The sequence below is a fragment of the Rhipicephalus microplus genome, chromosome 8 (genome assembly GCF_043290135.1).
Source record: "Rhipicephalus microplus isolate Deutch F79 chromosome 8, USDA_Rmic, whole genome shotgun sequence".
Taxonomy (NCBI): domain Eukaryota; kingdom Metazoa; phylum Arthropoda; class Arachnida; order Ixodida; family Ixodidae; genus Rhipicephalus; species Rhipicephalus microplus.
In genome coordinates this window covers 68,643,817-68,767,518 of record NC_134707.1, presented here as the reverse complement: position 1 = coordinate 68,767,518, position 123,702 = coordinate 68,643,817, and the positions used below count along the sequence as shown (strand labels likewise).

The following is a 123,702-nucleotide window of genomic DNA, read 5'->3' as shown; positions in this document are numbered from 1 at the left end:
TTGACGCGTGAGCGTAGATACAAATTCATTGATACTGAGAAGGCCCAGTTGAACTCGTGATTGTTGTGGCGCCGGTGTGACTGTCAAGCGCTTCATGTGGGGGACGCTGAGCAGCTACTGCTCTGCCCTAGTACAACTCGCGACTGTCATAATACTGCTGGGACTGCCGAGCGTTTCACGCGCTGAATGCTAAGCAGCAGTTTCATTGCATATAAAAAATAATTTTGGTCAGCTTGCATTACACGTGGGAGACTGAAGCCATAGAGAAGCTTGCGGTACCAAGCTTTTTTGAGCTTTTAGGTTGGTCGTCTACTCATGTGCTCGGTCGGCTCCGAAGTGAAGACCGCATCATCTCCGCGCCTATTTGTACTATATAAATTGACTAAGGCCCAATTATGATTACGTTGAACTCAACTGTCTCCATTGATAAGGTTTTAATGAAAAGGCAATTATCTCGGGCGTAATTAGCAAGGTCATTATCAGTAAGAAGGTATTAAACGTAACTCATAGTAGCACCATGCTATTATTTTTATATCAGAAAGGGCAACTAAGACGAATTTATTAATGTGCTCATGATTACCGTCGCATTAATAACAATGGTTTAGTTAGCTCGTAAGCTCGCAACATTTACATAAGGTGGTTCAAGATTTACATGCCTTCATTAAAAAGATCTTCAAAAAATGTGGCCTAAATTCCTGGGGCATATCATGATTTGGCTTAATTACCTTGGTCATAGCAGGTCCCGGCATAACTGGTCAAGTATACTGCCAAGACAAATAGCGAATTAACAGGGCGCACGCGCTCGAGTGCTAGCAGACGATGAATTTTAAGAAGAAGGCGCGCACCGGCCAGGCAGGGCGATAAAGTATGCAGGCCGACCATAATGACTATTACGTGGCTTAAAATTTTGTTGCAATCATGATGTCATACATTCAACTTCAGCTAATCTCATAAGCCGCCGCGTCGATTATTGTAAAAACGTTTAGTGCAGGCATTAAATTCCTAAAACAATTGTAAACACCCCCGGCCTCTGAAATATATTATCACGAAATTTTGTTTTCTAATTTCATTGCATGAGCGTGCTTCTGCGCTTAGTTGAAGAACAAACAAATTATTGCAGGTGCTTGAGGTTCGAAAACCTCGCAAAATCTTTTTCACTGTCCTTCACACGAATTCAGGTTCCATCGTAATTCATGAAATGTGGCGCACTGAGGGGCGGATTTGACTTTTTTTTTACTGTTAGCTCACTCCTAATTAATGTGGTGTCGCTAGAGCTCGGAAAGAACCCGAGCTCATCAGGAGTTTCGACAAACTTGTGCGATCCTGCATTGTGCCCTCTAGCTAAAATAATTGTGGCGTTTGTTCAGATTTAGCAATCCTCTTTGTGCAGATATAATGCGATGGGTTGGTTAATTGATATGTGGGGTTTGACGTCCCGAAACCACCATATGATTGTGATAGGTGCCGTAGTGGAGGGTTCCGGAAATTTCTTCTTATGGTATTTTTAAAGGGAACAGAAGAGAAATGTGAGCCCCGTAACTGTCTGCATCAGAGTGCAACCGCTCAACAGTAGCTCACATGGGATGGGGGTAAGGAGAGATTAAAACTATAGGATTAAAAGGTATATACAAAGAGAGGAAGGAGAGAGCTAGGCGCAGGGACAGCGAGCGATGAAAGTAAACAGGAGATAGGAAAGGCGGACACGGTTGCAGGAGTCTGAGGATGGGGCACCATTCAGCGAGAGCTCTTGTCGGCGTCAAGAGATGGCGTAGAGGGAACCCGGTCGGAGCCCAGTCGGCCAGAACTGCGCTGTCGTCGGAAATCGCGTGGGCACAACCGGCCGGCACGAAATCCAGCGAGCGAGCCCCTCCGGAAATTTAGACCACCTGGAGCTATATTGTGAAGCAATGATTCAGATGTCTCATCCAACTCACACAAGGCCGTCTGCAGCAACCTTGCCGCGGTGTAGGCAACGTGGACGGGGAAAAGTCATTATGCAAAAATGTGACGGCATTTTATGTCACAAATTCTTAAATAATTTCGTGTAACTTAGAGTGCCATGATGCTGTTGTAGCGTGCTATTTTGGGTGGCTATGACAACAGGAGGGCGCCAGACCCCAATACGAGAACACCTCATGTGATGCCATGGCTTGGTATTGAGTAGAGAAAACACAAGCCACGGCTTGTATTCCCTGCTCACGCATAAACCTTTTTTACGGAAAGAAGAAGGCGGCTTTTGCCCCCATGTCATTTTAGCTCGATGCACAGCAGAGCCTCTGAGTATTCTTTAACTTGGCCATGGCGATGAAAAAAGCGGCAGTTGGGCTCCTAAACACAGAACTATGCTGGTAGAATTTCTGCTCAGGAAATGAAAAGTCAAAGCACAAGAAATGAAAACTGTGCACCGACTTACGCCTTCAAAGTCATTTACTAACACTAATCTTTTTCCTGTGAAATGTTCTTACCTTTTTGGGTGCGTCATTGAGCCTCCAGTATTGCGGCTGGTGCTCGCGTTTGCTCGAAATAGGAGTAGATGACATGTGCCCTGTGATGCACGACTCACCAAGAGAGAGCTCGCGAGCTCTTTGTAGATGCAAAGCAGCTTTTTGACACATGTGTGTAATTTCGTGCATGCGTGCATCCGTACGAACACACCGCAACATGTTCCCTTTGCACCAGGTGCTTGAATGGTGCCAAATAATTGACGCCGCAACTGGGCGTAGATGTCATGCTCCCCTCGTACGCTTCCCTAACAGTTGTGCACTGGCGTCTCTCTCTCACTGACCGGCAGCATGCTCGCTGTAGCAACCATAGCTTCCTGTTCCTCTGACCACACGTCGAGTGGAAACACTCTTATGGCTCGTTCAGCAATAACTATGCCAGTCAAATGTGCTGCAAAGCAGTATGAAATTGTACCTCTTTTATTTCTACCCTTCACTAGAACTGAGTGATCGCAAGCTACGTACCTTGTCTGCCGAATAAAAGCTCGTATATTTCGAGAAGCCGAGGTCCTGCAAGGTGAAAATTAGTATATAAAACTCTGAAGTGTAAGATGGAAGTCGCCGCATATACGGCACGTCGCGCAACCTTTGCCACCGTTAAAGCACAGGAGACTGAATAAGACACTTGTATGATTCAGTGAAGAGAGGGGGTGTCATACTATATCAGTTAGACCCGTTGTGAACTAAGTCACTTGTGGTTTCCAGGACATATATATATATATATATATATATATATATATATATATATATATATATATATATATATATATATATATATATATGAAAGTAGATGCGCTTTCACATAACCACTGTTTATTGTGCCAAAGTTTCGACGGGAACCCCGTCTTTATCAAGGCATAATAATATTTACACATGTTCCGTGTCTTCTTATAGCCTGTCGAGACAGAAGGGAACGGGCCAAAGAAAAGTAAAAAAAGAGAGACAGAAAAGAAAAAGAAGAAGAAGAAACAGCGAAACGGGAGGAGAAACAATAGATAAAATATAGAAAATTTAGGAGAAGAAGCAAGACCGACACGGCGTAATTATAAAGGGGCAGCATCTCAACAGAGCAGGGCGGAGGTAAATGTGCATTGTCATCATTGTCAGCAATACCTCCCCCGCACCCACTCTTCCCCAAGTGGGCAGAGTGCCGCCGTTATTGTATTTCACCTTTCCGTGTAGTCCGCCGGCGGCTCGTTCCTCTTTGAAGTTTAAGACAACTTAATGGGTAGAGCTTAAGCGCTTCGAGTGCGTGCTGGTGGCGTCGGGAAGAATGAAAAAGCCGGTGATTGAGGCGCCGCCATCGATATTCATTATATGCAATGGCTCCTTGTCAGTGAAGGAACAGAATGTGCGTTGAAAATTAAAGAAGAAAAAAAGAAAAAAAGAACAGGGGGGGGGGGGAGACTGTACGACATCCGGGACAGTCACCACACAGTTGCGGCTCACTGGGAAGACATGCGCGCATGTATATAAAAGTTAACGAAACCACCTAGCTGTCAGCTCCTTGTCAGTGAAGGAACAGAATGTGCGTTAAAACCTAAAGAAGAAAAAAAAAAGAAAAAGAAAAAGAGGGGGGGGGACCTTGCGACATCCGGGACCACTTATCTGTGCGTTCCGGCTGTGCTTGATGAGGCAAATCATTTCTATGTTGTCAAATGCATAGCCTAAAAGTTTTGTTAGCGGATAATAATATTGTCGTAATGAAACCGGACTTATTAGAGAGAAGCGTTTGCGTCTTTTAGCGGTCGTAACGCTGACAGTGTGCCTGGGTGTTCATTTATTCCGTATTTGATCGTGTTAAACTTTTAGATAAAATAAGATTCCCGTTGTTCCCGTTCTCTAATTGTTCGAAAGTTGTTTTCTAGTAGTGTAACCCTGATGTCATCAAAGCTGTGGTCTTTTATTGTGCAGTGTTTTGAAATTGGAAGGCCTGACAGAGATCGTACATGTGCCCGATGCTTGTTGAATCTAAAACTAAACGGAGTGTCGGTCTGGCCCACGTATTGCTTGTTACGTACCCCACATTCCAGGAGGTATATGACGTTGTCTGAGTCAGTCTAGTGCACCTCTTATCCTGTGCTTAAAATCCGAGTGGGTGCTTTTCGCCACTGGCGTTGTCCTCATGTGTTTGCATACCTTGCATCTGCTTTTTCCGCAACCGTGACACCCAGTTTGAGATTTCAAACCTATCTTTGAATTTATTAAATTATCTTTTATATTTTTAGGCCATCTGTATACAACACTAGGAGGAAAAGTGAAAATTTTGGATAGTCACACGCTCTGTTCCAATATGTTAGTCTTTTCTTAGGACCTTGTTTATGTTCGGTGGGTTGCTCGTGAAAGTTAATAGCAAGTTTTTGTTGCGGTGTTGGTCGGGGTTTTTTTGGTGGTTGAGAAGAATCTGGCGCTCCAGATTTTCAGCTTTTTTGATGGCGTCATTGATGATAGCTGGCGAGTATTCTTGATTAAGGAGTACTTCGCGCATATGTGTGCTGTTTTTGTGGAAGTGCTCGGTGCGGGAGCAGATTCGTCGGAATCTGTGTGCTTGGGAATAGGCAATGCCAGTCTTGCATTGTCGCGGGTGGCTCTTTTGAAGTGCAGGTATTGTTGCCTGTCCGTAGGTTTTCTGTACACACTAGTTACCAATGCACCATCGTCCACTCGATTGAGTACATCAAGAAAGTTGATTTCAGTGTTAGAGTAGGAGTGTGTAAAATAAATGCTGGGGTGTACCTGGTTGAATGCCTGTATGAATTTGAGGAGCTCGTTTCCCGAATGTGTCCAAATTATGAATATATCATCTAGGTACCGTTTATAGAATAATGGTTTGATATCACAAGATGAAAGAAAATTGGACTCTATCTGGTGCATGAATATGTTAGCGTAGTTTGGGGCCATTCTTGTACCCATTGCCGTGCCGCTGACTTGACGGTAGTACTGGTTGTTAAATTCAAAGCTGTTCAACTCGAGTACAAGTCTTGTGAAGATTTCAATTACTTTTTTGCTTGGATAAGCGACAGGGTTGTGTGTGCCATACGATTCAACAAACGCCCTTACACCATCGTCATGTGGGATATTTGTGTTCAGTGAGCTAACATCCAATGTTACGAAAAAGGCACCGTCTGAAATTTTCACGTCTGCTATTTCCTGAAGGAAATGGTTTGTGTCACGCAAGAAGGACTCATGTGTGGTTGGTATGTCTTTGATTAAAAAATCAATATAACTGGAAATGGCTTCCATTAACGTTCCTGTGCCTGATATAATGTGTCTGCCAAGGTTATTCTCTTTATGAATCTTCGGCAGCATGTAAAAACGACCAGGTGCCGAATGTACTGTAATAAGTGCCTTTTTAAGGTTTGAATCAATGGCGCCTTCACGTGTGAGATCCTCCATGGTTGTTACAATTATCTTTTTGTGCTCCGTGGTAGGGTCAAAGTCGAGGATTTTGTAGAATTGTTTGTTAGTTAGTTGTCACTTGCCTTCCTCAATCTAGTCCGATCTATTCAGAACAACAATCGCGCCTCCTTTGTCTGCTGGTTTAATAACGAGATCTTCGCATCTGCTCAACGTGAGTAGTGCCTCTTTTTCTCTTTTTGATATGTTATTCATGCTTTGTTTGTGCACCTTGCACGCATGTATAACATCTTTTTGAACCGCGTCTATATAGAGATCCAGATGTCGATCTCTGTTGGCGTCTGGAGTCCATTGCCGTCCGATTACCCCACGAAAAGGTGCGTTATCTTTTTCAGGTTTATCAAAGAAATATTCCTCCAATCGTAAATTTCGTGCGAAGTCGTCTAGGTCTTTAGGAGCGTGAATTCATCGTACCTTTCGTTGCCAGGGCAGAATGTAAGTCCGCGTGATAGTATACTCTTTTTTTTTTTTTTTTTTAGTTTTGTTCATGTATAAAATAGCACGTATATTTTCATGTTGTAACCCACTCCCCTCTGTAAAGCTTCGGCGATTGAGGGTAACAAAATAAATAAATAAATAAATAAATACTCAATTCTTCTTTGCTAAGTTCTTTATCGGAAAGGGTAATAAAGTTTGGCTCTTTCGGGTGTGGTGGCAAATTTTTTTGAACGTGAGATGGTTTGGTATTTTTTCTGTGAGCAGCAGTGGGTATAGCTTGTGACATATTGTCCCGCGCAAATTTCTTCCTCTTAAGTTCTTGAATTTCCTCTGTTTTTTTTTTGTGCTCAAATACGTCGAGTTCTTCAGCTTCCCACTCCGAAAGAGAAAAGTTATTTCTTATATACCGCTCCTCGTTTGTCAGTGCGTTTAGAGTCTTTCTACATTGTTCGATGCTGACCTTAGTTAGCTCCTGTGTGGCGTGATCGAGAATTTCGTTCCACCGTTTCATTTCCTCTTCGGCAAAGTTATGCATCGAAGGTGTTAGCGACAAGCGCAGCCCCCTCGGAGCCGTACCCGCCACTATTGTTCGAGGCTTTGCACGTGAAGTTTCTGTCGTATTCTTTTGTCAATAACTTTTATAAGTTCAAGAAAATTTGGACCTGTTCTATGGCCTAGTTCATCTGAAAACGGATGGTGTTTGCCTACTCGCACAGCCAGTATGTCACTTCGCACAGACACGGCGAATAGAGCCGCAAGGTACCCGGAGGTCGTACCTGGTTTGGGTTGGAGCTCCATGCCGTTGTGCCTCCCGTGACGAGCTGGCCTGGAGATGCCTGCTGTTGGCTGCTGGTGGTTGCTGCTTCGTCTTGGATAATGTTGGCTGCTGATTTTTTCTTGCGGGTGGTTGATTCTGGCCACTCGTTGCTGTTGATTGTGGTACAGCTGGCCGTCGGTGTTGGCTTGGATTAACCTTCGTCGCCGTTTCCGGGTTGTTTCCCGGAAACGGCGACGAAAACGGCGAACCCATTTCCAGTTATATTGATTCTTTAATCAAAGACATACCACCCACACATGAGTCCTTCCTGCGTGACACAAACCATTTCCTTCGGGAAATAGCAGACGTGAAAATTCCAGACGGTGCATTTCTCGTAACATTGGATGTTAGCTCACTCTACACAAATATCCCACATGACGATGGTGTAAGGGCGCTTGTTGAATCGTATGGGACACGCAACCCTGTCGTTCATCCAAGCAAAAAAGTAATGGAAATCTTCACAAGACTTGTACTCGAGTTGAACAGCTTCGAATTTAACAACCAGTACTACCTTCGATTCAGCGGCACGGCAATGGGTACAAGAATGTCCCCAAACTACGCTAACATATTCATACACCACATAGAGTCCAATTTTCTTTCATCTTGTGATATCAAACCGTTATTTTATGAACGGTACCTAGATGATATATTCATACTTTGGGCACATTCGGAAAACGAGCTCCTCAAATTCATACTGGCATTCAACCAGGTACACCCCAGCATTTATTTTACACACTCCTACTCTAACACTCAAATATACTTTCTTGATGTACTCATTCAAGTTGACGATGTTGCGTTGGTAACTAGCGTATACAGAAAACCCACGGACAGTTACACTCAGGTATTGCAGTTACAGGTATTGTTCAGGTATTGCAGTTACACTCAATTCCAAAACGAAGAAAGCTAGTGCACGATGTGTTTCCCGCTCGAGACGACGGAGAAGCTCAGACAATTTGTAATGACATTATCAGACGATTCGAACAAGGACCCACCCAGTACGGAGTCGCAGCCGTCGCACTCCACACACGAGGAACCACCCTACCACACGTCCACGTCCTACACGACTGCAGCTGGAGCAACGGCACATGCCGATGTGTTATTTTCGCTGGCTTCGTCAGATGACCAAATCGCTCGTCAATTTGGTCTACAAACGCCAGCGCATGGGACCTCTACAATCTCGTCCAGTATCTCAATAGTCAGCCCCGACTATTGGGATACCTTAAAGTGGGAGGAAGCGATTGGGGTCGCGACGTTAGAAATGAAGTTTTGGGACAATTCCAAGGTCCTGGACACGAGCCCGGCCGAGTTTTGGAAATACTGCACCCGAAACTTCCGCATTCAGTTGCATGTGACGACGCCCATGGAGGTCAGACGAGCGGTGGAGACGCTGACAAAGAATGCGCAAGAAAGGGTACAAAGTGCCGAAAACGTGCAAAAGGAGCGTCGGAAGAATCCATCTACGAATGGCTACGCGAAAACCCCGTATCGCCGTTGAGCAACATTGTGCGCACCCCCAAGTGGCTGGCCGACCCGGTATTTCGATTTATTCGCCTGGACGACAAGCGCCTTCAACGCGCCATTCAAGTGTTTAACGATGAGATGTGTTCGTACTCCACCCTCGACTTCATTGAAATGTACAAGAACACGCAGCCACTCTTTGACGCCCCACATGGCAACCTCGCTACCTTTTACATGGATGTGCCCGCGTCGTTTGATGCCATGATGGAACTTTTAAACTTTCAGTTTCACGGCATCCACGAGGAAGTGTCGGCCTTTGTCAACAACTTGTATAGCCTGGTCGAGAAGGCGATCCCGAAAAAAAATTGCATGGAAATCGTGTCCCCTCCGAATGCAGGCAAAAACTTTTTTTTCGATTCTGTTCTTTCATTTTACATTAACCGCGGTACCATTCGCAACTTTAACCGCTACACTAGCTTTCCACTACAGGACACCGTGGGCCGTCGCATCCTGGTATGGAACGAGCCAAACTGTGAGTCATCCGCTTTCGATACTGTCAAACAAATTTTTGGGGTTGATGTAGACTCGGTGGCTGTCAAGTACACTGCTGACCGGACCATTTTCAGGACACCCGTCATTGTGCTCTCAAACAACGAGGTGTTTCCAGATGACGAGGCCTTCAACCACCGCATGTGGCGCTACAAGTGGCGGGCGTGTCCTCCACTGAAGAAATGCGACAAGAAAATTCACCCGGTGGCCCTGGTGCTCCTTTTTGATACGTTTGTCATGGAAGAAACATACGTCGGCAGGCGTCAGCTTGATCAATAAACAGTTTTTCAACCTAACATCCTGAGTACTTGGTCAATGCTTTGCATTTTCCGACTACATCGACAACGACAAGCGCGACAGCTGTCAGTTCAGTTCAGTTCAGTTCAGTACAACAAACCTGAACAATACCTGAACTTCAAAAGCTGCCACCCGCGACATTGCAAGACCAGCATTCCCTATTCCCGAGCACACAGATTCCGACGAATCTGCTCCCGCACCGAGGACTTCCACAAAAACAGCACACATATGCGCGAAGTACTCCTTAGTCAAGAATACCCGCCAGCTATCATCGAGGACGCCATCAAAAAAGCTGAAAATCTGGACCGCCAGATTCTTCTCAACCACCAGAGGAATGCCGACCAACATCGCAACAAAAACTTGCTATTAACTTTCACGAGCAACCCACCGAACATAAACAAGGGCCTAAGAAAACACTTTAACATGTAGAAACAGAGCATATATATATATATATATATATATATATATATATATATATATATATATATATATAAACATATATATATATATATATATATATATATATATATATATATATATATATATATATATATATATATATATATATATATATTCTTGCCCACGGCAAGTTGTCTTTTTACCCACATTTCGTTCATCACATTTACATTACAATTTGGTCTGATAACTTCTCCAATACTTTCCTTGGCAATGTTGTCTGTTATATCTCATTATTCTTGTGTCAAAACACAGAAAAACGAGTCCTTATGTACACAATTCTTTCTTTTACTCATTAACGAGGGTCTCGTACAGGCAGACTTAGTGCCTTAAGTTGTACACGAGGGACTGTTGGTCAGCTGCCAGCTCGTAATAAGTTCACGTGCTAAGTGACGCCAGAGAGGCTCATAAAGAGCGTGCCGCATTTGCCGCCAAGGCTACAGATGGCGCTCACTGACACTACAACGTTTAAATTCACATATAGACCGCACAATGTTGCTGGGGGGATAGCCGCCATCGTAGCTTAGTGGTAAAGCAACGAACGCGTTATTCGAAGGTCGCAGGTTCATTTCGTGCTCACAGCAAGTTATATTTTCACCCACTTTTGTTTCTTAACATTTACATTACAATTGGGTCTAATAATTTCCCCTATACATTCCTTGGCGCCATGCCTGTTAGATCTCAATATTGTGTCAAACACGGAAAAATGAGCCCTTATGTATAGACTTCTTTCCCTTTATACACACACACACACACACACACACACACACACACATATATATATATATATATATATATATATATATATATATATATATATATATATATACATATATATATATATATATATATATATATATATACATATATATATATATATATATATATATATATATATATATATATATTTATTGCGTCTGCGTATTGCCCAGATCCTAATTCAGCATTCTATTTTAATGACCGCTAATCGTAAGCATAATTCATCGGAATACGTACTGCGAGCGCGGTGCGGAAAAGCGTTTGCAGGATCTGGGTTAGGTGGCAGGTTTCCTGAAAAAAGAGTATTCGTTCTTCAAATCGCTATATACAAATACAATAGGTAGGTATGAAACATCATTTTAAATGAGTCAAGACGATCTCGAAGACGGCGTAAAGCATACACGAACATTTCAGCTTCATCAGGACACCTTAGCGATACACTATATAGAATAAAATTTAAATGTAATGTAGTTTCACATTTCCTTGAAATCTTACCTATTTTACCACCTTTGTTGAACGTGGGTGAAATAGTGTATCGCAAGTGGACATCATCAATCGCTCAGACAAGTATTTTAAGGTTGTAGGTTTGGTTCCTGTCCACGGCAAATTATCGTTGCTTCCACATTTTTTCTTTACTTTTGTATCGCAGTTTCTGACAATCCCATTCGCTATAAATTTTTTGGCATAATTGACTGTTAGAGGCCCCATTATATTGTTTGTGACAGAAAACAAAACAACTGTTAAATTTCGCTATCTTTTTCTTATTGCTGCTAAAGATATAAGGTGTGGCGGCTAAAGCAGCAGCAGTTGATTGCATTATGCCAATAACGAGAACCACCATCTTGTTCTGGTTGCGATAGTTCTGGTGGGCAAGCTAATCTTTATTGCGACTCTTGTTTGCCAGTAAAAAGTTGCACCTGGGAATCTAGAGGAGCAATATTATTGGGTTGCAGACGACTTCATGCGACATGCGTATATAAATTCATGAAGCTGGTGATAGGCCTGTCACAGACTGAATGGCTTCCACCATGTGGTTGAAAGGGAGACGTTTGCCGCTGCACGCAACGGTGTAAGTTTGAAGAACGGGCTGATAGTGGCGTGGTGGGGTTTGGGTGCACAGCACACGCCAAGCACAAGGGACGCGTCATGACACTTGCCCTTGGTGTGCAGTGATATCAAAACATTGTGGCATGCTTGAGAAAGTGGTGCGCTTCTTCACTCAGCTAGTTTCATGTTGCATAGCTGCATCAAATATATGTAAATCTTATCTTCATTATAAATAAATTAGCGTAGAAATTCTTGCACTGAATTGTACGATTGGCTTATATGAGTGTGAGCATGCAGGGAGATAGATCTGATTACAAGATCAAGTAACTGCATTAAGGTTATGCTCTACGCAGGAGACAAAGTTTATACCTAGAAAAAGCTCATAATCTCCTTGCGTGATACCCCCTTCACCGCTTTCTTCCTGGTCATATCACCTGGCACTGCTTCTGCGCGGACATTCACGTAAAAGGGTTCGACATAGTACATATCGTTACTTCGCAAGTAAAACACACAGCGTCTAGTCTAGTATATATGCTCAGTTCGCGATATAGCACGTACGATCTTGCACTCAGGTGTTCATTGTTATATAACCAAGTAAAGCTAGATAACCAGCGTACATACGCCCTGCAAATCTTCAGATTTACAATGTCAGCCATAAAACGGTCAACATACGTACCATGATAAAGGAAGTGAGTGAAAGGAGGAAATCCGGTCCCACGGAGATTCCGATTTGCCCTTAGCTGCTGCCTGCCACCCCGTCTTTCCGGAAGATTTCCTATCGTAGATACAAGAAAAGCGAAGCAACCAAGATAATTCTTGTTGTTATTAACTGGCAGTACATTGATCCTTACTAGAATAGCCTATCATCAACTCATTGTGTTTGCAAGCTGTTCAATTTTCATAGAAGTTTTATATTTGTTCTTAATACCATGTTTCTTCAGTGATATTATTGCTGTTTACAACGCAAGAGGTACTTCAACTGCTGTTCGCAGGTATTTGCAAATGTTTTTTTCACGCTCTAAGCAGGATACAGGACGATTGCAAGATTATTTACCGATACGTGGTTTTCAATGTTACAAAGCACAGGTGTGGCCAAAAAGAGTGGATAATGATGATATGATTTGATAAATACGGATATATTGCGAAAATATATTACAATGATGGAAGTAGCAGAAACGTAGTAGACAGGAGGAGGAAGCAACAAAAAGGGAGAAGGCAGGGAGGTTAACCAGAAAGACATCCGGTTGGCTACCCTACACTGCGGGATTAGGGAAGGGGACAAGAAAGACCAGAAAGAGGGAAGAGAGGGAAAAGAAAAAAAGGGTGGGGGAGAGACTGCCAGTAATTTCACTGCAGCGTGTAGAACTCTACCGCATGTCAGAGGCGTTCAACAAGCCTGTCTTTCTCATGAAACACATCAGGGCTTTCACTGCCTTGTGGGCTGTCGAGGCATGTGGACGTTGCTGTAATAGCACCTGCACAGCAAGAGGCCGATCATCCAGTCGCCGCGTTGCGTTGGCAAGTACTTGTCTATCTGAGGGAAATCGAGGACAATGGCACAGCAGGTGTTCGATATTTTCGTCGGTGCCGCAAACAATGCACGCCGCACTGTCAGTAATTCTGATTTACGTGGTATAAGCTTTCGTGAAAGTAACTCCCAGCCAAAGGCCATAGAGAAGCGAAGCTGCACGGCGATGTAGGCCGGGTGGAGGCCGGAGTTATAGTGAAGAGTCGATCTCGTGCAGTCTTCTACGTAGTATGCTTGGTGTGTTCCAAGAAGCGTAGTGACTATGTGAAACACTAATATATGTAAAGTATAAAGGTATGACAACGACCCACACAGCCAACAACTGGTGTGTAACGTACGACAGTAGAAAATGATATAAAAATGCGAGAATGGTGATATAAAGCAAAGTATAAAGAAGGTTCTCAAGCAAAACTATCTCAATTGACATCCTTTGTTTGTTAACAGTTATTCGAATGTGGCTCATTTGCAATTAGTAAGAGTATATTAGAATAAAATATGCCTTATCCTTAAAATGGCTGCCCTCTTACATATGTTGAAAGACCATACCTGCCTGTGAACATAGAAGGATTCACTGCAGATTTAGCCGCAACTGCAAGGAAAAGTACTTTCTCTTGTGAAGTTTTGTTTTTCTTGCAACCATCAGCCAGTTTGTGTGCTGATATGTGTCAGATGCGAAGTTAATGTATAACAACTTCAGTATCTCAAATTTATTAGGCATTAGCAAGTTTCCTTTGTGTGTGTGTGGATGACCGTATGAAGTGGCTCTCTTTTAAGTCCTAGGAGAGATTTCACTCTATAGCTTCTTTGGTTAAAAATACTTCAACTAATTCATAATGGAATAATTGGGAGCGCAAACACTACTGTACTTCACCTGAACAATATCCTGACACCGCCAAGAACGTTCATCGTCCTTGTTATTGTAGTATTAGCAGCGTCGTCTACAAATATGTTTCCGTAATACATGACTCCCTTGGTACGTAAAATTAACTATAGAAGCTTGCTTGACAGGCAATCTATCCGCAGAGCTTTAAATTAGTCTTATAGCGAGTGCTGCATGTGAATAAGGATTCTGCAGATGCGTCGATTATCAGACATGCCAACAAAATGTTTACCGCTTATCTTACACCGATTCACTTGGCATATACAATATCCTATTGGAAGCAACAATTCATGCCAGCGATGTTAGTGTTATTAGTTCAAAGCAGTGCGAGTGCTATCATTTAGTTAGTTCTTCTGTTGAAAAACCACCACAAAGAAAGCCTCTACTAGAAAAAAAAGACGTTACGCGTAGCTCTCGTCATCTGTAGAGTTGCGTTACATTGAGCATTGTTTGTGCTTCCCTATGCTGTAAAATTGTCTACAGCTCTCATACGCATCACAGGAGCTAAAAAGCCAAGAAGTCAAGTGCTTCTTTTGCTCACAGTTTACACGTATTCTCGATAAGGGGTGATAAGTTTAGTATTATAAATGTTTGTCACTGAAGGTATTTTTACCTTTTTTGTATCAACAAGGTCATGTAAACAATAAAATACGTACCTTCCTCAGGTATCGTAGGAAGCAGGCGATGCATTCTCAATAATGGTGCACCTTCTAATCCTCCGGGAAAGTAGTACAGCGGATCACTTCTTGAGGTGTAGTCAGCTGGTAGATGGGAAGCTAACACCACCACCATTAAACATACAGTTTACACAATCAACCAATGTGTCCTCCTTTGTGTTTGTCCTACATTATATTTGGCGTTACTTATAATGATGAACGTCCACCAATACTCACACAACATGCAAAGCCTGAAAATATGCACTCTAGCTTCCTCAGTACGCCAGCTTACACAGAAAACATATTCATAAGGAGATAATGGGCCAGACTTCACCACAGAAACGAGGAGAAGTAAGAAAATGCTTCCTCTTAACAGAGATCCCTCGAAGCATTCCCGAAAAAAGCCCTAATGAATAATGGGCAGGCAATGCCATAGATGCCACTGTAATTTTGTTCTGTCCTTCAGTCGTGCAAACTTACCACACAAAGAACAAAACAGAGATTCCGATTAATACAAAACACAAGTTAGAATCACACAGAAAGTTCGGAAAGGTTCCAGTAATAAGTTAAAAGTATTTTAGGCATCCTACCGTCTAGTATCTTGTATAGTGGGATAATGATTCAAGAAGAGTGGCGAAAAGAAAGATTAGCAAAGGTGACTTGTGACCAGAGCAACAAAACGTTCCACAGCAGCGAGAGTGTCAAGCACATTTAATTTTCTGAAAGAGGCATAGCCGGCGTTTAGCACTGAAGTAAATATATGGTCGCTTACAAAAACAAAAAAAAATATTTGCATACGTAGGCCTGCTGATAAGAATCTCTAATTATTTCTTAAGTACATTGGCTTTCTAAGGAGTCAAACGCAATATAACCTGCTTTTCGCCGGTCATCCCTGCTTTGGAAAATCAGATGCGTTAGAAATTCTTGCTATTGGCGTACTCGGAAACATCGTGCTAGTAGTGCTATTGGCGTAATCGTGCTAGCATTTTCTCGTTGCTACTGTAGCTCTATGTAAGTACTACATGTTTGAAGAATACATTGCTGAAGTCAATGCACTTAATAAGCTACCTAATAGTATAAAGTGAGAGGAGAAGACACATAAAGAATAACTGCATTTGAAAATCCTAAAGAATCTGTATTTTGCTTTGAAGAACAGTGGGAAGGCAGTGTTGCTAGCTGGTATGCACTAAATAATTTGCTAACAACAATATAAAGCAATATCCGACTGCAGTGGTGCGGACACCGTAGCGTGATACCTAAAATGAAATTTCAATATACATCAAATTCAATTGAAGTAGGGACATTTTCTTGTAGCGTTGCACTCTCCTTCTCAAACAATACCGACATTTCTTGTGAAGCAGTTCTATTTGTTGACACCTATTTCAGAGTGAGCACACTGTGCGTTATGCGAATTCCCGCAGCTAACTTGTGCAATAGATAAAAATAGAAGGTTAGGAATGTCGTAAACACACAATTGAAATAACAACCCCGATCACAAACACATGCTCGAAGCACAGACTTTCAAGTGAATATAGTTCTTGGAGGTACAGCTTTTACAAATTCTAACAAGCAGTTATCTCACGGTTTGTCTCACATTACACGAGAATGTGGCAAAGACACATGAGGATCACGATCAGGGAAGGTGGCCGTGGGTGCCCCCCTATGATATATTACTTCTTAATTCTTTAAACAGTAAAAATAACGAGGTACAGGTTTACTTCAATATTGTCCAAGCAAACAGACTTCTGGATGGGCACAGTTGTAACGTGTCATGAAAAATTCATGAATCAATCAACCAACTATAGCTCAAGAATACATTATTTTTGTTTTTACGAAGCCTGTTCTATGCGAGTAGGCGAGAAAAAAGTCCTTCTATTTCTCCCATTCATCTTGTCGTTGTGTCTAAAAGCCTAGCTGCCAAAATCATTGACTTTTTAGAGTAAGCATGCGTAGTTAACGTCATCTATACACCCTCGTAACATTCGAAGTGACATTTTTTCTCGAGCTATAAAAAAGTAAAAGCATAAAGGTCACATACGTTATGTTTGTCATAAAAGTGGAAAAGCCAGAAGCTTCATTCAGACGTCGTCACAAGCTGTGATATGTTCGTGCTGGGTAATACGGTGCCTACTGCTATAAAGAGTTATGAGCGGATTTTTAAGTAAGTCAAATATGTATTTTATAACAAAAACCATAAAAAGTAGAGAATACGTACGCTCTTCACGTATTGTAGCAAGAGCTGGAAATTTTTTCCGCTGTCTTAGGCCCGCCGTTCCTTCTTCAAAGTAGTATAGGGGATCATGTCCTAATGTAAGAAACCAAACAATTACACGAAATTATTATTATCTTTATCGCTAATGAATGCCGTCCACATTGTTACTGATTGAAAGCGTCACACAATATAGTTGCGCTCAAAAAACCTTCATATTCTAAAGACGCCCCTTTCAACATATTAGATAGCCGTTGACCCCATTTCTTCGCATTGTAGCTACACAGAATAGTGTCGCGCTGATTGTTCACAGTTATCGAACGAGATGTTTTTTTAACTCTTGAGAGCATGCTAACTTGCGAATAACTGAAGTTATCAGCAGCTGTCTCAGTGGCGATGGACCTATGTGCAATCCACAGCCGTGAGACATGCGTTCGTGAAGCAATGTTTAGTTTGCTGCGAGGTTGGAGCCTTCCAGGTTGTATTTGACAGTTAAGGCGAAGCTCCATCACTCACCGCTGCGCATATATGTAGCATCTCATGCCAGTGCGTGATATTCCTTGAAGTTCACGGTTTCTCATAATCGGTTCTCACCAAAACTCGTTTATTTGACTGCAGAAGAATGGCAAAGCTAGGGACACTCCCCGTCGCTCTTCTTTGAGTCGACTACACAACAAAACGCGTGTTGCGTTGGGGGTAGACAGCTTGGGCAGACGCACCTGACATTGCAGCAGACTGAATGTTAAGTATTTCTTGCTTAAAATTATACTGGTATTTTTATAAATAGAAAATGGGTACTTTTCAAAAGAAAACAAGAAAATTAGTTGTGATGTGTAAAACGTTATTTATTACATATTCATACTGGGTTCGCAATTCAATGACAGAGCGATGCACACCGTGGTTGTTATATTTGCCCATACTTTAGTTCTACCTGAAGTCACAAAAACATTTCAAAATAAGATTTACCTACAATAATGAAGCATGTTTCAAATAAATGTAACTTCATATGACTGTTTTACACTCGGCAAACAGGCGTCCCTAGATATTAGAACGTGATCTACTTGAAGCACATCCGAAGCCTGGCATTCTCGAAATTTGCCGTTGAGGTACAAGCCCGCTATAGTGGCCCCCGTAGACACAAGTGCCAAATTTCTTTTGAGATGTTATTTTAATTAACTGTCTCTGTATGCGGGGTAAATTTGAAACTTGAATACAATGTAAAAACGGAACACAGTGGGCAGAAAGTTTTCCGATCAGTCAGTCAGTCACTCAGCCAATTTATTGGCTTCTCAATTGCCCCTGGATATTGTCTGTTTTCACGGCTTCCTCCCACTCCTATTGTCTATTAAAAGATATATTTCGCAATACCAAAACCTTTCAGAGCATGTGTGCTAACGAAAAATAGTGCCCATAGCACTCGGGGCAGTTTTGCTCGATGTCCGAAGTAAAGCGATTAAACCTTGCTCTCCTGGAGAAAGGTGACACAATATTTTTCGAATGTCCCGAATTTGTAATGCCTGTTTTTGAAAATTATCGTCTGCTATTTACCTCATCCTAAGTACTCTGCATGCTCAATTAAGAATAAAATTCGGCAAAAAGTTGTGCGATTTGTCTTTTAGAGTTTTTGCACACAAACAAAAGGCGTGCCCGTGTATATTCGCACAGTTTAACGGGGAAAATATCATGAATCTAGCCTCAATTCCCCACTTCTGAGCATCAGACACTCTGAAATCCTTGGTAAATGCGTTTTTGATGTTCACCTTGAAAGGATCTGCCCAATGAGCATTTATTCTTGAATGCAAGAAGTTTTTGTACCTTTATGTGGTATAAATACCGCGTCTCGCAAAATATGGAAATAAAAGCAATTTTGCTGTGTTTGACTTGTACATTTCTGTTAAGAGCTGGCTAAGGCATTACTTGGAAACTCTACACCACCTTGATATTACAAAATATATGTTCGTCACAACTTCGCTATTGTTTTACGTGAATAAAAGTAATTGTACGTACCCAGTTTCCGCTTTCCTGCAAGCACGTATGAAGGCCCTTGTGCTAACGTGCACAGACCAATAAGTAAGCCCCGCAAACATGAAATGCTTACGCATGACCGCTTCATAATTATTTTTTAACTGAAAAAACATGCAAGCATTCGATTACAATCACTGATACTTGTATTCTATCGAGAAGATTTCACCTAAAAAGAGTGTACATCACCTTATGCTGCATTTACCTTGCCTTGATTACGCGCGGCATACCTTTATTTCTCTCAATTCAAGCAAAAGTAATATTGTTTTTCTCATCGGTGTGATATATGTGAATGACTTGCTCTGTCAGCTACTAAGTCGGAGCCTCTCGTCTCACGTACGACGACTAACGTGGAAGTTCGTGTACCCGCCAAGCGAAAAGTCAAACTTTGTCCTATGCATTTACCTTAAAGAAGCCAAAAGAGAAACCTGTCCTCTTTTTTATGTTCTTTTTAGGCTAAACCCCTTTTCATCACTTTTCTTTTGGGTCGATTGCAATCACATGACCCCAACTCGTTATATATTGCTGTTGAAAATACTCCGGCACCAGGCACCATCTGAACAATACACGAAGCCATGCTTAGACATCAAAGTATAATCCATATTATGCGCTGTCATAGAGGAATAATGATTACAGCACACTATTGGGGATTGGCGATGCTATCTTGATGTCATGTATGAGCATGTGACCGCAGTAATATTCGTACAAATGTCCATACCAATAGTCTCTGGGTCACCACGGTGGGGAATTTGAGTAGCTTTTTATGGCTTCAATTACAAAACTCAGTTCGTAAAGGTAATGTTACTGGCATGATGCCTGTAATGATACTGTGGCATCAAAGCCTTATCTTTTGTTTTCTGTTAGAGCGGCATTTATGTCTATAATTTACGACGCATCAAGCTTAGGTTTTATGAAGAACTTTCCCACATAATTCTTTCCAAGGCTTTCATTTTGACACATAGATAGACAAGCTGCGCACAAAAATACGGGTGAATTCTTGAAAAAATATGAAGACTCTTCAATAGAAAAACTATTTACATTGTTAAAGCACATTAAAAAACATCAGCTGGGGGAAATTACCAGCTGTGTCTTCTTACGGCATCACTAATCTTTATATCCTAATTTGACGACGTGAAACCAGAGATATTGTTATGTAATATCTATAACTTCACTATAAGAAAACAAATGTAAGAATTAGGTTTCATCAAGGTTTCACTCATCGATTTAGTTTGTGCCCATAAAACTACCTACAACAGATGAAAAATGCTTAAACATCGGATGTCGCTTGTTTAAGGCTCTTTGAAGTGCTAAACAAGCGGAGGCTGTTTTCAGGCTGACGGGGACGCAAATATTTATTCCTAAAAAACAAACGACGCCTGTTCTGCGAGCATTGAGTTAATTTTAAATATGTTAGTTAAAATGCTTACGGTATACCGATGCCTATAGAAGGGTTTGTTTTTTCCTAAACTACAATATATTATACAAAAAAACTTCTACGTACAGTTTTTATTAAGACTAAACCCCCTAACAACTGCTGCCCAACGCACCTTCAATCTGATTAGCAATCAAGTCTATAAGTCTTATGTCTAGTGGTCACAAGCAAATACGCATAGACAAAGCTCGATATACACAATGAGCCAGTGAAAATAATGTCAGAGTTAGGAACAAGACAAATAGATACAAACAAATGCTGCACCTTATGTACCGTTATCGAAGAAAGTGCCGCAATATATAAAATTTTAGATGAAGAAATATCGTGATCTCCAATAAGATATTGATGACGGATTGGGTGAAGCAAGAATTTCTATTAGTGAAAGCATGAAACATTAGGCCACACGCTATATAATTATTTGACACGCTGAGATGGGTGTGATCGTGCATAAACATGTATACAAATATTTCTTTTTTCAAATAATAAAATTTTACATGCACATAGGCAAGGTGTATGGTAGGTTTGGGGCGTTAAATTCCACATATCAATCAAATAGATGCAAGGTGTAGTCACGTGGACATTTTACCGGGCCTACCCTGTGAGCGTGAAAGAGGCAGACTAAGACGCGGTAGTTCTCGCGCATGTGCAATCGTTTTGGCTGTGCTTAAGCAACTGTACCTACTCAAGAAACTTGAATTGTGCTGTGCCGACCGCTCGCGGGACTGAGACCTTGTCCAGCTACCTTGTAAACATCGCCTTCCTTTATTACGTCACATGTTATTGGTGGAAATGCGGGCTATAGGTACATTGCCGCCCTCGATATGTTCAATCAAAAATCGCAATTCAACATCCACTCACTGCTTTATGGCTATGCCGGTTATATTTACGGCTCCAAGGAAAGGGCAGTCGTCGTCGAGGTTAGAGCGACAGACTACAGCTTGTTGAAAGATTCGTCTTTGTTGGAAGAAGCGCCTTCGGTGAAACACATGTATTCACAAGATGTAGGATGTTGGCTGCTGCAATTGTAGGTCCCATCAGGCTTGTCATCCGGAAGGGTCTCTCTGGTACGCCAGCTAGCACAGCGATTGATGATCTGTCTCTAACTTCAATGGGCGCCCGTAGAAGCAAGGTCAAACCTTGGCAAGTGCCCATACTAGGCCAAGGCACTCCTTTTACGTTGTGCTGCAGCTTTACTCTAGGCGAGATAAAGTGCGCGTTGATTAAGCGATGTCTTTTTTCAATTACCTTCTGCCGCTGTACGAATACAGCGCCCAGACCAATGCTAGTGGCGTCGGTATAAATTTAAAGCTGTGCTTCCTCATCGAAGTGTCCAAGAGCAGGTGGTGATGCCAGGTGATGCCACAGCTTGGTGAATGCTGGTTCTTGTTTGAACCTCCAAACGAATGGTGTCTCGTCGGTGATGATTCAAATAAGGGGTTCGGCAATTAAAAAAAATGTCTATATAGTGCCGGTAGTATGCAAATAACACAAGAAACCATCTAACACATTTTCTACTTTTGGCAGCAGCAGCACCTGCGGCTGGAGGAACGCAAGCTAAACGAACTTACTTGCCTTTGCAGACCATACAGCGTTGGTTCACCTGGGCTTTCTGCGACGTTCCCAACTTGGTTACGTAGCTGACCACACGACGCTGGTTCGCCTGGGCTTTGCTGGGTGCCCGTGCTCACTGCTCAACGGGTGCGCACGCTTTCTACCTGGTCATCTGATTTGGTCTGTCGGTGGCTAACGCGCCTGCGTGACCAGTGTCAACCGTGGAAACATCGCCTGGTGATAAAGACTGCTGATACCAACAGACTACAAAAGTAGTGCGGGAGGCTGCCCGGCTTCATTTGGCAGCAGCACCTGCGGCTGGAGGAACGCAAGCTAAACGAACTTACTTGCCTTTGCAGACCATACAGCGTTGGTTCACCTGGGCTTTCTGCGACGTTCCCAACTTGGTTACGTAGCTGACCACACGACGCTGGTTCGCCTGGGCTTTGCTGGGTGCCCGTGCTCACTGCTCAACGGGTGCGCACGCTTTCTACCTGGTCATCTGATTTGGTCTGTCGGTGGCTAACGCGCCTGCGTGACCAGTGTCAACCGTGGAAACATCGCCTGGTGATAAAGACTGCTGATACCAACAGACTACAAAAGTAGTGCGGGAGGCTGCCCGGCTTCATTTGGCAGCAGCACCTGCGGCTGGAGGAACGCAAGCTAAACGAACTTACTTGCCTTTGCAGGTTGGTGGGTTTTCTTATTGCATCGTGCTCATAAACATATTACCGCATTTGCTGCTGCCAGTGTATTGTAGCTTGTAGTGTATAGCTTGTAGCTTGTCTTACTATGCCAACTGTAGCTGAACTAACGAAAAGAATCCAGTCGCTTGAGGCCTGGTCCGAAGGTAAACTGGATGATGTAGTGGAAAAGCTGGTTGCGAAGATGAACCAAAAAGCCTCCGCAACGCAACCTGAAATTGACGCATTGAAGGCCGAAGTCAACAGTTTGGTCTCCAGTGTCGAAATGCTGAATTCTATTGTCGAAGAAGTGAGGTCAGAAAGCGACCGTTTACGCACAGTCAATCAAGCTCTGCAGTCACAGAATGATGCCTTGACAACCAGAGTAGCTGAACTTGAGCAATACTCTCGGCTAAACAACATTGAATTGAAGAATGTTCCGTGTACACAGGGAGAAGACTGTACGGCAATTTTGAAGGCTGTAGGGGCAAAAATTGATTGCGTTATTACAGATGGGGACATTGACGTCGTTCATCGCGTTCGAGGGAAAGTTGGAACGGGGGACAAGAATCTCATCGCGCGGTTCTGCTCACGTACTAAGAAACAAGATTTCATTACTAAGGCACGAAAAGCTAAACTGAACACCAATGAACTAGGCTTTGGGGGCTCGCAAAGTCGTCCTGTTTATGTAAATGATCATCTAACGTTGGAAAAGAAAGGACTTTTCGCTAAGGCACTGAAGCTTAAGAGGGAACATGGCTGGAAGTTCCTATGGACCGACAATTGTCAGATCAAAGCACGAAAATCAGTTGACAGTCGGGTATACCGCATCACGAAGGATGCAGACCTTTCTGTGTTTCATTCTGCCTCCTAGTTGGTGTCTGGCAATCAACTGAATTGCTGAGTAACCTTCAAAACGCCTCAAAATGTATTACTCCGCTAACCAGCTTCGACGTTTTTTCGAAAGCCCAGGATTATCGGCCATCCACTTCAACACGCGTAGTCTCAGAAAACATTATGACGACATCTGTGTTTATCTAGCATCCCTTGCCCATCACTTTTCCTTCATCTGTATGTCTGAAACGTGGCTATCGTCTGACGACCGAAACATATATTGCTTACCACACTACACTCCAGAATATTGTCACCGCCAATCGAACAGTCATGGTGGATCAGCTATATTCATATCATCTTCAGTAAAATATAAGCGTCGTAACGATCTCGCCATTCTAGCTGATAACACGGAATCTGTATGGATTGAAATCGACGACAATCTTGAACAACCCCATTCAGAAAAAACTATTCTAGCATGCGTCTACCGCTCACCGTCATCATCCGTGCCCGAGTTTTGTTCGGCACTGCATGAAACCCTGGATCGAATTTCACGAGAAAGGAAAAACGTTGTTATTATGGGAGATATAAACATCAATCTATTAGAAGATTCCAATCAAGGTTCGGTTGAATATTCAAATTGTTTTACAGGCTTTGGTTATGAGCAGCTTCTTACGTTGCCGACAAGATGTATTACGGGTGGCTCAAACACGCTTATTGACCACATTCTATCTAACCACTTATCAAGTAATGAATGTGGCATAATACCCCTCGATATCACCGATCACTATGCCATTTTTTGTCGCTTGTCGTCGGCCTTGTCACGAACGAAGCATTCTTTTCGAAAAGCCCTCTTTGACAAAGTTTCATTTATAGATTCCATGTCATCATTTGACTGGTCGAGAATTAAATCCGAAACAAATGCAGAGCTAGCTTTTGAGGCATTCTCATCAGTATTGAAGCAATGTATTCGCGAAGCAACCACTTTTGTTAGATGCCACAAAAGGTATCCTGCACCCCATAACCCATGGCTCACTGATGGTTTACTGAAGTGTATGCGTAAGAAAGACAATATGTACAAAAAGACGAAACGTTGTCCATTTAACTACAAATTGCAGCAGCGATATTCCTGTTACAAAAATATCCTAAATAAATTATTGAGAGACGCCAAAAAAAGGTATTACGAAGCTAAATTTCATGAAGCCTCTGGTATCACTGAACAATGGAAGCTCATCAACTCTTTTCTGAACAGGAACTCAAAAGAAACACTAATAAATGAGATTTCTAGCATTAATGGCACCTACAAAGAACCAACAGCCATTGCGAATGAATTTAATAATTATTTTACAGTTAATAACACACCCGTTTCCGACAGCTTTGAAGGTACGCTTGAAAGGCAACCACAGTCCTTTTTTCTATATCCTACCATACCAGAAGAAATTCACAATGTGATCAAGAAATTAAAATTAACAAGCGCGGGTCTTGATGAAATTCAACCAGTTCACTTGAAATATGTCGCTGATATCGTCGCTGATCCCCTCTCACATGTAATTAACCTTTTGTTTAAAAATGGCACATTTCCATCTGATTTAAAGAGAGCCAAAATAGTTCCTGTCTTTAAAAAAGGCGATAAGGGTTTGGTTTCTAACTATCGCCCCATTGCAATTCTGTCTGTGCTCAGCAAAGTTATAGAGAAGTGCTTTGAAAAGCGACTAACAAATTACTTAACTAAATTTAGCATTCTGTCTGCCTCGCAGTTTGGCTTTCGTGCAGGCTACTCTACCAACCTCGCGCTTCTTTCATTCACGGATACGATTAAACACTATATTGACTCAGGTAAATATGCTGGAGCAGTGTTTATTGACCTCACGAAAGCGTTCGATTCAATCCTTCATAAAATTTTAATTACCAAGCTAAACGCGGCCGGTGTTGTAGGACCTGCCCTGAACTTCATTCACAGCTACTTAACTGACAGAGAACAGGCTGTCAGCATATCCAATCATCTTTCTAATTTTAAAATAATCAATCGGGGAGTACCTCAAGGATCAATTCTAGGCCCAATACTCTTCACTGTTTACATTAATGATCTAACTTCTCACCTATCGCACTGTCTACCTTATCTGTATGCGGACGACACTACGATTTTAACTGCTTGCACCTCGATCGATACTGTTACTTTTAAACTAAACAGTGATCTTGAAAATATAATTCGCTGGTGTCGTCATAATTCACTGGAAATTAACCCTAGTAAAACAGTTTTTGTGCTATTTCACCCCACTCAAAAAAAGGTCACTGAATATCCGTCTATAACGGTCAATAATTATCCTATCAAAGCCTCCAGTCAGTGTAGATTTCTAGGAGTGATTCTTGATGCAAATTTAAAGTATACTTCCCATGTCTCACACCTAAAGCAAAAAGCAGCTTATGGCATCCGGATTCTCATCAAAGCACGTCCATACTTTGGGCCAAATACCTTGCTTTCTCTTTACTATGCCTTCGTTCACAGTCACTTCACTTACTGCATTGCATCCTGGTGCAATACATATAGCACTCATCTTGCTCCTTTGCAATATGTTCAAAACCAGGCCATTCGCATTATCACATATCAACCATCACGATGTAGCGCATCTGCTATTTTACAAGGGCTTCGTATTCTAACAATTCATAAACTTTTTCTTTTCAACATGGCAACCCTTACATACAATTCTCTTCACTCAAACATGCCTTTCATGGTCTTCAATAAAGAACAACTCATTAATCAAAATATAACTCGATTTGCATCAAATAATAACCTCCTGTTACCGAAAGTTAGAACTAACTATGGCAGATTCACTTCTACCTTTACAGCTATTTCCGTTTGGAACGGTATTCCAAGTGACGTAAAAATGTCTCCAAACATAGGCAGTTTTAAAAAACGCTTAAATTCCTATTTACTTAATGTTTAAATAATCTCGTTGTTTATGCTGTTCAATTCGGAACTAATCGTTCATTATGTTTGCTCTGTTTTGTACCAAATTAGATGAATAACATGTGTCTGGCATTGTTGCCGCTTTGAGACATACCACTTTTAACTTTTCTTTTTTTTACCTATTACTACTCAGCACATGTGATATTTGTATCGATCGTTTATCATCTAACATGCACTTAGGTGTATATACAATTCAAGTTTCATTTCTTCTGCTGCCAGGTGTTATTGATCATTTGCTGATGGATTTCATCTGCTATCAAGTGTTTCGATTTGACAATAATTGACTGTTTGTTTCTTTTGCAATGAAATGTACTTGATTCCTTTAAACTTATTCTATTGTTTACCGAGTTGCTTTACATGTTTTGTTTTCTTTATGTAACTAGCACAGGAGGTCCCCTTGCAGCCTAGAGCTTTGGGACCTCCTTCTGTATAACTTTTTTCCTATGTATTATCTTTTATTGAATAATAAAAATATTATCTATCTATCTATCTACCGGAAGGAGTGGAGAAAGCTGCTACAGCGACTCTTCCTCGGGCTTAGAACGGATGCTTTCTGCGCTCACAACATGGCCAAGGAACTTCTATTCCTCGTAACTAAAAAGTGGCATTTATGAGTCTTTCACGTAAAGTTAGCTGAGAGAATTGACTCGGGTACTTGTCTTAGCCAACTCAGATATTTTCAAAATGTGCCTGAAAACACGACCAAATAATCCAAGTAGACAAGGCAGTTTTTCATTTTCAGTCGGCTACCGCAGTGCCATCATGCGCCGGAAGGTAGCAGGTGAAAAGCAGAGACCAAACGGGAGCACTCAAAATTTGTACAGCCGATCCGGCGTGAAAATGACTATTTGTTCACGGTCGCGCTCAACAATTTTTATTTGTCAGTAGCCACTTATGAAATAAATAGAAAAAAATATTACACTCGCCGTAGCCCGTCAAGACAGGCATAATTATGTGGCAGTAGATATACGTCCTTTTTTGTGACGTTGTTGAGCTTTCTGTAATCGAGGCAGAAGCGAAGCATACCGTCTTTCTTCTTGACCAAGACAACCAGATATGGCCACGGCCTGCTAGAAGGTTGAGTAACACTATCGTGAATAATTTACTTCACCTGCTTCTTGATTGCTTGAAGTTCATTCTGCGAGATAGGGTATGCCTGTGGGTGTATAGTTCGCGCATTGTCGTAAGTGATTATTCTGTGCTGCGTGATTGGTGTCTGACTGACTTGAGAGGATTGAGTAAAGCACGCCTTGAATTCGAGTAACAGCTGTCGCAATGCCTTGTGGTTCTTTTCAGATAGTAAATTGTTTATGTCAACGTTCGTAAAGCTGTTCCACCGCAGCTACTGTCTTCGCACTCAAAACACTCAATAACGTCTTCCATGGCTTCACTGTCGGCGAATGCAACGCCACGTAAATGTTGAGGATGTTCATTTGTGTAATTTGTCATCTTAATATCAATTAGACCATGCCTAATAAGGCACCACCTGTGCAGAATGAAGTTTGGTACACAGGATTTTGGTTGTTATCCGCGCAGGTGAATGTGAGTAGTATCTGTATGCGTCGGCGTAACTGGCGGGCTGAAAATTGCCACCGATGAGATAATGCGTCTCAGAGCGTCGGCATAAGTCACGCGTTTAGATTCATCGCAAGGTGTGAACGCCTCAACTTCTCTGTGATGACGACGCTCCTGCGTCATCACAGACTGAAGAACGTCATTTACGCCAAGGCACCATGAAAAAACGTCTTCCAGCTTAGTTACACCGCACATTGCAGAACTAGAGCCTATCACCCACGAACGAACGGGTTGACCAAAGGGGTGAACAAAACGATGACAGATATGCTTGCTATGTACATCGATGTACAGCGCAAGACGTGGGTTGAATTACTGCCTTACGTAATATTCGCGTATAATACCGCTACGCAAGATGCCGCACGCTTCACGCCGTTTCATCTTCCACATGATTGTGATGTCTACACGATGTTGGAGGCCATGCTCCCTTGTGAAACTGACAGAATCAACAATCGTGATGAAGATCCCAAGGGTGTTGTTCAACGAGCTAAGGAAGCTTGCCATCTGGCACGTGTGAACAAAAAGAAGCAACAGGACATCGACACACGACGCTACAACGTCCAACAAAGAGGGTCAATTACCAACCGGGTGACCAAGTGCTAGTTTGCACCCCCGCTTGGTGCAAAGGCCTTTTTTAAAAACTTCTCAGTCTCTTTTTTAGCCCTCACAAGATCCAACATTGACTGAGTGACCTCAACTACACAGTTCTTCCGGACGCAAGCCAACCACCACGCAGAAGACAGGCACGGCCCGAGAGTGTGCACGTGTTGCGGCTAAAATTATATCACACATTGTGGCACTCGTAGTTTTTGGGACATTAGTCTTTGTTTGTTTACCGCAAGCGCATCGTTTAGCATCAAGGCGCTGCTCTTTCGGGAGGCGAAGCAACGCAATGCGCTTAATCAGCCAGGGTGAAAGAAACAGACGAACACGCAGTACTCGTGTATGCGCGTTTGTTTTAGCTGTGTAGTACCGACCACACTAGGGACTTGGACCTTGTGACGAGACCCTGTGAACGTCGCCTTTGTTTAGAACATGGGAATATAAATGATGTTATGTAGAAGAAATACAATTATCATTAAAGAGCTGTGGGGGATGTTCGTCTACAAATAATACATTTTTTTCATTATTGAAGTACCTGGCGAGAGGATGTTGGATGAGAGGCTATAGTAATGGCATAAAACTGTTCGCTGTGGGTAGAGGATATTGGGGTAGTTGTTGTCAAACCACAAGCGAATATACGGAAAGACGGGCTAGTTGATTTTGTTGCATACTGAAACCTTAGCGCACACACAGGAGGACAAAAATGGATAGACACACCTGAGCTGGTTCCTGTCTCTCTATCGTTTTTTCCTCGTGTTTGTACGTGAAACCTTCAGTATGCACGAGCTGTCGCCTACATTACAACTGTGTCTGCATGAGTGATCAAGTAGCTTGAATCGTGCATAGACACCACCAGATTCATTGAGTGACTGCTTTCGCCGTTTGACCGCTTTTTCTTGCAGCCGTTCCGACTCAATTTCTCCTGAAGCCGCTTGGCTGCCGCCTCCGCTTCGCGCACTCTCACTTCGGGATCAGCTTCTTGGCGAGCCCGCATAGCTTAGGATGCGCGAGACCTCAACGCCGTAACAGCCACCACGTCAATTTCGCTGCTGGCTTGCGACTGCTGCCAACGCTTGTGTCTTTCTTTAATATCGCGGGCTTTCACCACAGTGTCACAGTGGTGCTCCGAATGGCAGCAGGTTGAATGCTCTGAGCACCGTTGCATGCGCTCCCATCGCATTCAATATTAGAAGCTGCTCGGAGATGAGAAAGGAAGTGCGCTAACAGCAGTCGTACGATTGCTCTTGCATGCTTTGAGAACCAGTTGTCACAGTACGTCTATACGTCTATTAACTTGCTACTAGGGAAAGGAGCTTCGCCATTAAAAGTAATATTTTTGCCGCAAGATCGAAACAATGAATTTGATAGCGTAAAACTAGAACGTTATACGAAGAACAGAAGGCGGCTTGAAACCGGCAGCGTGCTGGTAAAGTTCACAGAACTCATGAAACGAACATACCCAGGTATACGTAAGATGAGTGCAAAGAACTGTCACACGTGTTACTTCCTTGTGCTTCAGAAGCGTTTTGCAAGTGTCGACTACACCAAACAAACTCCCCCATTCTTTGGCACTTGCAGAAGGTACTGCACTTATTTGGATCAACTACTGCATCGAGCATTCAAACCTTCGTGAGAATTTTAGCTTGTGGGCCCTTCAGTTCTAGCTGGCCTTTGACTCTTAGAGACGGTAGAGTCACAACATGGACACGCCTCTACTAATGCAAGCCGAAGTCATGGCTACCTGTCAGCAACCGCCAAGCGTGAGATGCGAGAGTGCCACGGTTCATCATTGTCTTCTTCTTGGTCGAAGAAGACAGGAGAAGTGAAGGAGAAGAAAACATGCAACTTCTGCAGCCTTGGTTAAAAGCACGGCATAGCCCCTGTATGAAAATGGGTAAAGTTTTTGAACGAAGTAAACAGAAAAGAACGAGATATGCGCTCTGTGCCGCCGCCATCAAACCAACATCTTCTGTGCGGTAGACTGTTGGATGGTGGCTGACATGGAACTCCTTTCAGATGAGACTGAGGAACGAAAAAAAAACAAGTTTTTACTGGTTCAACCTTCATTTAAGACTGTCTGTCATTGGCCACTCTGCCCGAGTGGTGAGCTAGCTGTCATTTGTCGTTATTTTCGTCTATCTTCAGCTCTCTAGCAGCCGCCGCTCTGATACTGCCCCCCATAAATTCGGTGAAGGGTAGAGGAGGCAGTCACCATTATTATTGGACACGCCCGACTAAGGTGGCATACACGACCACATGCCGGTATCGTTCCGCCACCACGTCACTTAAGGTTTCGAAATTCTTCATAACGAATGAGAGCTCAGCATGCGCTTTCAATTCAGCAGTCCACATGGCTATGATGTTTTCTTGAAAATGAGACAGCATTGAACACGAGCAGCCCAATGAATTCTTCGTTGTACCACTTGTTGTATTCTCTCTGTCATATATATGCCTTTTGTACAGCACGCATGCGCAGGGCACTGCCCCGGCTGTCTGGCATTACAAGCAGTCAACAAGATAGCACTAAAATGATAATGTCTGAGTGGCATCTTTGAAATCTTTTGTTTAAACCTTGCCTGCACACCGGCCCTTGGGAACCTCGTCCTTCTTGTTGTTCGTTCCCTTGTAGTGAGATGATTCATATATTTAGGAGTTCTCGTCAGCTCTCCTCGTTTGACGGTGATGAAAGTCGTTTCTCAAAGCTCCTATTACGACCGGTGTGTTCCAGCAGCCCTTGACGAGTGCTGGATCTCCTGGCGAATCCTAACTAAAGCGGTGGGCCTCAATGACTCCCAATGTTTTAGCGCAGTTTCTTTTCTTGGTGTACAACTCTCTGTCTTTATTGTGATCAGTCTTGTTTTATTGGCTAATGTTGCTGTTTTCGTCATAACCTTCGGCACGCCGACTACCATCTACGTCTCTAACCTTCTCGATCTCCGCCTCCTGTTCCTAATTACAATCTTTTCGAAACCCCAACCTTGTAAATTGACTGCTTCAGTTGCTGCTGCCTCTCTTATAATGAATCCATGATGCTCGTCACCATTTACCGCTGTATGAATGGCGCTAGCCATCGCCCTTTAGATCGGGCGATGGCTAGCGCCACCAAGCCGTAATAATTAATGAACGAAAAACTACATTTAATTTTTTCTTTAAAAAGTGAGTTTAAGGATTCGTACTTTGCAGTGAAGAGTTAAATTTTCACTTGTGCCTTGACTTCAGCCACGAATCAGACAACCTCCTTCTAGTTAAGCCTACCCGCTTGAAGTCTATTTTGCCCTCCCGGTCCCTAAACCCCAGTGCTTTGAAAAACTCTGCGCCATCATCCTGAAATATAGGGTGAAGCCCTTTACAGAACATTATCAAATGTTCAGCAGTTTCTTCTTCTTCTCCACACGCACTGCATACTGTGTCTACCCCTTCGTATTTGGCAGTACTCCCGTCCTGGCCTCAAACAGTAGAGAACTACCCCGAGTGTTATCATATATCCTTTCCTTGGCAACTTCCTGCTTAAAAGTTCGATAGATCTCTAGTGCGGACTTCTTAATCATGCCCATTCTCCACATGTCAGTCTCCGTTTCCTTCACTTTCTTCTTGACCAATAGTTCTTTTTGGTTTGGCCACCTGCTGTTTTCTAAGTATTTACCAGTCAATTTCCTGGTTCGCTTCCTCCATTTTGTATCGACATTCTTCATGTACAAGTAGCTCAAAACCTTCCTAGCCCAACGCTCCTCCCCCATTTCTCTCAATCGCTTCTCAAATTTTATCTTGCTGCTAGCTTCCCTACCCTCAAATGATGTTCATCCCATATCACCTTGTACTTCCTGATTTGGTGTATTCCCGTGAGCTCCTAAGCAAGCCTACCTATTCCACGTTGCTTAATTTCTAATCTTGCTTGAACTTCTGATCTCATGCACAAGACGGCATTGCCGAACGTCAGCCCGGGAACCATGACCCCTTTCCATATTCCTCTCAAAGCATCATACCTATTGTAATTCTACAGTGCCCTAATTTTCATTACTGCTGCATTCCTGTTACCTTTAGTCGTCACGTATATTTTGTGTTCCCTCAGGTACTCGGTCCCATCGCTTATCCATACGCCCAGATATTTGTATTTATCTGTTATCTCTAACGTGACCTCCTGTATTCTAAGCTCACTACCTTCGTTGTAATTAAAAATCGTGACTGCTGATTTTCCCTTACCGAATCTAAAATCTAACCTATCCCCTTCATTACCGCAGATGTCCATCAATCTCTGCAAATCTTCCTTGTTGTTGGCCATGAGCGCTATATCATCTGCGTACATTAATGCTGGTAGTGCCTGATCAATCAGTTTTCCTTGTTTGACTAAAGAGAGGTTGAAGCCCAGTCCACTTACGTCTAATTTGGCCACTAATCCTTGTAGGTACATCATGAATAATAAGGGTGACAGGGGACACCCCTGCCTAGGTCGCCGCTTTACCTCTGCAGGCTTGGATACCTCTTCTTCCCATTTTATAACTTCCTTGTTACCTTTATAGATATCCTTTAAAAGATTAGTGACTACATGTTCCACGCCTAGTGTGTCCAGTATTCCCCACAATTCCTCAACGTCCACCAATAGCTCAACGACCACCAATTGATAATGCCGAGGTAACCGGACATCTTTGTGTTCTCTCTGTGACTCCAGAAGTGTTTTCATCAATGCATTACCGCAACGCCAGGTGAACAGGCTACCCCTGTGCACAGCTCATAGAATATATTTGTACAAGAAACAGCTCTTCGTCTTCTGGTTAACTCCACGTTTGCAACTAACACTCATCCCGGAAAAAAATCACGGCTATTTAATAGCGAACACAAAACTCGGTTTGGCTTTAGTAGGAGACATTAGTCCAAGTTTGTAGTTCAAACATTCACAGCTCTCCTGTATGTGGAACCACTTTTTGTGGGTTTTTCTCACGAAAACTAACTAGTGTTACCCCAAGCAAATAAGGCTACATGGGGTATATCACCAGTCGTCAAGGTGGGTGCGGTAAAAGTAGATGGGGCTATAGTTGTGCGACATTCTTTGGCAAGCTGTATGACATCTTTGTATACAGTAAACATCGAGCTACTTCTGTAAGGGGGGCTTTCTCTTTCTCGTTATATAAATTCTTGGGACGGGAAATTAGCCTGCCTTGTTTTTTCAACATAGTCCTTGATTCATCTCACAGGAGGAGCGGCATGACATGCATCAAATACCCTTTGTTCGCTATTAGTTTAGCCATTTCTTTTTAAGTCCACACTGCTACACCATTCACTGCCTCTACCGGACTAGTGAAATTTTAGATGGGAAAAAGCTCTTTGGCTCACGTGTGTAACGCTTTACGTACGTGCGTCTCTACGAACACGCGGCAACACGCTTCCCTCTTTGAAGGTGTTGTAGCGTTCCCAAGTAGGTCACAGTGCTGCTACGCGTTCACGTCACGTTCACCTCATAAGCTTCCCTAGAAGGTGCGCGCTGATTTCTCACCCCAGCATGCTCGCTGCAACACCCACAGCTACCGCTGCTCTGCCTGCTCGCGACACACTTCTCTCTCGTTTCACCCTCTCTACCACTCACAACGCTCGTTTGAACGTCAAGTAAAAAACTCTTTTTGGCTCGTTTATCTGCAATGAAACTTACACGAAATGCAACCCGTCTCCCGTGTCTTTGCGTTTTAAACAAAAAGGGTTGACACCATGCACACCACTGCTGCTTTGCATACCATCAGTATTTCGTTCGGTGAGATGGATAATAAACTTTAACGCGATAGCGTTAGAGAGCTCATGTCGCGGAAATTCCACCGGCGGCGTCAGCACCGTTGGTTGTCAGCGAAAAATTGTTCGTGAGCGGAAAATTGAGAAAGAAGCAATTGAAATAAAAATGAAAGTTTCTGCCCCAGTTAGGATCAAACCCGGGACATTCTCGTGGCAAGCAAGTGCTCTACCAAAAAGCCACAATGGTTCTTGCAGGTGCTCTGGGAAAAAACACTACATAAATGCCGTGTTGTGGAAGGAGTCTTCTTAACGCATTTTGTTCGACAGGCTTCACAACAAAAACGAGCCGATTCGTGAATTGTTGGCGCATCTGGGAGGCCATCAAACTGCGCAGACAAAGACCAATTCAGTGCAACTACCGCTGCTAAAAATAAACAAGTACTTTCAAACAGCTCTGAAATGAATAACTATGTCTATCTAGCGAAAAACAAATCATGCCTTTTCAGAGGCGCTGATAAAGCAAACAGCAAACACTAGATAAAATGCTGCCATCTGTGAGGATTTGTGACAGTCCTTATGGCCTATGAAATGGCGAGCACACGGCGTGTATCTTGCAGGCCATGCGAGTTTTGCTTTAGATCAAGATCAAGATATATATGTTTATTCACGCGCGCACTCATGTGTCTGTGTGCCATTTGTGAGACATCGTGGCAAGCGTGTCTCCACTACAGCAGAGCGCAGTTATAGCAGAGGGAAGTGGCCACACTGCACAGTATTGCTCTTCGTTGAGTGTCTGCAGCACATTTATATTAAGTATAATCCCATAACAAACAAGCCAGAACGATGATTACGTTCAAGCGCAAGCAACTGGGAGCAATACCCACACTGCTTTATTTGTCACACTTTATGCAGCATCTGTGTCAACTGGAGCTCACCGACGAGGGAGTTTGCGGAAGTATGCACTTAGCGGTTGAAGAGCGCACTAGGGGCCGGATTTTGCTACGCGTTACACTTTAGGAGGCGAAGCTTCATGGTCCCTCAATTGTTTTTCTCTGGCGTGGTCATGATGTCTCTGTGCAACCAGATACGATGAAACGTGTGACGATGGCTCATTGCAAATTTGCTGATTACCAGCAGCTAGCAGAAATGGAGCCAGAAATCATGAGTGCCATCACTGTGACGTCAAATCAAGTGGCTTGGTTTTATTACCCAATAGCTTTACATTGTTGCCAGGCAAAATGTGGGTCGGTCACACGGGCAGCCCAAAATCACATGGTGTGCGGAATTCTGAGAACACATCTAATGTATGAGGCAGCGTAAAGCAACGTTAGGGGCGATAAGCTTTCAGCAGTTAGCAGGGTAGGATCATTGTGATGACTGCCAAGATGAATTTCGCTTTGAATTGTCTGAGGTCAATCAATAAGGGACCATGTAATTTTTTTTCACATGGTCATTGTACTAGGTACTTACTGATCTGAAAACGGAGTTTACGTCAGCTGACGTCTTTTTGCAATCGCTATTTAAGTTGGTCTCGCGTTCTATCCCATTGAAATATTTATCGATGAATTCAGTTGTTTAAAATCATAAACTTGAAACGCTCAGCAGGAGATATTTTCCCAGTTTCACAGACTTAGCTTTTCAACACAATACACTGTATTTGAAGAAACATTGTATAGCTTACTCTTTCTTTTATCGCGGTGAAGAAGGAAGCAAATGAACTCAAAAATGCAGAAGCAGCAGTGCAGCCATGGTAACCACAACTGTGGAATGATTACGATACAACAAGAATATATACCACATTGTGTTTGCCGGGCAATTCAATTGCTGTATTAAACCATGTAATGTATGATGTACAGCTAACATAACACAGTTATTACGCAACCAGAAAATTCTTTTGAATTTTCTGATGAGCATTGTGAAATACCAGTTTGCAGGTGGTCCATATGACTAAAAAGTGCCTATGACTAACAGCTTCTTAGAGTAGCACTGTATTGTCTGCCTTCAACATCTGACACAAAATAAACAGTGATATGATTGACGTTTTTATATTAGGTGTTCTCGGGTTATTTTTATTCTATTCAAAAATATAAGCGAAGAAGCAGAACCTACCTACCATACATTATTTGTGGCTCAGCTCTATAGTTTGCTTTGCAATATATACACCACAGAGAACCTAAGGAAGGCCCGTGAACCTCTCCATTTTTTGTTATCTTGCCTGTGTCATTCAAATGCAAGATCACCAGTGTCTGCAAATACAAAAAAATCAAATACCAAACCAAAAACGTTCCATTCTATTTTGTCGTCGAATCAAAATGCGCATACATATATTTTTCGTATAAAGAGCACCGACGAAAAAGCTTCACCAGAATGACTGTTGGAACAGAAAAGAGTAACATTTTTGTTGCAATTGTTTGATTGCCTCAATTCATGCAACCAAGAAGTTAGTGCGGCTTTTTAAAATACTTTCGCTAAAAATTGATCGAACTCAGCTTATTGCATTGCTTCAGCGTCAAGTATACCAATCCTAAATTAATTTTCACTGAATTCACATCATGCTTACTAATGAAATATGTTCGACATTGTATCAGTTTTATTTAAAACATATTCCCAAAGTTTCATCTTGAATATTATAGTCACTCCTGTATTTTGGCCTGTAGTTACAAAATAAGTTGAAAACTACAAGCTTCTTCATTAAACAAGCCAGGCATTATTTAAGTAATTATTTATTTGTGTCCCTAGAATGTAATCGCAATGTTCTGTGAGAGTTAAGAATATTTGTCCTAAATAAAAGTGAGAGCGTGCTTGGAACCTTTTTGTAGTGATTACGAATATATAATTATTCCAGGACTTAACTTGAAACACTTGCTTTACTACTCTGAAAATATTGAGGCTGGACTGGTATTCTATTCGGCGCCACACAAATGTAGTCGTATTTATTTGCGTTTATAATCACTACTTGCACACCCCAAAAATTTGTTTAGGTGTTATCTGAGGTAAAACGTAGTTCACAGCGTCCGGTGACGCTATCACAATCTATTCGTGAAGGTGAAACTCAAAATTACGCCAATCATTTATAACTTTCACAACGTCTGAATAGTCAAATAATATTTATAGCCCGTGAAACTGTGCACAAAAGCCTACATCTTGTGACTACACGTGTTTTGTTTTTATAGAGGATTATATGTTAAACAGAGGGGTATTTCTTTTTACATAGAAAATACTAAACTCTATAATCTGGTGACATCGTCTGACTGTTCAGCGATTCCAACTGCACTCTCTGTATCACACAAAAAGGGTAAAACTACATTTGTGAGGAAGAATGGGAAACCAACGCCCAAATGATTTCATGCTTCTTTCTCAGGACAGTAGATTGAAGGCTTTCCTTTCAAACGTGTTTTTGCGATAATGTTTAGGTCCTTGTCGAAAAATTCTTTCCTTAATTACGCACATATCAACAGTACTGTTGCTATTACCCGAAACATGTAAGAATAATAATTTCACATATGCTAAATTATTGTTCGGCAGATTTGATGTGGCCTATCATATGAATGTCAAAATGACAGATGCTGTCCTTTGTGTGACAATCACTCGTGCAAATAAAGGCTTGATTTATATGGCGGGAAGATTCCTAAGCGGAGCCTTCAACGTTTACTTATGGGTGTCCTAGATATAGACGTATTTTTTTGTAGAGCATTCCTCGATAAAATGTGCGGTTTGCAAGGAGTCATTCTAACATATTTGTTTGATAGAACGGCTCATTTTGCAGGCGAATATGCTTGATGTATATATTTGTGGTTGTGTAATGCACTTAGGCCATAAAGACTGGCGTCATCGACAATTTTCTGCCTATGAAATTTTTCGCATTATGGTACTATACCAAAAATAAAGTTGCCAACATGAGGAATATTGGTCTTTTCATGGAACTCTTTATTAGGGCACACGAAAATCTTCCACGGCGATATTGTCACCAAGGTAGTAGCCGTTCTTCTATCTGTGCCGCTACAGTTGTTCAGATGGTATAAAGAATGTGCCTTTATTGAAGCTTGCCGACCTTCATTAAACTTAGTCACTGCCATGTTTTATAGATAAGAGCAATAAGCAATACTTCACAGTGCAGCGGGAGAGAATAGATGTTCAGGATGACAATTCTATTAGAATATATGTCTGGACTACAACCACCGCTCAAGAAAAATTGATGCGTTCTAAAGTTGCTATATCTGGCACATAGCAAGAAAAAGTATATTTGATGAGAGCGAAAATTTTCATGAACTAGAATAATATATTCAAAGAGCATAGATTGGGCAACAGCTGGCATTCGCACCGTGAAAGATTGCAGCGAACACAAGCAGGGTTGAAGGAAGAACGAATCATCAGTGTATGTTCTTTGTAGTGGTCGCCTGTGTGTGCTGTAACCTATCGTAAACATATTGTTTTGCCTTCAAATAATCCGCTGAAAGCGAATAATGAAAACAATCTTGAAGTGTGAATTTTCATATCACAATTTTACAGTGAAAATCTTTTGCTGCTAAAAGTGCATTCTTATTGAAGTCCTGCACTTTAAGCCACCTATTCAACCTGATCGAGATGAGAGGAGATGCCGTAAGCTTTTGTAAAATTGGAAAACCACAGCTTCATGTGAGGTTTGCGCTTGAGTAAAAAAATCTTTTTTTATTTATGCAGTGGCAACTTTTTCTCAAATAAGCTTCGTAATATCTAATTCATTACAATGCTTGGTTTATAGTTTGTGCGTTTTATTTTTTTCGCGGATCTTATGTCAAACACCAAGCCATGTACTTTTTACTATTACATCTTGTATTGGGCTTTGAAGTTCTGCCTCTGCTATTCACACGATAGGTACTGAAGCGCATTGTAGGTACTCGTAAGCCCACAAGCACGAATCTGCATTTTGCTGAATAAAAATGGCTTCCGGAAGCAACACGCATCTATTGCTTCCAAACAAATGAGTGCCAACTGCTGTTTGATCCAGGTAAAACCACTTCTAATGCTGCCGAATCGATGGCTGATTTAGCGTAAAACAGATTTTTTTATTGGATGTAGTTGGATATTGTATAGTGTCCTGACATTCAAAGGCTATCGTCAGAAGGCCCTAACATTCAGCATTTGCAAGCCTTTGTGATAGTACTTGTTGAACTAAAGGCAGCAACAATATCTTTTTACGTGAATTTCCGCACAATAAAGCAACTCTCTAACAAGAAAAACCGTGTTAGCTTTACACTTGTATCTGCTAAATTCTTTTGTAACATCCAACGTACAATGGCTTGAGTACAGAATATGACACTACGCAGTCAAATGAATGGGATATAGTCATTTAGTGCCCCTATATGAGAGTATAAATACCTAAATGAAAGGGTTGAATGCCTATTGTAGAGAAAGCAACTTTTTTATTAGGCACGAAGTATTCAGTACCTCACAAGCAATTTTCAATATATCCTAAAGAAGCGAAACAGCAAAGTCGCAATATATGCACACCCATGCAGATTTCGGACCATTCAAAAGTGCTGTAACTTGAAAAATAGAAGAAATCTTCCTTGATAAACTTAGTCCAGGTCAGTTTAAGGTGATTGACTTCACCAAATATCTTGCAAAAGAAGCGTTGAAAACTACTTCAAGTTCTGAGCTGTCCACAAATGACCCGAGCAGTACAATTAACCTGTAGAAGATGGAGAAAACACATAAGCAACACACAGGTAATGCCGTTTCAGCTTTTTATGCATTACCATTTTTGCTTACAACAGACGTCAGTGTGTGCACACTAAGCGGCTCAAATTTCGATGCTGTGCAACACAACAGACGATGCCGATGACTCTGCACATGCATATCGTCTTTTGTCACTTTACGATTATGCTGAGTAATGATATATCGCTATTTATGGTAAAACAATGGCCCAATAAAAATTGCATGTAGTATGAAGTCTTGATGGCTACCGCGTTTATTCGAGGGAAGACCTCGCAGAACGAATGGGCAGAGCCTGCACACAGACGATGACGATGATGTAACCCACGGTGACAAAGAGGACAAAGAGACAAGTAGATGATGGTGATTATAGTCAAGTATGAATCAGGGCCTTGTACATAACAAATGTATATATATATATATATATATATATATATATATATATATATATATATATATATATATATATATATATATATATAGTATTTTTGTGCAATCGCATTCTCGATGATGCTGTGTCATGTAGTGATTATTTATAGATGCACAATAGAGTGGAAGTAATGTTTCCCGCTTTGAAACATGGCGGTATTCTCGTCTTCCACAATCTACTCATGATGTCACACGAAGTCCCAAACTACTAGATTATCACGCAGTCCAATTTTCAATGGTTCCTTGGATCAACTCAGCATGTGTTCAGAAATAATTTGTATACGTCATTATTTTTTGATATCACAAGCTGTTTTCTTTAAATGTGCAAGAAAAAATACACACTGAAACTGAGTATGTGAATTTGCAAGCTTACTTAGCCAGTGTAATGCTGCTTTGTGGCATTATTTTCCAGCGTTTCGTCCATCTGAGAGACTTTATTGCAAAAGTGCACCATAATCTCAAGACAATAACCTTTATTGACCTCCAAACCTCTAAGTGTCTGAAGACGACGCTGTTGTTTGGGCGAAAAAACTTCTTGTCGCAAAAACGGGCGTGGTGCTGACATTGACATTGAGCTACCGGGAAAGCTCCTCAAATTCAAGGTGCCTCCTAAACTAAGCGTGGCCAAGTCTCAAACTATAGCTTGTAAATCGGGTATGTTCCTCGAGATGCCAAAACTGGGAATGTTCTCAGCAAAAAAGTTCCGGCACGACATCTTCCTAGGTGTAACATTTGCGCGCGACTGCTATAGACAATTTCACTACAAATAAGAGTGCTTTTCGCGAACAAATAAAAATGTTTGTTATCGGAGTGCGTTACTAATTTTCTGCGCATGGAGATTGCGGTTCTCATGTCAATTAAGAATTGTGTTTTTATTTTACCTACACCGCCTAAAGTTTACTAGTGCCTGAAAATAATACACACACACACACACACACACACACACATATATATATATATATATATATATTGTAGAAAGTCATTGGACTTCATCTACTTTTCCTCACAGCACCTCCACCACTTGAAATACCATGGTTCAGCTGACACTTTATTCAAGCGACACCAAGATGGCGCCGAAGATGGACAGACACAGTGCGAAGACTGATGATGTGTATTGAGATATGAGGAAGATGAAGTCCAATGAATTCTTTGAATATATATATCAATCTCAGGCTCCCCAAATTACCTATTATTTTCGAATATACAAAGCCACAAGAGATAACGAAAGAATATTGCATGGCACATGTCTAAATCCCCACTCTGTTCGCCGATTAAGTGTCCTTGTCTGCTCTGTATTCCGAGTTTCTCTTCACTGGCCAAAATTTTGGCTAAATAAACAGTTTCCTCTTAGAGACGCCGTGTGCATCCTCTGTGCAGGACTCGACTTCATGACGTCTTTTGAAGGTGCTTTCCGCTCCATGTACCATACGCCCCCCTGCAGCCAGGAGCCAAGCCGCAACCATGGCGAAGACGCCGCACCCATTACAGTGAACCGACCAGCCGCCAACTGAGACGACTACCCCCCCCCCCCCCCCAGCACGGGCTCCTACTGCACAAGCGAAAAGCTGTAATGACTAGTACCACGCGCACAATTACAGCCGCTGTGTCTCCTTCCATGATCGTAGCGGAGCTACCCAGAGAGCCACTGAGCCTCAATGAATTGCCTAATAACGCCCAAAGACAATGCTATGAAGGTACGGTTGAGGGGCCAGCCACAACCAGTTGGACATGGAGCAGAAGCTTCGTCGTGTAAATATCTTTCTAGAAGACGCGGCAAGTACCAGGTTTTAAAATGGGAATTTGGCACTTCTAACATGGGGTATCTACCGTGCCACAACTCTGGACACGTTCAGGAGCCTCAACCACCAAGAATGGGCCACTTCCCTTCTGGAGACACGGTACAACTTTCAAACTAGACGACAACCAACCTCAAAAGAAAATGACCCGTCTATTCCGTCATACTGAGCTGCAAATCTCTGAGTAGCGCCGAGTTAGTTTCCTCATGCGAGAAATAAAAAAAATGCCAGGCCTGCGCGGAAGGCGCAGCACAGTCACTGCGAAAGCTAGAACAGTGGTTTTTCAGAGCTCTTTCTAAATAATCATTGGGTAAGTGCTGCAAGTACATTTAATTGATACCCACTACGGTAATTAAAATGAAAACTTTGGTAGTAGGCCGGCATTCGCTATGCTGTTTTTTTGCCATTCTTCTGAGAAGCAAGGTATCCGCTATCACTTGCATGAAATTCGGTACTAATCATTTAAGCAGTGGCTGACGACGATGAGGAATTATGCCTGAAGTGGGCATGCGCCACAGTAAATTAGCCAACAAGAACAAGCTTTTGTAATGGGTTGGAGCATTGAACGACCCACCCGTTACACTATCCACACTGTCCGACGACTGGTTGTTCTATCGCCATTTTAAACCAATTTATAAGTCATGATAATGCTATTTCTTTAACAACATTAAGCCTGTATAAGACAAATTTTCCAATAAGTCTGATGAAGCAGCTTGGCTCAGTTGTAGAATACTTTATTGGCATCAAGTGGACCCGGATTCAAGCTCCACTGTGTCGTTGGCACTAGGTTTTTTTGCTAATTTCTTAAGATGTTGTTAAGGACACCGGTGGCGGTGGCGGCGGCGGACAACTATGATGCCGCACTTGACCCGAGTTTATACCTTATTACAGCTTTCGCTGTAAGAACTTAAGGCCTGTGTGGAATGTGCAGAACAGTCACAGCGAAAGCTAGAAGGGCAGCCTTTCAGAGCCTCTCCTAAACACTCATTGTGTAACTGCTTGAAGGACTTTTGCTGGATACCTACTACAGCACTATTTTTCCCCATTCTTCTAAAAATCTCTGTAGCTGTACCCACTAAGCACTGGCAGGCAATTTTGTTTCAATCGTTCATGCACTGGCTCATAACGATGAGAAATTTTTGTCTGAAATGGGTATTCGTCACAGTTATTAGGTGATCAAAAACAAGCTATTGTAAAGGTTTTGATCATTGGACCAAGGAGGTTAAAAATATGTTTTAAACCTTTTGCATCGCAGGACCCACTCGTTACGATGTTCACATTGTTTAATGCCTTGGTGTTTTTTTTCGCTGTTCCTAATCGCTTGTTACTCATATGAGCGCTATTCCTTTCCCGACATCAAGTCAGCCAAAAGCAAGTTTTTGAACTAGTTCCAAGCACTGGCGTCGATTAGTGGCAGAATGTTGGGCTGGCACGCCGCGGACCTGAGTTCGAGCCTCACTGTGTCCTTCTTACTACGTTTGTTTCATATTTTGCAATAGTGGTTACGAACACTGGCGGCGGTGGCCGACAACTATGGCGCCACATGTGACGCTAATTTGGATCTCATGAAAGCTATCGCTGAAATAGAAACTCTTCGCGGAATGGATGCGAAACCTACCAAACATCGTTCCCGAACGTCTTTCGGAAGCTACTACGATAGAAAATACGCTTGCAATGCGCACACCCCCTTTTGATCGCTGTTTGACGCACGGAAAAGAAGACAATCATATGACGCAAGGCTAAGAAGACGACCTGCGCGAGATCATAAAAGCCGTGGTGCGAGATGAACTTCGCCGATTGATGTCGTTGTACCAGCCCCAAGTTTCCTCAATTTTCATCATTACTGGTCTCTATCGAACACCAAGGAGAACAAACTTTTGCTTCTGAGCTCTTGCGTCGGCAAGGCATGCTGGGGCCTCTCTTGCAACAGTGCCCACTTCCTTAGCTTCGGTGTGCTTTTTTTCTGTTGCGAGTGTGATACTCGCCCAGTGATACTCACTAAGTGACTAAGAATAATCTTTCAACAACCATCGGCAGTTCCCCATGTCGCATGCTTCCGACGGTGAGACATGGACGCTAGGTTTCTGTTTGCATTCCCCTCCCCCCCGACTATGCGTGCCCGTCGCCAGAGCCATTGCCATTCGGTTAGTGCCTCAGCTGCGTGGTTCGTGCCTACCAGAAGCTACGACGAGCTCCGACTGTCAGGCCCTGCAAGCAAACGCCACCAATATTTGAACTTGTGGTAGACGAGACGTGCCCCCTCATCAGCGGCAACTGCTAGAGTCATGGTCGCTCCTGCAGTCCATGTGCTGCCAGGCTCAACTGCGAGTTAGACGTTGCAATAATCAGAGCAGTTACAACAGGTGACCCCAGCCGAGTCATCACTAAGGTAACCAGTGTGTTCATTCGACACTAGCATGTCCCCTCTGCCCCTGACAACAGCTGACGAGCTCTTGAACTCCACAAGCTCCGCTATACGATGGCGCAACGATGACAGCTCCAATTGCGACGCTCTACGCGAGCATGCGCATCCAGCACTGAGTTCGCTATGAACGTACACTTCCGGCAGCCGCAACGCACTGCCGCATCCAGTGCAGATTTCAGCAAATGGTGGTGGAGAGCAAGAGTCGAGCATGACTGCTCCGACACCACAGCGCTTAGCTGCAGCTTTTCTGAAGCAAAACGCACATCCAACAACCACGAACACTGTGAGGAAGAAGGATAAGTCAAAGCACAGTCAGCCATCTGCTACAACGTAGCTCCCAGATTGGCCTGCGGTGCACGCAGTCACTGCAACCACGTCACAACTCCAGTGCACATAGAAGCTACCGCACAGGACCAGCAGGGTGGAAAGTTCTCAGCCGAGAGTTACAGTTCCAGCTCTGAACAATTTTACTCTAGTGTGCTCAAGGGGTGCCCGTTGACGTGCAAGGGCACTCGCTGCGTCTCCTGAGATTCCCGCTGACACAGCCGTAGCAGGGACATGTTTTATTCAAGCCGTCAAGACTGCACGGTGTCTAAATGCTCAAGTCGCACTTGATGCTGCCGTCTGCGCTATCATCAACATGTGGCGTCAGTAGTGTGCGAGTCAACAATCGCCTAAATATTTGGGCAGCCGATGTGCCTTCCTGCGTGTGCCCGGAAGGGCTTGTTGGTGTCACTGACCTCTGCGGCATCCACGTGTTTCGCCGAATTCCTACTGACCGAGGATAGATCACTTGGTAGCTGCACGATATGGAAAGTGACCTTGAGGGTCTAGAGCTGCTACGGCGCATTGAGTTGAACCTCAAGTAAGTGTCTTCCGTATGGAGCGAAAACGCAGTAACGCTGCAGATTGCTGCCTGTCTCGCCAGGGCACATGAGCCTCTTCAAGTTGTGGTGTTGAATGCACCCTGCTAGGCCGCACCCATTGCAGTGCATGAAGTGTGAACGCCTTGATCACGCAACAGCCACCTGCAGGTACGCAAAATGCTGCCTATGTTGTGGTGAGAGCAATCCCTCCCCAGAGAGCTGCGTTTCGAGAGCACCTTGTGTAAACTGTGGTCATAACCACACGGCAAACGCTACCACCTCTCGTAAATGACAAGAGGCATGTAAGATGGCAACCATCCGGGCCTTCTCTTCGGTACCGCTTTTCAGATGAGCTGCATGCATCAGGGTAGAGAAGGAGAATCGCCTACAGCTGTTAGGCCCACCTGTCAGTGCAGCCATCCGAACATATACATAGGCTACTTCTTGTGTATCACGCCCTGTACGAACTCCTGCCCTCCAGCAGGTCATGCATGTTCGATGCCTTCTAGTCTTGCTACCAGTGCTTCTGCCGTCACCCCTATACCGGGGCGCTTCCTGTCCAGGCCATGCGAAGCGAATGCGGGAGGATCCACGAGACGCCATCATCGCCTCACTGCAGCTCAGTCTGTGGGTGGTCGGCCAGCTTTTCCCATCGAACAGCCCATTGCAAGTCATTTGCATCTAGGCCAAAAGTTTGCAGAAAACTTCCTGCCATCATGGTTAGTCAAAGACCCAGCCGTCGTTCAGGCATTCTCCAATAGAATACCATCTGGTTGTGAATGCGGTACTTCGAATACAATCACCACTTGCTTCAACACGACTACAATGCGCATGTTTTGCAGGAAGTTCAGATCAACGCAAAGAGTTTACGGCTACCTGGCATCGTCGGTCACTGCAGTGCCACATTCTCTACTGTCTCCGGATGCTCTGATGAGCCATGCCTGGTGGGTGGCTACCCCCAACATGCTGCTGGATGAGCCTAGTACGTGCGTACCTCTATCCTACATATGGTTGTTCATGTTGGCGACCTCACAAGTGGCCTACTGGGGTGCTGTGCTGTAAGAGTGTGCCTAGGGTCCTGGAACGCCACTGTGGCCAGCTTTCATGTATGGCGCAAGAAACCTTGCAACACCTCCAGCCTTTTTCTCTAGTTGCTTGCCTGGGTAGTGATTTCCTCCTCTACGCGAATTGAACAGCCAGCTCACTGGCTTGGGTGAATGCAGCTGTTGGGCTCGTAGCTGAGCCGCTGCGCACGTCATCCTCCAAGTAGGGCAAATGGTTTTAAACACTGGTTAGTCCACCTTTGTGCGCAGTGGTTTTCGTACTGTTACTCACATTAGCGTCGCAGAAGACCTTTGTGCGTGCGCCTGGTTATTCAGTTCAGACACCTGGGCCTCAGATCACATTCCAATTTTTCTGAAGATCAACACTATGCCCACCGCCAAGAAACCTGTTTGATCTACAGTCAAGTTGGACACATTATGAATAAGTGCAACTCTTGCGGAGGGCGCCTATCAGCAATGTGTATACGACTGTGCTAAAGGGGCCACCGTCGTGTCGAGTACCAAGCCCGGACGTCCCGTTCCTAACCAGAAGCATCTGCAGTTGTGGACCATGTAGAAAAGGGCCGAACACACTATTAACTACAGCGCCACAACAAAAGAATAGATAGCTCTCAGGCCGCTCGACACTGTCTGTAGACGTCACGCAAACCGACGATAGAAACGAAGCTGGGAGGGTGTCTGCAGTAACATCTCCAGCTCTTGACGCAGTTGATTCATGTGGTGACTTCTACAATTGCTTCAGCGTGGGCAAGCCATCTGTCAGCCTGTAATGGCCATGACCATCTCATTGGGCTTCACGTCATTGCTCTCACGGACCTCATGTGTAGTGAATTCACAACGAGGTTACCAGGATTACGCCCAGAGGCCCGGCTCTTCGAAAGACCAGCATGTATACCCCTTATACAATACCTTTCCTTTACCCGCGAGATAGTGGCAGCCCTATGCAATGAATTATTCCTGCGTAATGAACTGACCACGTCTCTCCACTGCTCAAAGTGGTGAAGCACACAGGAAGTAGACGGAAATAGTTTTCAGATTTCTCACCATCTCGCTGACAGTGAGAAGGCCCAGCTGCTGGGCTACTTCTACGACATCTGCAACAGCGGCCGCTACAAGGGTCCTAGGTTACTGCCATCTTCGTGTATTTTTTATTGCGATGAAGACTTGCCTCTAAGGCATAATATTTTTGTTAAATGTGTGCTGTTAGGCTGGTGTTGTGTATGAAGTAAAGTACTGTCTTGTGGAATCTTTTTTAAGGTATCCAGTGGTTGTAACTGGCTTTGTCACTGTAGCGAAGGCCGGCTTGAGCGAAGTGACGGGAGGGGTCTGGCTGCAACTCTTTACATGTACATAAAAGTTGGTATATATCTGCTTGCATAGCAGGAGTGGGACAATACGGACACGTATCACCAACTCGTGAATGTTACCCGTTCCATGACGATACAACGGCTGGTGTAGGGGCGACCCCTGCCCGGAGCATCCTAAGCACAACTTCCTCTACCCTAGTAAGGTGAGGAGGGAAGAGAGCAGAAACACGGTAGAATGAGAGCACGTGTATCATCATCGTGTATCATCGTGCGATTCTCGTATGGTAGCTCAGATACAAAAAAAACACTCTCTGGCTACACCTATAGGCCAAGGCCCCAATAAATGAAAACCTGCCAAGACTGGCAGCGACGAAACACACTACCAACAAGGCCAGGCTTCTGCAGCGTAACGAGTCCCCTCACCGGCTGTTCCAGAAAATTAACATAGATGTACTCGGGCTGTTTCCAACGGCAACTTTTGGAATCAGATAGATTATTGCAGCTATGACTACTCTACCACCACGCTGAGACAAGGGCGCTGCCCAAAGGCAGTTTCTTGGAGGTAGCAAAGTACTTCGTCGAAAACATCGTCCTCCGTCATGCTTCCAGAGACGTCCTCATCGCCGATATAGATACGACATTTACTGCTGGCCTGACAGGCAATCTTGGCATACAGACAGACCATCCCCCACCGAAAACAGCGTACCACTCACAGATCAACGGTCTCACCTAGCAGCTCAACAAGGCGATTGATGACACACTGGCCACGTGTTACGCCATCCAACAAAAAAATTGGGACGCCACCTATCTATACGTGACCTTCGCGTACAACATGGCAGTGCAGGACACGACACAGGTGCCTCTATTCGCAATACCAACGGCCTATAGGCGGCACGCCTTGCAATCCAAAATGGCAGTGGAAGAATGATGAACCTGTGAACTCGCGTAAGAAAAGCTAAGACGCATGGACATACTCCCCGTGCTGCTTTTACCCGATGTACTCTTGATCGTCAAATGAGTGCATATCGAATCGAAGTACTTCCCCAACGAATAGGACCTGATAAATTTTAGCTACCTCAATTTTCGCATCAGTGAAAAGGGTGGTGGTTTGAGCTGATCGACCATGTATCGACGATGCTTTGCGTAATCCTTTGCGTGATACAGAAAACTGCGCGAACCAGAATTCACTTGTGAACTAAACGGTACCCGAGATCATTTGTGCCGAGTTCATCTGGCGGGTTTGCCGCAGTGGCAAGCCACTAGCGGAGAGCGTGGCGTCCTGGCTGCACAGGAACGAATGTTCAACGTAGCGATAGTTTGCGAACATATTACGACATCTTTACTTACGCTGTAAGCATCATCTACTGCTTCTTCACAGAACACAAGCACTTACCTTCCCAATAGAAAGCACTTGTGTAACAGCCAAGATCAGACTCTAACAGCGCGCAATTTTCTACACTCCGATGTATCAACTTTTACCAGCGCAATCGAAACGAAGATGGCGAAACGAATATACGCTACGCTATTCGCAACGTAAAAATTGCGAAAATTTGTCGCACAACAACGTCGTTCGGACAGTGCGAGTGAAGTGCATGGGAAGTTATTGTAAACTCTACTCGTGACTGCATTTTCGATGCTCTAATTAGGTCACTTCTGGTCGAGCTCAAGCGCGTTGGGGGCATATGGCACCTTGTCATATCATCTGTATTTGGGATACATTCAATGCACAAGAAAAAAGTATTGTTTTATTTCGAGCTCGCTAAAGATATTATACAACAAGTACAATCAAAATGACTTAGGAGCGTGAAAAACATAAACGCGCGACGATACGTGAAGTGCTACTCTCTGCTCGTGAGCTAGCAGCTGATTCTTCATCGTGGCTGTCGCTCGCAGCGCGTTGAATACCACCTACGTCTAGTGAGAAATCCTTGACGTCAAGGCGATTTCTTTGAACATCACTGCTGAAAGTAATCCAAGGAATTCTCTGCACCAAACTACTTCGTTAGCGCCAACAACGCGTCAATAACGACGCACAGCACAAACACTGCGTCATTAACCCGGTTGATCTGAGGTTGCAGAGATCAATTCGCTCCGACACCCGGGAAGAAAAGAATCGCTTGCAGTGCGCTGCCATCTATCAACGGGCGTAAAAAACAAGCGGCGCTGCGTAAGCCCTGGTTTGGAAGCGCACATTGCGAGGCTGCAATACTTTCCACGTACAATGAATGTTGAGGTATTCAATCACTACAAAAGCACTGACGAATGCTTTGAGCACATAAAACAAGGCGAGTAATAATTTAAATGTTCAGACGCTAACGTTTACCTATCCAAAGCGCCTGTGCAACTTCTCGCGATGCTGATATGTGTACTCTGCGAGCTATAATTAAAAGCGTAAAATGCCACGTATTCTCACGAATACTTCGCGTCTCCCGAGAAAGAATCAGTTTATCGTGTCACAGACGGTCCAGTATAATCACTGATTCATGAAATATACAGAGTGGTTTGTGTTCGTTTCTTGATAACGCGTTAACGATGCGGCTAGCACCGCCAAACAAGGCAGCATTGGGAGCGTGTGTCTACTGATCATCCATGAGAGGACGCTCTTGAATTCCGCTAGGTGGCACGACAGTCTATGAACATTGCGAAAGAGGTTTGTCTACCAAAGGAACGCAGACACGACGTTTGACGAGATGCTGCCGAACGTCGCTGATGAAGAAGATCTCAACGTCACTTTCTACATGCAGTGCGATGAAGAAGCTCGTGAACTCGCCCACCTGTGCATAAAATGTCAGCAGACGACGGACAGCCGCCGTTATATTTTTTAACGAAGGCTTCATGTAATACGGAGCTCCTCAGGTCCCCATTGCTGACCGATGTATGGCGTTCACTGCTGACTTGATTCAGGTAATCCTGAGGTACAGCGTGACAAGTCACCGCCAGACCACTGCCTACCAACCTCCAACTAATTGCCCCACAAGAGACCACCGAAGACATGCTGGCAATGTGCGTCGAGTCGAACGCAAGGCGAGCAATACGGCCATCCAAGAAACGAAAAAGATGGCACCGTACAAGTTGATCTATGCAAAGAGCCCGTGAACGACGCTCGATGCTATGCTCCCAAACGTTGCTGACGAAGGGAGCCTCCACGACACCACCTACCTCCAACGCGCTGAAGAAGCCCGTCATCTTGCCCAGCTGCGCATAAAAAGTCAGCAGACGATCGAAAGCTGCCGTCAGAATCTTCGACGAGGCTTCGTGGAATGTTGTCCAGTGACCGTGTTTGGATGTGGACGCTGATACACTGGTGTACACTCAGTGAAAAACTTCTGCGATGGTACTTGGGATCGTACTGAGTAGTCAATGTGTCTGATCAGTCGACGACGAGGGATTACGAACTATCAACGGCGAGAGTTCGTAATGCTCGATAGCATTACGTATCCTCAATGGTGCCACACATGACCTGAAGTCGTCCATGTCTTGGACTTCAAACCATTTTATGCACAAGTCATTTCATGCACGGGTCTTAGGACTGTTTTAGATGCGGAGCATCTAATACTCGAGGCTTGTAGTGCGGCGCCGTCCGCAAGCTTCCTCCTCCTTCTTCCACCATCTGTGCATCCCTTCCTCCTCTACACGCCGCGCGCGCTTCACTCCTCCACCATATGTGCACCCTTCCTCCTCTACACACCGCGTGCGCTTCTCCTCTTCACGAACATTCGCTAGCTGTATAATGTAGCGCGCATGCGCCGTCACGCTTCGAGAACATCGGCAGCTGACGCGTGCGCATGCGCCGTCGCGCTTCGAGAACATCGGCAGCTGACGCGCGCGCATGCGCCGTTGCGCTTCTCCCCCTTCTCGAACATTCGACAGCTGACAGTGCATGCGCGGTCGCGCTGTATATATACTCAAGGTCGGCGCTCGCTCGCTCAGTTGCCGCTCGTCGGTTGGTTTGTACGGCGCGTCGACGTCCAAGGTCGCAGTGAAATGAATTCCAACGAATCCACAAACACAATGATCGACGTCCCTTCGACCAGCGCCGCCCTTTCACATACGTGTGTACGTGTTCACTCATTTAACACCCCCTCCTACAACCACGTTAACCAATTTAGCCATCGACCCAAGTAAGTCGCAATTTAACACCCCGTTAACCAATTATATGCTCCGCATCCTCCTCAGTGTTCCCCCGAGGGAAGCTGCGGGCAATTTTTTTGTTGTTGCTGTTGTTATGACTTGCAGATCAAGGAGACAGTGATCTCTGCAAGAGACAGTCATTGGCGAGTCCTGCTAACGTGGTCCGCGTCCTGCAGCAACGCGAGAGGCGTCCGTGCTCCCCACATCAAACGCGCTTCGGCGTCGCTAACATGAGCAGCCGGCGTCGGAGAAGAAGCACATGCACGGCGAGGATATAAAAGGCACGTCGCGGATTCACTCAGTGCTCTCTCTGCCCCGCCATGGTGGTCTAGTGGCGAAGCTACAGGTACTCGGCTGCTGACCCGCAGGTCGCGGGATCAAATCCCGGTTGTGGCGGCTGCATTTCCAATAGAGGCGGAAATGTTGTAGGCCCGTGTACTCAGATTTGGGTGCACGTTAAAGAACCCCAGGGGGTCAAAATTTCCGGAGCCTTCCACTGCGGCGTCTCATAATCATATGGTGGTTTCGGGGCGTTAAACCCCACAAATCAATCAATCAATCAGTGCTCTCTTTCTGGCCTTCGCGGGTCCTTTCGCGTGCCATGTAGAGGCGCGCCTGTGCGCCTGCTTTGCCAAGTATTGTAAATATCAATATCAACAAATAGTCAGTCTTTTGTGTGAGCAAGAAGCCTCGCAAGAGTTATTTCTGTCCCGGCGCATGGTTGTCTGTCTATGCCCCGCTCTTCGGTCACATCAGTAGTATCGCTCGTACTTATTGTTTGCTTTCTTACTTTACCTTTAAAGTGGAAGCATTCCTTAGCGAACTTCGGCAACTTTGAGCGTATCTATCTATCTATCTATCTATTTATCTATCTATCTATCTATCTATCTATCTATCTATATATCTATCTATCTATCTATCTACCTATCTATCTATCTATCTATCTATCTATCTATCTATCTATCATCTATTTATCAATCTATCTATTTATCTATACACCTATCTATCTATCCCCTACGCTTTTAGCTCTCCCAGCCGGTTCGATAATGCTTTCAATACCAATCTTGGCATGGCATAACATGACTGTATTACGAGCATACTTGATTGATCTTAACGTGAAAATCTTGACATGTATTATATAAATGTCAAGATTTATATTTCACAATCCGACTGCCCTTGCGGTGGCTTCGTTTACATGACATGTTGCAAAACTGGTATAGTATGAGATGATTCCATGGCGAACACAAGCGACAGACCCTAACATAAACATCATGACATGCGTGTCACATAAGAACATGACTACGTGCCATGCTCATGACGCGCTCGCGGCTGTTTCGCTAGCGTCCCGTATACCAAATTTGGTATTACAGTACGTGAATGAATGAGAAAGGTATGCGACTGGTGCAAACATGACAATCGTGAGATGCGTGTCATGTAACAAGATGACTACCTGCCACACTCATGACGCGCTTGCGGCCATTTGGCTAGCGTCACTTATACCAAATTTGGTATTACGGTACGTGATTGGATAACGAAGGTATGTGACTGGTGAAAACACGATAATCATGAGATGCGTGTCATGTGAGAACAGGACATCAAGCCACAGTCAAGGTGCCAATACATTTCGGCACTCGTTTTGTCCCGTCACGCCAGCGTTGCCATGCAAGACGCTGGTCTTGCCATATACCTGCAGGCACTCGCCGCCCTGCGTTGCTTCGACGCGTGCGCGTTTCAGCACGTCCGGTGGCCCTCAGTCACGAAATGAGGCAATACTGTCTGAATAACGCATCAGCGCGAAATTCATCATGTCGCATTTCGCACCAGTTGGCGCTGGGCCGCGCCGATGGATGCTGGTCGTGCCGGTCGAGCCTGCCGTCAGATTATAAAGTGCTCACGTTTTGCTAACGTAGCACCTCTGCGGCTAGCGTTCGCGCGCGTCAGCGTTACATTGTAGTATATTGGGCTCTTAATGGTGCGCTCGGGGCAGTTTCGATAGCTTCACATATACCAAATTTAGTTTTATATGACGTCAATGAATTTAGAACTAGCTCCACATATACTATATGTGGTATCACGTGACGTGAATAGGTGATGAAGGTAAACGACATATCGAGACATGATAATCATAACACGGAAGTCTTGTACGGCACAATTTACCCTCACCTCGTAATGTTGTGCTGATTTTAATGTGACATATCAACCTTCCTTATTCGTGTTTCGCATATCATTCATTCCCACTGTATGTACGTGGGATGTGCCAATTATTTATTGTACTTTCGTGATTGGTAGAAAAATTTGGAAGATGCCTTTTTAAGAGCGGCCTATAGCCACACTCCCTATAGCCACACTCCCTATTTATGTTTTGAAATTGCCCCATTAAAATTTAAGTAATGTTCAGCGCCAACCGCACCTGTCGTGTTCGAGATGTTGTGTTAAGATCAAGCATTTGACGCGAACATTACAGATTATTCTAAAACTTACGCGGCCGCCAGCGATACAACGGCACAATTATAAAAGGCTATGTGCCTCGCCGCTTGTCAGTTGCCATTGTTTATTGCTGTTTTTTACTTTTCGTTGACTGGCCACAAGTTTGTTTCTTCGTTGCTGTAACGACCCCATGACAAAATACTCTTTATAAATGTTTGAAATTTCTTAGTATTTCACAAAACAGCAACGCCCACATGTTGTCAAGCTTAAATGCGCATCGAAGTTCCAGAAAATCAGCCAAAATACTTCTAAAAGTAAAACCATCATAACTAACTAATCTGAAAAATTTAATTTCTTTCCTTACATCAAGTACATTGTTCAATATCAAATATTTCTTTAGTGTTCTTGCGCATTGAAAAAACATGAAATCAACGAGATAATCAAACTGCGAATAGCAAAATAAACACTACGAATTGACCGCAGTGGAGCCGAAGCCATCTTAGTTAGTGCCATTGCAAATATATAGACCTTTTATTGAGTGAACCTGACGAATGGAAAAATGAAATTTACAATGTCTGCCAGTGGAAGGTTGGGCAAGCCAATTTGATGGCACAGTCGTATTATTTTATTTGTACAAAGCTTAAATTATTGCAACGCTCTCTCCAGTGGTATGATGAGATAGTGAATACACCTTTAAATAGAAGAACTGAAAAATGACGCTGGATAAAGTGATTTTAAGTGTTCGTTACTTTCACTGATAAGATTAGAAAAGCTGTTGATTCTGGTGAATTAGCTGGAGCATCGCTCATTGACTTAACCAAATATTTCGACTCAATTAGTCACCGCATTCTGGAAGCCGAACTCACGGCCATTGGATTTGTTGGACCAGCCCTAACACTCCACAACAGTTACCTCTGTAAAAGACCGCAGGCTGTTTATGCTTGCTCTACTTTATCAGATTTTTTACTACTATCAGGGTGTTCCTCAAGGGTTTAATCTTGACACGTTTTTATTTTTTATTTACTTGAATGACTCTCCCTTCCAGTTAATAACTCTCAGCCTTTCCTTTGCGCCGATGACACTACAATACTAGCCACCGATAAATCAATTGACTCTTTAAAGGTAAATTACAAAGATGTATAAATAAAATCTTAAGCTGGTGTCTCATGACCTACCTCAGTATTCACCCAAAGAAAACTAAGTTCATGATATTCCACTTAGCTAACAAGGTTATTCCCTCCCAAATTTCCAATAAACTCAATGGCTCACTCATTAACCCTGAAACTGAAGGCTCTTTCTTGGGAATCATTTTTGGCAGCAACCTAAAATACTCTAATCATGTGACTCAATTGTGCAAGAAACTAGCATTTGATGTCAGGATTCTAACCAGAGCTCGTAACTACTTTAGCACTTCACCTCTAATCAAGTTATATTATGCTTTTATTTACAGCCATATTAACCACTGCATCACCACTTGGGCAAACACATATCTCGCCCACTTATCTCCCTTTCAGCACATTCAAAACGAAGCCGTCAGACTAATGACTTCAGTTCGTATCGTTCTAGTGCATTATCATTACTTTGTCACTTTGAGATACTTTATACTGCTAGTTTATTTTAGTATCACCTCATTTTCATGCTCTTCAAGTCATTGCACCATCTTCTCCCATCAAGCGTATTTTATCCTAATGCTTTGTATAAATATAAATGTGCTAGATTCGCTTCAAATGGAAATCTTTACTACCTACTATTATTTTTAGTCACCACACTGCATAATTCACAGCGTTATCAATATGGAATTCCTTGCACTCTCACATCAAACACTACTTGATAACTGCCTTATTTAAAAATTAATTGTATTGGTATTTGTTTAACTACAAGATGTTTTTATCGTGCTATAATATTTATTCCACTCCTTTTATTTCTTTCCTGGTTAGTGTTGGTATTATCAATATACTCATCTCAGTATTTTCACTTTTATTGCTAATTGAGTAGATTTTGTAATCCCATTTTGAACAGGAGGTCCCCCTGCAGCCTTGTGCTTTCGGACCTTTTCCTGTATATATACTTTGTATGCTGTTCCCTTTTCTGTACTAGTAACTGAAAAATAAACTTGAAACATGAAACTTGTTATACTGCGTAGCAGCTTACTGCTTCTCTGAAAAAAAAAGTCTTGTTTGTCTCTTGATAATAAGAGCACATAACATTTACCAACTCGTCAGGCTCAAAGTGTGTTCAATGGAGCGCACAGCATTACATGTATCATGGCTCGCTAAGCACTATTCACTACTTATTATTATTTTCATTGGTAGTGCAAGCAAGCTAAGCAGTTTTAGTGGACTCACTCTGAACGCTAGTGTTTGGTAAGCTTTCGGAATAGAAAAACACGTACCCGGTTTTCGGAACGAAAATCTCCATAATCCACGTGTGAGTGCATCACGCATCGATGTTGCTGCAACATAGTTGTTCGCACATAAAATTTTCCAATGCGAATAAAAGTCCACAAGCTTTACAGCTATAACTAAACATTTCTATTTGTTCTGACTTAGTGCTTGTAAACACGAGCGCTAAACCAGAACGTGGCTGCGAGGACAAATGCGCGAAAATTTGCGGTGTCTTCCTTAGGCAAAACAGGAAGAAATGAAAGAGCTCTAATACCTTCCGTCAGGCTAAACGTACATTTGACGTTTCTTTCGAAATAGTGGCGTAATTCAATGGAAAAAAACTAAGCTCAATTTTTCTTAAATCTAGCAAGGAACACTCTTCCATGTATTCGCCGAATAGCTTCACCAAAGCGCTTATAGGCTCGCGAAACGAATGCCACATTTTTTGATGTGGCATACGACTTACAAAATTGTCTCACACTTACAGCGCATTGTCCATTTTTCGCCGTGGTTGTTTAGTGTTTGCTACTCTTTCAGTTGGTTCAGAAACTATGAGTACCTTGCGCTTTCGTTTGATCACTTGGAACCTACCTAGTGAATGAGGTGACGATGGTTCCCTTAAGCTGCTGAGTGGAGCTATTTGCTGGTGATCCTCTGAACCTTGTTGTAAAGAATACACTAAGCTCGACTTACTACTAGCTAGTGCGTTGGAAGCTACGTGAATAAATGCCTCCCCACTCCCGTTTATAAAGAGAATATTGAAGCAATGCGAATGCATTGCGTAGCGTCCATCGCCTTTCGCTTCGCAAGTGAGAACCCAGCGTTAGAAGAATGTTTTCTTTTTTCTTCTTATGCCACGCAGCTCATAGTGCCGTTCGCTGCACGTGGCGTTTTTCTGTCGTGAGAAAGGTGGCATGCATTTTGAGCTCTAGTAGCTAGATCGCACGGTTAAAACACACTGCACAAACGTTGGCAGCGCAAATGCTACAAACGCGTTTTAAACACACTTCGTTGAGGTGAAGGAAGTCACGTTTAAGTCATGGATGGGGGAGGGGGGCTCCGGCTGTTAGGGGCGAGGATATGCGCGCATGCCCGCAGCTGTTGCCGACTGCTATCGATGCCAAAACGTGACTGAGGGCTCCAGCTGATAAACACGTGCGCGCCCTCAGGTGTTCCTAGGGGAGAGGGCTGTGGACGAATCAAGACGGACGCCTGACATAGCCTGACTTAGAAATGCAATCACATTTAAAAGAGGTATGACAAGGCGGCAAGAATATTCGGCCAGCAAGGCACGCACGTCAATATCTATGACAATTCCTTAATTTTTTCTGTTTTTGCGAGTTTCATTGTCAACTCCTTGCAATCAAGAGCTTCTGCGTGACTCTCGGTGCCATTTTGCAGTGGCCATAGCGAATATACAACTGGCAGTGCCTAAGGGAGCCAATGGACGCCAGACTCAGGAGGTTTGCAGATACGCAGCGCCGCCTACCGACGCAATTTAATGTAGCGCAAAGCCCAACTTAATTGCACAGTTCGCTGCGCGACCAGGTGCAAATAATGCGTACAAAACAACGATTGAGCTAAATATCAAGTGCTGAATATTGGGTGTATTCGTGCATCGAACACTTTAAAAAAAATGCCAGCATATCCACGGGGTGAATGATGGAGATTGGGGTGAAGCATGCGTTCGTCCATTCGTTCTTGCTTCCGTCGGTCCATGCGTCCGTCTGTGTGACCGTCCGTGCGTCCGCACGTTCATCCGTACGTCCGCCCCTGCATTCGTCCACGCGTCCGTTCTGCGTCTGTCCAAGCGTCCATCCCTCTGTGCAGCCATCCGTGCATCCGTCCATGCATCTGTCGGTGTGTCCATTCGTCCATCTAGTCAACATGCAAATTAACACCATCTCGCATCTTTTCATCATATATTCCGCATATAGAAGCACCGCCATCCAGTGGACATTCTAAGGGTCCAACGAGAGGTCGCACACGCACACTTTCTTACGGCTTGCGCTTAGTGTCTTCTTCCCACATTGAACCACCTCGAGTTCATGGTATATACTAGTTCACTGTATTCATGGCACTTCGGCCCAACGCTCGCTAAACGTTTCAAAACCAAGGAAGTTACGCCCAGCGAGTATCACGTAGCAACCCTTTCTTGTCAGATAGCGATCAATGTACATGCCAATAGCTGCTAATGGGGATTGAGAGAGAGGAGAATTCGGCTTTTAGTTAACGCGCACGCTGCGAATTTTTCATTGTTCAACAACGCACAGGAGAAATCTTCCACCGGCACCATCTTGCAGGTCAAAGCGTAAGACATGTTAAGCACTACTACGAGGGACGAACGGGTGCCGCTTTCATGAGCTTGGCCCCTAAAAATAGCAGTATATCCACGGGATGAATGATGGAGAGTGGAGGTTTGCATCCGTCCGTCCATGCGTCCGTCTGTGTGGCAGTCCATACGTCCATCCGCTCCTCCGTACGTGCGTCTGTTCGTGCATCCACACGTCCGTCAGTGCGTCCGTCCCTGCGTTCGTCTATGCATCCGCCCCTGCATCCATCCATCCGTTCGTGCCGCCAACTTTGTGTCTGTCCACGCATCTGTCTGTGTGTCCATTCGTCCATGTAGTCAGCCCTCCAAGTACCACCATCTCGCATCTTTTCATCATATATGCGTCCGTCTGTGTGACCGTCCATGCGTCCATCCGCCTGTCCATGCGGGCGTTGGTTTGTGCATCCGCACGTCCATCCGTGCGTCCGTGCCTGCGTTCGTCCATGCATCCGCCCCTGCGTCCGTTCATGCGTCCATCCGTCCGTGCAGCCATCTGTGCGTCCGTCAATGCATCTGTCTCTGTGTCCGTTTGTCCATCTAGTCAACACTCCAAGTACCATCATCTCGCATCTTTTCGTCATATATTGCGCATATAGAAGCACCGCCATCCAGTGGACATTCCAAGGACTAAATAAGAGGTGGCACACGCACACTTTCTTACGTCTTGCGCTTCGTGTCTACTTCCCGTCTTTAACCACCTCGAGTTCATGGTATATTCTAATTCACTGTATTCATGGCACAGCGGCCCAACGCTCGCTAAACCTTTCTAAAACTATGGAGGTTACATCAAGTGAGTATAACGTAGCAACCCTTTTTATGGAGGCAGAAATGTTTTAGGCCCGTGTGCTCAGATTTGGGTGCACGCTAAAGAACCCCAGGTGGTCGAAATTTCCGGAGCGCTCCACTACGGCGTCTCTCATAATCATATGGTGGTTTTGGGACTTTAAACCCCACATATCAATTAATCAATCGTAGCAACCCTTTCTTGTCAGATAGTGCTCAATGTACATGCCATTGGCTGCTAATTGCGAATAAGAGACAGGAGAATTTGGCTTTTTGTTAACCCGCACGCTGGGAATTTTCATTGTTCAACAACAAACAGGAGAAATGTCCCACCAGCGCCACCTTGCATGTGAAGGCGTGTATGTTTACGCACTATGGCTACGACGAGGAACGAACAGATGCCTTTCTAAAGAGCTTCGCTCCTAAATAAGCTATGAATTTTTATCGGCTAGTCGGACGCGTCATCAAACCACCATGGAGTGCGTTCTGGTTCACTCGGTAGAACGACGGCGAAAACAACATTAGATGCAACAGCTCATCGCTCTTCGAAAAAAGACCCCAGTCGATGGTACTGCTGCGTTGTTAATTTGCACGGACGTAAATGATTTCAGTTTTACTGTTTTCCGCAGCTTTCGTGAAGCGGAACGGTGAGAGGGCTGGATACGGACCATTGAGAGCGTGTTGGGTAGGCGAATTACTCGCGTTCTCCACAGCCCTTCGCATGAGAAAGTGTGATAATGGAGTTCTGCATTTATTCTTTTCATTAGCTTTGATGGAGTACTGGGGTAACTTTCAATATAAAGCTTAACAGAGGCTCGGTCCGCGGTGCGCGCCTTGCAGCAGTAGACGGGTGACGCGTGAAATAAACACCTAAAGTACCGCGTCCTACGAAAATATAAAGTTACACAGCATTACGCCAGGGGGCTTTCAAGGCTTTAAGTTCTGTCTTCTACTAGGAAATCAAACACGTACGTCATAAAGGTAAATAGCAAACTGATCGTGACCACAATTAGCTGTTTCTTGCCGTTAGTATCCGTGATCGAAAGCCTCGGTTTTGCCTTTCGTTGTACACTGAGAAATTGGCACGCATGTATCTCCGATTGTACTATATGTACAAACGGATGAACACCATCAATATAAATTCTAGCATGCATAATAAATCAGCTCAAGGCACAGGAAGCAAGATATTAGTGAAGAATGTAACTGCAATAGCCAAACGCACCAGGGCTATTCGTGCCGGATAAAGCAAGCTTTGTACCACTGATCGTGAGATACATTGCTCGTTTGTGCTCTTCATCGCTTTGTCAGTATGTAAGTTTAACGCATTTGGGCGTTACCGAATGAACGTCGGAGTGCTTGCCTTGAACTCAATGTTATGCGAGTTTGGGCACGCCAAAATAACTAAAACATCTTTCGCATCGTACCCGCCAATCGTTTTGATGAGCTTCCTACTTTTCGGAAGCGAGCTTGGATTGAATGAAGAAGCTTGGCAGGTTTCTGATATTCAAGAAACCGCACCTCAAGACAAACAAAGGAGAAGGGTTCGCTTGCGGAAGGCTTGCTTTGCACTACCCCTTTATAGCCAGCGTGTCGGTGGGGGCGCTGCTTGCAGCGATTTTCGGAACGCCGCCTGGGCAGAGTCTGGCGTCTATAGCCATATACTTTGGGTTTTATGCATTGCCGTTTGGGGTGATGGCATCATTTTTGGAAAGAAGAAAGAACAATTTCTAGGAGAATTTCAGACTCGATTGCAAATTAGAGAAAGTGTGTTGCGGTAAAAATCAAGACTCAAATGTTCTGAGGAGCCTAGCTTATCAGTCGGCGACGTTCTCTGGCTATCGTTGCAAAAGCAGGAAAAGAAGATGGCAGCGCAACATCGACAGCGCTGATGCGCAGTTCACAGTTCACAGCACCGGTTCGGTTGATAGTCCAGTGCCTCTCCTGTGTAGCTGTTCTTCTTACGCCGCCATCTTTTGTATCATGAAGGTAAAAAAAAACTAGCCTAACTTTGCCCATTATATTGTATTCGGAACAGCATGAAGAACTGTTTCACCGGCTCTATAAGGTTGATCACTGGGTTGCCTTTGGATTCCTAGAACAACCAACGACAGGTGATCTGCCATGAACTGAGCCATTCATTATCTTAGCAGGAAATGGCTCTACCAGGCAAAATGTTTATATAAGCACTAAAAAATGAGCTGCTTGTTTAAACGTGGATTAGAAGCAGATCACAAAGGAAAGTGAAAAAAATTCAACAAGTTCCTATGGTCAAAGAACAACAAATTTATGCCTAAGCTTCACATTCTACCTAATATATTTACCTTAGAGAACGATGTACGGCTTCGGACGTGTTCCTGTGACTAAAACCCTTTCCATTTGCTCTGAAGGAAGGCCACAAGAAGGAATTATTGCAAAGCCAATCTACGGAGAGTTGCTTTAACAGCTTTTTTTTTATAGAAAGGGAGAAAAGTTTTATGTTTCGGCAACTTCTTCTCTCTTTGTTTTCAGAATCAGCCACGTTGAATGCTACATTCATGCAGCAGTATTCATGCTAAAGGTTTGCTCAATCTCGCCTTTTCGGTTATGTATTCTTTGGCCTGGAACACGTTTCAAATATTGGTTTTAAATGGTACTGCATACACTTAAGGATCCACCATGTAGAATCGGGAAAACCTAAAATACACACCGAAATGGTGCTGAGTTGTGTACAAATCACCTGCCTTCAGCAATAATTCACACCAGCCGACATTTGGTCAAAGTATATCATGTAAAAAATCACAATTGCATCTGAGAATGACTACTAAGATGTCATAACGAATTTACAAAGTTTTTCTATATGAAACGAAATGACTACATCGTACGGTATGTCGTGACTCCTTAATGACAAACGTTTCATCCCCCATGCAGACGCCGACGCCTAGTATTACTTTGCTTGTTTGATCAGACATTCTAGGCTTTCAAGGTAGTCAAGCTTCACTCAATTCAATTTTTATCATGCTTGAGCAGCTTCAAATGCCAATATGATACATACGAGAAAGGTCATCGTCATCTCGAGTCCGTGGTCGTCCTGCAAGGATATCAATCATGCGTAAAAAATGCTGTGAAATGGGCCAGGAAACGCGGCAATGTTGGTTGGTTTATAAGTTCTCTCTCTCTCTCTCTGTATATATATATATATATATATATATATATATATTTATATATATATATATATATATATATATATATATATATATATATATATATATATATATATATATATATATATATATATATATATATATATATATAACAGAGGAACACTAAAAACAACTTTTCCGCATTTACAGGCCTAATTAGTGAATGGTGTGAAAAAAAATCCAAAGATGGCACAAATATTCATCTTGTGTAATGTTTGCACTTGGGATTTTCAACATGGGAGAGGCTTCACCTTCTTTGCACAAAAGGAGCACTGTAGCGTTTTGCAACCTTACTTGCATCACCTCACTCAGAACACTAACCTATGCCATGTCGAAAAGGACTTGTACTTTGATAACATAGAACCTGGTAAATTGTCATAGAAGTTTCCCTTTTCTAAATTAGTGAAGGAACCATTGTGCTTCCATAAGAAACAAGAGTTTTCAGGCAGGTTCTCACTTTCTTGACGTTTTTACTGCTGATGATAATAAACAACTCTGTGCACTACCTTAAGGCTAAGTTTTTAAAGCACCCCCGTATTGTGAGGTTGACATGTTTTGACATATAAACCTCTTCAACACTTCTGACACCCACTATTACCTTATGTAAGGCCAAGGCAGATGGTACCATATTACAGCTGATGTGACGTCCACTTAGTTGCACGCTACGTCGGCGTGAATTGTGATATTTGTCGCATCGTACCATTGCATCACATGGCCATCGTGTACCAGGGGCGCTATGCAGGATTGGCCAAGTTTCGGAAATTTTGGGATCTTTCCGAACTCTGGCGACATACCCTTTTGAGTGACCCAACAGTACGAGAAATATTGCCGCCCGCATCTTCCCTTCTGGGGAACTCGAGTAAATGCTTCGCAGAGTCGGAGGGGGGGGATATTGCGAGAGCTTTGCATTATTGGCCATGGTTTCGTAATGCCTAATTGATAGTGTGCCTGTGTTTTTCTTATTGAATGAAGGGGAAGCGCTGCCTAAAACTTCAAGCGAAAGAAAAAAAAACGCCCTTGCCTGAATTGTGAGCACGCGATTCTAGTGCCTACATATAAAGTTGGCCATTAATTAATTGTGCAGTGCGAGCATTGTTTTTCTACTAGCAGATGCAGCCTACGTCGGCCTTGCGAGGCGCGAGAAAGGCAGGGTAGCAACAATTTTTTGGGTGTGTTCCTGGGCCGGGACGAGACGTGAGCATGGGGTGCAAGATGCGAGACGCACATGGGCAGTAGGGATATGGACGGTGCCACCACCAACTAAAGTCTCTGTATATTTCTAGAAAAATACCCCCATTTTGGGGGGCGAAGCTCCTTATAGGGGCAACGAATCGTCCCTCGTAGCCGTCGTAGTATGTAACAATCGTTTCATTTTGACCTCCGAGGTGGCGCCAGTGGGAAATTTTTTTCTGTGCGTTGTTGAACAATAAAAAATAGTGCTCAGTGTACATGCCAATGACTGCTAAAGGGGAATGAGAGATAGGAGCATTCGACTTTTAGTAACGCGCAAGCTGCAATCCCCATTAGCAGCCATTGGCATGTACATTGAGCACTGTCAGAGAAAAAAGGGTTGCTTCGTTATACTCGCAGGGTGTAACCTTCATAGTTTTAAAAAGGTTTAGCGAGCGTTTAGCCACAGTGCCATGAATACAATGAGCTAGTATCTACCATGAATTTGAGGTAGTTAGAAGTAGGAAGTAGATACGAAGTGCAAGCCATGAGAAAGTGTGCGTGTGCCACCTCTCGTTTAGTCCTTTGAATATCCGCTGGATGGCGGTGCTTCTATATGGGGAATATATGATGAAAAGGTGCGAGATGATGGTACTTGGAGCGTTGAATAGATAGACGAACGGACACAGAGACAGATGCATAGATTGACGCATGAACGGACGCAAGGGCGGATGCATGGACGAACGCAGGGCCGGACGCACAAACAGACGCACGCACGGACGGGCGGATGGACGCATGGACGGACGGAAGCAAGGACGAACGAATGCTTCGCCCCACTCTCCATCATTCGCTCTGTTGATATGCTGCCACGTTTCTTAACAGCATCGCACATGTTATCAGCGTGAGATAGCTTTCTTGAAAGGAAAGTGGCGCGAGCCAAGTTATTGGGCCGGTGCCCGCATGGGGGCGGTTCGGAGATGGATATTAATAATATGGTTTGCACACTTGTGATAGGAGAGTTGGACACTTTGGTGAGCATATCAAGGAGAATGTGGGTACTTTCTTCATAATAAGGACTTTACCAACAATGCGAGAGACGTGACATCGTGCGACTACGAATTTAAAAATCGACTCCATTCCTCAACGTAGTCCGTTTTATTAGTTACAATGGAACCAGACATCGCCCTACCGGCAGTTGACAAAGTTGGGCGGCGTTTTCAAACCAAAGGCATCTTTAATTTTTTTGCCATCCCACTGAATGCAGAATTGATTCATTTAATAAATGCGTCAGAAACTTTTAGTGGTGATAGTTTTAAGACACGGGTATTTTAGATTTATTTTGAACCTTTTATTGCCGGCACAAAGCCTGTTTTTCAACATCAGCGTGGTGGCCTCTGAAATTAGTTCCGGCTGAGCGTCTCAGAGCATTGCGACCACGGCTAAACCCGAAATCAAGTGGTAATCATAATGGTCGGCCCTCACACTCTAGCATACTGCCTGGCATGTGCACATTGTTTTTGTCATCTCTATCAACTGCTAGGACCCGAGCACGTGCACCCGGCTAATTAGCTATTTCGCTAGTTGGGACACGATATGCTAAAACGAAGCTAGTTACGTGAAGTCTTGGTAAAGCTGAGATAATTACGACACACCTTAGAAAGTTTATGCTTATAAAGTCAATTGAAGCTAGGATCTGGCTTACTTATACGCTAGTTGCTTTGCTAAACAAACCACGCTAAAGAACGCGACAATAGCTATGAGCATGCTAAATGAAGCCTTGCCACGTTTCCTCTAACTACATGATGACGATTAAATCGTCCTAATCAGCATAGCGTTTATTGCTACATATTCATCATAATCCTTCTAATTGGGCCCAAAATGCATGGAATGTAATTGAATACTTATCAATGAAGAGAAAACAGCTCAGTGATATAGTCTTCAGGCATTAGTCAATTAGTTTAATGAAAACTATGAAGGGCTGATGCGGTATTCACTTCGAAACCGATGATGCACATAAGCAGATGACCAGCTTGAAAAGCTACAAGAACTAGGTTATCACAAGCTACTGTATGCCTTCAACTTTGTACAAGTACTTGAAGCTGACCGAATCCTTTTATATGCAAAGAAGCTTCCGCTTAGCGTTCACCGCGTCAAACAATTGGCAGTTCCACCGGCCCCATGACAGTCATGAGTGGAACTGGGACCTCCTCAGACACGAGTTTTGTCTGAGTTCACGCGTCAATCAGTTTGATTGACAGACACCTGCTGCAAAGATTGAGAATGGCCACCACGTAAGCTCTCACCGAGGAGCAAGCCCTCAGGTGAAGCTGTATAATAACTCTATCACCAAGATGCAGCTGTTATATACCTTCCTCTTGGAAGACAATGCCACTAACCTTAGACTCAAGGCTTAGAAGACAATGGTATATTTTATTGAAGACTTCAGAAGCAATGACTTGTCTTAAAACATGAGCTATTACATGTAAAATCTAGGGTGCACTCCACATCACCTGCCATGCAGGACCAAGTATATTGGCGGGCCATGCAGAAGGGGGTTTCCCCGTTTGTGTGATCTTATTCACCAAGGACACCATGCACCTTGACTGAATATGGTGTCCTTCCTACACCCAAACGAAATAACAAGTGAACGCTTACCAGACCCTGTTGACAACTACATGGCGTCACAATATGCATCCCATAGCTTCTACCATATATAGGCCAGACTGTTCGATGATATTGACCAGACTGTCTTGTTCATTCACTGTATCCTAATCTTTGTTTTTATTTATTGGCTCCCATTTTGCCACTAGTGTTCCTTGCAGTACATAATTTTCATGCGGTATGTTTTTCTAGATGACTTGCAACAAGCGATGTGACTCTGTAATATATCTAACACTTGCCACACGAAAGTTTCAAGTTTGAATCATTCTCGGATAGAAAAAAGTATTATTCTTTAATATTTTCTAACCCCGATCTCAATTTTTCTCTCGACACCAGTGATACTACTGCCAGATTTCATTAGAAGCGTCCTCTTTATGGTACCAGACTATCAGGTTATCATCACGGGAAATAAAGTGATCATGCTTCAAGAGAATGTAAAGAACTGCAGTTCTTTGCATGGTTTCTTTACTCGGGTGCATTTCGGAGCTTAAAGCTGCAATATTAAAATTTACACTTTACAAAATCATGTCAGCCCATTCAGCTGAAATGTATAGACAAGCAGTTAGATTTTTGGCAATGCCTCTGCGCACATGAAGGATTAAGCAAAGGGTGTGTCAGAAATGAGTATTTTTATTCCGTAATGTCCATATAATGTCCCCTGAGAACGTTTTTTTCTTGTGGGAATACCAGGCCTTTTTGAAGCCCTTCCACCCTGTACGTCTTACTGTGCGTCTTTGCAGAATTTGCCATCCATCCTAGAATTGCCAGTGTAGGCGCTAGGAAAAGCGTTTAAAGTTATAAATTTGGTTGTTGTATTTTAAACTAAAATACTAAGTGAAACACTAAATTGAACAGCCTAAGACAGTAAGCATACTACAAAAACTTCTAAGTTGCAGCGTGCGCAGAGTGTTGCTTAGTACTTTATGAAACATTCATGTAAGTGTCTCACAAACATCATTTCTGCTCTGCCGGACAAACAAAAGCAAGTTGGTTGCATATATGTATCCTACAGGACGAACATGTATTCACTGGCATGCATTTGCTGGATGTTACAAGCTTTTGCCACCAAAATGTATACATCTTGCTTACAGTTTCAAGGATAGTCATCAAAGATAACAATGTACGCACCCTGAAATGCTAAATTAGTAATAGGTGGAGGTCCTCTTCTCATAGGAAGCAAACGTCTGCCATTCCAAAAGTTCAAATTTCGTGCCGCATTACCTGAAGAGAAACGGAAGTAAAATGAGCACGTAAATACTAATTTAGCTGAATAAAATTTGTCGACCAAATTTCAGTACACTTAAGTATCATATTATGCTCTAATTTGTCAAGTGATCTGGTTTTATTTCAGTAATATATTTACAAATAAAATGTGATTATTCCCCGCTGATCCTGCTGTTTACAGCCCCTTTTGACCGGCAGTGTTCGCAGACAAATTTTTAGGTCTTCTATGGTGTCATAGGCTCATGTATATACGCGCGATGATTAGCTTCGATAATATTGTGACGCACTTTGTATGTGCTAATGAAAAACGACAGTTATTTTAGGTATTTTATATAATTTTGGCTTATGCATCAACCATTACATTACAGTCACTTGGCAAGATTGCATGACTAGCTGAAATTTAGACAAGCTAGATATACCACTCACCTATATGAGTTCCACCTCTATTCACTATAAAAATTATGAGTCACAACACAATCGACCTTTGCGAAATTATTGTAAAATAGCTGTCGCTGCTTCACAGCATTCTGAAATGGCAACTCTTTCTGCGATAACAATATGGAGACCACACGCACGCAAGGATAACCTGCTTGCTCAAATAATCTTTCATTGTTTGATAAGTGAGATTTACTGTTTCAAAACCGCCATATGATTACTATAGACGCTGGAAGGGAGAGCTCCGGAAGTTTTGAAAACCTGAGGTTCTTAAACGTGCACCTATATCTAAGCACAAAGGCCTCAGCTAATCATTCAGGTTATTCCACCTATATATTGCGACTAAGAGCATCACACCAGAAAATCTACACAAAAGCGTCCCGTTTTCTATTTTACTTATTTCGTTTATCTCGACTGTTCGCTATCATCAAGCAAGCGTGAAGATGTTCTACACAACTGCAATATATGCAACACATTGCCAGATGATCCTCTCTTAAACGACGTTCAGAGTTGCTGGAGAAGGTCAACTGACACTTCTTTGGAGATGTTACAAATGTGTATTGGCAATTGAGTTCAAGCAATAACAAAGCAGGCTGCAAATATCGTACACAATTGAAGAGAGCAAATTGCTTCTAACAAAATGAAGTTTTTTTAACCGGCCAAAATCCTTCAGGCATGGGTATGCGCACTCAATATGCAGTCTTTCATCCATAATTGTCCTCACAAAATATGTAAGCTAGTAATGTTTCCTTCAGCAAACGATGCATATGTAAGAGCTGTTGCTGGAAACAGGTATTTAGATAACCAAGATTATTTCTTTGCCGTACTTTAAATCCAACTGACATGAAGGCTCCTTTCAAGAAATCATATCAGCTTTCTGCAATGAAAAAAAATTCGCATTATTCGGTTCATATCACTATGCTATTTTTCACGAAGGTTCGTGCAGAATGATGAACGCCTACGATGTGCTGAAGCTTTATAAAGAGCGCAGTGCAGTCGCCGATCATGCTGAGACGTTGGATCACCGGATAAATTTTGAAGAAACGGCTATTCTTGAAAGCAAGCTTATTTAGAGGAGAATGTTACTGCTCGAGTCATGACACATACACAGGACAGCCCATAACATCAGCCGCTCTCTCGGAGCCCTTCCCCTAGTGTATACACATGAACTAGGCTCAATGGCAAAACGAGAAAGAAAGGGGGTCATTATCAACCCTACGAATGCTTTGAAGATGCCGCTGCTACGTAGTCCTTCAGTCACCCCTGAGGAAGAAACGAAGTCGATTTCGAAACGTCTGTTTTCTTCAAAAAGTTTTGGTTAGAGTCTAAATCACCCCCCAAAGCTAGATCAGCTTTCCGAGCCTTTTAGATGCGAAGACCTTATAGTCGAATTCAATCTGGTGTGCGGTGCCACCACCCTCATTGCGCATGCACTTTTTTGCTCTCTCTATCATCTCCAATATTGGTCCTCTCTCACCTTGCAACGCCGACACAGGCAGCATCTGATAGCTAATTTATGGATTGAAATAAGCGACTGCTCGTACTGCACGACGATTCACTGCCTACATCGTACATATAGGCACTGGATCATGACCTCTAAGGCAGTGCTGGCAGATTTTTCCTGAGCCTTGTTGAATAATACAAAAGCACTGTGTGGAAAAACTAAAAGCAGACTGCACGCATCTGTGTCTTATTGTATTCTTCTGTTTCTCTTTGCCCATTAGCAGCGTTTCGCATGTTACAGCAGAAAACACCGGTTCATCACTGTGTGCTTTGTGCCTCACCAAGTTTCTCAACTGCACAATGCCGCAATTAGTGCCAGCGTCAACACCACAGCCAGTGTAGGCGTTTGCGCCCACTCCTTCCTACCTACACTTTGTTCCTCTTAGTGAGAGGGGGTGTTTTGAAACACTAAGGAGACAACTACTATAAGCGTGCTGCCACTGTTCCCAGTATGCTATATATCGCCTTAAACTTCGTCAGTGAAATAGCGTCTAATGTCCCTTTGTTCTTCCTTCCTTATATTAGCATGGTAGTTGCTACATACTCCTAAAGCATTTAGCGGGCTTTGCTACATATATGGCTGGACAAAATGAAGGAATATATCCGAGGCTCTAGTATTGTGTAGGAGCTTTCAGCATCGACACTTTAAGGTCATTCGCAACGTCTGGCATGTGGTTGCTACGTTGCTATTTTAAATCGTTTTTCACACATGTTCACTTCATTCTTTTCCTGGCATGAAAGTTGAATAAAGTTAGTTTGGAAGAGAGACTCACGCAACCGACAACCTAAGGGGTAGAGAACTTGGCTGCTATGCAGGTGACCCTTATTTGATTGCTATTGGCACCTGATCATCTTTCTTTATTTCATTTTTCTCTCATTTCATTTAATAAGCGTTATGAACACTATTAGTCGCGGAAAACTATGCGTCAGAATTCGCCATCGAGATCTCACATTGCAGGTTTTTCCTCTAAAACGGTTATTACATCCGATACATTAGCCACTCACAGTAGTTCGTTGTATGCGGGCATCAGCTGGACGTATGAAGAGGAAAGAATCGGCTGCATACGCGACAAGATTCCCAAGATATTCTTGCAATGACCATATAGTCACAATCGAGAAAACTTCTTTCAATGCTAGACTCACAGACAAACAGAGGCACAGACAGACATATATATAGATAGATAGATAGATAGATAGATAGATAGATAGATAGATAGATAGATAGATAATTCTTACCTTCTTCAACTATTGGAGAGAGCGATGTAGATGGTGGCGTTTTCCGTCGGATCCTCATGGTGAGTTTTGGAATTGTGAAAAGTGGATCACTCGCTATTTTGAACAAGAAAAAAAATCAGACTTTTATAAATGTTTCTGATGCACAAGCTGCCGTTTAATTTTCGACTAGAAAATATTGCTAGGACTTTTGTTCCTTTGTAAGGCTTCGATTATATTGATGATGATGATGATGGTAGATTTTAGTGGCGCAAGGGCAACTCAGGCCAAAGAGCATCAAACACATGGTTTTTGGTCGATTTGATTATAAAATTCTACTCAGGGTGGCAAGAATAAAAGAGTAGTGTATAGGACTTAAACTTAGGTGTAGTGACTATATGTGATGGGTTTAAAACTGGCTATGCTTATGGGTTTTACAAAGTCATGCCGTGTCGTCAACAGTCCTTGTCAAAACAAGGAGTGCGTGCTGCATGACATTTGATAAAAAAAAATCTCAGCCGTCCCCTCAGGATTGAGAGGAGGCTAAGATTAGTGAGAATATGTTATGTAATGTAGGAAGCCTACACTAGCTAAAAACTTTGAGACTACTTTTGGGGGAAACAAGGGATCGTCTCCAAGAAAAAATTGTGGATGAGGCGGAATCTGACATTTGTACAGCTTTGGAAAGTGACACAGTCTTTCTGGTTCGAGGTACGGACAGGTAATTAGAACGTGAACGACAGACAGCTCATCACCACATTTTGCACAATGTGGTGCTGGAGTGTTGTTTAAAAGGTGCGAGTGTTTTGCATGTGTATGACCGATCCTGAGTCAGCACAGTGCAATTTCTTGGTGCCTGTTACGTTTGTCAGTCACATATCTTCCTATTCTTGGCTTTACTAAGTGCAGTTTGTTTGCATTTGCTGCGTTCCATTCTTCTTGCCATTGTCTAGGCATTCGGGATGTGATGAGTGGCCTCAAGTCCTCTTAGGAGATGGTGTCTACGTCAACTGATTGGCGGAGTGCTGCTGACTTCGCAAGTTTGTCCGCTATCTCATTGCCAGCAATGTTGCAGTGTCCCGGAATCCAGCATAGCGTTATTTTGAGCTTAGATTTGCGGGCTGACATGATGCATTTTCGAAGTGTATTAGTAACTGGGTTTTTGAGTATCTTAGTGGAGGACAGCGCAGTCACAGCACTGAGACAATCTGTATATATAATTGAGGCTGGTGCTTTCTCCTTTAAAATGTCCGTTACAGCTAAAAGTATGCCATAGCATTCTGCAGTAAATATACTGGTATGTTCGTTCATTGTTCTAGATTCAGAGAGAGCGGGACCGCGTGCCGCACATGCGACTGCGGAGGACTTGGAGGCATCAGTATAATATTCAGCACACCTGTATTTGGCCTGCAGGTACTTGAAGTGTTGATCAATTGCGACTGGGTGGCCGTTTTTTCCTACCTCTAGAAATGAAAGGTCACAATTGATACCCTGCATTTCCCATGGCACAATAGTGTCCTTGTGAGAGGTTAGTTGGAGATTTGAGACCGGTATGTGCATATTTCCAAGGTGTGAGGCCACTCTGGGGGGATACGGTGGCGTAGCTGATGGTCGCCTCAAAAACAGGAGGGCGTTCGATGTATCCTGCAATAGCGCATGAGCTGGGTGGTCGACATGGGAAAGCACCTTGGTGGCATACATGACACTTGTAAACTGACGTCACCGTTCTAGTGACCACCGGTCTGTCTCAACATACAGGCTGGCTGTCGGGCTGGTTCGGAAAGCACCGCTGACCAGCCGGAGCCCAAGGTGGTGCACTGGGTCAAGCATCTTCAATGCAGATCTTGAAGCTGACTCGTAAACCACCAAGCCGTAATCGATACGTGATAGCACTACACTGTTGAGAAGGTTCAGTATACAGTCACGGTCTGTGCCCCATGACTGATGCGAGAGAATCTTGAGCAGGTTTAAGGCTTTCAAGCATTTAAGTCGTAGCCGTTTGATATGTGTAACAAAGCTGAGCTTTTCATCAACCACAACACCTAAAAATTTGTGATCTTTTTTGGTAGTTATGGTTTGTCCGTTAATTGAAATGTTGGGGGGTGGCCTTATGCCGCGTAGTTTTGAGAAGAGTACGCAAACAGTCTTGTCACAGTTAAACTTAAACCCATTTTTGTCTGCCCAGCTTGACAGCTTGTTTACTGCCAACTGAATCTGACGTTCACATGTGGCTAGGTTGCATGATTCGAAGCTGATCTGAATGTCATCCACATATACAGAGTAGGAGATTGTTTTAGGCAATATGGTGCTTATGGAGTTCATTTTTATGATGAATAGTGTGCAGCTAAGAACACCGCCCTGGGGGATGCCATTTTCTTGCGTAAATCACTTTGATAAGGCATTACCAACACGAACCACGAACGTACGTTCAGAGAGGTAGCTTTGAATTGTATTCAGCATGTTTTCTGACACTCCAAGGGATTGCAAGTCACGGAGAATGCCATAACGCCATGTCGTGTCATAAGCCTTCTCCAAGTCGAAAAATACAGAAAGGCAGTGTTGTTTGTGAATAAAGGCATCCCTGACGTAGGATTCGAATGCCACGAGTTGGTCAGCTGTCGACCGGCCTGATCTGATTCCAGCTTGACGGCGGTCAAGGAGGCCGTTATATTCAAGGTAATACATGAGGCGGCGGTTTACCATTTTTTCAAATACCTTGCAGAAGCAGCTAGTAAGGGCGATGGGCCTATAACTAGCGACGAGTGTGGCTTCCTTTCCTTGTTTGAGGATGGGTATTATAACTGCCTCTTTCCAGGCCTTGGGTAGACGCCCGGAGGACCATACACTGTTGAACAGTAAGAGAATGACATCAAGCGTGTGTTCGTGTAAGTGTTTCAGCATGCCATATGTAATCTTGTCTTGGCCTGCAGCTGAGTCGCCGCATGTTGCCAGCACTGCCTTCAATTCGTCGATGGTAAACAGAGTATTGTAGCCTCCAGCAGATGGCCTTCTATCACGGATAGGCTTACGTTCCTCAGCAAGCTTGTGTCGTTTAAAGGACTCTGCATAATGTGCTGAGCTGAAAATATATTCGAAGTGTTGGCCTAAAGCATTTGCCTGGTGTTCAAGTGTATCACCGGCAGTACTAACAAGGGGCATCGGATGAGTGCTGTGCCCTTGGAGTGCTCTTACTCTGTTATACACCTTATGTGTGTCAGTGTAAGAGTTCGCCGATGAGAGCAAGGATTGCCAGCTCTGTCGTTTAGACTCTCGTCGAACACGTCTACCGTTTGCTTTTGCGCGCTTAAAATTTACCAAGCTCTCGGCTGTAGGATACCTGCGGAATTTCGACCATGCTTTGTTTTGATTGTCACGAGCATTTTTGCACTCAGAGTTCCACCAAGGTCGTCTTTTGTTCCGTGTATTGTTAGATGTATGTGAGATGGATTGCTCTGCGGCCTGTACAATGTGGAGTGTGACCAACGCTTCAGATTCATCGATGCCTAGGGTTTCAATTGATGAGCGCGATAGTTTTGAGAGTTTTCGGAATTTCGTCCAGTTCGCACCCTGTGCTCGGAACCTGGTTACATTCGCAGTCATTGTACTCGTATTTCCTTTGTATTTTAGACAAACAGGAAAATGATCACTTCCATAGAGATTTTGAATTACAGCCCACTCAGTGGTTGCCAAGAGTGAAGGAGATCCGATAGTAAGATCTATTGCTGTGTATGAGTTGTGCGCTGCGTTAAAGTATGTTGGCTCTTTTTTATTAAATATACAGGAGCCGGAGGACAACAGAAAGTTTTCAATTAAGGAGCCTCGACAATCCGTTCTTCTACATCCCCATAAAGGGTGGTGCGCGTTAAAATCTCCGACCAACAGAAATGGATGCGGAAGCTGGTCGATGAGTGTTTCAAATTCTTTAGTATAGAGTTGGTAGTCTGGAGGGATGTATAGTGAACACACGGTTGTTACTCGTCCAAAAATTAGGGTTCGTATAGCCACTGCTTCTAAGTCAGTAACCAGAGTGAGGCTTTGAGACAGAACTGCTTTCTGCACCACAATAGCGACACCACCAGATGAATGGGGAGTGCCCTGTCTGTCCTTTCGGTATACCACATATCTTTTCAAAAGGCTAGTATGTGTAGGTTTTAGGTGTGTTTTTTGTAAGTAAAGTATGTTTGGTTGGTGTTGTGCAAATATTTCATAGATGTCGTCTAAATTTTTAAGTAAACCTCGACCATTCCACTGGATAATATTTTCGGCAGCCATTTTTATGAATGAGGAAAAGAGCGTGATTTATTCACACTTCGCTGCCTTTATTAGGAGGCTTCACTGGCGGGTGTCTTTTCCTCTGAGGAGATGTATTGAGCCCCGCTACACTTGGGATGATTCCGTCAGCATCTTAGACGCTGAGGATCCTGGTGTCACTTCCATTGCCTCCGGTGGACCCTCAGAAGCTAATGAAGGTTTGTCAGAAGAGGCAGGTGTCTCAGTTGTCTGTGTGGTTCCTGGGGTCTGATGAAGTTCGACCTCCGGGACGTGAGAGATTGGTGCAGCCTGTGGCTGCTTGGTGGGGGGCAGAGATGTGCACGCATCAGCAAAGCTGTATTGCGTGCCCACCGTCACTAGATGCCGCCCGGCCACCCGGCGCGCTGCGTCAGCGTACGTTCTTCCGGAGAAGAGCGACACCTTCTTCCTGGCTTCAGAGAATGTGATGTTTTCCGTTACTTTTATCTGGATGATTTCCTTTTCCTTTTTGAAAATTTCACTTGTTCGCGAGTACGCAGCGTGCGGCCCGTGACAGTTAGGGCACTCTGTTTGCGTGGAAGTACAGCTCTCGGTTGGGTGCTCATGATCACCACATTTTGCACATGTTTGTTTTCCGCGACAGGTGTTCTACCCATGTCCATATTTCTGACATTTGTAGCACCTTCTAGGGTTGGGTATGTAGGGGCGGACTTTGCAGTGAAGGAACGCAGCTTTCACAGATTCTGGCAGGATGGAGCGGTAATGTTAGTACTATATGAGGCGTCACCACTTCTTCATCGTTTCGCCTGATGGTTATCCGACGAATGGCGACTACGCCTTGCTCTCGAAAGCCTTCAAGGAGGTCAGCTTCAGTTTCTCGCATCAGATCACGTTGTGAAATGACACCTTGACAGTGTTAAGACTGCGATGGGGGGTGATAGACACATTCAGGTGGGCAAACTGCTTCTGTTTAAGGAGAGTGTTTGCATGCTCTTTCTGGCTTACTTCAACAAGAAGATCACCGGATGACAGTTTCTTTGCGTCGTACTTTTTGCCTATTAAGTTAGCGAGGGTTTTAGCTATCAGGAAAACCGACAGTCTTGCAACAGAGACGTTATCTGCCAGAGAGTGTATGACTAGGAAGCGTGGGAAGTGGTCACAATCGCTTCCGGTTCGTTTGAAGCTTTCATCGGTGCGGTTCCTTTTAAGACACCAATCATAGAGAAGGGGGAAAGATTTGGCCATGTGGTGCATTATATGTTCAGCGGCGATGGTGACCACCCACCACCGAGCCCAACAGGGGGACGCTACAAGGTAGAACACTTGAAGGCGCCAGTCATACATTGTCGCTATAACCAGATATAACTACCCAAGGTTGCGTAACTACACAAGGTTAACCCTAGCCGCCAGGAAGTTTGGAAGTAAACGGAAGAGACTAGAAGACAGGATAGATAAAAAGTGGGAGGTAAAGACGAAGATGTAGGGAGGGAGAGATAGGAAAAGGCGACTGCCGCTTCCCCCCAGGCGGGTCAATCCGGGGGTGCCGTCTACGTGAGGCTTCGAGTATATTTCTACACGCTATTGTTGCTAGCCCCCCACAGAAAAGATTGGTAGAAAGTAATATTTGGTCGCATTGATAATAAAAATAGGTCTTTTCTGAAGCTTTCAACAAGTGCACTCTCTGTCTGAAAAAACATTGCTGGCACTAGACCTCGTTCTACCTTCCTCTTTATCTAACATCTCCACTCCCCCCACAAACTTCACCTTGGAAACACATCACTTTTTCAGCAAGACCTGTTTCCAGGTCAATATGTTTTTGCATTGTAATTTAATAACTGTGTCATAGTTGAAACAAGACTTGTTTGCGTGGCTACAAACTTACCCTGAAATCAGCGGGCCTGTTTGGCCTACGCATTTAACGTCCCGCACTGATGCCCTCTGAGGCATAAAGAAAAGTTCATGCCGCTGCATATCAGCCGATTATAGCAGCCATGTAATTGTAACATAAATAAACAGGTACTTCTTACTGAAACAAAGAATTAGTTCCTACAACAACACCTTTCTGTTATTCTTGCATTGATACAATCTCGAAGTCAGTCTTTCCTTCTATAACCTCATAAAACTTGTTCACATGTCTTGTATATGTTCATTGAACCTCATAATCATGTAAATACCCATGAATTCCGCCTCGCTGCTTAGCCTTGTAATACTGAATGATTTATTCCAACTGTAGTGAGTTAAGTTGGTGGGAATGTTTGGTAAGGCACCCGCTTGGCTTTTTAAATATTTTTGTGCTTCCTGCTAACCTAGCTGAATGGTCGATTCTATTTGTTGTGGTTATACAATGGGGCTTTTACTTACGAAGCGGTTTAGAGTCATGGCTTGTCCCTTCACTATTGTTGTAGTCACGCTAGTACTCGGAGCGTCCACTAAATCACTCTGCAGTAGTGTGCTCTATCCACTACAGTGCGTGTACTGGTATAGGGGAGACCACCAGCAGCTCTGCGCTGCTCTTTGTAATCAAAACGCTTAATCCGTTCTCTCTGACCCACACAGAGTAGTAGTGTTAACGCAGACATCATTATTAGTGCTTCGTAGGTGAGGGCTCACAAAGCGGCTGTGTGGACGACCAATAGCGTCGACGGTGTTGAATAAAGAGGGTCTAATTACAGAGCGATAGTGAATAAAGTGCAGCCATTGAGAGAACTTTAATTCATCCCTTGGCTGCTGTGCATACTAATTCTCTTTACTGACATATGTGCGACTTTTTATAAGAAGGCTTGAATGAGATTGTTATAACGTACGTTTCCTTTTGCGTGATCCCTGCTGAGTAGCCTGTGTAGAACCTGCAAATGAAGAAATAAAACAATACATATAAATGTGCGTGCAAGAGACCTGCTGAGCAGCCTGTGTGGACGCTGCAAATAAAGAAATAAACCAGTACGTATTTATGAGCATGCAATCTTTACAGTACAAAAATATGAGGGGAATCGAGATGTCGCAATAATCGCCCCACACGAGTTTCGCGAGATTATTCAAGACATCTCATAACAGAAATGCATTCGGTTTTCACAGAGAATCACTCTTTGCCACTTCCAATGTTTTGTAGTGAATGGTGTGTCCAGGTATTGTTATCAAGTATATTAGCGAGGAAAGTGAAAGATGTCAAGACAGCCGATGTAGCAGTGTCAACCTCGCCACTTTATTGAAACACATTCTACGCGGAGTTCTCTAGGTGCGTGAGTTTGATGAACTGCTCGAAAAGCATGGCGCACTGAAGATAAAATGACAATGATAATATACGGTGATGATGATGGCGCATTGAAGTTCTACTAGATTAGCAATCTTATTTACAAATGACTTCTACTGTCCAGTTTTCTGCGAAGTTGGTATTGATACTCACTGTAATTTGTAACACGGCAATTACTCACAGTATGAAGTTTTCTGATTTGAATGCTGAAAGCAGCTGTTCAAAACAAATACGGTAGCGCTACATTAGACGAGGACAAGACCAAAATATACAATACATGCTGGGCACGGAGTATTTTTAGGTACGAAGTTATCACAGAGAAGCCCTACAATAGCTTTTGTAAGCTGAGCATTGTTCCACCAAGAACACTCCTTCCTTTTTATGTCTTGACCACTAATACTGACATGTGAAATATCGTCAGTGCAATCGTCCTGAATACCTCTTGAGCAAGATTCAGTGCCTTCTTTCTAATATCTGGATTGTACCTGCTGAAGTGAGTATCTTTTGGACCATTGCTAGGACTTGCAATATGCGTGATAAAGTTTTTGTCACAAAGATAAGTCCGAATTTCACAAGTATAGTTGAAACGGGCATGCCTTAGTGAAAACGAATAACAGAAATGGAAACAGGATACCCGTCCGGGCTTGTACTTTTTTGTTTTTTTTCTGTAAGGCAGCACTAGAGTGTTTTATGTAGGCATGTTCACCAGCTAGCCCAGCAATGTATTTTGAGCAACAGTTACATTGAATATATCCTAAATAGACATTTCATTAGGCTTTGTGTTGCGAGACAGGTTGCATTTAAAAAGAAAGCAGTCAAGAAAGAGAGAACACTTTTTAATCCCGTCAGGCATTAGGAAGGTAGGTGATTCGCTAGGCTGAACTTCATGGCCACATCCTTTGCCTTCGCTTTTCTTCCATGCAGGTGGACGAAGACAGTTGCGAAAAAAATAGAAGAGGGTTTTTTGTGGTGCCACCTAACACAATAAATGTGACTGTTGACCTAAATTGCCGGAAGCGCTGGTCAATTGTATTGGGGCACTTACACATCTAACTGCATGGGGACATCATTGAGTGCACTTGCAACTGACTCCTGATAACAGTTTGTCTTTGGTTAGCTTGTCGGGGGTGATTTATTCGCCTGGATATGAAGTAACTCTAGGTAAGTTGATTGTGAACAGGTACGTTTTCGAAAAAAATTCCGGATCAGAAGCACGTCCCACCACTCGCTTGATGAATATTCTAGCATAATAGTGAGGTGCTATGTTTCGCGGGCTCTCGTGTCATTGAGATTATTTTCAGCGTAGTGGGACATGATGCTTCGATTTATATGTGAGGTTTAACGTCCTAAAACCACCATATGATTATGAGAAATGCGTAGTGAAGTGCTGCGAAAATTTTGACTACCTGGGGTTCCTTAGGATGGATCCAAATCTCAGCACACGGGCCTACAGCATTTTTGTCACCACCGAAAATGCAGCCACCACGGTCGCGATGATGCCGGGAGGGCAGGACTTGAGGCTTCTCCCTCAGCGTTAGTTGAGGTGCTTTTCACCCTATTCATCAAAACCGTTGATTAGTTTGACGACATTTCAGATGATAAAGTTTGTTTAGTGCCTCTCTACAGTTCACTCGTTGGCGCCCTTGCCTGACCGGTGTTAAAACTAAGAAAATAGGGCATGGGCGGAGGGGGAGGCAAGAGAGAACCGAAGTTCGGAGACTCAAAGCTAGCCCTTGCATAGTAGAGACGTCTTCAACTTCCGACAGCTGACTCTTCTTATTTTACTATTTCGTACAGTGAAACGTGGGGACAGTCATCGCTTGACAAGGATGACTCCAGTCGAGAGTCTCCAAAAGATATGCGGAACTGTAAAGTCCAGCGGATCGCGAAATATGAAGGTTGCTACAGGAACACTGTAGAAACTCGGCACTGCGGTGCATGAGGCTCACAGCAGTCACTGTTTTGAATATGAAGGAGGCTCAGCTTCGGCTGCTTGATTTTACTGAAGACAAGGCTATAGAAAACCAAGTCGAAGATGTATCCGGAACCAACGAGAAGATAGTGTACGTACTCTATGACGTACAGTATTTTTTATGCATGCTCCAACACTTGGATTCAATAAGCTGCCCACCCATGAGAGGGTACAATAGCCGCCAGATTACATTTTACTAAAACCACATCATATTCGAAGGGTTTGTCAGTACGCCACGCTACCGCTCAGAGCTAGATGTTTTCAGCATTGTATGTCACTGAAAAATACGCGTAGCAATATACATTCAGAGTTCACCAGAACAAGACGTTACCATTAGTTTGAAACAAGAACTTTTTACATACATGACGGAAGTGGCCAAGCGAGTGGTGGAACGTATCAGGTAAGCTCACAAGAAATGCAGAATTGTTGACGAGACATTACTATACGTTTTAGCAGAAGACACCTACACTTTAACGAGCATATTGACCGGCTTCCTATTCTACCACCGTTAATGAGTTCCAAGGCAATTTAGCAGCTTTAGATGTTGCATGACAATATGCGATATCGTCTGAGGTTGCTCGGAGGCCTCCAGTTACAACTGAGTCATTACACTATGGGGATCGATCACATTGTGTTCAAGTGCTTGCCAGGAAGCTTGGTTATTTTGTACAGCCAGAGGAAGAAAGAGGATAGTATCCAGGACGACGCCACCTATCACACCACTGAAGCAGGACCACAAAGGGTGAAGTGACATTTCGTCTTTTCTAAATATTGAGGTAGCACTCCATCAGAAAGGACAGAAAAAATTGTCATCGTTGCATCCCCAATTCAATCATGGTACCTAGTGGCACCTACTCGCAAACCATGCCTGCCTAGGAGACTCCACAGACTTCTATGTTATCTGCTACTAAATCCATAGAGGAGCTCCTTCAGCCTCGCACGCTGAGCAACACTACAACTCACAATCTCACAGAATTCCTGACCGAGATATCTGTCGCACAGACCAAGAAAGTTGGTGCAAGGCTCTCTGCTGTTACTGGAGCCGAACGCGCAAACATTTCGCATTATTTCGCCAAATTTCCCGGAACCTTTTACGCGACAAGAGCGGATGTCGACACCTAACTGTGCCCTGTGAGTTGTAAAGTTCTGCCAAAATGACCACTTCTTTAGGAGCGACCCTAGAGATTGGTATGCCGGGTACTACTTTGCCGACAGCTCCCACTGCGACAACTGGTGACACAGGACCAGACTTTTTGCTATTTCAGACTGGTGGTGTTTAGGTGCAGAGCGTAGCACAACTCTTGGTGCATGTGATCTCAGACCGACACAACCAACTTTAGGTTATACACAACAACGTTGCAACAAGTTGGTGGTGTAGCGAGCTTGACTTAGAACAGCTATCGTTGATTTCGTTTGAAAATGCAATGGCACGGAAGCACACGTATAGCGAACGCGTAATTATCTTGTTGCTTAGATATTTCAGCAAGAAAAGCTACGTCGGAAATACTATACATACCTGAAGTATGCTCTACAACAAGTACATCACTGAACAGGACAGAAAAGTGATGTTTGCGCCGGGAGCCATGACACTGCGATTGTGTTTTACCGGTAAACTTGGCGTCATGAGAACACCATAAACTTGGTTGTCTAAGTCATGTGGAAAGTTACCACGGAAAGGTTATATAACCTCAGAGAGCTACTCACAGCAGTTGAAATGTTTTTTTTGGGTGGACAATGCAGAGAACAAGCTTACCTTAGGAGGCTAGAGCAACTTCTGTGCTTCAAAAGTCATCTCATGCCTATCATCAAGAGGGTAAGAAATCAGCTTTGTTGCACCTTGACAAGATTTTAAAGAACATGAGACGCGCTCCGCCACGGTGGTTTAGTGGTTCAGGTACTCGGCTGCAGACCCAACGGTCGCGGAATCAAATCCTGGCTGTGGCGGCTGCATTTCTGATGGAGGTGGAAATGCTGTAGGCCCAAGTACTCACAGATTTGGGGGCACGTTAAAGAACCTCAGAGTGTCTAAAATTCCGGAGCCCTCCACTACGGCGTCTCTCATAATCATAAGGTGATTTTGGGACGTTAAACTCCACAAATGAATCAACCTGAGACGTAATAAATTCCCAAAGCCATCGCACTTGGGATTGATTGAGTGGCTAGTCAGGCAAGATGGCTCTTACCAAGAGCCTCATGATTCAAGAGCATCGAAGACCTGCCAGTAGCTTGCAGCGCGACGAATATATCTACAACTTAGCAAGTTCGAAGCAAACAACACAGAACCAGCAGCGACAGCTTACAGAAGCGTGGAACTGCCACCTCAGTATTTATTAATTCTGGGCTTTTTTTAAGTGATCATCAAAGTATCTATGATGTGTATAACAAAATATTTTTTTGGTATTCATCGGAAGCGAAAAGGCACGCACAGCTGCTACACTACTGGGCAACCGAGAATAAGTAATTCGAAAAAATTCAACAGTAGTCTGAAATGATATAAGGCACCATGAAATGAGAATCAATCGATAGACGATTTCTAAAGTCCAGAGGAAAGTCAAAAAGTGGTTCAAGCTGCTTTGCGAGGGTCAAAAATAATGAAGACAATTATCTACCTTAAGCCAACTGATGATACATGCAAAGAAGTGACCTACTGGTACCTTTCCCACCTGCAAAGATGGCTTCATTGATTCAATGGTAAGCATAGTAGTACCCGATGCTTGTGTGTTCTGCACATTCTTTTCGTCATCGAAAGCACAGCGAGTATTTTCAGAATTAGTTCTGTCCACCTTGAAAAACTCGACGATGTTGAAACTAAGAAATGAGGTGAGTGCTTATCGAGAGAAGGAAAGGTGGTACTTGAGCCTCGGAGAGCAATATTGAGGTGCTGGAAAGTGTGTCGAAGAGAAGCTACTATCACACAATTTTATTAAAAAGCTTTTCAGCCAGCACAATCCAGAATCATCAGGAGAACGTGGAACAAAGACTTTACAGGGATGTTGTGAACCATCTGATGGGCACACGTCAAATTTTTCAACTGTCTGCCAATTTAGCATGTCGCAGAGATTGTTAGGCACAAGCCCGCATCACCGCAGCGATCAGATTAATTAGTGGAGACACCACCACACCAAAACACTGCAAGAAAGCGTGCTCAGAAAAAACAAAATAGCACAGTACTCTAGCAGTGTCATGCCGAGATTTAAGGTTGGCAATGTAAGTTTGAAGACAATTTCTTCTTTGGCGTACTAAATGCAGACACATTCATCTCTCTTGCTTTCTTTATGTCACATGATTTAGAGACTGAGCAACAGTTCAAGCTCTCGCTGAACAAACAGCCATCTTGAACTGGTAGCTGCATTCATACCTGTGAGCATCGTTCATTGTAAAGTAAATATTAGGTATATTAGGTATATCTCAGGCGAGACATCAACACGCAATTGCTATGTGGTGTCTCCCTTTACTAGAAAAACAACAATACCTAACTCTAAAGACATTATTGTCTTTTCGGCTCCATAATTTAAACGTTATGCACGTGAATGCAGTCTGTGGACGATATGATGCGGTTACCTCGTTGGGGTCTTGTGTCCGGCACAAGCTAATATCTCTGCAGTCACGTGCCACAAGGTGTTCATATCTCTCCCAACGCAATATCTCAAGTGGTTGAGATCAAAACTCGCTCAGTAGAGCAAGCAGAATACAATCATCTTTTGATGACATTTGCAGGGAAACATGCAGTCACACGACCACCTTTAGTAAGAAGAGCACGCTACTTTTAGAAAAAGTTTTGATCGCATATTAGTGTCAAAATAGTAAATACAGCGTAAGAACACTTTTCCGAGTGGTGTCATGGCATCACGCTCAGAACTGCGTTGTCAGAGTATACTCAGTGCGTTTAGGCGACTGCCAAAGTGGCAAGCCACCCGAAAAAGGCGTTATACACCTCGTTTATAACAATGTTGTATATGCTCGTCCTGTGCCCTCCAGATATAACAAAGTGATTATTATGAAGAGCTTCGCGAGAAGATTAAGAAAGACGAAGAGAAAGTTATGAGGATTTTGTGGTGGCCCTTGCGCGGTAAGAGGTTTTCAAGTTTTATGACCAGGCGTCCTTGTCTATCACAGCAGGGTCACAAAGAATAAAAGTCAAAGCGATGTAAATTGGGAGGGCTGATTTTGGCAGGTATCTGCCACATAAATCAAGCAAACCCCCAATTCTAACGTCAGAAAGGGGCTGAGTGTGAGCACCATAGCTTAGATTGCAGAGAGTGACTGCATCGCAAAAGAGAAAGCACAGCGTAAGTGATGTTCAGGCGAGGTTGCTGATATTGTAATAATCACCACTAACAAGACCTGAGGGTGAGTATGTTTCAAAGAAAGAGGTAGGAAGTAAAGCAAAACATAGATGCTCAGGCGAGGGAGAAATTGGGGATTCAAGGCGACAGGAGACATGTATGTGGTACATCAGACTGGATAAATGTGGTGAACAGAGAGAAGAAGGGGTGGAGCAACTGAAACCAGATACCAGAGACCGAATGCCGAGCTGCGACATACCTAACATTGTCGATTACGACGACACCCTGAAGTAGAATGGGAGGTGGGGAATGGCAGTATTTAGCTCTTGAAATCTTGGTCGACCGAATTTAAAATTGCCTGGCTATGTACTATATCGCATTCCAACGCTGAAGCATCTTTGCAGCTGCACCCTCAATTGGTCTTTAAGGCATTCCGCTTTGACTAAGCCTACTGTTTTGCACTAAATATCACTGAGTTTCAGGAAGGAAGCCCATACAGTGAGCTGTTGTAGAGCATATTGTGGCTGTACGTAGTTGTATTAGGACAATTTTTTTGTTCTTTGTAACAATATGCACACGCACGAGATTGTGTAAGCATCTATTTTGAATATCCCGTGACACTCTGCTCAATTTTCTCAACGAGCATTTTCGCACAATTGAAGGCAACAATGATGTATGAGCGCTAGCTTTCACCTTTACTATACTGTAGTATTCTTGTGTGCACTTCTTTGGCACTGCGAGGAAAGCATTCAGTGCATCTGCAAGGCATGGTTTGTTAAACAAAACAAGACTCAGTGGAAGGTTTTTGGGTGCTTTGTTTTCTGTTAGACAGAAAAGAAAGCACGAAGCAAGCGTTACTATTCATGTCCTTCAAAACCAGGCAAAAAACAGTGTCTAAATTTTCACTGTAGTAAGGGGCGTGAGCTTGGATGTGGCATATTTAGCATATGAAACATTGATTGACTGTCAATCGCACAGTAGATTTATGCTTGTGTCAGTGACTCGGCTTGATATATGGTACCAAGTGGCTCTTCTTTGACATCACAGCAATATTACTACGCTAATCAGGTCTCTCCTCGATAGCACACATTGTCCTAAACAAAATGTTCTGTTCACGAAGAATACAGGTATTTTTAGAATCTGCCTACGGACACTATAGCTAACGATTTTGAACACTTTTTAAAGTACGTGTAAAACTCATAAAAGTTGTTGCTACTACAAATTGTGTCATCTAGCTGTAGCTCCACTGTGGTTTTATTGACATGGCCGCCTATAAAAACATTATTTCTTCCAACATCACTTGTAAATGAAACATTTTCCTCTGAAAGCTGCATCTGAGCCATTTTGAGCCAACATGATTTTACTTTTCTATTTTTTCTAGAAGCAAATGTAAATTCTTGTGCGCACAATTTTTCTCTAAAAAACTAAAGAAAACGCGAAGCGCATAATAACAATGCACGCCATGACTCATATATAAGCGTGCGTGTAATTATATATGGTACGAAGTGTCACTACCAGGAAAATCAAGGAAAGCTTGGGTAGAAAAAGAAGACGACATCGCTTCTACAATAAGTGTGGTCTCAGTGCCTATAAAAGCCCCATTAGGTTACTTCATCATACGTAACAGACTGGTGGAGGTGCTGAGTAAGACTGATCAAACGACGCAAACTTCGCTCCCGGGATTTGGCCGCAACCGCCGCCTTGCCGGGCTCCCGTCTTCACCAACTGCAATGGTTGAAGACTAGACATTTAGTGCTTCTATGCCAACTCTGACGAGTTCCATGCCATACTATCAAATGCCACCAAACTTCGGTGGGACAACCGGAAGATGTCGACATGTGGCTCAACAATAGTTTGAAGGCGAGCAAAGCAATGGCTTGAACTCGGACCAACTGCTCAGTTAGGTTGTATTATCGTTTATAGTGACATCGTGGGGTAGAAAAACCACGAGGATATGTTCATGGCTTGGGAACGTTTTCTTCAGGAATGCAGATGGGCTTCGGTGATTCTGGTGCAAAGAAGAAACGCGTGGAGTTGACATTGTCTAAGAGGGCACAACTTTCGGTAGACATGTGGCAAGTACATCGAAGAATTCTTGAAGCTGTGCAAGATCACAAAGACCAAGACGTCTGAAGAAGACAAGGTTTGACACGCTCTCAACGGTATAGCTGAAGCCGTGTGCAATTACTTAATTGTTAAAGACAGCCTGAACTACGTCTCCGCCGTGATAAAACACTGTCGTACCTCATAATTGCTCAAGATGCGATTGACCTCTCCAAAATTCGGGGGCCTGTTGAACGCCCCAGTTGTGGCTAGTGCTGAAACATGGACGCTTAACAACCTTCCTTTGATGATATGGCATTGCCAAAGAAGAGATGCTTCGATGTCAGCAGACCTATCACCGCTCCAGAAATTTTCAGGACGCCTTCACAAGTGAAGCAGATTGTGCGTGAACTCCAGCTAGTTTGCACCATTACAACCGTTGGTCAACGCAGTACAAACCTATGAATACAAAGGCACATAACAGGCCGGATTTCCATATTGCCCACCTTCCAATTACGAAGATTTTACCCGCCTGGTTACCCTGCCTCGCCTACCCACGGTGCTACTGAAGAGTAGCATAACTATTCCATGCCTTCGGAAAGGAGTCGTGAGGAGCCACGTGCACTTCGACCACTTGCGGTGTGCTACAACTGTGCGCGCCAGGTCACATCGCACTTTTTCTGACCACCGCCACAGCGATATTCTTTCTACGCGTCTTATCAACCTTTCGATCGTTTATTCCTCACGTATTGAAAACCACGTGTGCCAACCGAGTCACGCTTCCTCTCCCCGGCCTCTGATCAAACTTTGACGCCTCCACCTGCTCGACGTGCTGTATAATCAGCGTTGCCACGGTGACGCGTACGGTCAATGCCGCCAGAAAACTTTGCGGTGTGTCCGATGAGGGTGATGCCGAGAGATATCAAGTGCCATCTAAATATATACCCCCATCAGCGTTTCTGTTGAGCAGAATCGATGAAGTTGTCGATGGAGTGGCTACTATGGTACTTGTGGATACAGCTGCGATAGTCTCAGTGATTAATGTAAATTTAAAGAACCAGCTTAAGCATAAAGTGGTGATTTGCCTCAGCCAGGCTCTGACATTTCGTGGTGTAAGTGGCGATGCATTGTGTGTGGTTAAATAAGGTACTGTCGACGTTCCTTCGTGTGCAAGATGTTTTGCAGAGAGTTTGCTATTATTCCGCGGTCTATACATCACGTTATTTTGGGTAGTTACTTGCATCACGTTATTTTGGGTAGCTTGGGACAACTGTAGACTGCGGAAGTGGGTACCTTTTGTACAAGGTACTTTGCCAGCATCGTTGTTGCGAAATTCCTCTCGTGAGGAATGCATCTTTTTCGTTTTCGTGGACACAGCCTTTTTTGCTTTTCTGGTGTTTGTGTTCCCGTGACATATTGCAGTAACAACTGTGGCATGTTCAACACCATGCTGAAACTGATTCTTTTGGCCTACCTCAAAAAGAACATTGTAATTCTCTATTGTGTGCGGTTGGTCGTTGATGAATAAGCAGGTGTGCGGACGATAAACAGCTTACCCAATCTGCGGGTTTGCCTGCCAGCATGAAACTTGCAGTATATAAACCCTAATCATCTAAGTCGCTGGTGGCGCTTGTTGATGATAAAAGATGTAATGGACACCTAGCTTCACAATATTCAGATGAGGCCCCATTTCTACGAATGGTCAGCGATTCACTTCACGAAAGTGAACTTCATACAATGGACAATGCTGTATGTAAGCAGTAGAAAGGGTTAGATTTTCTGAAAACAGCTGAAACCTTTCAATTACACCATCTCAGATATGTCACCAGATCCATACCGAGTCACCAGAACCCTATAGGCAGAAGCCATACTGAGTGGCATTCTCGGGGTGTGATATCACCGACGAGCAAGAGCAAGAAATGCTGATAATGGAAATAATACAGGAATCGGCTACTCCGTGGGCTGCTTCGTTAATTCTAGTGAAGACAAAGAACTGTACGAATAGATTTTGCGTTTACTACCACCGACTTAATTCGGTTACCAAAAAAAAACGCCCATCCACTTCCGGCAATCGATGACACGACAGACTGCCTGCATTCTGTTTCCTACTTTTCTTCTGTTGATATGAGATCAGGTTACTGGCGAATTCTGATGCATGCAGCTGACGAGAAATATACATTATTTGTCACGCCTGAGAAACTGTTCGAACATTCAAAAATGTCGTATGTTATACTCCTGCAACACTCTAATGAATATTTAACGCTATATTGCAAGGTAATTATTGGTAGATCTGTATGTATTACCTTGATGATGCCGCAGTATTTCGACGTACGTTTAAGAAGCATTGCCCTCGCTTGGACCTCTCACTCAACTGCATTGAAAGGACTGCCCTTGTATCGAACTTTGGTAGTGACAGACATTGGTGTTGGGACATCCAGTTGCCCCGCCATGGTTGTCTAGTGGCTGCTGACCCACTGGTCGCGGGATCAAATCTTGGCTGTGGCGGCTGCATTTCCGATGGCGACGGAAATGTTGTAGGCCCGTGTATGCAGATTTGGATGCACGTTAAAGAACTCCAGGTGCTCGAAATCTCCGGAGCCCTCCACTACGGCGTCTCTCATAATCATATGGTGGTTCTGGGACGTTAAACCCCACAAGTCAATCAATCGGGACATCTCGTTAATAAAGTTGGCATTAGACTTGATCCACAGAAGACAGCGGCCGTTGAATTGTTCGAGCGAACCACATCTGTGAGAGAACCTTGTTGGTTCTTCGGGCTCACCGCGTGTTTCCGCCAGTTCATACCTACCTTGACGGATGTTCTTTACTTGACGCGCCTTCTATGAAAATGCAGTCCTTTTCAGTGTACCCTCAAGCACTTCGGCACTTCACTCTTTTGTTGCCCAGACAAATTCAAACAGACGCAAGTGACATCGGTATTGGTACCGTTCTTGTTTAGTGTTCTGGTAAGAAGAAACACATCATCGCGCATGCATGTCGTTCTTTAATCAAGCTTGAAAGCAACTATACAGTGACCGAGCAGGAATGGCAAGTGGTGGTCTTCGTCATGCACTGGTTTTGTTCATACATCTATGGTCGCCCATTCACAATAATCACAAATCACTATTCCCTGTCTTGGCTCACGCACCTTCATGACCCATCCGGCCACCTTGTAGGATGTGACTCTCGTTCGCAAAAATATGTCTTCACGTTTTCATACAAGACTGGCCTCTACAGGATACCACCACCTACGAAAGATTGTGAAGCCGACAACTTCGATCACCTTATCGCTTTTCTGTGGCCTGACAATCTCAATACTCAGACTCGCCGCTGAACAGCGAAATGAGCCAAGCATAAAAGCTGTTTTACCTGGAGCAAACAAGTCGATAACTGAAGGTCGATTCTGCATCTAAATTGGTCTTCATTGCTAGAGGAACTTGTCAACGATGGGCGTTCACTTGTTCTGCGTCTCATGCTTGGCGACCTGACCTCTGGCCATTTAAAAAATGCAAGGACACTTAGCTGCTCAAAAGAGCGATTCTATTAGCCTAAAATTAACAAGACAGTAGAAAATAACGTGGCCAGCTGCACACAGTGCCAGAACCACAAGTGGCCCCCTTTAGGTGCAGTCGGTCACCTGCAGCCTGTGAAGCCCCCAGTTCCTCTTTTGGAAAGGTCAGGATTAACCTGATGAGACCATTTCCACATACTTCAAGAAGTAATCAGTGGATAATTGTACGCGCTGGCTACCTGTCGTGGTACTGCGAGACGGCTGCCTTATCATTCACCATGGCAGCCCAGGTTTCGGAGTTGCTGCTGCATTCAGTCATACCCCGACGCGGGCCACCTCGCGTGACATTAGGTGACCGTGGCCGCCATTTTACCGCTGATGTTGTGGAATGAATACTTCGTTTGTGTGCCTCCAAGTTCTAACACTCCACTGCGCGTCATAGACATAGTTACGGCCTGACCGAGCGCACAAACCGAACGTTCATCAACATGTTGTCAATGTACGTCGCCTCCAACCATAAGAATTCGAACGAAGTATTACCGTTTGTTGCGTTCGCCTTCAACACGGTGAAAGACGAAACGCTAGGCTACAGCCCTTTCTACCTGCTATACGCTCGATCACATCGACATACTGTACACTATCTCTCCTTTTGTCGTCCATGATGATTTTACAATTGCGGAAACTTTGTGCCACGCAGAAGAGGCTAGTAAACTTGCATGCTTAGGAACACTGGCAGTGCAAGAGTCTTTAGAACTCGCTACGACAGTCAACAGCGGCCTGTAACTTTTCCTCCTGGTGATTTAGTATGAGTCCCTACTGAAACGTTCCGTATGCGAGTCCAATGATTCCATATGTTTCCATAAGAAATACGTATGTTTCCCATATCTTTTCCATATATTTCCGTAAGATTCTTACGGAAACATACGGAATTATTGGACATCGCATACGGAACGTTTCAGTAGGGGTGTGGATCCCAACCCGCAGACGTTAATTGAGCCAAAAGCTACTCGCGCACAACACTTGTTCGTTCATGATACTCCACAGTCTTCGTGAGGTTAACTGTGAAATTGCACATATGACTAGTAGTGGCCGATGTTCATGCAAGACAGAGGTGATGCATGTTGCCTGCCTGAAATCATTCACACGAAAGACACAGGAATGACTCGTAAAGATAGCTTCTTCTGAGAAAGTAGAAATTAAATGAAGTTTCTTCACCGAGACAAACACCAAAAACGTGGGTAGAGAAGTAATACGATGTAGCTTTTGCACTAATCGTGGTTTCAGTGCTCATTAAAGCCCTCCTAATCTAATTCACCGTAACTAACAATATGTTGACAGAGATAAAAAAAATTGGCAGATACCGCGTACACTTGGAATCAATGATATGCGAAAAACGATTGAGAAAGGTTGATATTTCACTTTAAAATTAGCGCAACGTTACGAGGCATAGGTAAAATATGTCGTACATGACTTCCATGTCATGATTTTGACATTTGCACTTGTAATTTACCGTTTTCATCTATTCACGTCACTTCATAGTAAATTTGTTATATGTGAAGCTAGCGAAACGGCCGCCAGTGAGCTATGATCGTAGCATGTAGTCATGATTTACATGACATGCATATAAAGATTATCGAGTTTGGACCTATTATTTCCAATCTTCGCCCATTCAGGTCACGTAATGCCAAAGTTGGTGTATGTAGAGCTAGTGAAACGGCGGCGAGCATGCTATGGTCGTAGCATGTAGTCATCCTTCACATGACACGCATATCACGATTACCATGTTTGAACGTATGATTTACCTTCGCGTCTATTCACGTCGTGTAATATCAAAATTGGGATACGTGGAGCTAGCGAAACAGCCACGAGTGCAACATGAGCGTGGTATATTGTCGTGTTCTTACAGGGCACGCATGTCATGATTACCACGCTTGCACCAGTCGTATATTTTCGTCATTCATCGACGTCGCGTAACACCAAATTTGGTACTTGTGGAGCGAGCGAGACGGCCGCGAGCGCATCATGAAGTGTCTAATAAACTCCGACCTAACGCTGACTAGCACGGCGTTACGTCGCATCGCCGGCGTGACGCGACGTAACGAACGCCTGGGCACACGCGCTGGGTCACGTTAAAGTGTATTGGCGCCTTCAGTGTGGCATGCCCCGCCACGGTGGTCTAGCGGCTAAGATACTCGGCTGCTGGCTCGCAGGTCCCGGGATCAAATCCTGGCTGTGGCGGCTGCATTTCCGATGGAGGCGGAAATGTTGTAGGGCCGTGTACTCAGTTTGGGTGCACGTTAAAGAACCCCAGTTGGTCAAAATTTCCGGAGCTCTCCACTACGGCGTCTCTCATAATCATATGGTGGTTTTGGAACGTTAAGCATCACAAATCAACCAATCAATCAATTCAGTGTGGCATGTAGTCATTTTGTTACACGACACGCATATCATAATAATTATGTTCGCACCAGTCACATACCTTCGTCATTCTTTCACGTGACGTAATACCCATTTTGGTATGTGGGAAGGTAGCAAAATGGCTGCAGAGTATCATGAGTGTGGCATTTAGTCATGTTGTTGCATGACACGCATGTCAGGTTTATCATATTGGGACGTGTCTTTTACCCATGGCATTCATTCGCGTCACCTAATAATAATGGTGGTACAGGTGAAGCTAGCGAAACGGCCACGAACGCATCATGAGCGTAACAGGTAGTCATGTTGTTACAATACACGCATGTCATGGTTATCATGTTTGCACCAATCTCATACATTCTTCATTCATTCACGTCCTGTGATATCAAACTAGGTATATTGACGCTAGCGAAACAGCCAGGAGCGCATCACGAGCATGGCATGTAGTCATGCAGTTTTATGATACGCACCTGCACTGACAATTATCAAGTTTGCAACAGTCGCATACCTTCGTCAATCAGTCACGTTCTGTAAGACCAACTTTGGTAGATGCGAAGCTAGCAAAACGGCTGCGAGTTCACTAAGAGCGTGGCATGTCGTCATGACCAGTCATAGCAAGAAAATCATTACATGCATGTCAATATTTTCATGTTAGGGTCGGCTCCTTACATTCGTTATGAAATGATGTCATACCACGCCAGTTTTGCCACATGTCATGTCAACAAAACCGCCGCAATAGCAACAATGTCACGGAATGTAAATCATAACATTCATGACATACATGTCATTATTTTCATGCTATGAGTTGTATTTATGCCCCGCCGTGGTGGTATAGTGGCTAAGGTACTCGGTCGCCGACCCGCGGGGCGCCGGTTCGAATCCCGGCTGCGGCGGCTGCATTTCCGATTGAGGCGGAAATGTTTTAGGCCCGTGTGCTCAGATTTGAGTGCACGTTAAAGAACCCCAAGGGGTCGAAATTTCCAGAGCCCTCCGCTACGGCGTCTCTCATAATCATATGGTGGTTTCGGGACGTTAAACCCCACAAATCAATCAATTATAGTCACTTATGCTCGCTATACAGTTATGCTATAGCATACCTAATTCGGTAATGATACCAATATGGATATGTGGAGTTTAACGTCCCAAAACCACCATTTGGTTATCAGAGACGCCGTAGTGAAGGGCTCCGGAAATTTCGACCACCTGAGGATCTTTAACGGGCACCCAACTCTGAGCACACGAGCCTACAATATTTCTGCCTCCATCAGAAATACAGCCACCGCAGCCGCAATACGAACCCACGACCTGCGGGTCAGCAGCCGAGTACCTTAGCTACTAGACCACCGCAGCGGGGCATCGATACCAATAATAAAACGCCCAGGAGAGTTGATGTCGTAAGTGGTTTAATAGATAGATAGATAGATAGATAGATAGATAGATAGATAGATAGATAGATAGATAGATAGATACATACATACATACATACATACATCCATCCATACATACATACATACACACACACACATACATACATACATACATACATACATACATACATACATACATACATACATACATACTACATACGCTCAAAGCCACCGAATTTCGCTAAGATATGCTTTGCAGTTAAAAATTCGCCGATCTCGAATGCCAGTGCATGTATTGATAATGAGAGCCCACGTGTCAGTGCTTGTCTAGTATTACTACAGCGACTTGTAGTGTGCCCAACGATGTAGCGCATGTTCATTGGAGAGCACTTGCACAATTTTTCATGCGGAAAGTATTGAACAGGACGTTAAGGCAGTCAAGGTCTGGTGTTGATAGCAGTAACCCAAGCGATTATAGCTGTCACGCCTCTGTAGGTAATATCTTGTTATAACTAAAATTTTTGCAAAGTATAAAGTTTTGCAATATTCCACGCAATCTAAACACTATCGCTTGATTGAGCCTACTATACGTTCTCGTAGCTCATGAAAGATTTATCTTTAACGCTGTATAAAATTCCTTGAGTATGAAACGCATGTATGAATGAAAAACAAAGTTCTTGTGCCCTTGTCACAAGCTATTTTGTGTGCTCGTCTAGTTGTTGAATTGGCAGCAAAAGCAAATGTGTTTACTGAGTTCACGACTTTTGTGAAACAAAGAAAAATACGCACCCTCTTCGGCGATTGGATGAAGGCGTGGAGGTGAAGCTAGCCTAGTTCTGTAAACCATCTGAGGTGGGTGTTTCAGAAGTGGATCATTTGCTGCGTCAACAGAAAAGGAAACAGAATGAATAATGTTTTCTCAACAAAAAGTTGAACGTGGGTATACTAAAACAAACGCTTTCTAGTATTTCTTCATTCAGAAGGATTTATACATTGCTAGCGTTTTGAAAACAATCAAAAGATATATTATGAAAAAAATTTCGACGCACTGCTAGTTAAGAAAAAAAACTACATCATTACATATTCAGTTAAAAAACTAACAATGGTTCATTTTATCAATTTGTAGTATAGCTATTCAACGCAACACACACACTTTGTTAAGAGATGATCGACTCCTTCAGTCGTCGTGTTTTGTAATAACTGGTATATATTTGCTGGTTTGCACAGTCTTTACTAATGCCGGCCATCACATAGATATTGCAGTGTATATTGTGCAAGAGGTATTGCTGGCATGTCACTTAGTAAGCCCACCAAAATCCCTAACCTCTGAGTGTTATTTAGCAACTCTGAGCTAGAACTGGTGGAGGCTTGCTAGCCACATCCACAGAGGCCCATGGCGGGAGTGTTCTCTAGCTCAAGAAGAACGGTTAAGTTAGTTGACGTCTTGCAGAAACAATTGTTTTCTTTCCACACAATGTGAACAGGAGTGACATATGCCGTATTATCTTCGGCTTCAGTCAAGCGCCAAAACAACGTCCAATATGTTCCGTCATGTTGGGCACTTAACCATCGCCCAACATGACGGAACATATTACATCCTAATCGTGCACTGCGATAATGAATCATAGAGAAGTTTTCGATAAGGTTGTATTGATGTTTATGGGGGCAGAGAAAAACGAACAGATTTGTTATTCAAGTGTCATTCCAATGAATTCACTAGCTCGTTCATTGCTTGGACGTTGTAGTACAGTTATTGTTGTCTCCTGGAATGGAGGATGCCAAAATACAAGGATGTTATTTTTTGCTGTAAGAAAAGCCTAGAATATCTTCAACAGCTTTCAGGTAAAACCTAAGGCCTCATTCGTGAGTAACGGTCGCAGTATACTGACTATGCACCACAAGTTTCATCGTAAAAAACCACAGCATATCCACGGGTAAATGATGATGAGTGGGCGAATTCACCAGTCGTTCACCTTTGGAGGCGCCAGAAACGCTGTGTGTGTATGCCATGCCGCTTGGGCCTCCCGCTCTCGTGTGGTAGGATCGTGGCGGCGACATCGCGCCGTTTCACAGCGCGCTTCTGCCTCGCGGGCTCGCGCATCCGGATTCTGTCTGAGAGCACGCGCTGCCTCCGCTTTGGGCACACGCCGCTCTGCAGCCTTGTCCATCCGGTGACTCTGGGCGCGCGCCAACAGTGAACGAATTTTATTACAACGCTCCCCCTAGCGTCCATCCCCGCACTAAATCGAACGATTGCCTTCGACCAATGGCACGCGCCGTATGTAACATCATTCCTAATATAACATCTCGCAATTTCCTCAGCGATTCTAAGTACCTCCGTTCAGTTTTATAATATTTCGAATCTTTCATCATCAACTTCTAGTACAACGACCTAGTTTTACAACGTCTCGCATCTTTTTATCAACTACAGGTACTGCCATCTATAGTGAACACTGCGAGTGCTAAACTAGAGGTGGCCACATACTATCACTACAGCTACATACATCAAAGGATTTACAGACCCACGCCTTAAAGAGCTTCGCTCCTGAAACGCCAGGCCTGTGCGGTAGGCGAAGCACAGTCACAGCGAAAGCTATAAGAGCGGCCTTTTAGAGACTTTTCTAAGCACTCATTGAGTAACTGCCGCAAACAGACGTGCTTGATGCCCACTACTGCATTAAAATAAATCTTTCAGTGTAGTTGGCCGGCATTCCCAATGCTAATTTTTGTCATCATTTTGAGAAGCGCGGTATCCGCTAAACTAGTACAAAATATTTTGTGCCAATTTTTCATGCAGTGGTTTACAACGATGAGGAGTTATGCGTGAAGTGGGTATGCGCCACAGATATTACCTGAACAAAAAAGGACTTTTGTAATGAGTTCGAACATTGGATGACCCACTCGCTAGCTATTCGCATTCTGCGAAGACTGCTTGTTCTTTTCCTGTTTTAAAACGACATCAAGCCTGCCTAAGGCAAGTTTGCAAACAAGTTCCAAGCACCGGCATAGATCAGTACTAGAATGCTGGGCTGGCACCTAGCGGACCTGGGTTCTAGACTCAATGTGTTATTATTATTAGGTTGTTTTCCAACTTCGCGCGATGTGGTAATGGACACCGGCGTCGGCGGCAGCCGCTGCAGCGGACAACTACGGCGCTGTGCGAGACATGAGTTCTGATCTTATTATGGCTTTAGCTGTAAAACCCGCCAATACTCCGAGAAACGCACAACACTGTCAAAACGAAAGCTTCAAAGCAGGTTTTCTGGAGCCCTGTTTACAAAATCTTCGGGTAATTCTGGACACCCACCTAAAGGGTACTCATTACGCTCTAAATAAAAATTGTTTTGTAGGGAGGCATGCTCCAATACATCTTTCGTCATTGTTTAGAGAAGCGTCGAACCCACTAAATACTTGCAAATAACTGTGTAAGAGCTTTCAATGCTGTGGGTGGGAACAATGAAGAAATATGCCTAACGCTATGGTAATGGTTTGGCATATTTCATTTCAATCACAAAGAAAATGAGCTGCCTTAAGAGCAAGTGTATGCAGCAATAAAAACAAGCGTTCGACGCACCGATGATTACGCAATTCGCAATATACGCAAACACCACATTTTTCTTTGCTGTTCTGAATCACTTTAGTACGCGCATTATCTAGGTGACTTTGCTCACATGAAATCTGCCTAAAACTAGTTTGGAATGTACACTAGAAGCCACAGCATTGCCCAGTAATTCTTCCTTACGTGCTGTGCTACAAGTTAGATCATGCCGCTATTTGCCAGAAACTGTTGTATCCACTTGCTGTGCTGAGCGTAGCGTAGCGGCATTCATATTTATCTGGGAGAAGTTATTTGGGCTTTTAACAGACTAAAAAATGTTTTTGCAGTACCTTAATATGAAGGGGAAAAAGACAACTACACAGAGATCTTATGGACGGTATGCCAATGTTCTGTGCGATCCATGAAAGGGGTCAGGAGAAAGTCATTTTTAAAAGGGTCAAAGGAATGGTTGTGTGCTCTCCAGCAAAAAAGTTGTTCTTTTATCTACAAGCTGGGACACTTCCAAAAAAACCTTGGCTGCAGGAAAGGGGTTTTATTATTTTCATGGTCTCTTGTTCTTTCTTATGTCGCAAACAAACAAGTATCGGCCACAAGTGTTTGAACTGTTTGGATGCTTCATTTCATCGCGACCTCCTACAATAAACTCTAGAGAAAGACTTACCATTGGCACCCAATAGAATTCATTTTCTACCGGTTCACAGTGAGATTGCCATTCCGTACGGCATGTTTACGCTGCTAAGTATGCACGCTATTTAGAAGTCATTCATCTCATTTTGTCATATTGACGCTAATACATGCTCAGTCAGAGAACACTACATTGAAAGTATAGCTTACATTGAAAATGCATTTAACCGACGTGAAGAAAATCCGGAATGGCTTCCTGTACGGAACCAACTTTTAGCGTTAAAGCTCTTTCAACAAAACTTGCCAAAGTGTGACTGGCGGTTTTATTGCATTGGTAGGTGCTTCTTTTTAAATATGCGGCTTTTGTTTTGTTTACATGCCATACCTTGCAAAGAATAAAAAAAACACTGCGTTGCTCTGTGGTAGAGTACTGAGCTGCCATGCAGGGAACTCGGGTTCAAATGCAAGCCCGTCCTGAATGTTCTTTCTTCACTTACTTTATTGTAATTCCGCGCAATAGTTGTTTTGGACACAGCAGCGGAGGTATTGGACGATTGAATCAGCTTTGTTTGATTGACAACTTGTTTGATCGTAAAAGTACGCTTGCCCTAAACAGTGGCGCGAAAACACGGACAGCAGGGGAGCTGCTGGTTCACCCCTCAATAAAGGCGATATTTGTGTGCTTGAAAGCAGAAATATTGGTCTGTCTGTCTGTCACACAATTAGGTAACCCGGAGAATATTTAGGCACTTCCTCAATGCTCAGTCATCTTGAACGAATGACAGCTGGCACACGTGAGAAAATTGCCAAGTAAAAGCAAATATTACACATACCTCAGACGCAACAACAATACACGAGTATCAAGCTCTCTCCTCCCTTACTAAAAAATTGTTACATAAGCCATTCTAAAGATGTCATTGTTTCTTGCCCTGCACTGAAGATACAACGCCATGCTAGAAAAACCAGGTGTTTCTCACGCTTCCCTGAAAATGCGACGCTACGCACAAAAAGTCACTCTGCGGACGACATGTTGCGGCCACCTGCCATGATTTCGAGTTTTGTACATGCTGCTGAATCCCAACTTTACTGCCAGGCGGCGTCTATATCTCAAGCAGCGCTTTCAGACAGAAGACTATGATCTTTTTTTATTTTTCCAGCGAAGCAAGTAGACAGGTGACCAATTTTTGCCAGCTGTTTCTACCTTTCTTTTTCTCGTTCTATTCATGTTTGTTTCTCTGTCTGACATTTCAGACCGTCTGCCTGCACTTAACGCGTCAATTTTCTAACTCTTCCTTTCTATTTTGTTGATTCTTTCTTTATCTCCTTTTTCTCCTGCGTTTTCTTTTGTCTCCTCCTCTCTATCTTTTTCTTTCTATTGTAGGTTTTACTGTCTCTATTCACCGTCCATTTTGTCCTCTCGTCTCTTCTACTCTTCCTCATCTCGTCACGATTTCAGTTTTGCTAGCCACTCACACTCCTGCAGCGCGTACGTGGCTTCGAATCTCATCCCAGAGAAAAAGCGTTTCCTGGTAGAATTTGTGGCGTTTTGTATATTCATTTTTATTTCTTGCTCTCTCTTTTTTTTTTTAGATGAAGATCCTCAAAGTCGAGGTTTCTCCGTCCACTTCCCTGTTTGTCACGAGAAGATATATGTATGTGAGAGAAAATAAAACTTTTAACAATAGTTTATATTGATAACACTTTTGACAAAGTAGAAAGCATATGCAAGTGGAAAGCCTTTTACCTAACCAAAGACTTCATAGGCATTGTAGACTTTAGAGCTTAGCTTTCCCCTCTCGTTGTGAATCATTGCATGGAGAAGCGTGGTACTTCGCTTTTTCGCCCATCTAATTTAGTACACTCGGCGAAGAGTATTCGGCTTTTGTCTTGGGAGCGAGGCAGTAGACGAAGAAAACGATGATGGTAAAGAAGAGAACGTTGAGAGTGCCAATATGCTTTTATCGCAAACCCAGACGCCTTCTTTCTTGCTCATTGGCCACGGTTTCACACACCTCAGATAATGTTTGTACAAAAAAATCTACAAAGTATAAATGTGAACATTAGAAATGTAATTGAGACTAATGACTCGAATTGTCATGTTATTATTGAGTATGATGATATATTCCCGCAAAACGCCAAATTACAGTCCCTCAAATTTTTGAATAACATATTATTAGATTACTTGGAGCATGCAAAAACTAAAAATATAATAGCCACAGATGCTTCCGTAAATAATCAAAAGGCAGGTGTAGGCATTGCCTCTGATTTGAACGGAGCTCTTGGCGATTATTTTAGCTCTTCGAAAACTTCCATCAAATCAAAACAAAGCAGTAATAATGACGGATTCTCTTTCAGTTTGTGCAGCTCTGACAGCTTCAGAGAACTCTCGAATTCTAAGCACATTCAAAACATTAGTACCGCCGCAGTTGAGACTCCTGAGATTACTATGGGTTCCGGGTCACTGTGGATTAAGATTAAATGAATTGGCCGATTCCTTAGCACGAGCCGCACTTGATGGGCCAGTTTTGTCCATACTGCCAGATGTAGAATATATCACGGCTATAAGATATCGAAAATCAGCAATCTCCACTGATACGATAGAAAAAGTAATTACATGGACAGACTATAACCACCTCATGTTTCCATGGCAACCCCACTGGAGTCAGTCCAGAAAGATCGAAGTCTTAATCACTAAATTTCGATGTCGTGTCCCCCCCCTAAACCTGTATCTACACAGAGCTGGTCAGACAACATCACCCCTCTGCGCATTCTGCGGAGAAATGGAATCACTAGATCATTATTTTTTGTATTGTCGCCGCTACGAGATACTTAGAAAAAGGTTACTAGTTATGCCATTTCGGAAAATAGGCCTTACATTGACGGCGGAAACGGCGCTAAGCTTTGGTGCCTCAGCTTTGGGACATTGCCACAGGGATGCTTTCAATGCCGTTTGCGATTATATTCAGGCAACCAAGCGTATACCTTTGTGATCTTCAATCAAAAAAAATTATTTTTACTCCCAAGGGCAGAGTGAAGTAAACGCAGCAAAAGTGGTAAACATAACACCTCAAATCTCAAAATTGCTCAACTTGATTTTTTTTCGTTTGCTCTATTTATGTTGTTTTTAATTTTACATTAGTCTTATTATAATACCAATTCATTACACATAGTTAAAATGATCACAGAAAAACTGCACTACACTTTCTTGGCCAATCCCCCTGAGTGGGTATGAGCCAACCTCCCAGGGAAACAAAACAAAACAAAACTGTCAGCTCAGTATGGCGTTCTTATTAGCACACTACAAAAATTATACAGAGCGAAAACGGATTCGTTGTTAGTAAGAAATTTTATCCGATGTCAGTACCGCGAATTAAAAGAAATTGTACCTGAAATCTTTAGGCATAGCGCATCTGGTAGTAAATTCAACATAGTTTTTTTTTTGCAGTGGGACAGGTGAGATGACCAAACAAGGTCTTTACTAACTCGGCATTATTGTTTTCTCAAATGTGTATCTATCGAAGGCGCCAAGGTGTTCTTTCTGAACAGGTGGACGCATAACGTTTACCAGAAGAAACGATGGCATCTGTACGGTATGTGGTCAGAGAGCATCCTTGTGGCTTCTTGAAGTGGTTGCATGGTAGTCGAACAATGCTCCGCAAAGGATCATGAGCGGAAACTGACCGCCATGAGTCTCAAAAATAGGGTGGCATAATACACTCAGCTGTGGGAGAAATGCCAGATATCCGTGGCTGGGCGTCATTGATGACTCGTTACTAACAACTCGGGGCCTCGCCCAACTGGACTGAACTGGCACAACAGAAAAAAATACACAGCTAATATTATGAATACGAGCAACTTCAATACAAGATACCAGCATTCAAAGCTTCAACCCTAGGTAATTTTTCCTGTCATTTTGCGTTGAACAACGGATATTCTGGCACTGTAAATGCCAGCGAGTGAATAATCTTGCGCGGTCATTGTGGTGTTTGCACAGAGAACTGCAATAGGGGTGACGCCTGGCGGCAGATTGTGCCAGACGTGTAGGGAGAAACATTTTGTGAGGCTGAGCCAATTTTTATACAAGCCAAATAAAACTAATCAGAACGAACTGCTTTCAGGCATGTCAAGGGCTGAAAAGTTGTGCTAGTGGACTTTACGAGACACCGAGGAACTCTTTATGAGCATTGCATTGGGAAGTAGATAAAACACACTGAGAACTAGCTCGGGGGGTCACAGTGCATTACCAGTGGCGATGAAGATCATGTCTTCGTCGGCAGTGACGAATCACGCCAAGAGACTGCTCATATTTGTGACATTCCTTCCACTAGCTACTCGTTTAAATTTAGTAAGTAAAAGCAAGTGTAAATATGATCTTTTTTCCGGGGGCAATCCTGGATCAAAGTTAGAGTACTCCTCGTATATGACCTTTGGGTTATGGTGGATAAGCCAGGCGTAGGCCGAGAAGAAGCGTATCACAAAAAGCGAACAAAATTAGAGAACGGAAATAGGTGAGTGAGCGTAGCGCGTTCTTCTCGAGGGGTTTTAGGAGCAGATTGGGTGCTGGGTCTTCAGGAAGGAAATGGTGGAGTGTGCTACAGCACCATTGCATAGAGTGCCAGATCAAGTAAGCGTCAACGAATATACGTAAAAAACTAATAAACCAGATGGATCGGAATTTCAAAAAATATACGCTTGTTGATATCTCTTCGCCATCCCGAAAGGTTACACTACGTAGAAGAGCAGAGAGAAAGTTGGTGCGGACGTTGTGGGTGCAAAGCACGATGCATCAAAGTCCGGTGACAAAAATTTTCCTTTTACAAATCATCAAAAGATCAACGTATTGACTACGTAGTACATTATCGCTTGCGCAGGCTGTGTAATGTAGTATGCAGGTGCCTAATGTTCTTTTGTTTCGTAATACGCTGTCCTTGTTTTCTACGGCGAACTTCATTGTGGTGTCTAAGCATGAAAATTAATCAGTGTACGTACGCTTTCGGTCATTTACCGCAAGTGCGGTCATCAGCCCTTGGTACATCGTAGAGAGCAGAGAAAATAAACCAAGTAAAAATAGAATATTTGCACGAGGAACCACCATCGTTATCGTCGTTATCTGAAAAATATTCAGGCATATTTGTTGTGCACGCAATAATAGAAAAATTCGCTGCACGTATTCCAAGGGTTGATATACCGGAATCCTGAAACCCACCACCAAAGCATGGATATTCTAAAGTAGGCTCTTTTAGCGCACCAGCTAATGGCAGTTTCTCTTTTAGGACTGATTCTGAGCCAAAAAAATTCATAGCGTAAAACGGAGTATTCTCAGATAAAGCAGTGAAAATCTCACGTACATGTCACAAGACTCGTTAAGTATATAAAAATCTAAAGTAGGACTTAACCATACTAACAAAGCAAGTATTCATTTGCACCAAAATGCAAGCACTTGAGAAAGTTCAGGAACACTGAAAAACATTTCATATTCAGGAGCAGTGAAGTTTCTTGCGCATAATTTGTATCACTAACAAGCAGTACATCTTTGGCACTTTTTGAGGATGTTTTCTCGTTGCCAAACTGTCTTTATTACTTTTATTCTCTAGTCATTTTGTGACACCTGTAACATCTTGGTTTGTAGCCTAAGGGAGTGATGACAACAGAAGCCATAGGTTGATATTTTTTCTCTGTGTGATAAGGCACGTATTTTATGATATTTATTAAAGTAGGGTTGATTGTTTCATCACACACATTGGTTGCAGCAAATGGGACTGTATACGTCTAAATATGGAAATAAACATCAGATATGGTGAAGACAGGAGACATAAACAATTGCAACTTCATAAAAAACAAACAGTTACAAAACTACCGTAAGCCTTATGAACGATAAACAGAGATTCGAGAGCTTGCTGCTGCTTACGTGTCACTTTAATGAAGGCGAAATGCTATACGCTTAACTCATTCAATTTGAGTGCCCGTTAGACAACGTCAGATGCTCAAGATGTTGAGCATCTGGTAGGATTGTTTAATCCTCAACTATACGGCTTTTTGAATTGATATCGTGTGTTTAGGACGCAAAATGCAGGTGTTTTTAGGACTATACATTCAGGGACATTCATGCGCCTAAAATTGACCACGCGGGCGTCAGTTTTTCGGAACGTCGGCGCTAACATCAGGGAACCAAGAAATCCTCATCACGTCCTCACACCATTCTGTGGTTTAAGAGATGATCAAATAAGCACGTACGAGATAGTTGATAAAATAAAGACGCCGTTATGACGTAATGATGACGTCCGTGTGAGGCGTCATGACGTAGTATCACCTAATGACACTATCATAAAGCATCGTTCTTTGGCCAAAGGCGAGCCGAACACGTAACTTGTGACACACCAAGAGAATCCTTTCATCCTGAATAGAGAGTAAAACTGCGTTGGTGAGGTCAGATGGTTGATGTTCAGGCTGCAGTATAAACAGAAATATGAATTTGGTCTTCCGTTGGCGTAAGCGAATGCGTTAGGGGGTCTGTGAATATTCCTTTTTCTTTTTGCTTAGTACCCCACTAACCATACCAGCGCTCAATTGAAGCGTAGCAACGAATGTAAACAAGTTGCGTGTTAGCATCGCATTGGTATGTTTTTTTTAAAAAGATAGATTTCTGAGAAACAGAAATGCCATTTGATGAACCTCTTCTGAAAAGAAAAGCTTGTTTACGCATGTGCTTACACCGGGCAACGTAACCTTTACCTCTCAAGTGCAGAAATGTAAATAATGCGAAAGTTCTATTGGCTACAGGGGTTCAGTATAAAAAAAATTGTTTCCGCCTTTTGGTAATAAGGCTGATCCCCGCAGTACCCAAGTGCACATCTTTGAACGTTGTTGCACTTACCCAAAAAAATTCGTTGTTCATATGTTGGTCAGTACATCCAGTTAATTTCAAAATATATCTTCTTGAAAAGATATGGCCCATGTGTATAGGACATGCTATGAAGAATTCTATTACCCATTGTGTACACGATATTATATGTGTGGTTGAACTATTTGGACCAACATATCTAGGTAATAAAATACACTCTCACTAAGCTGCTTACCACACTATCCAACTTAAGTTTTATTTCCAGTCCTCGAATTAACCTATGAATTCATTTCCAAAGATCTTGTTCTAGAGCAAATCGCCATTTTATAGCTATTTGAATAGTAGCATGCCAGAATATCTGAATTTTATTTGCACATATCCAATCTTTTTAGAAGTCATATGCTAAGAAGGTTTCGAAAGTAGGTATACATCAGCTCAACCTGCTTACAGCACACTCAGTTTTCGAAGATTACGTTCGCTTCAATTAGCATGCCAGTTGGATCACATCAGCTCATAACAGTCACGTGCTCTGTTGTAGTTCAACATGATGTTTTCGAGCCCATCGCAATAAATTACATTTACACTGTCGTCTTTTATGAAAGAAAACGGGCGAACGTGTAGCCTGCGCTCTGCAGAGGCTGCCTACAGCTCCGTCAACTGACAGCACGACAAAACACGCTCCCTTTCAGCGTAGTCTGTTGCCAAAAAATAATAATAACCAGCTATGGCCTGTAGACAAGCGCTGCTAGATTGCACTCCATCTCTGCTTATGCCTGCAGTGCGTAGTTTAATGCCAACATATCAATGGTTGTGGGCGACCACCGTGCAAGCTGCAGTAATTGCCCTATATCACTCGCCAGGCGAGCGGTGAGGACATGTAATCTAGAAGCGTTTGTCTACAAGCCATAACTCGCTATCTTGCATGGACACGGATAACGCCAAAAACGAACGTGCTTTCTTCACTTGTCGATTCATGGTGCTGTATGCAGCCGCCGAAGAGCGCAGGCCACGCGTTCGCGTGTTCCTTTTTATAAAGAACAACAGTGTACACGAAGCAACACCAATAATATTCTACATGTAGCGCTGTAACAGAGCGGAATGGGCGACTTCGCGAGAGAAAATTTTGTCTCAACTTACTCGTGGGCACAGTACTTCCAAGAATGCAGTGGATAAATTTAATTGAGTATAAAAACTGGAGCAATCATGATGAATGAAGTGGAGTATATGCAGACACAGGGTAATTATATAAGCATGAGTGGGCTTGATAATAGCGATTTTGTATATAATGTATGAGGCCCAGTTTTATATTTAGAGGGCTCTTCTATGCCACAAAGACTATTTTCTTTTGCTTGGCAAAGTGAAATCCCAGTTGGTATTGCATTTGCCATCTAATGAGGCTTCTCGTTTCTTCCTAGCCTTGCACAATTATTTCACAATTCAATATGTGATGTTTCATACACCAAGATACATTTGACATTTACCGCGCATATCTTCAGAGAGCACTTTCAGGACTATTCTTGCGTCAAAAGCAATTTTTATAACTTGTAATTGGGGCAATATACATCACATTTTGGCTTGAATTAAATTTGCTTCACAAAAGACTTGTTCATGGACACTAAAATAATCCGGCATTGATGAACAACGAGTAAAAAAAGCTGGTTTGTTGTCTCCTTCCTTGTTTTTGTGCTCGTTTGCTCTTGGACATGAAGCCCATCACTAGTGTAGCTGGAGCTACAATCTGCGTATCGTGCTCTGTGGGATAAGCATGTTTCAAGACCTCCCAATCAAACTGACAACAGATTTTTAGAGTGCTACTTTTGCTGCCTTCTGATCAAATGGGAGGCTTTCTGGCTTCGGCTGTGTAATTGAGAATACACAAAAGCACTGCAATTAGCTGTCGCTGTTCATGAAAGAGTCCTAAATTGTAGGCTGGTACTTGATGCTGCAATGTAGAGCTTAAGTAACGGGGCCCGTTGTCAGTCTCGCTGTAAGTAAAAAATGCGTGAAACCTTGGTATTAACACTTACGGATGGTGTACAGACATCGGCTACACCAGGCAGATGAAATCAGTATTTCCGCGAAGACTATATCTATTTCAGCATGGGGTTGCGTTGCTGGTTGGCCAACAGAAGGCACTCACTGCAAAGCTCATTCGTGTTCACTGGGACATTTTCTCTGGCAAGTATGTTCATGTTGCCATAATCATTGCTCAAGTTTTGTTATGGCCCCGTTACACTATAGCTTTCAGCGCAAAATGCACCTGCAAAGTTCGAGAAGCTTTAGGGCTGTCGTATATCGTTTTGTTCAAATAACGCTCAAAATGCAAACACTATAGATTATTTAGCAAGCGACGCCGTTGGTAGTGATGGCGCTACAATAATCGATGGTGCATTTATAAACGCCGGTGCACTTCAGCTGTTTTTAGTTGATCGATGGCTGACACTCTTCTCGCCACTGTCATTGCCAGTGTGCATCGCTGTAGTCTTACCATTCATTTACCAGCCACAAGGTTTGCCCAAATACACAGTTTAATTTTAAAAAAGCTACATCTTTTTTTTTTGTTCAGCGTTAAGACTCCGTGACATCTGGTGGAAGTGCACCCCGGTACTCGTACCGAACGCACATGTAAAATCATGAGCCAAGCCCCAACCGTGAAAGTGACACCGAAACTAACATGAGGCGCGAAACTATCCGCCGAGAACGAGGGCTACATTCCGAGTTCAGTTTTTGCCACATAATATAAGAAAGACCAGCGCCATAATCACTTGTGTGTCAACCATGGCAACAACTGTACCCTCACCCACCAGCGTCATGATATAGCAGCCAAGAGAGCTATTGCGCTTTCATGAATACCCTAGTGAAAATCCGTTGACATGGCAAGGGACCTACGACTGAGTGACTACCCTCAACCATTGGGACGCGGCAAACAAGCTGTGTCGTGTCTACTTTTAATTGGGAGACGCAGCAAGAACCTGGTTGCAGAATGCAGAGTCTGAACTTCAAACCTGAGATCTCGTCCGTGGCACATTTGTCGACACGTTCAGGAGCATCGCCCGTAAAGAAAAGGTTAGGACGCTGCTGAAGACGACGGTACAACTCCCGAACGAAAGCGTCACTATCTTTGTCGTAGAGATCACTCCGCTGTTTCATCACGCTGACCTGGACATGCCTGAGGAGAAGAAGGTCTGTTTACTCGTGCGAGAGGTCAAGGAAGAACTTTTCGCTGGGCTGATCCAAAACCCACCGAAGACCGTTCAGGAACTGCCGGATGCAGCAGCAATTGAAAAAATGCTTTAAAGGCAAACCCGCCAGTACAATTGTCATGCAATAAAGCCCCGGTTTTCTTGATCTGGGCCTCGATGATCTGCGTGAAACGATACGAGCGATTGGCTGGGAGGAAGTGTGGAAACTTTCCCGGCCTCAACGCAGCTGCAAGTGGAATTCATTGCCGATGTCGTTCGGGAAGAAATTTGGCACTGAAACTGCACCCCTGAACGGCCACTGTCATAGGCATAAGCGATGAAATACGCTGCAATAGCACGACGCTACGCTCCCCCTCTACGCCCACGCCAAGAATGCACACCATCACAGTTTCGGCGCCAGACACCACCGCCACCGCGGCCATGCCATCTACCGTGGACGAGCGCAATGATCCGAGGAAAACCGACGTGTGGCGTGTCCCTCACCACTGCCCACAATGCTACCATCAGAACAAGCCAGACACACGTACCGATGCCTCCAGTACCATCATAGGGAACCGGGTGGTTTCCCCATTGACGCACCACATCCACAGTGGTGCGAAAGGCTGCGTGGCATCGCTGACCACCTCGCTGCAACACAGTGTATGCCCTCGAGGTCTTCACGTTCACTTTTACCCTGTCAACACATGTCGCGTCACCACCTGCCATACACTGGCCGGACCCGGGTCGGTACTCTCAAACTAAGTGCCGCAACCAATGGAGGTACTGTTGCTGTACGACGAACAACTGAAGATCCTCCACCACAGATGAGGGCGCTGCGACGAAACTCAAGAGCCTGCCTCCACCTCAACATAGTCCTGAGGATGAAACTTCGCAGGCAGAAGACCTGATGACCCAACGTCAAAACAGCGGTACAAACCAGCGTAGCTGCTATCCGACACCATGACCTAACCGCAACGCAGGGTGACGAACTAGCACCCTCGAGATTCTAATCGATGGTCCCAGTACTGGTTGACATTGGAGCCGAATATAACGTCAACAGTGGGACATTCGCGGTGAAGTTGAAAAAATTAGAATCACTTGGTAAGGCCCTGAAATCTGTACAGCTGATGGTCACCTAGTATACCACCGGGGTGTATCTGCACAGCCAGAGTCACCATTAACAGCCAAACTTATTCTGCAAGCTTTGCCTTACTACAGCATTGCTCGAGAGATGTCAATCTTTGAATGGACTTCTCAAGCCTCCATAATGCTATCATCCCCCTGAAAACAAAGACGATTACACTAACTATGTAGAAAGCAAAATCGCCGCAAAAGCCCTCAGGAAGCAGCGCCCTGAATGCGCTGGAGGAACGAGTGGCTGTTCCTCCTCGCTCAAGTGTCATCATTTCCGGCGGCACTCCACAACCAGAAGACAACGAAGGCTTCGTTGATGGCAACCAGCGTTTCTTAGGGAACCGCGATATTTGAGAAGCAGGAGACCGAGCAGCGTAAAAAAAGCTAAACTTGTATTCACAAATTTCAGCAACGAGTATGAACATGTGAGCGAAGGCACCATGGTTGATACATCGAATAAATTAAGAAGGACACAAGAGATTTCACCACCATCTATTCTGTGGAGCCTGCTCTAAGAAACCAGGCTCCTGCCTCCGCTTTCGACGTGAATCAGAGCTTTCTGAAGCATAAGCAAGAACAGCCGAAGGCGCTGCTCCTGCAATACAAAGCTTGATTTTCATCGTCTTCAAAAAATAAGCATACTGCAGTCACGAAACATCGCATAATAATCGAGGAAAATGCCAGGCCCTTCTGACATAGTTTATACAGGGTTTAGATGTGAAAATTTGAGGTCTTAAAGAGAGAATTTCACAAGATCCAGCCATCAAGAAGTACGTATTTGTCAACCGTGGTGTAAATAAAGAAGGATGGAACCTTAAGTTTCTGCATCGATTATTGCGGCCTAATTAATAACACAACGAAGACACGTACCATCTCCCACGTATAGAGGACCCGCTGGTTCGACTGCACAATACGAAGTTCTTTTGGCCGATCGACCTGAAGGCTGGTTATGTGCAAATCAAAGTCAATGACAGAGATTGAGAGCGAGAGGAGTTGTGGTTATAACACCGAATAGCCTCTTAGAGTTCAAGCTCATCCCCTTCACTGTTGGCTCGACCCCTGCAATTTTCCAAGTGTTGCAGATACAGCGCTAGCAAGATTGAAGTGAGAGACTTGCCCTGTGTGCTTGCAAAACCTCGTCGTGTTTTCCTCGTGTTTCGACTAGCATCTCCGGTGCCTCGAAACAGTACTTCAAGCTATCAAGTCTTCAGGGCTAACCCTGAAGCCATAAAAACGCCGAATCGCGTATGAGCAGATCTCCTTCCTTGAACAGGTGATTAGCACTCATGGAGCTCGTCCCTACCCGCACAAAACAGCCGCCATCACCAAACTCCTTTCGCTCACCGACAAGAAGGGAGTGCACCATTTTTTGGACTGTGCGCCTATGACCGGTGGTTTGTAAAAAACTTCACTCAAACTTTCGAGCCACTTATTACTTTACCCGAAACGACGTGGCGCTAAAGTGAAAAACGCTGCATAAGGAAGCATTTTAGGAACTGAAATAACGCATACGCAAGCTTCTATTGCTTGAGCATTGTGACGAATTCGCCGAGACAGAAATCCATACTTACACAAGAGATGTTGGACTCTACGCCTCTCTCTTGCAGAGGACTGACAGAGTGAAGAGGGCTATTATACACGCTAACTGGTCGCTATCCACGATACGAGCCAATTATTCTACAACAGAAAACAGTACCCTGCCAGCATACGTGCTACGTCGATGTTTCTGCTCTATTTTTGCACAGGCCCTCCAGCGTTGTGAGTGACTTCCAGGCCTGTGTTGGTTAGCTACCTGAAGGCACTTCTAAGGTCGCCTAACACCATGAAGCCTGATATTTCAAGATTATGAGATTACCATAGTTTACAAGTCCAGCAGAACAAAATTCGATGCAGCCTACATGTCTCGTGCCCCATTCGACCCACCGCCAACCGACGACCCCGATGACGACTGCTTCTTGGAAAGAATAACTGCCTGGGATTTCGCTGAACGACAGTGAGCCAACATGGAACTTAGGGGATTTGATGGAGAACCTTCGTTGTCTTGAAGGAATTATAGCGGGCACTTACGTCGTTTTCACTGCGAATAAGTCTTCTAAAAACAAGGATTTTTCACCACTTCGATCGAAGTACATTTTTACGGTGCCTTCATCTCTGCGACTAGAACTCCTCCGGACTCTGCACGATCATCCGGTAGCAGGACCTAATGACGTTTCCCGTGTGCTAGCGTGGATACCATAAACGTGCTACTGGCAACGCCTTACCGCCAACATCACTTGTTACGTGAAAACACGCCGAGACTGTCAATGACGGAAGACCACCATGTTTACTCCGGCCAGTCGACCCTGCCCGGCGACCGTTTCAGCAGATCGAGATGGACCTCTTTGGGCTGTTCCCAAAGTCCAGTTGTTTAAATAGGTAGGTCATTGTTGCTGCTGGCTCCACTACGCCAAAACTACAGCCCTGCTTGAAGGCAGTGCCACTGAAGTAGGCATGTTCTTTTTTTAGAGCATCGCCCTTCGAAATGCCCCCCCCCCAGACTTTCTTATCGACGACAGAGGAATGGCGTTTACTGAGGACCTGACTCAGGCAGTTTTGAGTTATAATCGTACAAGCCAGCATCTCGCTATTGCGTACCATCCACAAACCAGTGGTGACCTGACCGAGCGTCTAAATAATACCATCGCTGACATGCTGATCATGTACGTCGACGGCAAACGCAAGATATGCAACACCATCCTTCAGTACGTTACCTTCACATATGAAACAGCCGTGCCAAACCCGACGCATATGACGCCAATAAAGTTCGTCTTTGAATGGAACCCGGTAGCGATACTCGACACCACGCCTCCGAATGTCACTGACTAAAAAAACCTCGAAGTCACCGTCTAACTTCAGCGTGCCGAAGAAGGTCGTTCACTCAATCGCCAGAGCATCAAGAATCAGCTGACGAATGACTGCCGTTGTTACAATCTTCGACGAAGCTTCGAGGAACATCACCCTGGTGACTGTGTCTGGGTATGGACGCCGATACGCCGACGTGGACTCAGCGAAAAGCTTCTGCAACGGTACTTCAAGCCATAGCAAATAGTTAAAAATTTCGGCCCACCCGACTACAAAGTTGCCTCCAATGACATAATGAACTCTCATCGGTGCCATGCACGACCTAGAGTCGTCCGGCCGTGAGCCTCAAGCCGTATCATGCGCGTTAGCGAACACGACTGCTATATGTTTCTTATTGTATCTCCTTTCTTGTGTCTAATATACATCTTCTTTTCTTATTTTAATAAAGCATCGAGAGGATGCCTTTTTCTATGTGGAGCAATGCAACAATCCTTGCTCAAGTGTGATTATCGCCCCGTTACGCTATAACTCTAAGCGCGAACCACGCCTGCAATATTTGAGAAACTTCACGGCTGTCATTGTTCATTTTGTTATATTGCGCCTACAATACGAATATTGAAAAAAATGTTCTGCAACCGGAGTCGCCGCTAGCGTTAGCGCTGGAATTGTCAACAGCGCACGTAAAATTCCCTTGCCCTTCAGCGTCTTTCAGTTCAACAACAACCAACACTCTGTTAAGCGCTCTTTTTGCCAGTGTATGTGCATCACTGCAATCTTACCACCCATTGATCGGCGACAAGTTTGGCCCAAATAAACAGTTTCATTTTAAACTAGCCGTTTCATTCTTTTTCAGCATCACAACCCCATGAAAATATGTGTGCCCCCTTCATAATGACCAAAAATTACACAAATCACTTCATTTTACGAAAGTTAGCCATCCTTAGGTTCTTCTTTTTTGCGGAGCCGTAGGCGTATATTATTATCAGAGAGAAGCAGCGCCTTGTGAATCTCACTGACCACGCGTGTAATCCACCGTATGTGGCAATCTTTTGAGTGTTTTAAAAAATTATGTACAAAAACCTTTCACAACGTCACCACAACTGTTGCTCGAGTATTGCTACTACTATGCGATCGCTTGATTGCTGCATCATACCGCTATACGAGATTTATTCGTACAGATAAATTGATGTGACAGTGTACGTCTCCTACTTCGCTGACATGATTGCCTCCATTTCACATAAGAAGCTCTTGCACGAAAACACCAGATCGGGGTGAACGCACGCAATATGCAGTGCCTGTAAAATTTTGTATACAGTGCTAGTGACTAGTTTTATGGTTCTTTCCATACAGGTTAATTATTTTTTCCTGAGAAATCTCCTTTTTTATAGTATTCACCGAAAAGCCCAAGGGTCTTCCGTAGTTCATTCGCAGAGCACCGCCAGCCTATTCAATCGGAAGAATGCATACGTCATCCGACCTACCACTCAAAAGGGGAGCGTTTTATAGTGATCGACTTCGTAACTCTCGCCCTGTGATGAGCATTATGCTTATAGAAAGCCAACATGACTAAATGTTTCTTCTAGCAAAAAACGAAACTTGCCCATCTCTCGTGCAGTGACAATTGATGATATGCAAAGCACGAACGAGAAAGGCAGGTATGTCACTTCCCATTGAGCTCAAAGGTACGAGGTGAACAAAACTTTTTCCGTACATTATTTTCATGTCATGATTATCCTGTTTGAACCAGTCATTTCCCTTCGTCGCCTATTCACGTAACGGGATGCAAAATTTGGTACACCTTGAGCTAGTGAAACGATCTCAAGCACGCTTTGACAGTAGCAAGCAGTCATGTTTTACATGATACGCATGTCTTGATTACCATGCTTAGACGCGTCATTGATCTTCATCGTTTGTTCACGTCACGTGACACCAAATTTGGTATATGCGGAGCTAGTGAAACGACCGCGAGCGCGCTATGAGCATAGCATGTAGTCATGATTTACATGACAAGCATATCAAGATTATCATGTTTGTACTTGTTATTTTCAATGTTCTTTCGTTTACGTCACGTAATACGAAGTTTGATATATTTGATGCTTGCGAAACGGCTGTGAGCGCACCATGAGCATAGCATACAGACATGTTCTTACATGACACGCCCACCACGATTATTATGTTTGTACCAGTCATGTACTTTCGTCATCCTTGCACGTCACGTAATACCCAAATTGTTATATGTAAAGCTAGCGAAACGACCCTGAGACCACAAGCGTATGGCCTGTAATCATGACTTACGTGGCATGTATTTCATGTTTCCGATATGAAGGTCTGCCAGCTATGTTCGCCATGCAGTCATATCATACCATGCCAGTTTTCCGATATGTTATGTGAACGAAACAGTTGCAAGAGTAGCAAGATCAAGATATGCAAATAATCACATCAGTGACATGCCTGTCGTGATTTGCATGTTATGGCTAGGATGGATGAATGAAAGTGACTTTCTTTATACGGCTTGCACAAGGTGTAGCCACCTGCCTCGCTAATCCTGGATTGGGACGGGGAGGGGAGGTCGAGCCTCTTAGCTCTGTCAGGGGCTTACTGCACCGCCAGAACTTGGGGGGGATATGGTCGTGAGCTTTATCATACCTGTCAATCGTTCCCGGCGAATGCCACGGCCAAGCAACCCACATTCCAAGAGCATATGTTCAAGCGTGCATACTTCTTTCCTACACGAACTGCAAACAACATCTATATTTTTATATCGTAGCTTTTTTTCGCCTGTGCCGGTGAGTAATAAGACTGTGTCTGTAATTGTCTAAGTGTGACCGCTTGTGCTCTGTTTAGTATACTGTGAGGGGTTGCAAACTCTCTCCTACCCTGGTAGTAACGTTAAGTAATTTCATTATAGTTATGGCTAGTCAATGATGCTAGTAATGCAGTTGTTATCCATGGTAATTTTGGTATCGATACCATTATGAACTCGACCAGGAGAGCTAAAAGTCGTATGTGGCTGGATAGATAGATAGATAAATAGATAGATAGATTGATAGATAGATAGATAGATAGATAGATACGCTTTATGTCACCGAAGTTTGCTAAGAAATGCTTTGCATTCAAAATAGAAGGTGCGATGAAAATGGAAACTTGGGACACTATTCGCTTCGTGCTAAAACAGTTTGAGTACAATAGACCGTCTCTCCCATCATGTGTTGCGTGCCTACCTATTTTTTTGGTAAGGCTGCTATTCCAATGTTTCCATTCTAGGGAAGTTGTGCCTCCTGTTTCGGACACTTAATACACGGTTCCATTTTTTACAGCTAGGTGGAGTGCTTATACTGGGTTCTACACTGCACCCGTAATGATACGAACCACTAAAGAAAAGAACGCTTGAGCTTTATTACTGCGTACTGCACTTTTAGGAGCATCCGTATCCCAAACACCACTCGGAGAGATTACATGTGATGTTGAATGAGATCGTGAAGCCAGATGCACTTGGATAGATATGTGGAAGAAAATAGTACTTAAGGCTTTTTACTCTTGAGCAACACCAAAAAATGAAGTCATTGGAACCTAGTTTTGGAAAGTCCATGATGTATTGTAATGCAAAGCTCACCGCTTGGCAGTGCGTTGGACGCGGCTTAGATACGATATACTCAACACAATTGACCGTTGATGCCTCGTGAACAGACATTCATGACTTTCTCAGAACAGCGATCAAACCTTTAAAAGAATGCCAGCTGCGAGTGTCACGCTGGCGGCGATCACGCCAGCTGAGAGTGCCAGCTGCAAAGGATACTGCCTAATCTATTTTGTAGAACGGATGATCACCCTCTCACAGGAAACCAACCTCAAATCGCCGCGAGCAATTTGCCATAGGACTACCATGAACCTTTGCGGTAAATTCTATAGTGTGCAGTCAAAGAGCTGTACTCAAAAAACACTGTACGCTTACGAGACAGTGGGCATGGATACGCGGTCGTTGATAAATCAACGAAAGAGAAGCGGACCTTCAGTGTTAGTCAACACAATGATTATTTTAAATGGTCTGAACGGGCAAACAACGCTTATTGGAGTCTTTTCGCTTTACGTACAGAGCCATCAATTCTACCCTGAGCACCACGCCGTGCGGCCAGCGCTCCTCGTAGCGTCTCTGCCGGGTGCTTCAGGAAATAACGCGCAAGCGCAATTATAACTGTAAGAGGCGCCTTCACCGCGTCGTCTGCTAGAGCACAGCCACTCGACTGAACTGCGCCTGCTTCGTGGTGAAGCAGCCATCACTCTTGTTATGTGCGCACGTGAATTTGTAGGTTGGTGCGGTTCTCGAGAAGCACAGAGACTTTGGCTTTTTTTGCATGCAATCGTACAAGTAATAAACTTCGGTTCATACATGAGCAATACTTTCAATTCGTGCTGGCACTGCCACAATTAGGCTATTCTATATAACAAAAAGAATATTGCGCAGCTAACGCGACTGCTTTTGATCAGCGCAAAGTTGAGCGCCACGAAATTGGTGACGAATACCATGTAAGGCCCGGCACATCTTGCAATGTTTGAAAATTTTGGTTATTTACTAACCTGTAAACAAATGAATGTGGCTAGTTCATTGGTCTAAGAGAACTGATAATATAACATTTGTGTGTTACCAATAGCGCTGCTCTCATGTGCTATCGAATTTAACTGACCAATATCTCATCATATTCACTGCTTACCAGCAGTCGTATTTCTTCCTGTCATTCATGCAGACAAATCAAGATACGTTCAAGTCAAAGTTTTGAGCATAACTCCTACGGGGCAATCAGTTCACCAAACAAGCACCGATGAAACAATGTTTACTGCTTTGAGCAGGTGCAGAACAAAGCTTCCTACCTTTCTGTCTCTGCGCGACACAACGACCGCTTATCTTTTTTTTTAAATCTTTCTTGGCTAGAAACGTTAGCTTACTTCGGTAATTTATTTGACCCTCCAATTTGTAGCACCGTCAAACTTTCTTTTTTTTCATTGCCACTTGATGAAAGGGCTGCATATTTTCGGTAGTACTTCATTTTACTATTGCCTTCCGATGGAAAGACCATGCCGGAGGACGAAAGACGATGCATCGTAGGTTTATGCCTGCGAGAGTATTCTCAACATGCTATATCTGCAATGACAAGCCATCCTCTTGCCACTGTCAATCGGATCATTCAAACCATACAGGAATGAAGGACGCACTGGAGACACACCTAAGCATCCTCGACGCCAGGCGACAACAAAGAACGAAGACCTGCAAATTGTGGCAGCCATGGTGCAACAGCCGAAAACTACTGTGCGAGAAGTTAAGGCTGAGCTCGAACTCCACCGCGTTTTGGCTACAACCGTGAAGCGCCGCCTCTACAAAGCAGAACTTATGTAGAAGCTGATTGGAAGCCATTCATGAGAGCTGAAAACAAGGCGAAGAGGCTCATGTTTGCTGAAGATCACTTCCTATGGTATGAATCTCACTGAAAACGCGTGCTATTCACGGACTAGTCTACGTTCAGTACTCGATGGCATCAAAGAACGCGAGTTTGGCGCCTCACGAAGACACGGTATGCGAAGCAGTGCTTTTGAGCTTTCAAGAAATAGTCGTATTTCTGTGAATTTATGCTACGGTTTTCAGCAGCGATAGTTACCTGTCCGATTCGTGGCAATACTTCAATGATTCCTTGTTAGCAGCTAAATATTGTCAAAAAACCTTATTTTGCTTAGTCAATGCAAGGTTCGAGTTATTATTAACGTGAAGGTGATTCATTGGAGTTGATTAGACATAGGAACAGCCCCTCTAACTTTTGTTGTTAACTAGAACACTAAATAATGTTATTTAAAAAGCTTATTTTTTAGCCTTCTGTTGGTACGCGTGATTAAAAGTGTATGTATATTAAGCAAGGATATTTTGAAAGTTATTTGTAACTCTGTTTAAACTTACGACATAACCAGTGAAGGCGACTTTCTGTTTTAAAGTTGATGCACGTGTGACTCAAACATTTCGGGAAGCACGCCCTAAAACCTCTGTAGACGACCAGCAGGTCAACAGGGCAGCGGCTATGGCAACTCAGGCCTAGTATGCTAAAGCTCACTTTCTCTATTTCTTATAAGTACCTAATTTTGCCCACGAAGTCTCTTTCATCATACCCATGACACATTAAAAAGTTTGAGTAGCAACCACGAGTGTTCGGCTCCAGAATCTACTGCGGCCAAGGCAACACAAAAATTGCTTATTATTGGATCGACCAGTACCTTGTCGCGCTGCTATTTTCCGTGTTTAAATGTAGCATCAACATAAAGCCATCCTTCTTCGGTAATGATGTACACTTTTTAATTTCCTGCACATATGTTGCACGATGCATAGTGCGAGTCATTGCCCGTGGCCGAAGTTCAGTGACCATCTAGGGGGCAATCACAAAAAATGGCCTCGTTCCTCTCGTCAGAGTGCATGGCTGTTTCACGGCTGAGAGCTACTGCTCTATTCTAGACGATGCGGCGTTACCATTCCTTTTGATGGAAGCGTTTTTAGATAGAGAACCTCATCCTTCGACAACATCGCTCCCCAGTGCGCTCATCCAACCACTTTTCTTCAAAAGCGTAGAGTTGCCGTGTTAGACTGGCCACCGCGATCCCCAGACATGAACGTCATTAAGAACGGATGAGGAAACATAAAAGCAGCGTTGTGCTCCCTCAGCCTACTTGGCTTGTGTTTGAACAACCTGTGGTCAGCAGTACAAGACTGCTGGGAGGAATCCCGGGCGCACGTTCTTGCATGTGACGCCTAGTATGCGTCTTTTCTAGATAGAATGAGGGTGGTGTTCGAAGCCAACGGTGATCCCACCCCTACTGAAACGTTCCGTATGAGATCTTACGGAAAATATATGGACTCCGTAACATTTCCTTATGCTACATACGGAAAAAATATGGAGTTTTATGGAAATATATGGAAGTTGTATGGCATTTACGGAAAGCTTCTTATGGAGTATAAGGAAGGATAAGGAAATTGTATGGCGTATACGGAAAGCTTCTTATTGAGTACACGGAAAGATAAGGAAAATGTATGGCATATATGAAAAGCTTTTTATGGAGTATATGAAAGGATACGGAAAGATAAGGAAACTTATGGAGCATACGGAGAGTTCATATGGAAGGATTAGGAAAGTGTATTGAGTGTACAGAAGCTTTCATAAGGAAATTGCAGAATGTAAGGTCTTACAGAAATATACAGATTTTGTAAGGTGCTTACGAAAATGTGCCATAGTGTATGAAAGGCATGTGGATTGTTGCAAAAATGTGGAAACTCTACAGTTGTTGTCACATTTTCAGCAGGAAATCCGAGCTCTATAAAGTTATAAATGAATGCACAGTGACATATATAGTACAAAAGAATAACGCGGGCTAGTCTGTGTTGTCAGTCACCGCTGTTCGCCCTTTTCCAGAATGAATACAACTTCTGCAGATGACCAGGTGCTAAAGTCTGTCACACTGAAAATGTGTCATTCACAAGGAATGAAAATAACTGTCATTTTACTTGCATGCTGTCACACGAAAACAAATCAAGCAAAAAAGCATAACATCAAGGGCTCGTTTTTTGGTAGAAACAATAATAATGAGAACTAAGTTCAATGTGAATGAACTTGTCAATATTAATGAAATTGTTCTCATTAACATTGGCAAAAAAAATGTCATTTTAAAATATCGACCATGAGCTTAGCTCTCCTGAGCAATGACAAAAGAAATGAAAATCTATGAAAACTAATTGCATGTAGCCTAAAAATAATTTTTTATTGATAGTATGTGCTCCTACAATATAAATACAGCTATACACAACTTGCCACAGCTTATCGACAGAAACGAGGTAGGGCAGATGGAGTGGTCAGAAAAATAGTTAAGTATGAGAGCACAACTGATATGTACAAACACATAATGGTGCTTATCATTGATGCACGTATGGTCGTGTATACCCCTGGGTCTTTTTGAGATTTTCAAAAGCATTGTTTCAGAGCACCATGCAGATTACGCTTCAATTGTAGTGCTACATGAGACACAACTTATGGGCCAGCTTTAATGAATGAGAAGATTATAGGTTAAACAAATGCTTTAAAATATATCATATCATGGCTGCATGGACGCATACAAGCTATGTAAAGCGCAATAAAGTGAGGACGCATGAGCTTCTCTTGATGCTTCAGTTCTACATAGATGCTTCAACTGTGCTGCAAAAAAAATTTAACCAATGTCTGTGTGTGCAACATTGTCCATTTTAAACTATCTATATGTATATATAAAATTCCTACTGCGAGTTAAGCTACGTAGCACTCCATAAATCTTCCTTTTATTGAGGGCAATTTTTCATACAATCAACATTATTCATTTTCTGTCTCATGACTTCGTGCCCGCAATTCTTGGTTTGGCTCGATCACAATTGTGCAGCCCTTATTTTGGAGGAATCAAAAAACATCAACCAAAATATATTTTGGAACTGCTTCTCGGTGATATTGCCTTCCCTCAACTGCCACAGCTTGAGATGAGTCATATAGCAAGTCTCGCGCATACCTAGGGCCTACCCTGGAAGAAACTGGTCCGGCTGTGAAATGCTCAGTTTTTTCTCAAATAAATTGTTTGGTTTGAGTTTTCTCACTTCTCGAGTCCTTCACAATCAAGCAGACCCAATGTACCCCTTAGTCCTTAATGTTGTTATATTATGAAATAAATAAAAAAATTAGTAATGAAAATAAAAATACTAATAACTGTTGCGCAAAAAACACAGTCCCACATACGTACTTGAACGCAATATTGCTTTTATTTTGTTTTAGAACCTAAGGCATTAGAAAAGATTGCAGTGTAATGAAAACGTTGAAAAAAAACCAAAAAAATAAACTTGGCGGGACTCGAACCTGCGCCGCTCAATTGTGCTCGCGTACGTGAACTGAGTGCGTTAGCTTGCTTAGCTATTCGCGCTGAAGGTAACACGCGAGTTTAAGTTATGTATATAAATGTGCTTTTTACACGCTATGTTTTGGCATATTTATGTACGATATGCGATCGTATCTATTGTTGTGTGCATATGTTTTGGGATTGTATATACGTCACATGCTTTTCGCATGTCTTTCAACTATAGATTGCTGCCCCGCCGCATATGAAAACAAGTATTTTTACACCCACACACAAGCTTGAGCAGTTGAAGGTTGTTTCCGGGGGCTCTCTTGCGATTGAGTCGGCCACCACAGGGAATTAGAGTGATACGCCATTAATCCCTGCATCTAGCTGTATTCCACTTAGTAGCTCTATCGCTTCATGACAAATCGAGCGCGGGGCGCGACGCTATTGCGCACGACCATGCCTCGCGTAGTGGCCACTGATTGCGCCGGCCGGCTTGCTTCGATTTGCTTCAGAGCAAAGAAATGTCATACCTTGAAAGATTGCGTACTGCACTAGGTCAAAATGTTACTGCTTTGTAGCCATCCTATGATTCATTGAGAATTGATAACTCTAATATCACTACTGTAGAGCTTTGCGTCGGCGACACGCACCGAACGTGAAACCGCACTACGTCTGTCGTAGAAGCAGTAGGAAGCTGTCGTCTGCTAGAAAAAAAAAAACAAAACAAAGACCTGAAAAATATTCATAAGTTGTAACTTGTTTTTTGAATAACCGTTTATCACTTTTAAAGTTATTTTGCCAGATAACATACATTTTTTTCAGTTTAGAACAGCGACAGATGTTTTTTTTATTTTCATCACACAGATATCCAAGTCAAATCTATTCACAGCTAAAGCCACATGTTGTTTGTCTTCTTTGTTTTCGTGGGCATGCCGTTTCGGTGCGTCTATGTGTTCGCGCTGCTACACACGAGAGCACGAAATGTTAAATTTACGCAAGGAAGTGCCGTTCCTCGTTCGTGTGATGTACTAAGATTGCGCCCTATTCCCGCGGTTGTTCGAGTGCGGATCAAGTGCGAGTCGTCCAAGGAATCGGCGGGTTGGACGGGCGCTCGAAGGACTCCGAGGAGACGGCTGACGCCTGTGGTCGCTTCCCTCAGGACAGTGTGAAAGAAACTAAAGGTAAGGGGGACACTTTTTTATGTAGACCAAGTATGCCACTCAGTGCAAGTGTGTGTTGCTGCACTCGAACGAGGCGTCGTGAAATGGCAACCTTACGCGCCTTTGCGAGTGCGGTTGCCGATTCGCTTTGACAACGCTAACGCCAGCAGAGCCATGGCGCATCGGCGCGGCCTTACTGGAGCTAATTCGAGACAACTGCGGCAACATGCATGTGTATGGTGATCGATTTTTTCATATGTGCAATGTAGTGAGGAAGACGCACACGGCGCTTGCTACGTTGTTGATTAAACGAAGCCTGCAGTGCCATTTGATGCAAAGCAGCATTTTGTTTACGTTCGCGGGCGATACAATTTGTACCTTGGCTCGATTCACTTAGCCAACCGCCTAAGTGGGTTGATTAGCATACGTTCACGGTAGAGCGTTATTATGCCCCTAAACAGTGGCGTGTGCTTGTTGAAAGATATAATGTGTGTGCCTAGTGTAGAGAGAGAGAGAGGTGTTCGTGCAATCTGCATGTGTACCTGCAAGACGCCTTTGCTTGTAACTAATAATGTACCAGCCAGCACCTACATTGTATGCCTGACTTTGAAGAAAACTTGCATGCACATTGTGAGATTTTGTAATCTGCCAGAGTAGCTTTTTATAAAATAATACACTGCCAGCATGTTCAAAATATGTTTCGCTGCTGTGTGGCAGGGGTGCGGTTATCACGCTGTTGTGTAGTTGCTGATGCAAGCACTTATAGTTTTGATGCGTTAATATTTCTCATCTAACTCATCAGGTGTTTGGCTGTTTCAGCACAAACAAGGCAAAGAGAGAAGGAAGACGGGTAATGACAGGACCAGTGCCGACTTTTGTTTGCAGGAGAATACCCATGTTGGTGTATTTATTGTGACAGCCTTTCTGTGTTGCTTTTTTGCCCAATTTATGCAACAGCACAGTTGTCAGCAA

At 43.6% G+C, this 123,702-nt stretch overlaps 2 protein-coding genes and 1 long non-coding RNA gene across 3 annotated transcripts; 2 read left to right on the top strand and 1 right to left on the bottom strand.

Moving 5' to 3' along the window:
- Positions 1–8,045: 8,045 nt before the first annotated feature.
- On the top strand, positions 8,046–9,474 carry LOC119164546 (uncharacterized). Its single transcript, XM_037416756.2, has one exon. The coding sequence runs from the start codon at positions 8,773–8,775 to the stop codon at positions 9,457–9,459; it is 687 nt and encodes a 228-aa protein (XP_037272653.1). The 5' UTR covers positions 8,046–8,772; the 3' UTR covers positions 9,460–9,474.
- Positions 9,475–22,001: 12,527 nt separating this feature from the next.
- On the top strand, positions 22,002–42,453 carry LOC142769136 (uncharacterized). Its single transcript, XR_012885679.1, has 2 exons — positions 22,002–22,706; positions 41,890–42,453. It is a non-coding gene; the product is annotated as an uncharacterized LOC142769136 (long non-coding RNA).
- Positions 39,804–106,761, bottom strand: LOC119165864 (uncharacterized). The gene is made up of 9 exons (XM_075872083.1): positions 106,668–106,761; positions 103,679–103,799; positions 95,296–95,385; positions 78,467–78,508; positions 71,436–71,528; positions 68,166–68,258; positions 63,059–63,094; positions 56,921–56,980; positions 39,804–40,060 (listed from the first exon to the last, which is right to left on the bottom strand). Exons 2-9 carry the CDS (start codon positions 103,782–103,784, stop codon positions 40,056–40,058), a joined length of 525 nt encoding a protein of 174 aa, XP_075728198.1. The 5' UTR covers positions 103,785–103,799; positions 106,668–106,761; the 3' UTR covers positions 39,804–40,055.
- Between the last annotated feature and the right edge of the window lie 16,941 nt (positions 106,762–123,702).

What these genes read in the sequence shown, in the direction of transcription:
- LOC119164546 (XM_037416756.2), top strand. Translation starts at nt 8,773, where the DNA reads ATGTGTTCGTACTCCACCCTCGACTTCATTGAAATGTACAAGAACACG.
- LOC119165864 (XM_075872083.1), bottom strand. Translation starts at nt 103,784, where the DNA reads ATGGTGGTTCCTCGTGCAAATATTCTATTTTTACTTGGTTTATTTTCT. An exon ending in CTCTCCAATAGTTGAAGAAG is followed by an intron (nt 68,259 to 71,435) that starts GTAAGAATTATC and finishes GTTTCTCTTCAG; the next exon opens with GTAATGCGGCACGAAATTTG. An exon ending in AGATGACGATGACCTTTCTC is followed by an intron (nt 56,981 to 63,058) that starts GTATGTATCATA and finishes ACTATGTTGCAG; the next exon opens with CAACATCGATGCGTGATGCA.